Consider the following 121,896-nt stretch of genomic DNA (forward strand, 5'->3'; position numbering starts at 1 on the left):
ATCTCGATTCATAAAAGGTTGTTGTGATTGGTGCAGATGTTCAGGACCCCAGGGTCTTGGGGAATCGTTTGAAGATGTTAGGTTAAGTCCTGCATTTGATAAAAGGTCAAGTGAAGCACCCGGCTTTAGGTGTCCTGGCCATCTGCTAAAATCACAAAAGGAGGTAATTGTGATGGAAATGATGCCAGCTGTGGCAAACTTTGGTCAGTTGTTTATGCCCTGTAAGCTTGAAGGCCTGACAGATTCTGTTCTTTCTGGCTTTCATTTGATGCGTTGATAAGGAATGCTAACCTTGAGATGAGATGCTGTACACACTTTTTAATTACTACAATGCCTTTAGTATGGTGAGGAACCATTTGAATAACTAATCCAGAGGAAACAAAACAGGCTGGTTTTGAGAGCTCCATTTATATAAGCAGGAATATAATGCAAGTTTGCGTGTCGCGTGTTTGATTTAAGTGTGTGTTTGTATAAGTGTGCGACTTTAGATTAAGTGGCTTCAGAGTCAGGGACTTCAGTGGGGGACTGCAGTAAATCAGTTTCTTATTACTGCATTATATTGTATTATTCGCTTTCATTGTGTAATCCCCATTAGTATGTGTTCCATTATTGACGGCACAGTCCAGTGCACATCTTGTCTAATGTATGCAGTCCCGGAACAGCCGTTCGAGAGTGCATATCATTGTTCAAAAATGTGAGCAAATTGCCCATTTGGAATCGCACATCGAGTATCTAAACGGGCGAGTTTCAACACTGAGAGGCGTTAACAATTTGGAAAAGAGTTTGCTGCTCACTGAGCAAGCACTCTATGGGGTAGATGGGGGGGAGGGTGAAAGGGAGGAAAATGAGGTAGCTAGCTGGGTAACAGTTAGAAAGCGGGGTAGAGGGAAGAGTGCCAGGGAGGCTAGCCCTGATCTGACACACCCCAACAAGTTTGCAAGGTTGGCAGATGAGGGGGATGCCGGTTCAGGGAGAGCACTGCTGCAGCCGGACACTTCCTCTGCCAGTCAGGGGAATCCAGGAGGCAGGGGACCAGGAGAGCAGGGCAGGCCAGACAGGTGCTGGTAGTGGGAGACTCCATTATTAGGGGTACAGATAGGGCGATCTGTCACAAAGATCGTGATCGCCGAACAGTGTGCTGTCTTCCTGGCGCTAGAGTTAGACACATTGCGGATCGGGTTCACAGATTACTGGGAGGGGCTGGAGCAGACCCAGCGGTCATAGTCCATATCGGAACCAATGACAAAGATAGAGGAAGGTGGAGAGTCCTTAAAAATGATTTTAGGGATTTAGGTCAAAAGCTTAAGGCAAGGACCTTCTAAGTAGTGTTTTCCGAAATACTGCCTGTACCACGAGCCACGCAAGAAAGGCAGCGTGAGATTAGGGAGGTTAACAAGTGGCTCAAGAACTGGTGTAGGAAGGAGGGGTTTGGGTTCCTGGAGAACTGGGATGACTTCTCTGTCAGCTACAGGCTCTATCGTAGGGAATGGGCTGCACCTCAATGGGGAAGGGGCAGCTGTGTTGGGGGGAAAGATGGCTAGAAGGTTGGAGGAGTGTTTAAACTAGGGACTGGGGGAGGGTAATTATGTTACAGGATGGGAAGATAGTGTTGATAGAGACCGGGGGGCAAGGTAGTGGGACTGGGGGAGGAATGAAAGGAGGGACTAGAACAGTTCACAAGGAAAGGTGTAGGATAAAAAATATACATAAACCTCTTAATTGTATGTATACTAATGCCAGAAGCCTGACTAATAAAACTGGTGAACTGGAATTAGTGATGTGTGAGGAGGACTATGACATAGCGGGAATAACTGAGACATGGCTGGATGATAGCAATGACTGGGCGGTTAATGTACAGGGTTACAGTCTGTTTAGAAAGGATCGCCGGAGAGGGGGAGGGGTCTGTCTTTATGTCCCGTCTAAAGCCCACAGTCCGAGAAGATATAAGTGAGGGACATGAACATGTGGAGTCACTGTGGGTAGAAATAAATGGAGGCAAAAATAATAATAAATTACTAATAGGAGTTTATTATAAACCACCTAATATACCAGAGTCCACAGAAAATCTACTACTAAACGAGATAGACAAGGCGGCAAATCATAATGAGGTGGTTATTATGGGGGACTTCAACTACCCAGATATAGACTGGGAAACTGAAACCTGTACATCTCATAAAGGAAACAGGTTCTTGGCAATAACCAAAGACAATTACCTTTCCCAACTGGTTCAGGACCCGACTAGAGGGACGGCCATACTTGACTTAGTATTAACCAATAGACCTGACTGAACAACAGATGTGCAGGTTGGGGGACACCTGGGAAATAGTGACCATAAATTAATAACCTTCCAATTATCCTTCAAATGAGCATTTCTACAGGGAGAAACAAAAATACCAAACTTCTAAAAAGCAAACTTTAGCCAACTAAGAGAGGCCATAGGCCTAACTAACTGGGACGAAGTCCTCAAAAATAAAAATACAGCCACAAAATGGGATATTTTTAAAAGCATCCTAAAATCTAATTGTGAGAGGTACATACCTTATGGGAATAAAAGGTTAAGGAACAAGAAGAAACCAATGTGGATAAAAACAACTGTAAAGAAGGCAATAAATGACATAAATAAAGCATTTAAATCCCTAAAACAGGAGGGTAATGAGGAAGCACTGAAAAACTATAAGGAAAAAAATAGAATGTGTAAAAGACGAATAAAAGCCGCCAAACTAGAGACCGAGAGTTTAATTGCCAAAGAGAGCAAAACTAACCCTAAAATGTTCTTCAATTATATAAATGGTAAAAAGTATAAATCTGAAGGTGTCGGCAGTAGAGTTGAGCGAACACCTGGATGTTCGGGTTCGAGAAGTTCGGCCGAACATCCCGAAATGTTCGGGTTCGGGATCCGAACCCGATCCGAACTTCGTCCCGAACCCGAACCCCATTGAAGTCAATGGGGACCCGAACTTTTCGGCACTAAAACGGCTGTAAAACAGCCCAGGAAAGGGCTAGAGGGCTGCAAAAGGCAGCAACATGTAGGTAAATCCCCTGCAAACAAATGTGGATAGGGAAATTAATTAAAATAAAAATTAAATAAATAAAAATTAACCAAAATCAATTGGAGAGAGGTTCCATAGCAGAGAATCTGGCTTCCCGTCACCCACCACTGGAACAGTCCATTCTCAGATATTTAGGCCCCGGCACCCAGGCAGAGGAGAGAGGTCCCGTAACAGACAATCTGGCTTCATGTCAGCAGAGAATCAGTCTTCATGTCATAGCAGAGAATCAGGCTTCACGTCACCCACCACTGTAATAGTCCATTTTCATAAATTTAGGCCCAGCACCCAGGCAGAGGAGAGAGGTCCCGTAACAGACAATCTGGCTTCATGTCAGCAGAGAATCAGTCTTCATATCATAGCAGAGAATCTGGCTTCCCGTTACCCACCACTGGAACAGTCCATTCTCAGATATTTAGGCCCCGGCACCCAGGCAGAGGAGAGAGGTCCCGTAACAGACAATCTGGCTTCATGTCAGCAGAGAATCAGTCTTCATATCATAGCAGAGAATCAGGCTTCACGTCAGCCACCACTGCAACAGTCCATTGTCATAAATTCAGGCCCAGCACCCAGGCAGAGGAGAGAGGTCCCGTAACAGACAATCTGGCTTCATGTCAGCAGAGAATCAGTCTGCATGTCATAGCAGAGAATGAGGCTTCACGTCACCCACCACTGCAACAGTCCATTTTCATAAATTTAGGCCCAGCACCCAGGCAGAGGAGAGAGGTCCCGTAACAGAGGATCTGGCTTCATGTCACCAGAGAATCAGTCTGCATGTCATAGCAGAGAATCAGGCTTCACGTCACCCACCACTGCAACAGTCCATTTTCATAAATTTAGGCCCAGCACCCAGGCAGAGGAGAGAGGTCCCGTAACAGAGGATCTGGCTTCATGTCACCAGAGAATCAGTCTGCATGTCATAGCAGAGAATCAGGCTTCACGTCAGCCACCACTGCAACAATCCATTGGCATATATTTAGGCCTAGCACACAGGCAGAGGAGAGAGGTCCCGTAACAGACAATCTGGCTTCATGTCAGCAGAGAATCAGTCTTCATATCATAGCAGAGAATCAGGCTTCACGTCAGCCACCAATGCAACAGTCCATTGTCAGATATTTAGGCCCAGCACCCAGGCAGAGGAGAGAGGTCCCGTAACAGAGGATCTGGCTTCATGTCACCAGAGAATCAGTCTGCATGTCATAGCAGAGAATCAGGCTTCACGTCAGCCACCACTGCAACAATCCATTGGCATATATTTAGGCCTAGCACACAGGCAGAGGAGAGAGGTCCCGTAACAGACAATCTGGCTTCATGTCAGCAGAGAATCAGTCTGCATGTCATAGCAGAGAATGAGGCTTCACGTCACCCACCACTGCAACAGTCCATTTTCATAAATTTAGGCCCAGCACCCAGGCAGAGGAGAGAGGTCCCGTAACAGAGGATCTGGCTTCATGTCACCAGAGAATCAGTCTGCATGTCATAGCAGAGAATCAGGCTTCACGTCACCCACCACTGCAACAGTCCATTTTCATATATTTAGGCCCAGCACCCAGGCAGAGGAGAGAGGTCCCGTAACAGAGGATCTGGCTTCATGTCACCAGAGAATCAGTCTGCATGTCATAGCAGAGAATCAGGCTTCACGTCAGCCACCACTGCAACAATCCATTGGCATATATTTAGGCCTAGCACACAGGCAGAGGAGAGAGGTCCCGTAACAGACAATCTGGCTTCATGTCAGCAGAGAATCAGTCTTCATATCATAGCAGAGAATCAGGCTTCACGTCAGCCACCAATGCAACAGTCCATTGTCAGATATTTAGGCCCAGCACCCAGGCAGAGGAGAGAGGTCCCGTAACAGAGGATCTGGCTTCATGTCAGCAGAGAATCAGTCTTCATGTCATAGCAGAGAATCAGGCTTCACGTCACCCACCACTGCAACAGTCCATTTTCATAAATTTAGGCCCAGCACCCAGGCAGAGGAGAGAGGTCCCGTAACAGAGGATCTGGCTTCATGTCACCAGAGAATCAGTCTGCATGTCATAGCAGAGAATCAGGCTTCACGTCAGCCACCACTGCAACAATCCATTGGCATATATTTAGGCCTAGCACACAGGCAGAGGAGAGAGGTCCCGTAACAGACAATCTGGCTTCATGTCAGCAGAGAATCAGTCTTCATATCATAGCAGAGAATCAGGCTTCACGTCAGCCACCAATGCAACAGTCCATTGTCAGATATTTAGGCCCAGCACCCAGGCAGAGGAGAGAGGTCCCGTAACAGAGGATCTGGCTTCATGTCAGCAGAGAATCAGTCTTCATGTCATAGCAGAGAATCAGGCTTCACGTCACCCACCACTGCAACAGTCCATTTTCATAAATTTAGGCCCAGCACCCAGGCAGAGGAGAGAGGTCCCGTAACAGAGGATCTGGCTTCATGTCACCAGAGAATCAGTCTGCATGTCATAGCAGAGAATCAGGCTTCACGTCAGCCACCACTGCAACAATCCATTGGCATATATTTAGGCCTAGCACACAGGCAGAGGAGAGAGGTCCCGTAACAGACAATCTGGCTTCATGTCAGCAGAGAATCAGTCTTCATATCATAGCAGAGAATCAGGCTTCACGTCAGCCACCAATGCAACAGTCCATTGTCAGATATTTAGGCCCAGCACCCAGGCAGAGGAGAGAGGTCCCGTAACAGAGGATCTGGCTTCATGTCAGCAGAGAATCAGTCTTCATGTCATAGCAGAGAATCAGGCTTCACGTCACCCACCACTGTAAGAGTCCATTTTCATAAATTTAGGCCCAGCACCCAGGCAGAGGAGAGAGGTCCCGTAACAGACAATCTGGCTTCATGTCAGCAGAGAATCAGTCTTCATATCATAGCAGAGAATCAGGCTTCACGTCAGCCACCAATGCAACAGTCCATTGTCAGATATTTAGGCCCAGCACCCAGGCAGAGGAGAGAGGTCCCGTAACAGAGGATCTGGCTTCATGTCAGCAGAGAATCAGTCTTCATGTCATAGCAGAGAATCAGGCTTCACGTCACCCACCACTGTAAGAGTCCATTTTCATAAATTTAGGCCCAGCACCCAGGCAGAGGAGAGAGGTCCCGTAACAGACAATCTGGCTTCATGTCAGCAGAGAATCAGTCTTCATATCATAGCAGAGAATCAGGCTTCACGTCAGCCACCAATGCAACAGTCCATTGTCAGATATTTAGGCCCAGCACCCAGGCAGAGGAGAGAGGTCCCGTAACAGAGGATCTGGCTTCATGTCAGCAGAGAATCAGTCTTCATGTCATAGCAGAGAATCAGGCTTCACGTCACCCACCACTGTAAGAGTCCATTTTCATAAATTTAGGCCCAGCACCCAGGCAGAGGAGAGAGGTCCCGTAACAGACAATCTGGCTTCATGTCAGCAGAGAATCAGTCTTCATATCATAGCAGAGAATCAGGCTTCACGTCACCCACCACTGTAACAGTCCATTTTCATAAATTTAGGCCCAGCACCCAGGCAGAGGAGAGAGGTCCCGTAACAGACAATCTGGCTTCATGTCAGGAGAGAATCAGTCTTCATGTCATAGCAGAGAATCAGGCTTCACGTCACCCACCACTGCAACAGTCCATTTTCATAAATTTAGGCCCAGCACCCAGGCAGAGGAGAGAGGTCCCGTAACAGACAATCTGGCTTCATGTCAGCAGAGAATTAGTCTGCATGTCATAGCAGAGAATCAGGCTTCACGTCAGCCACCAATGCAACAGTCCATTGTCAGATATTTAGGCCCAGCACCCAGGCAGAGGAGAGAGGTCCCGTAACAGAGGATCTGGCTTCATGTCACCAGAGAATCAGTCTGCATGTCATAGCAGAGAATCAGGCTTCACGTCACCCACCACTGCAACAGTCCATTTTCATAAATTTAGGCCCAGCACCCAGGCAGAGGAGAGAGGTCCCGTAACAGAGGATCTGGCTTCATGTCACCAGAGAATCAGTCTGCATGTCATAGCAGAGAATCAGGCTTCACGTCAGCCACCACTGCAACAATCCATTGGCATATATTTAGGCCTAGCACACAGGCAGAGGAGAGAGGTCCCGTAACAGACAATCTGGCTTCATGTCAGCAGAGAATCAGTCTTCATATCATAGCAGAGAATCAGGCTTCACGTCAGCCACCAATGCAACAGTCCATTGTCAGATATTTAGGCCCAGCACCCAGGCAGAGGAGAGAGGTCCCGTAACAGAGGATCTGGCTTCATGTCAGCAGAGAATCAGTCTTCATGTCATAGCAGAGAATCAGGCTTCACGTCACCCACCACTGTAAGAGTCCATTTTCATAAATTTAGGCCCAGCACCCAGGCAGAGGAGAGAGGTCCCGTAACAGACGATCTGGCTTCATGTCAGCAGAGAATCAGTCTGCATGTCATAGCAGAGAATGAGGCTTCACGTCACCCACCACTGCAACAGTCCATTTTCATAAATTTAGGCCCAGCACCCAGGCAGAGGAGAGAGGTCCCGTAACAGAGGATCTGGCTTCATGTCACCAGAGAATCAGTCTGCATGTCATAGCAGAGAATCAGGCTTCACGTCACCCACCACTGCAACAGTCCATTGTCATAAATTCAGGCCCAGCACCCAGGCAGAGGAGAGAGGTCCCGTAACAGACAATCTGGCTTCATGTCACCAGAGAATCAGTCTGCATGTCATAGCAGAGAATGAGGCTTCACGTCAGCCACCACTGCAACAATCCATTGGCATATATTTAGGCCTAGCACACAGGCAGAGGAGAGGTTCATTCAACTTTGGGTAGCCTTGCAATATAATGGTAAAATGAAAATAAAAATAGGATTGAATGAGGAAGTGCCCTGGAGTCCAATAATATATGGTTATGGGGAGGTAGTTAATGTCTAATCTGGACAAGGGACGGACAGGTCCTGTGGGATCCATGCCTGGTTCATTTTTATGAACGTCAGCTTGTCCACATTGGCTGTAGACAGGCGGCTGCGTTTGTCTGTAATGACGCCCCCTGCCGTGCTGAATACACGTTCAGACAAAACGCTGGCTGCCGGGCAGGCCAGCACCTCCAAGGCATAAAAGGCTAGCTCTGGCCACGTGGACAATTTAGAGACCCAGAAGTTGAATGGGGCCGAACCATCAGTCAGTACGTGGAGGGGTGTGCACACGTACTGTTCCACCATGTTAGTGAAATGTTGCCTCCTGCTAACACGTTGCGTATCAGGTGGTGGTGCAGTTAGCTGTGGCGTGTTGACAAAAGTTTTCCACATCTCTGCCATGCTAACCCTGCCCTCAGAGGAGCTGGCCGTGACACAGCTGCCTTGGCGACCTCTTGCTCCTCCTCTGCCTTGGCCTTGGGCTTCCACTTGTTCCCCTGTGACATTTGGGAATGCTCTCAGTAGCGCGTCTACCAACGTGCGCTTGTACTCGCGCATCTTCCTATCACGCTCCAGTGCAGGAAGTAAGGTGGGCACATTGTCTTTGTAGCGTGGATCCAGCAGGGTGGCAACCCAGTAGTCCGCACAGGTTAAAATGTGGGCAACTCTGCTGTCGTTGCGCAGGCACTGCAGCATGTAGTCGCTCATGTGTGCCAGGCTGCCCAGGGGTAAGGACAAGCTGTCCTCTGTGGGAGGCGTATCGTCATCGTCCTGCCTTTCCCCCCAGCCACGCACCAGTGATGGACCCGAGCTGCGTTGGGTGCCACCCCGCTGTGACCATGCTTCATCCTCATCCTCCTCCACCTCCTCCTCATCCTCGTCCTCCTCGTCCTCCAGTAGTGGGCCCTGGCTGGCCACATTTGTACCTGGCCTCTGCTGTTGCCAAAAACCTCCCTCTGAGTCACTTCGAAGAGACTGGCCTGAAAGTGCTAAAAATGACCCCTCTTCCTCCTCCTCCTCCTCCTCCTCCTGGGCCACCTCCTCTTCCATCATCGCCCTAAGTGTTTTCTCAAGGAGACATAGAAGTGGTATTGTAACGCTGATAACGGTGTCATCGCCACTGGCCATGTTGGTGGAGTACTCGAAACAGCGCAACAGGGCACACAGGTCTCGCATGGAGGCCCAGTCATTGGTGGTGAAGTGGTGCTGTTCTGTAGTGCGACTGACCCGTGCGTGCTGCAGCTGAAACTCCACTATGGCCTGCTGCTGCTCGCACAGTCTGTCCAGCATGTGCAAGGTGGAGTTCCACCTGGTGGGCACGTCGCATATGAGGCGGTGAGCGGGAAGGCCGAAGTTACGCTGTAGCGCAGACAGGCGAGCAGCGGCAGGATGTGAACGCCGGAAGCGCGAACAGACGGCCCGCACTTTATGCAGCAGCTCTGACATGTCGGGGTAGTTGTGAATGAACTTCTGCACCACCAAATTCAGCACATGCGCCAAGCAAGGGATGTGCGTCAAATTGGCTAGTCCCAGAGCTGCAACGAGATTTCGCCCATTATCACACACCACCAGGCCGGGCTTGAGGCTCACCGGCAGCAACCACTCGTCGGTCTGTTGTTCAATACCCCGCCACAACTCCTGTGCGGTGTGGGGCCTGTCCCCCAAACATATGAGTTTCAGAATGGCCTGCTGACGTTTACCCCGGGCTGTGCTGAAGTTGGTGGTGAAGGTGTGTGGCTGACTGGATGAGCAGGTGGAAGAAGAGGAGGAGGAAGCCGAGAAGGAGGAGGTGGCAACAGGAGGCAAAGAATGTTGCCCTGCGATCCTTGGCGGCGGAAGGACGTGCGCCAAACAGCTCTCCGCCTGGGGCCCAGCTGCCACTACATTTACCCAGTGTGCAGTTAGGGAGATATAGCGTCCCTGGCCGTGCTTACTGGTCCACGTATCTGTGGTTAGGTGGACCTTGCTACAGATGGCGTTGCGCAGTGCACACTTGATTTTATCGGATACTTGGTTGTGTAGGGAAGGCACGGCTCTCTTGGAGAAGTAGTGCCGGCTGGGAACAACATACTGTGGGACAGCAAGCGACATGAGCTGTTTGAAGCTGTCTGTGTCCACCAGCCTAAATGACAGCATTTCATAGGCCAGTAGTTTAGAAATGCTGGCATTCAGGGCCAGGGATCGAGGGTGGCTAGGTGGGAATTTACGCTTTCTATCAAATGTTTGTGAGATGGAGAGCTGAACGCTGGCGTGTGACATGGTTGAGACGCTTGGTGACGGAGGTGGTGGTGGTGGTGTTGGTGGTACATCCCCTGTTTGCTGGGCGGCAGGTGCCAACGTTCCTCCAGAGGCGGAGGAAGAGGCCGAGGCGGCAGCAGCAGAATAGGCCGAGGCGGCAGCAGCAGAAGAGGTAGCAGGGGGAGCCTGAGTGACTTCCTTGGTTTTAAGGTGTTTACTCCACTGCAGTTCATGCTTTGCATGCAGGTGCCTGGTCATGCAGGTTGTGCTCAGGTTCAGAACGTTAATGCCTCGCTTCAGGCTCTGATGGCACAGCGTGCAAACCACTCGGGTCTTGTCGTCAGCACATTGTTTGAAGAAGTGCCATGCCAGGGAACTCCTTGAAGCTGCCTTTGGGGTGCTCGGTCCCAGATGGCGGCGGTCAGTAGCAGGCGGAGTCTCTTGGCGGCGGGTGTTCTGCTTTTGCCCACTGCTCCCTCTTTTGCTACGCTGTTGGCTCGGTCTCACCACTGCCTCTTCCTCCGAACTGTGAAAGTCAGTGGCACGACCTTCATTCCATGTGGGGTCTAGGACCTCATCGTCCCCTGCATCGTCTTCCACCCAGTCTTGATCCCTGACCTCCTGTTCAGTCTGCACACTGCAGAAAGACGCAGCAGTTGGCACCTGTGTTTCGTCATCATCAGAGACATGCTGAGGTGGTATTCCCATGTCCTCATCATCAGGAAACATAAGTGGTTGTGCGTCAGTGCATTCTATGTCTTTCACCGCTGGGGAAGGGCTAGGTGGATGCCCTTGGGAAACCCTGCCAGCGGAGTCTTCAAACAGCATAAGAGACTGCTGCATAACTTGAGGCTGAGACAGTTTCCCTGGTATGCATGGGGGTGATGTGACAGACTGATGGGGTTGGTTTTCAGGCGCCATCTGTGCGCTTTCTGCAGAAGACTGGGTGGGAGATAATGTGAACGTGCTGGATCCACTGTCGGCCACCCAATTGACTAATGCCTGTACCTGCTCAGGCCTTACCATCCTTAGAACGGCATTGGGCCCCACCATATATCGCTGTAAATTCTGGCGGCTACTGGGACCTGAGGTAGTTGGTACACTAGGACGTGGATGGCAGAACGGCCACGTCCTCTCCCAGCACCAGAGGGTCCACTAACACCACCACGACCATGTCCACGTCCGCGTCCCTTACTAGATGTTTTTCTCATTGTTATGGTTCACCACAACAACAAATATATTATTTGGCCCAATGTATTGTATTCAAATTCAGCGGGATATAAATTTGAGGCCTAGTATTTAGGCGCTGGGTGACCGGTATGGATTTAGTGACAGAATTAGACTTGGAAATGCACAGAAGCGTGTGTGTGAAGTTATTCTGAATGACCCTATGTGCACCTTCAATATGATCTACCCTTTTAGGGATAGATTTCAAATAGCTCTGATATAGCAGAAACGACTAAATTATGAAATTGCTAAATTGGGAATTGTATTTCAACCCAGAACAAAAAATGTGCTTTGACGGACACTAAATAACTTTCCCAGCCACAACAGGACAGCGGTAACGAGAGATTTAGCGGGATATAAATTTGAGGCCTAGTATTTAGGCGCTGGGTGACAGGTATGGGTTTAGTGACAGAATTAGATTTGGAAATGCACAGTAGCGGGTGTGTGAAGTTATTCTGAATGACCCTATGTGCACCTTGAATATTATATACCCTTTTAGGGATAGATTTCAAATAGCTCTGATATAGCAGAAACCACTAAATTATGAAATTGCTAAATTGGGAATTGTATTTCAACCCAGAACAAGAAATGTGCTTGAACGGACACTAAATAACTCGCCCAGCTACAGCACTAGGGACAGATTTAGCGGGATATAAATTTGAGGCCTAGTATTTAGGCGCTGGGTGACAGGTATGGGTTTAGTGACAGAATTAGACTTGGAAATACACAGTAGCGGGTGTGTGTGAAGTTATTCTGAATGACCCAATGTGCACCTTGAATATTATATACCCTTTTAGGGATAGATTTCAAATAGCTCTGATATAGCAGAAACCACTAAATTATGAAATTGCTAAATTGGGAATTGTATTTCAACCCAGAACAAAAAATGTGCTTTGACGGACACTAAATATCTTGCCCAGCAACAACAGTACAGCGGTAACGAGAGATTTAGCAGGATATAAATTTGAGGCCTAGTATTTAGGCGCTGGGTGACAGGTATGGGTTTAGTGACAGAATTAGACTTGAAAATACACAGTAGCGGGTGTGTGTGAAGTTATTCTGAATGACCCAATGTGCACCTTGAATATTATATACCCTTTTAGGGATAGATTTCAAATAGCTCTGATATAGCAGAAACCACTAAATTATGAAATTGCTAAATTGGGAATTGTATTTCAACCCAGAACAAAAAATGTGCTTTGACGGACACTAAATATCTTGCCCAGCAACAACAGTACAGCGGTAACGAGAGATTTAGCAGGATATAAATTTGAGGCCTAGTATTTAGGCGCTGGGTGACAGGTATGGGTTTAGTGACAGAATTAGACTTGAAAATACACAGTAGCGGGTGTGTGTGAAGTTATTCTGAATGACCCAATGTGCACCTTGAATATTATATACCCTTTTAGGGATAGATTTCAAATAGCTCTGATATAGCAGAAACCACTAAATTATGAAATTGCTAAATTGGGAATTGTACTTCAACCCAGAACAAAAAATGTGCTTTGACGGACACTAAATATCTTTCCAAGCAACAACAGTACAGCGGTAACGAGAGATTTAGCAGGATATAAATTTGAGGCCTAGTATTTAGGCGCTGGGTGACAGGTATGGGTTTAGTGACAGAATTAGACTTGGAAATACACAGTAGCGGGTGTGTGTGAAGTTATTCTGAATGACCCAATGTGCACCTTGAATATTATATACCCTTTTAGGGATAGATTTCAAATAGCTCTGATATAGCAGAAACCACTAAATTATGAAATTGCTAAATTGGGAATTGTACTTCAACCCAGAACAAAAAATGTGCTTTGACGGACACTAAATAACTTTCCCAGCTACAACAGGACAGCGGTAACGAGAGATTTAGCGGGATATAAATTTGAGGCCTAGTATTTAGGCGCTGGGTGACAGGTATGGGTTTAGTGACAGAATTAGACTTGGAAATACACAGTAGCGGGTGTGTGTGAAGTTATTCTGAATGACCCTATGTGCACCTTCAATATGATCTACCCTTTTAGGGATAGATTTCAAATAGCTCTGATATAGCAGAAACCACTAAATTATGAAATTGCTAAATTGGGAATTGTATTTCAACCCAGAAGAAAAAATGTGCTTTGACGGACACTAAATAACTTTCCCAGCTACAACAGGACAGCGGTAACGAGAGATTTAGCAGGATATAAATTTGAGGCCTAGTATTTAGGCGCTGGGTGACAGGTATGGGTTTAGTGACAGAATTAGACTTGAAAATACACAGTAGCGGGTGTGTGTGAAGTTATTCTGAATGACCCAATGTGCACCTTGAATATTATATACCCTTTTAGGGATAGATTTCAAATAGCTCTGATATAGCAGAAACCACTAAATTATGAAATTGCTAAATTGGGAATTGTACTTCAACCCAGAACAAAAAATGTGCTTTGACGGACACTAAATATCTTTCCAAGCAACAACAGTACAGCGGTAACGAGAGATTTAGCAGGATATAAATTTGAGGCCTAGTATTTAGGCGCTGGGTGACAGGTATGGGTTTAGTGACAGAATTAGACTTGGAAATACACAGTAGCGGGTGTGTGTGAAGTTATTCTGAATGACCCAATGTGCACCTTGAATATTATATACCCTTTTAGGGATAGATTTCAAATAGCTCTGATATAGCAGAAACCACTAAATTATGAAATTGCTAAATTGGGAATTGTACTTCAACCCAGAACAAAAAATGTGCTTTGACGGACACTAAATAACTTTTCCAGCTACAACAGGACAGCGGTAACGAGAGATTTAGCGGGATATAAATTTGAGGCCTAGTATTTAGGCGCTGGGTGACAGGTATGGGTTTAGTGACAGAATTAGACTTGGAAATACACAGTAGCGGGTGTGTGTGAAGTTATTCTGAATGACCCAATGTGCACCTTGAATATTATATACCCTTTTAGGGATAGATTTCAAATAGCTCTGATATAGCAGAAACCACTAAATTATGAAATTGCTAAATTGGGAATTGTACTTCAACCCAGAACAAAAAATGTGCTTTGACGGACACTAAATAACTTTCCCAGCTACAACAGGACAGCGGTAACGAGAGATTTAGCGGGATATAAATTTGAGGCCTAGTATTTAGGCGCTGGGTGACAGGTATGGGTTTAGTGACAGAATTAGACTTGGAAATACACAGTAGCGGGTGTGTGTGAAGTTATTCTGAATGACCCTATGTGCACCTTCAATATGATCTACCCTTTTAGGGATAGATTTCAAATAGCTATGGATTTCAAAAAGTATGGATTTAGTGACAGAATTAGACTGGGATATGGCCAAAAAATAACCACACTATTGCTGGTTAAATGCACTTGGTGACGGGCGCAGCTTGCCCCTGATGTAGTATATGGCCAAAAAATGAACAGACTATTGCTGGTTAAATGCACTTGGTGTCACAGCTTGACCAACCACACTACTGAGGGTTAAATGCACTTGGTGACGGGCGCAGCTTGCCCCTGATGTAGTATATGGCCAAAAAATAAACAGACTATTGCTGGTTAAATGCACTTGGTGTGACAGCTTCACCCTGATGTAGGCTTTAGCCAGAAAACAACCACACCATTGAGGGTTAAATGCACTTGGTGACAGGCGCAGCTTGCCCCTGATTTTGTATATGGCCAAAAAATGAACAGACTATTGCTGGTTAAATGCACTTGGTGTGACAGCTTCACCCTGATGTAGGCTTTAGCCAAAAAACAACCACACCATTGAGGGTTAAATGCACTTGGTGACAGGCGCAGCTTGCCCCTGATTTTGTATATGGCCAAAAAATGAACAGACTATTGCTGGTTAAATGCACTTGGTGTGACAGCTTCACCCTGATGTAGGCTTTAGCCAAAAAACAACCACACCATTGAGGGTTAAATGCACTTGGTGACAGGCGCAGCTTGCCCCTGATTTTGTATATGGCCAAAAAATGAACAGACTATTGCTGGTTAAATGCACTTGGTGTGACAGCTTCACCCTGATGTAGGCTTTAGCCAAAAAACAACCACACCATTGAGGGTTAAATGCACTTGGTGACAGGCGCAGCTTGCCCCTGATTTTGTATATGGCCAAAAAATGAACAGACTATTGCTGGTTAAATGCACTTGGTGTGACAGCTTCACCCTGATGTAGGCTTTAGCCAAAAAACAACCACACCATTGAGGGTTAAATGCACTTGGTCGCAGCTTGTGCTGGCGCACCACAAGACACAAAATGGCCGCCGATCACCCCAGAAAAATGTGACTGACAAACGGTCTGGGCAGCCTAAAAACAGTGAGCAATTGAGGATCAGCAGCTCAATGATCCACAGCTGCAGATCGATCAGTTAATCAAGTCCTTTGGAGGAGTTAATCTGCCTAATCTCGCCCTACTGTCGCAGCCGCAACCTCTCCCTACGCTAATCAGAGCAGAGTGACGGGCGGCGCTATGTGACTCCAGCTTAAATAGAGGCTGGGTCACATGGTGCTCTGGCCAATCACAGCCATGCCAATAGTAGGCATGGCTGTGATGGCCTCTTGGGGCAAGTAGTATGACGCTTGTTGATTGGCTGCTTTGCAGCCTTTCAAAAAGCGCCAAGAAAGCGTCACAAAAGCGCCAAGAAAGCGACCAACACCGAACCCGAACCCGGACTTTTACGAAAATGTCCGGGTTCGGGTCCGTGTCACGGACACCCCAAAATTCGGTACGAACCCGAACTATACAGTTCGAGTTCGCTCATCCCTAGTCGGCAGTCTACAGATCAATAAGGGGGGAGTTGCAGAGAGCAACAAGGAGAAAGCAAAGCTATTAAATATATTTTTTCTCCACTGTATTCACTGAGGAAAATGTCAGATGAAATGCAGAATGTAAAAGTAAATTCCCCATTAAAAGTGCCTGTCTGACCCAGGAAGAAGTACAACAGCGACTTAAAAAGATTAAAATAGACAAATCGCCAGGGCCAGATGGCATACACCCCCGTATCTTAAGAGAATTAAGTAATGTCATAGCCAGACCCTTATTTGTGATATTTACAGACTCTATACTGACAGGGAGTGTTCCACAGGATTGGCGCATAGCAAATGTGGTGCCAATATTCAAAAAGGGTGCAAAAACAGACCCCGGAAACTATAGGCCGGTAAGTTTAACATCTGTTGTGGGTAAACTGTTTGAAGGTTTTCTAAGAGATGCTATCTTGGAGGATCTCAATAAAAACAAGCAAATAACATAATCAGCATGGCTTCATGAGGGATTGGTCATGTCAAACTAATTTAATCAGTTTCTATGAGGAGGTAAGTTCTAGACTTGACAGCGGCGAATCAATGGATGTCGTATATCTGGACTTCTCCAAAGCATTTGACACTGTACCACATAAAAGGTTAGTATATAAAATGAGAATGCTCGGACTGGGAGAAAACATCTGTATGTGGGTAAGTAACTGGCTCAATGATAGAAAACAGAGGGTGGTTATTAATGGCACACACTCAGATTGGGTCACTGTCACTAGCGGAGTACCTCAGGTGTCAGTATTGGGCCCTATTCTTTTCAATATATTTATTAATGATCTTGTAGAAGGCTTGCACAGTAAAATATAAATTTTTGCAGATGACACTAAACTGTGTAGAGTAATTAACACTGAAGAGGACACTATACAGCTACAGATGGATCTGGATAGATTAGAGGCTTGGGCAGAGAAGTGGCAGATGAGGTTTAACACTGACAAATATAAGGTTATGCACATGGGAAGGAATAATGCAAATCAACCGTACATACTAAATGGTAAAACACTGGGTAACACTGACATGGAAAAGGACCTAGGAATTTTAATAAACAGCAAACTAAGCAGTAAAAACCAGTGTCAGGCAGCTGCTGCCAAGGCCAAAAAGATAATGGGTTGCATCAAAAGGGGCATAGATGTCCTTGATGAGAACATAGTCCTACCACTTTACAAATCACTAGTCAGACCACACATGGAGTACTGTGTACAGTTCTGGGCTCCTTTGAACAAGGTAGACATAGAGATGGAGAGGGTTCAGAAGAGGGCAACTAAAGTAATAACTGGAATGGGGCAACTACAGTACCCTGAAAGATTATCAACATTAGGGTTATTCACTTTAGAAAAAAGACGACTGAGGGGAGATCGAATTACTATGTATAAATATATCAGGGGACAGTACAGAGATCTCTCCCATCATCTATCTATCCCCAGGACTGTGACTGTGACAAGGGGACATCCTCTGCGTCTCGAGGAAAGGTTTGTACACAAACAGAAAAGGATTCTTTACGGTAAGAGCAGTGAGACTATGGAACTCTCTGCCTGAGGCAGTGGTGATGGTGAGTGCAATAAAGGAATTGAAGAGGGGCCTGGATGTATTTCTGGAGTGTAATAATTTTACAGGCTATAGCTACTAGAGAAGGGTCGTTGATCCAAGGAGTTATTCTGATTGCCCGATTGGAGTCGGGAAATAATTTTTCCCCCCTTAAGTGGGGAAAATTGTCTTGTACCTCACAGTTTTTTTTGCCTTCCTCTGGATCAACTTGCAGGATAACAGGCCGAACTGGATGGACAAAGGTCTTTTTTCGGCCTTATAAACTATGTTACTAAATTACTAGTTTAGATTTTCACCCCCTTGGTGATGTGCCCTTTTTGTTCTGTTTACCTATAAGGCCTCATGCATACGGCTGCTCCGTGCATGGGCGATGGCACTTTGCCGTCACCAATGCACGGGCACTATCCGTGCTGCTGCCTTGAATTGGTCCGTGATCTGTCCGGATTGCAGACTCATTCAAGTGAACGGGTCTGCATCTGTGATATGGTGAGCACACAGTCGATGCCCGCATTTTGCGGACCTGCTGTTTGCAGGCCGTAATACGGGCATGGACAGGCAACAGTCTATATGCTTTGATAATAAAGTTGGGAATATTTTCTTGAGACCATAGCGGGTCTTGTGCGTTTCCTCCGAGCTCGTATATTCTATTATCTAATCACAAGCCGTGCTGGGAAGGCTCACAGCACCCAACCTTCAAATCAGACCTAGTGAGAGAGTGGATTATATATTTATATATAATCATTTCTTACATATATACTATTTTACAATGTGCTTTTCCTCTATAATCTGCAGAATAGGTACTTACATGAGCCAGTTACAGCAGTGTAATCACTAGAGTCTCAAGGAGGCACGGTATCTGCCTATCACCCACTGGGCACTTTGCTGCTACTTTTCAGCACCCAGGACAGGGCATGGGAAAATGTGTATCCAGCTGCAAAAACTTAGTTGACAGTTTCTTCTATAAAATGAGGTTCTTGACATTGTGAATAAAATTGTCCCCAGAAACTCAATCTTGCTGTAAACACTGAGTCACGGCTCTTACAGGGTTTCTGTATTTGACAAATGCAATAGCAGCAGAGCAGAAAATAAAAATAAAATAAAAAATAAAATAAAATGGACATTAATAATATCCACTATTTGTTCTGAAAGCTATTAACATAACAATAGGCTGCAAAGCAACAATACCAGTAGTCTGCTGCTAGTCATGATTTTGGCCCTGATCAGACAAGCATTGGGATTCCGCTTATGAAATTCGTTCACACTTCGTTTGGTGGTAAAAGGTGAATTGCGTTATGGATTCCGTTACCACGGCCCATAACGCAATTCTATGATGGAATGCATAACGGAATGCCTTTAGAGGAATTCCGTTATTCATTCCGTCATAATAGAAGTCTATGGGCTGCAAAACGGATCTGTCCCATTTCCGTTATGCAGGAGAGGACTGCCCTGCATAACAGAAACGGGACGGATCCGCCCATAGACTTCTATTATGACGGAATGAATAACGGAATTCTTCTAAAGGCATTCCGTTATGTATTCAGTCATAGAATTGCATTATGGTCCGTGGTAACGGAATCCATAACGCAATTCACCAAACGAAGTGTGAACGAATTTCAAAATATGAAATTCACTCATCTCTAATTGGGATGTTAGTCATGTACATACATGCAAGCCTATTTGCAACAATAGGAATGATATTCCATGTATGTGTTCGTGCATACTGTGACACACGCTTCATTCTGTTGATTCAATTATATGAATGTGGGCTTCAGTAAAACATTTTAATAATACAGACACTGTTACATCTATGACCAAGTTTAGACATGTTTAATATGTGAATAAAAATGACTGACACCGATCTACATGAGCCAGGGAAACCCCACCATATTACCATAGGAAACTCCTTCTGACATTTTAACCATTAAGAGTATATGCACATGCTACGTCGTACACATGGGTTTTCCAGGCTGATTTTCAAGATGAAAACCTGCATTGTAATATAGTATCTCATGTACACATGGTCACATGCACCGCTCCAACCAATGACTAGCTTCAGCGTTGATGTGGCCACAAGGAGCATGTCACCGCTGAAAGCACACATTGGCTCGAACCATTCATGTGACCATGCCCCACCGGAAGAAAACTGTGCAGGAACCAGAAGATGGAGAAAGTGGAGGAAGAGTAGAGGACCACAGTGGTATTGAGTAGGCATTTGCTTAAAAATCATTATAACTAGAAAACCCCATTAAAATCTGCACCAAGGGAGGACAACAGAAGTGGGAAATTTTGTTTACAATAACTCACTTTTCTATCTCTGCTTAATGCCAATCTATGTACGACCAGTCCCTTTTGCGCCACCTTCACAGTAGTGCTGCCCGTGTAACGTTAATAAAATAAAGTAATACTCACCTAGCCCAGTTCCCCCTATGAACAGAGCACATCATGCTCTCCGCAGCAGCAGGCACGATGCAGTCACATCATTGCGCCTATTGGGCTGGAAAGTGCACAGGCCAGAGGATGATCACCAGCCTATGCTATCTCCTGCTCAGCAGGCGCAATGAAGTCACTGCATCAAGCCTGCTGCCGGGGTGAATGGTGAAGCAGGGAGCGGACAGCTCCTGCTTTACCATTGTAAAGCCAGGTCCATAAATATTGGGACATCTACACAATTCTAACATTTTTGGCTCTATACACCACCACAATGGATTTGAAATGAAACAAACAAAATGTGCTTTACCTGCAGACTGTCAGCTTTAATTTGAGGGTATTTACATCCAAATCAGGTGAACGGTGTAGGAATAACAACAGTTTGCATATGTGCCTCCCACTTGTTAAGGGACCAAAAGTAATGGGACATAATAATCATCATAAATCAAACTTTCACTTTTTAATACTTGGTTGCAAATCCTTTGCAGTCAATTACAGCCTGAAGTCTGGAACGCATAGACATCACCAGACGCTGGGTTTCATCCCTGGTGATGCTCTGCCAGGCCTCTACTGCAACTGTCTTCAGTTCCTGCTTGTTCTTGGGGCATTTTCCCTTCAGTTTTGTCTTCAGCAAGTGAAATGCACGCTCAATCGGATTCAGGTCAGGTGATTGACTTGGCCATTACATAACTTTCCACTTCTTCCCCTTAAAAAACTCTTTGGTTGCTTTGCAGTATGCTTTGGGTCATTGTCCATCTGCACTGTGAAGCGCCGTCCAATGAGTTCTGAAGCATTTGGCTGAATATGAGCAGATAATATTGCCCGAAACACTTCAGAATTCATCCTGCTGCTTTTGTCAACAGTCACATCATCAATAAATACCAGTTCTATTGGCAGCCATACATGCCCACGCCATGACACTACCACCACCATGCTTCACTGATGAGGTGGTATGCTTAGGATCATGAGCAGTTCCTTTCCTTCTCCATACTCTTCTCTTCCCATCACTCTGGTACAAGTTGATCTTGGTCTCATCTGTCCATAGGATGTTGCAGAACTGTGAAGGCTTTTCTAGATGTAGTTTGGCAAATTCTAATCTGGCCTTCCTGTTTTTGAGGCTCACCAATGGTTTACATCTTGTGGTGAACCCTCTGTATTCACTCTGGTGAAGTCTTCTCTTGATTGTTGATTTTGACACACATACACCTACCTCCTGGAGAGTGTTCTTGATCTGGCCAACTGTTGTGAAGGGTGTTTTCTTCACCAGGGAAAGAATTCTTTGGTCATCCACCACAGTTGTTTTCCGTGGTCTTCCGAGACTTTTGGTGTTCCTCAGCTCACCGATGCCTTCCTTCTTTTTAAGAATGTTCCAAACAGTTGTTTTGGCCACGCCTAATGTTTTTGCTATCTCTCTGATGGGTTTGTTGTGTTTTTCCAACCTAATGATGGCTTGCTTCACTGATAGGGACAGCTCTTTGGATCTTATCTTGAGAGTTGACAGCAACAGATTCCAAGTGCAAATAGCACACTTGAAATTAACTCTGGACCTTTTATCTGCTCATTGTAATTGTGATAATGAAGGAATAACACACACCTGGCCATGGAACAGCTGAGAAGCCAATTGTCCCATTACTTTTGGTCCCTTAACAAATGGGAGGCACATATACAAACTGTTGTAATACCTACAGCGTTCACCTGATTTGGATGTAAATACCCTCAAATTAAAGCTGACAGTCTGCAGTTCAAGCACATCTTGTTCGTTTCATTTCAAATCCATTGTGGTGGTGTATAGAGCCAAAAATGTTAGAATTGTGTTGATGTCCCAATATTTATGGACCTGACTGTATATAACTGTAACTGCACCCTCAGGACACAGATACAGTTGAAATTGAGACATGCTGCAGCTCTCCCAGAATAGACGCCCAAATCCTGCACTGTCCAGTCCAATCCAGGAAGCAGTTCCTGGTGCAGTACCCCAGCATGGCCACTAAACAGTGGTTAGATAATTCTGCTTTCGGCTTTGGCCACTGTATAGTTGCCAGGTGTCAGACCCTCAATCTGATATTGATACTTATCCTATTTGCATAAGATTAGTGTACACAGTGCATCCTTATTGACTGCGGTATTGATCGGCATGTAAAGAAACCGCACTGTTCTGCAGAAATACGCCAAGGGCTTTTACTTACTGGATTAATTTTTAAAAGCATATATTTTGTAAAGTGAGATCAGTCATGTTTGTCTAACACAGTAAGTCTCCAGTAATGTATATATCCTGTATGAATTACCTCTTCTGCAGGCCTTTTGGAATCCAGGTCATACTGGAAATTTCAGCTGCAGTTCTCAGCTTGGGAAAGGGTCTGCTTGCTAGACTGCCTGTTTCTACACTGGAGAAGGCAGCAGTCCTACACATATATTATTTAAGAAGGGAGATTATTTAATATATCTCTGGCATGACATTTATAGTAAGGCTACTTTCACACTAGCGGCAGGCTATTCCGGAGGGTGAACAGCCTGCCGGATCCGTGCTGCCGCTAATGCACCATGCCGCCGGAAGTCCGCTCGCAGTTTTATAGTGGCCGCCTCTCAGCATGTTTGCCATGCTGCGGCCGGACCTCTAGCCCACCCCCATTATAGTGAATGGGGCCAGGAGCGGACTTCCGGCAGCATGGATCCGGCAGGCTGTTCACCCTCCGCTAATGTGAAAGTAACCAACCAACAAGGTTGGTATAATAATTTTCCTGAAGATCCATCTCAGAGTTTAATAGCGTCTCTTGTCTATGGTAACAAATGTTGAAGCCATCAAAGTGTGTTGTGCTCATCCTTGATTTACATTCTTTAAATATCTTACTTAGCATTTTAAATCAAATACATTCCTCAGATGTTCTCCTGCAGGAAAAAGCTGTAAGATATAAATGGTCTGTTTAATAAAGTGGTAGTACACAATCATAAAATACTACTCCCACAGATAGCACTCAGGAAAAGGTAGAACTATGTAATGTGCACCCACACTGATTTCTTCCTGCTGGCTTCAGTCACGGGGCAGGTGCAATAGACATGGCACCATTATTGTTCTATCTGATGATGGCACCTCCTGCTGTCACATGGTGAGAATTACAGCTGGGAGACATTTTGGCAAATTGTTAGGTACTATTACTGATTTTGTTGTTGTTGATTTCGTCATACTGGAACATTATTTGGTCACGTGCAAAATGTTCTGTCTGTCTGTAACAACCACTGTCAGACACCCACGCCTCCAAACTAATCAAAAAGGAGTCTCCTCTCTGCCCTAACCGTTTTACAATTCATATATAGTCAGTATAATAAAGTAATTTTGCAAGTACATTGCTTTGCTGATCCTGTTCTAAAATCATTCCCATGCTGAGCTACATTCACAATGTTGCATTCCACTAGTATTCCTCCTTACCTGCTTATAAGCTGCAAACCTGGCTATTAGCATTCTGGTCTTTTCACCAGGCGCTGTGATGTAATCATGAGTCAGAAAAACAACTCATACCGCTAACCAGCAGAGAACGGTGCAATATAGGAGCTTGGTTAGGGTCCATGAACACAGCAGAGAACAGTTTATATACTGCAGGAACTTGGGTAGGATCCAGGGCTTCGAGCACACATGGACACTGTAATATGGAGTTGGAGTTTGCATGATTTTATTGACCTATATAGATTTCCTTTAAGGGGTATTGTCATCTCAGAATTGATGGCATATCGCTAGGCTACACCATCAATGTTAGATAGGTATGAGGTCTCACCTCTAGGACTGTCTCGTATCTTCAGAACAGGCTCCCCAGAAGTGAAGGAGAGTGCACTGCACAAATGCAGCCACCCTCATTCTCTCTGAAAATAGCTGTACGCTGGCTCAGCCATTTCCCAGCAGTACCATAGTGGTGAATGGAGAGATGGCCATATTTCCGCAGAGTGTTCTCCATTCTACGCTATGGGACTTAAAAAAATGGCTTAGCACACCTGCTTGGCTATTTACAAAACTTTCAGAGTGAATGGCGGCATGCTCCCCAAGTTCACTTTGTAGACAGAAGCGGGTTCCAGAAGCAAGACTGGCACCTATCCGACATTGATGGCATGAGGCCAGAGATGGATCAACCCCTTTAAACGGAACCTGTCACAATGAAAATGCATAGCAATCTGCAGATAGCATGTCATAGAGCAGGAGGAGCTGAGCAGGTTGGAATATAAGCTTTATGGGAAAATATTCCGTAAAACTTGTATTTTATTCATTTAAATTCTTGTTCTTTCTGGGCTTTGACGTCAAGGAGGCGCTCCTATCGGTGACTGACAGCTATCTGTGTATACATAGTCATAGAGGGAAGCCTGTCATCACTGATAGGACCGTCTGTTTGACTTCAAAGCCCAGAATGAGCAGGAATTGAATGAAAAACAAGTTTCACAGAATCTTTTCCCCTAAAACTATACGTCAAGTTCCTCCTGCTCTATAACATGTCGCATGCAGCACATACTCCATGTTCAATGTAGCAGGTTCCCTCTAAGCGAGCTCTCTGTTCAGGTTAACTTGACAAAAGAGAATGTAAAAGATAACCCCTATTCCCATTACCTTTATATAGTTGTATGCATGAATAACTTACATCTGTCCACACCTTATGTCGGACTGTCCACACATAAAACAGGCTGTTCTGTCACAAATAATATAAATTATTTCATAACTGAAAAGAATTAACTTCAATCTTGAAAGTACTGATAATTTTTTATTAAATACTGTATATCTCTATAACGTGCAGTTAATTCTTAGATGGCGCAGGAGGAACCCATTCCTCGATCTTCTTGCGAGTAGTTGGATAGGGAACATACTGTTCGGGAGTGGCACTCATATTCATTTTGTGATTCTCCCATACAAATTTATGAGTAGTAGGAGGATGAGAAGATGGGGGTTCCTCTGCCATGCAATGCAGCCAGCGATGCCTAGAATGAGATCACAAGACAAAGTTACTTGAAAAAATACGTGATTTTGTGAGGACACATTGCTTTTAGAAGGCATGGCCACATGGGGCAGATTCTTCAGCGATTACCTGCCAAATCCACAGTGAATCCACTGCCAAATACAAAGCATGGATATAAAATCTGCACTTCAGGTCAACTTTCTCTGTGGATTTTGAAAAATAACATCTACTTGGACGGTACTGTAATGCATTGCCATGTGTGAACATTCCTCCTTAGGGGAATTAACCCATTATTTAGAAATATGATGGGAGAGAACTATTCAAATTCAAGGGACGGACAATTATATATTGGAGCCAACTGGGACTAGTGTTATGGATCATTAAAAATAAAATAAAAAATAAAAATCTTTATTGACTGCAAACAAATTACACTGGCATTAGCTGAGGAGTCTCGATAGCAATATAAATGTACTATTTAGCATAAACTGAGTGTGCCTTATCAAAAGATAAAATATAACTTTTATTTAGGTCAATTTGAAAATTAATTGGGTAAGGTAATAACTAAAAATACTAAATGGGGTTGCATAGCCATGTCTCCTCCTTTTGCTTCAGGCGGGGGTCAATATAACTGGCGGCTTTCATGATTTATCCCAGCCTATAGCTGCTTTCCCTATCAGTCCCTAGTCTCAGGTTAGGGAAACCTAGCATGGCTTATGTCGGAGCACTCGCCCTGAAAAGAGCGACCCCCCCCCCCCCCCAGGATACCTCGGGCCTGGTCTAAATCACAATCCTCACTTTCTCTTTGCTAAAGTATTTCTTGCTGGGATTCTTCTGCTAGATTGCTTCTACGCGTTTCGCCCATCATATAGGACTCCTCAGGAAGTGATGTGTCTAGTCTCAGCATTAGAACAAGGCCTCTTTCACACTGGCGTGTGCGGCCCGTTGCCGTATTGGGGACCGCATGTGCAGATCCGCAATACTCAGGTGCCGTTCCGTGGGCATTTCGCATCACGGATGCGGACCCATTCATTTGAATGGGTCCGCAAATCCGGAATGGTGCGGAACGGAACCACGGAACAGAACCCTACGGAAGCACTACGGAGTGCTTCCGTGGGATTTCGTCCAGTACTTCCGTTCCACAAAAAGATAGGACATGTTCTATCTTTTTCCGGAACGGCCGGATCGCGAACCCATTCAAGGAATGGGTCCGCAATCCGCTGCGGCTGCCCCACGGACGGTGTTCGTGTATTGCGGCCCGCAATACAGCAACGGGCCGCACACGCCAAGTGAAAGAGGCCTAAGGCAGTGGCAACATAGTAGCTAAATTACCTTCCTTTTAAAGGCATAAGACCTCCCCTTCCTATGTACGTCAACATGACCGGGCGGGCAGGGGCGGATCCGGGATTACAGTCTTCATTGTCATCTCGCTCCCTGCTCCTGCCTCTAGGCGGACGTGACGCACAGGGGGGCGGGCCTGTTGTCATGGGGATCTTACAACGCGTTCCCGGCCGGCGCTCCCGCTGTCAGATTCACATCTGATCATCAGAGCGATTCAATGTCATGCGCAGCGAATCCCAGGACATCACAGCCGTATTAATGATAGCTATACCAATGATATATAACAGCTTTTATTCATAAATACTGACGTATCCACCCAGGAATGTGCGAGTCCTGTGCGCCCATAATGTCCTATACATCCTCCCACATGTGTAGGTTAACCACATATGGGATCATAAATATGTAAATACAGATCTAAAATTTTGCTAGAGTATCATCAATGTCCCAAAAATATGAATGAGGAGGCGGCCAGGCTGGCTGCCAGAATGTCTAAGATAGATCACATTGATATCTGGAATAAATTCAATGTAAGCGATGCTGCGCAGGAACTGATAATAGTAAGTAGTCCTTCACTGCCCATGACATTGAATCGTCCTGATGATCAGATCAGAGGCGAATCCGACAGCCGGGGACACGTCGGAAGGTCTCCGTGACAACAGGCCTACCCCCCTGTGCGTCACATCCACCTAGAGGCAGGAGCAGGGAGCGAGATCACAATGAAGACGGTAATCCTGGATCCGCCCCTGCCCGCCCAGTCATGATGACATACATAGGAGGGAGAGGTCTTATGCCTTAAAAAGGAAGAATATTTAGCTACAGTTGCCACTGCCTTATTCTTATGCCGAGACTAGACACATCACTTCCTGAGGAGTCCTATATGATAAGCGAAACGCGTAGAAACAATCTAGCAGAAGCAATCCAGCAAGAAATACTTTAGCAAAGAGAAAGTGAGGATTGTGATTTAGACCAGGCCCGAGGTATCCTGAGGCTGGGGGTCGCTCTTTTCAGGGCGAGTGCTCTGACATAAGCCATGCTAGGTTTCCCTAACCTGAGACTAGGGACTGATAGGGAAAGCAGCTATAGGCTGGGATAAATCATGAAAGCCGCCAGTTATATTGACCCCCGTCTGAAGCAAAAGGAGGAGACCTGGCTATGCAACCCCATTTTGCATTTTTAGTTATTACCTTACCCAATTAATTTTAAAATTTACCTAAACAAAAGTTATATTTTATCTTTTGATGAGGCACACTCAGTTTATGCCAAATAATTTGTATCCCTAGAGTGGAGATAGTCAGTGCAAAAGACACAGCACTACTTCTATCAGTATAGTTCAAAGTAAATGTATACTGCGTTTTAAAGGAACTGTTTGAGATATTTAAAAGCCAGCTCAATGATAAAACATCAAGCTATACTCACCAGTTAGCCCCTCACTATTTCCAGGGCAGAGATTTGGTCCTCTTCGCTGGCGTTTGTTTAGATGACTGCAGTAGTGCCGTGCCCATATATCTAACATAACCACTGCAGCGCAATACAGCACAAGACTACTGAAGCCAGTAACTGGCTGCAGAGGACACGTGAGGTATACAGCATTCCATTGCTGCAGCCACCTGAACAAGGGCAGCGATGACTGTGGAGCAGGAACAGCTGTGGCTTTACTGGAGACTTTAGCTTCATCGTATTTTATGATTTAGTGGCTAGAAACTAGAAATTCTAATCAACAAGCCCAAGACAAAAAACAAAACAAAAAACAACTGATCAATGTCACCAGGAAACATACAAATAACTTACATTTCTTAAAAGGGTTACAGGTCATTGAGATTAAAAAAAAAAAAAAAAAAAAAAAAAAAAAAAAGCTGCAGAAATGAACCAATAGTGTAAAGTCATAGAAGTATAGTAGCCATTCAGAGGACTATGAGGACACCAACAGGATTATGTTGGGATTTGCAAGCACTAAACGGTCACAAAAATAATCAGAGCGTGGCAGAACTATGCATATTGTTCCATTCAAATGCAGTCCCTTCCAAGCCAGTAATCTGAACAACAGCCATCTTGGGTGGACATCCGTAAGCAAAACGTTACTGGTATATACAAGATATAATATTAAAATATAAAAATATTTAACCAATTGTCTCATCATCGGAGCATCTAGAGCAGGCATCCTCAAACTGCGGCCCTCCAGCTGTTGTAAAACTACAACTCCCACAATGCCCTGCTGTAGGCCAATACCTGTAGGCTGTTCGGGCATGCTGGGAGTTGTAGTTTTGCAACAGATGGAGGGCCGCAGTTTGAGGATGCCTGATCTAGAGCATGCTGGGCCCCAAGTAACACATAAGTGGGCCCCATGTCACATTAAAATGAAACCACCCAATCTTATTCCCCATGAAAAGCAGCTCAGATATAAAAAAATATAAAAAAAACTCAAGGCACTTCTTTACCTCTCCTTAATTCTGGCTACTCTTGTCTACAGGGAAGTGACCAAGCTCGGGGAAGGGGGGGGGGAGGTGTGCAGCACTTACATCACATGGCCCAGACCTGGACCCTCCCCTGCTCCTCTATGTGTCCGTGCACACAAGGTGCCTCTCAGCGCACATAGCATCCTGGCACTGCATACGGCACAGAACTTACATAGCCACACCGAGGAGGGTCCAGATCACGAGTCACAAGAGTGCTTTTTCACCAAGATGATCTGCATTGGGCCCCCTTGCCCTCGGGGCTCAGTAACAACCCCCGCAAAAGCAGTTTTTACACCGTTGTTCATCATAAACCTGATATTCTAATAAAGATTTAAAAATAAATAATCCCGAGTGAAAACCATATAAGGGGAAAGTATCACGATAGGACTTTTTGAAGTTAGAATTGCTTTGACTTTGGGTCGGCAAATGGTGTGCCATATTTATCAGTGTTCGTTCAATATAGTGGATCTGTAACCCTTACACTTTTTCTAGGAATACTACTCGGCTTTTCTAATCCCTCACTGGAGCGATTTTTCAACGTTTTTTGCAAATGTGTTTAAAAAGTGCAACAATAACTATGCTCGAAACTAATCACAATAGTTTTAAAACGGCCCATTTTAAAATGGAGAAGGTGGTGTAAAACGGCAAACAATTGTAAATTTTGGCACACAACAGCACTTGTGCCAAAAACTGCAACTCTGGCGCAACAGAAAACCAGCAGACAAACTTGATACATGCCTCCCCTAAGTGTTACGGTGAAAACTCACAAATACTATTAATCATATATCATTTTGAGATACCATAAATCTGATCCCTAGGACTGAGAACCTGGTCCAAATGGAGATCTTTCCACATATAACAGATTGGTGGGTAATTTTCTTACCGATGGCTCTCATGACTGCATATACCAAATCACACAGCATGTCCAGTGTGGTCTGGAAGTCAGTCAGTCTCTTGATGCAAGCCTACAAGATGCACAATAAGCATCTCATAGACATGCATAGAGAAGGAATCTACCAGTGTCTATTACAAATGTTGTGAGTTACTGGGTAAGCTCTATGGGAGATACAGATCAATGAAGCATGTGATTCAGTACCTGCCATAGGGTTCATGCTGAGTTACCCCACATATGCAGCCATATCTCTGCTCTGAGCAGGTCTAGTGTGAAGTTGAGGTCCCTGGAACCAACAGGACATGAATATAATGCACTTATATCACTATACTAGTGGGTGCAGCTTTGTCCATGAAGTGGATACTTCTCAAGTGACAAGTAAGCTTTATGTTCTTCAATTCATATCCCCATTGACAAGAAAAGAGTTGTGAAGGTTGAAAAAAAAATGACTCCTAGAAAACATTTTTATTTATTTTTTTGTTCTGTGATTTGGCATACCAGTGATGTACTGGGGAACGATCCGTAGGAAATGGCAAACAATTTTTAGATTATTGTTGGCTAGAATCTTGCCATATGGTTCCTGTGCGGAACAGCCACCAGAAGTGCTCAGTGACTTGCTATTGTTCTGAAAAGGGCATAACACTGTGAGAAAACACAATTGGCCGAGCAAGAACATCTCCTCGACATATTCCAAGGGGGGGAAAAAGAACAATGTCACACTAAATGCCAATGATAACAGTTACGCCTCATTAGCAAATTCAATTAAAGTTGCGACTAATGATCAAGTTTTATAATGAAGTATAAAAGTCTTTTCACACTGTGCATTTACATTAAACTGACCCATTGGGTCACATTCTACTGATGAAGGGAAAAATACCGGGCTTCTGTTTGGTGGTATATGCCAGGTTTTTTCTTTTTACTGTATGAAGCAACACGGCAGACTGCGTTATTGCATACAGAGGCCGCCTCAGCCAGTGACTTGTTGAGAAGGCATCTCCTGGCATTCCCCGCATGTTGAGCCAAGCCTAGGTAATGGACTTCAGTAGGATTGGTGAGGGAGAGTGTGGCATGAGCGCTATATATATATATATATATATTTTTTTTTTATTTATTTATTTTTTTTTCCCTTTCTAGCGACTTACTAGCCACAGAAGCTCTATCTTCGCTCCATGTGATCTTACTAAAGGCTTATGCAGGCAATATATATTGATGCTCCACAGGGAGACACAAAGACACCATGCTCAAAACGACATGATTAAAAACACTTTAGAAATGGTAACAATAACCACGATTGCTGTACCAAATCACTGACCACTGATTTCGATGCACCCGAAAAAGATCAAACATATCAGAGGAAAAGAGGAGAAAGTATATCAATAATCACTCCTATTAGGTAGCCCAGAAATAAACATGCATACATATGAGAAGGTGAGAGGGACCTCCTATTCGACCCTCAAAGTACCATAATATATAGGGCTACATAAATATCACACCCAGACCTTCCACCAACAAAGTCCACTTGTAGACATTATCGGGGGAAAAGAAACAAGTAGCGACCACTACTGGTTTCTTTTCCCCCCCTGATCATGTCTACAGGTGGGCTTTGTTGGTGGGAGTTTACAGGTGTGATATTTATGTAGCCCTATATATTATGGTACTTTGAGGGTCGAATAGGATGTAGGATGCACCAGGTATCGAACTTTTGAAACCCAATTGATACTTTTGTACCTGCATCGATAAGACACCGGGATTTACTATTTTCCGATATTAGGCTGTGCTACTGAGCAGCCCTGTATCAGTTAGAGAACATGGCACACGCCACCCTTGGCGCGCACCATGTTCTCCTGACCCGGCACAGTGCAGAAGGAGGCAGTTCACCTCCCCACTATGATGCAGCTGCAGCTTGCCACGAATGAAAAGAGAGGGGAGGGACTGTGAAGCTACCGCTGCCACCAATGAACATAATTAACATGATCAATACTGAGGGGGGAGGCCACTGCGCCACCAATGCATATGATTAACCCTTAAATACAAATGTAGGCTGCGGGTGCCGGTCATACCAGATACCCGGCCTCAATGACAGGGCACAGCGATTCGCCAAACTGCGTCACCTGAGGGGTTAACTGACAGGGATCACCATGCCCCGTCATTGAGGCCGGGTATCTTTTGGGAGACATAGTTGTCTCCCAAAAGATAATAAGAGGATGTACAAGAGGCATTATTGTGGAAAAAAAAAAAAAAAAAAAAACATTTCTCAGCTTTTATTTACATTTGAGCAAACTTGCTGGTTGAATAAAAGTAACTAAGTCTAAATTTGCCAGGGGTATAAATAATTATGGGCAGCACTGTACATAGACAGCTTGTTAGCATTAGAAATTAAAAGAAATTGTACTCACCATTCAGGAGGTACCATACTTCCATCCAGATTCCAGTAGGTATACTTCCCATTCATCTCTACTGTATAGTCTACCCACCGGTGACGCCCTGCAAAAAAAAAGAAAGAGCCTACGGATGGACAATATCATATTTCCAGAGGCAATAAAACATCCAGTGCGCTGCTACTTACAACTGGAATGCCCCCAAAATACTGAGCAGTGTGAACTAGATGTAAAATACCACATGCACCATACCACAAGTGTGACAATAATTGACTTATCAGGCAAAACCTAAAGACCAATCTTACCAAAGAAGTAACGCTTGTCTTCAAAGTATTTGTTGCCATACTTGTCAATTCCAACAAGTGTACCAGTTTTCAGGTCAGTGGTCCTACAAGAGAAAAAGAAATTACAGATTAAAAGGAGCAGTTAGAGCAGGAGTGTGACTCATGTGAGAGCCAGGTTCCCGATCTCCGGGGCACCCGCGCAGCGCTTAGACTGGGCCGCTGTTTAAAAAAAAAAAAAAAAAAGAAAGTATGGGTGGTCACTAACGGGTTAATACACGCATAGTACTGATCCTGACACCAGATCAGTGATTTGCATAGTTATGCTCATCCCCTTTTACTCTCTGTGCGCCCACAAACTGGCCCTGGAATACAGGAGAGGACTGCTGAGCGAGCACACATAATGACCTGGACTCAAGTTGAAGTCCTCTTTGTATATTCCAGGGCCAGTTTGTGGGTGCACAGAAGGGGAATCTGGGTGAGGATTCATATACAGGTCACTGAGCTGGGGACAACGGTGCCACGACTATACATGCATTAAAGGCTATGTACACCTTTAAGTGTATTTTTTTTATTGCATTGTACTAATTTTGAGCTAAAAGTAATTTTGTAAATAGGTCTTTATGAAAAAATATGGAGCCCCTTTATCTATACAGAGCTGAGATCCTCTAATAGAGGGATCTGGATTTTCTCTGAGGAAGATTTCTGCTCATACCAAAAAAACTATGGGACTCCAAATATACCAAAAATATGTAATACTTCATTGAATAAAATAAAAAATATATAAATAATTGTTCAAAAGAAAAAAGGCAAGATGGAAGATGAGCCATAGAACATTGAAAAGGGTATTATCCTAAGTATAGTGATCCGTGCCTTCAAGATATAAGATGGAAATAAATGCCGCTACTAAGCATATCACTACCAAGATAGTGAGATACAAAATCGCCAAGAATTCACAAAAGAACATCAATATGTTCAGTTATTAGATAGGAACATAGCACCATAGACACACAGGTATGTCAAGATATTGCATTGGCAGTGTTGTTGGACAAATCAAAATAACCAAAAATGATATAAGAGAAGTAATCACACGAACTGCACTAGTATTCCAAATATATAATCCGCACAGCAACACTGCAAATGCATTCAATAAACCAGAGTGCACATATAATACGCCTCAAAATAAAACATAAATATCTTAATCAAACATACCCTGTGACATGGTTCACTTATAGCCCGGCATGCTGCCCCACACACAGATGCCTCGACACGCGTTTCACCCTCAAGGCTCCTGACGAAGATTAAACACTCACTATAGCTCAGTTCTTATCTTAAGGGCTCATTCAGATGACTGTATGAATGGGTCAGAAAGGGTCGGCCTGCGGCAGATCGTGCTAATTACAAATCAATATACAGCATGGGGACCAGCGATGACATAGTGATCGCTCCTCCCCGTACTGTGGAGTGGATGTCTGCATGTAATAGCAGTGGTCTCCTCCGCTAGCTAGCAGACAATTGCTGGGATGGAACGCTTCCCTCCCAAAGATCATTTGCTTAATTGGCCTGTGTAATACAGGCTTTACTGAAAAGAATGTGACCTAAATAAGAGATTATGACCTCTTAGTAAATTAGAGCTAACCTGACGGGCTCCCCACATGAGAGACTGTTTTGTTAAAGCCGCCATTAGTGTCAATATTTCATGGATATAGGGGTGTGCACCCCACATCAGATTGAGGAGAAATTAGTAATGGTATGGAGATGGGGGGGGATTTGAAACCTCCACTTTCAGATCTCATTACCCACTCTCCTCCATGGTGTTGGCAAAAACAGCCATCACATTTATAGGGCTGGTTTTAAGCTTGGACAGTGAAGACCTGAGGAACATTTTTCTTCTCTTTTTTTTTACCCTAGGCACAGGTCACAATTACACCTGTATGGGCAATTTTACTCTCTAAAAAAAGTCTTGTGTATTTCTATGCATAAGACTTTCTTCGGTATGCAAGGTATACCAGTAAAAACAAATGACCACAAACAAGTCTAGTGCTTTCTGCGTACGCCTAGTCATATATTAGGCAAATCTAACGGTAATCCGTGCCTCAGAGCTACCATACAGTCGTGGCCAAAAGTTTTGAGAATGACACAAATATTAGTTTTCACAAAGTTTGCTGCTAAACTGCTTTTAGATCTTTGTCTCAGTTGTTTCTGTGATGTAGTGAAATATAATTACACGCACTTCATACGTTTCAAAGGCTTTTATCGACAATTACATGACATTTATGCAAAGAGTCAGTATTTGCAGTGTTGGCCCTTCTTTTTCAGGACCTCTGCAATTCGACTGGGCATGCTCTCAATCAACTTCTGGGCCAATTCCTGACTGATAGCAACCCATTCTTTCATAATCACTTCTTGGAGTTTGTCAGAATTAGTGGGTTTTTGTTTGTCCACCCGCCTCTTGAGGATTGACCACAAGTTCTTAATGGGATTAAGATCTGGGGAGTTTCCAGGCCATGGACCCAAAATGTCAACATTTTGGTCCCCGAGCCACTTAGTTATCACTTTTGCCTTATGGCACGGTGCTCCATCGTGCTGGAAAATGCATTGTTCTTCACCAAACTGTTGATGGATTGTTGGAAGAAGTTGCTGTTGGAGGGTGTTTTGGTACCATTCTTTATTCATGGCTGTGTTTTGGGGCAAAATTGTGAGTGAGCCCACTCCCTTGGATGAGAAGCAACCCCACACATGAATGGTCTCAGGATGCTTTACTGTTGGCATGACACAGGACTGATGGTAGCGCTCACCTTTTCTTCTCCGGACAAGCCTTTTTCCTGATGCCCCAAACAATCAGAAAGAGGCTTCATCGGAGAATATGACTTTGCCCCAGTCCTCAGCAGTCCATTCACCATATTTTCTGCAGAAGATCAATCTGTCCCTGATGGGTTTTTTTGGAGAGAAGTGGCTTCTTTGCTGCCCTTCTTGACACCAGGCCATCTTCCAAAAGTCTTCGCCTCACTGTGCGTGCAGATGCGCTCACACCTGCCTGCTGCCATTCCTGAGCAAGCTCTGCACTGGTGGCACTCCAATCCCACAGCCGAAGCCTCTTTAGGAGACGATCCTGGAGCTTGCTGGACTTTCTTGGATGCCCTGAAGCCTTCTTAACAAGACTTGAACCTCTTTCCTTGACGTTCTTGATGATCCTATAAATTGTTGATTGAGGTGCAATCTTAGTAGCCACAATATCCTTGCCTGTGAAGCCATTTTTATGCAACGCAATGATGGCTGCACGCGTTTCTTTGCAGGTCACCATGGTTAACATTGAAAGAACAATGATTTCAAGCATCACCCTCCTTTTAACAGGTCAAGTCTGCCTTTTTAACCCAATCAGCCTGACATAATGATCTCCAGCCTTGTGCATCGTCAACATTCTCACCTGAGTTAACAAGACGATTACTGAAATGATCTCAGCAGGTCCTTTAATGACAGCAATGAAATGCAGTGGAAAGGTTTTTTGGGGATTAAGTAAATTTTCATGGCAAAGAAGGACTATGCAATTCATCTGATCACTCTTCATAACATTCAGGAGTATATGCAAATTGCTATTATAAAAACTTAAGCTGCAACTTTTCCAATTTCCGAAATTAATGTAATTCTCAAAACCTTTGGCCACGACTGTAGACTTCTGGATTTATTTGTGTCAGAACACTGGTGTAAATGAAGATACTGCATTCCCCCCCCCCCCCCCACTATCACCCAAAAAAAAAACGTAATAAAGGCTAATATGGAGCGTCAGAACACTGGTGTAAAAAACAAAACTTATGGCCACAAAAAAAAAAAAAACAGCCGCATACAGCGGAGGTGATTGCTTCATGTAAATAGAGCCATCATCTCCACTAAAGACCAGGCAATTATCTGGAGTGTTTGCTTTGTTCCTGATAATTGCCTGAAACATTGATTCCTGTAAAAGGACTCTGTTAGATTACGCAAAACATGAAGATAGGTTAGGATTGGTCATAAATATAAAACCTCCAGGTGTCCGACTTCCGGCACCCGCTGCCGATCAGCCGTTTGAAGTAGTAGCTGCCCTTGTGCAAGCACACTTCCTCTTCATAATTACCTGCACATCGTTTCCTTTGTAGTGGCGGTGCAGTGCAATTACAATACGTTCACTTCAATGGGTCAAGCAGTTGTAGTTGCAATGTGCCACCTCTACAAAAAAGATGGCAATTAGGGCTCATTCAGACATCCGCATGCTGTCCGCAAAAATGCAGATCCGTTTTTTTGGCGGATTAGATGCTGTCCCATTCATTTCTATGGGGCCCTTTTCTTCCATTGTCCACCCGTCTGGCTGCACAGTCCGTCTTTTCTAATCGCAGACGGATGGCCCTTAGCAACGCTCTTTTGAGGAGTGCTGCTAAGAGCCATTTCAGCCGTAGTTTTCAACCAAAAATAAACGTTTTGGCTAAATAAAGTCTATTGCAAAATTGTTACTTATCACTTGCCCTATACTTTAGCAAAAAAATAAAAATTATATATGACAGTTATCCTTTAAATATGCATCTGATCCCAAAATAAATTATAAAAATTTGGTCCCTATTTTCAGATGGTCAATTTGATATATAATATGCGTAGTTTTACATAAATGGGGCGATAATGGATTCAGGTTTCGGTTGGTGGGGACGTTTTTATTATATATTTTATACTTATTTTCTTAAATTTATTTGTGGCACATAATATGTCCCCTGAGACCTCCAAGGGACACTAACATTTGTTTTGTCATTTCCACTGTAACTTGGGCATCCAAAAGAGTCCCAGTTACAGGAGAAAACAGCCTCTTGTGGGGATCACTGAGCAGAAGAGAAGGCTGCTGTAATAAACCGCTTCTGTCTTCTCTTCGGAGTCCACAGCAGTCACTGACAACTGGGAACCTGCCGTCCTCCTGCTGGATGGCAGGAGCTTTAATGCTCTGCATTAAAGCGCAGCAACAAGACCTGTACACGTATGGCGCTTGTTCGCCATCAAGTGAGGCCACGTTCACATTTCTGTGTCCGTATAACATACGTGAAAAAAGTGTCCTTATTTAGGCTACTTTCACACCTGCGTTTAGGTGCGGATCCGTCTGGTATCTGCACAGACGGATCCGCACCTATAATGCAAACGCTTGTATCCGTTCAGAACAGATCCGTTTGCATTACCATGAACACCAAAAAATAATAATGCAAACGGATCCGTTTTGACTTACATTGAAAGTCAATGGGGGACGGATGCGTTTGAAGATTGAGCCATATTGTGTCAACTTCAAACGGATCAGTCCCCATTGACTTACATTGTAAGTCTGGACAGATCCGTTTGCCTCCGCACAGCCAGGCGGACACCCGAACGCTGCAAGTGGAGGACAGACGCTGCCAGACTGATGCATTCTGAGTGGATGCGGATCCGCTCAGAATGCATTAGGGCTGGACGGATCCGTTCGGGGCCGCTTGTGAGAGCCTTCAAACGGAACTCACAAGCGGAGCCCCAAACACTAGTGTGAAAGTAGCCTTAATCGGTGAAGATGTCCGTGACGGATCCGTGGATGGTCTCTGTATCCGTTTTTACCCTCGGTGCGTCATCCATAATCTATGGACGTTGCTTAGCTGAAAATTCATTTCAAGAGCATTTCCTATCTGTTTTCCGTGAAAAACAGAGGCAACGCAGATGCCATCCGTGTCTTGTGTGTGATTTTCACGGACCCGTAGACTTCAATGGACATGTTTGGTCCACATCATGGACCAAAGTAATGCATGTCTCAGTCATTTTTTTACTGACCCATAGTCCTACCACAAGGTCTCCTTCCCAGTCATACTAAAATTTTGTCCTTACATTTCCTTTGCAGACCTATGTTCCCCCCCCCTCCAAAATCCTGCAGTTGCAGGTCACTCTCTTCCAATAAGGATTGACACATTACCGATCCAGATTGCAGATACACAACTGATTGGTGGGCAGTCGTCTAGTGGGACCCCCAGTGATCATGAAAACAGGGGTCTGTCGCCATCTTTTGAATGGAGTGGCGGTCAAGTGTGGACATAGCCAAGTACAGCACTCACCTGCCTCTGGCAGTCCTATAGACTGTAAGGGAAGCAGTAATGGAAACTAGGGGAGACACATGCTACATGGAGTATGTTTACCTATGCTGTAATACGGGGGCCCGGACAGAGGAGCAGTGTAGCCCCCCTGACCGGAGCACTGCTGTCCTCGGGGCGCACAGACAGGCAGAGGTCAGCACTACAAGGTGACAGCCAAGGTGACGGCCTGCCGCCCCGGAGCCTAACGGGCCCGCACCTGCGCCTACCCGCAAGTCTGACCTGAGCAATTGCCAGAAAGAGCCGATGAGTCCGCCCTGGCCACGGACCTGCTGCAGCGCCCTCCGCACTAACTGAAAGTACTCCGCCATATTGTGCCCGGCTGCAGGCAGGGTGCGTCTCCCAAAGTGCTCCGGCTGGGAACTGGCGCGACAAGAAGAAACAGTCCCACTGCTCCTACGCATGCCCAGTGTGCCGCTCTCTCTTCAGGACCTCAGGAGTGGTTATTGTTTACTACAGATCTAGTCAGCAGAAGGAAAGGCATGATACATTCTTTGTTACTTTTAAAGCATTATTTTACACACGATTATGTAGAGTGATTAATAGTATAATTTCTGGCCCCAGGTATCAGACACATACCTTTGTTCTTAGGCCCCATTCGCAAGACTGTATTTGTGATCGCAAAGGTAGGTAGATGCGGACCCATTCACTTCAGTGGGGCAGCAAAAGATGCGCACAGCAGTGTCATTATGTAGGGTGGCCACTTACAGATGCCCAGGTTATACCAAGATGATGTATAACTTATACCAGCTGTGTGTATATATATATATATATATATATATATATATATCATTTTATACCGGACATGCCCAGGTTATACTAGCATGGTCCACATCACTATATACAAGAAGACGTATAACTTATACCAGCTGTACATCTATAGTTATATATAATGTATATAATTATAGATGTACAGCTGGTATAAGTTATAAATCTTGTATATCATGATATGGACCATGCTGGTATAACCTGGGTATCTCCTTTATACAAATATACAGTCCTGATCAAAAGTTTTAGACCACTTTTTAGAAAAATGGCAACAAATCCTATTTAGCATGGCTGGATCTTAACAAGGTTCCAAGCAGAGCTTCAACATGCAACAAGAAGAAATGGGAGTGAGACTAAACATTTTTTGAGCATTCAATTTAATGAAAACAACGAATAAAGTGAAACAGGCTGTTTTTCAGCTGATCAAAATTTTAGGACCACATGTCATTAAAAGGCCAAATCTGTGCAAAGATGTGGATTCATTGTCATTTTCTGTCAGGTAGTCACACGTTGTGATGGCAAAGGCAAAAAAACTCTCCCTTTTTGAACGTGGTCGGGTTGTTGAACTGCATAAGCAGGGTCTCTCACAGCGCGCCATCGCTGCTGAGGTGGGATGCAGTAAGGCCTAGTTCACACGACCGTATGGCTTTTATTGTTTTTTGCGGTCCGTTTTTCACGGATCCGTTGTTCCGTTTTTGAGTTCCGTTGTGTTTCCGTTTTTCCGTATGCCATGTACAGTATACAGTAATTACATAGAAAAAATTGGGCTGGGTATAACATTTTCAATAGATGGTTCAGAAAAAACGGAACGGAAGACATACGGATGCATTTCCGTATGTGTTCCGTTTTTTTTGCGGACCCATTGACTTGAATGGAGCCACTACCCGTGATTTATGGCCAAATATAGGACAAGCTCCTATATGAACCCCATAGAGAATCTGTGGGATATTGGGAAGAGAAAGTTGAGAGACGCAAGACCCAACACTCTGGATGAGCTTAAGGCCGCTATCGAAGCATCCTGGGCCTCCATAACACCTCAGCAGTGCCACAGGCTGATGGCCTCCATGCCACGCCGCATTGAAACAGTCATTTCTGCAAAAGGATTCCCGACCAAGTATTGAGTGCATAACTGAACATAATTATTTGAAGGTTGACTTTTTTTGTATTAAAAACACTTTTCTTTTATTGGTCGGATGAAATATGCTAATTTTTTTAGATAGGAATTTTGGGTTTTCATGAGCTGTATGCCAAAATCATCAATATTAAAACAATAAAAGGCTTGAACTACTTCAGTTGGTGTGTAATGAATCTAAAATATATGAAAGTCTAATGTTTATCAGTACATTACAGAAAATAATGAACTTTATCACAATATGCTAATTTTTTTAGAAGGACCTGTATATAGCTAATAGAACATGTATAATTCATACCAGCTGTACATATATAATATACAGAAGATACCAGTAGTAACTGGGCCTAGGCCCTAGTGCCTACTGGGCTGGCTCATGCTGAATCGACTAGTGCTGCTGAACACTGGAGGCTTGGCTGGCTGAGTCGACACTGACTGACTATAGGCCTGGCAGAGAGCGAGCGAGGGCAATGTGGTTTCAACTGGGTGGTAGTGGGATCGTGGATGGATGGGCCAGACGCCAGTAAGTGAGTAGAGGGGGCACTGGCTCAGTGCTCCTCTGTTCCTGCCTGCAGAAACCAGAATTAACCGATACAGCAGCGCCAATTCTATGTGATCTGGACATGCTGCCAGGCCCTGGCTCCTGCCATGGGGTTGGGGATACTTAAAGTGACCATGCCCATCTTCCCTCATCCATAACTACAAAAGAAAAGAACTTCTGGCTGCCTTGCGCTGGACCAGGGGGTCTAAAATCCGGACGTCTGGCCACCTTATCCGTGACCATTCATGCCGTGGCATCCGCAAAAAATAAAAAATAAATAGAACATGTCCTATTCTTGTTGCATTACGGACAAGGATAAGACTGTTCTAAAGAGAGCTGGACTATCCATTCCGCAAAATGCAGAACGCACATGGCCGGTATCCATGTTATGGGGATCTCAAAACAGGATACACTCATGGGCATGAGCCCTTAACATCAGTATATCATACTGAGATGGAGAAAATACCACTGGATCAAAAGTACCAGTCTTTGGTTGAGAATCCAGTCTGGTTCCTTTAGGCTCATTCAGGCAAGCAATGTAAAACTCGTCTGTGTTCTGTCCACCATAAACTGATGAGTTTCCATTCCAGTTGAATCAGTTTTTGACTCTGCATTTTTTTTGTTACCATCTGTATGGCCATTAAGAAAAAGCGAAAAACAAGAAGAATGCCACCTAGTGTTTCCTACACCCATCCTTGGATAACGGTGCTCACACAGATGACGTCAGTGTACTGTCCCTTTTTTCCCCGCACAGATCCACTCGCTTGAATTGGCGAGTCCGTTGTTTTATTTTGCGGACCGTATGCGGAACCATTAATTTCAATAGGTCTGCAAAAAACAAACGGAAGTTACTCCACATAACGGACAAGGATAGTACTGTTCTATTAAAGGGCCAGCTGTTCCGTTTCTCAAATTACGGAATGCACATGGACATAATCCGTACTTTTTGGGATCCATGTTTTGCAGACCGCAAAATACATATGTTCGTGTGCATGATCCATAAGATTGAGTTCACACTTCAGTTATTTGGTCAGTTATTGTGAGCCAAAACTAGATGCGGGTCAAATACACAGAACAGGAGGAAATCTTTACATTATACTAGGGATCGACCGATATTGATTTTTTAGGGCCGATACCGATAATTTTTGAACTTTCAAGCCGATAATTTATATCCCGATATTCTGGGAATTTTCATTTAAAAAAAAAAAAAAAAAAAAATTCCTACACAAATCTGCTGAAAATTAATGTTTATTGTTTATGTGTAGTTTTTTTTGTAAATCTTTCTTTTTCATTTATACTTAATATTTTGGTGTTTTATTTTTATAACTTTTTTTTTGTTTTTATTTTTTTTACTAACTTTTAGCCCCCTTAGGGACTAGAACCCTTGTCCTATTCACCCTGATAGAGATCTATCAGGGTGACTAGGAGCTCACACTGTCCCTGCTGCTCTGTGCTTTGTGTGCTTTGTGCACAGAGCAGCATGGAGCTTACTATGACAGCCAGGGCTTCAATAGCGTCCTGGCTGCCATGGTAACCGATCGGAGCCCCAGCATTACACTGCTGGTGCTCCGATCGGAGGAGCAGGGGAGAGGGGATCCTGTGGGGGGGGGGGGGGGGGGCGCGCGCCACCAATTCTTAATACACAGCTGGGGGGGGGGGGCGCACTGCGCCACCAATGCTTAATACTGGCGGGGCTTGGGCGCACTGCGCCACCAATGAAGCTTAATTTCTCATTTATTCATATACAGGAGGCGGGAGCTGGCTGCAGGATCACATAGCCGGCTCCCGACCTCTATGAGCAATAGCTGCGATCCGCGGCACCTGAGGGGGTTAACTACCGCAGATCGCAGCTACTGCTCATAGAGGTCGGGAGCCGGCTATGTGATCCTGCAGCCAGCTCCCGCCTCCTGTATATGAATACATGAGAGATTAAGCTTCATTGGTGGCGCAGTGGCCACAGCCCCTCCCCTTCTCTTCTCCTCCCTCCTCTCATTGGCGGCAGCAGCACAAGGGGAGGAGACACTGCTTCCTTCTCCCCTATGCTGCTAAGGGGAACACGGAGAGCGCTGACAGCAGCGCGATCCTTGTTCCCCATACGCTATCGGAATATCGGCAAAATAAATGCCGATACCATTCAAAATCCTCAATATCGGCCGATAATATCGGTAAATCCGATAATCGGTCGATCCCTACATTATACCTTATGTCTGGTTTTAGCTCACGATCACTGAAGTGTGAACTTGGCCCAAGAGTTTATATAGCTATTTTCTCTGCACAGGCCGGTGGTACATAAAGAATTTTGAACATGTGAATCAGCCCATTAACCTTAATTTGCCAGTGGTCAGTACGCAAGCTGTACGTTCTACACTTGGACAGCACATGTACATGAATATCACTCATCTGAAAGAATTGTTAGGGCTTCTTCACATACAATGTTTGGGGGAGACCACACATGGACCGCTCCTACCCACATTGGGCAAACTATTTTACAGCAAAATTGTGCAGTCTTTGGCTACCTCTTGACAGTGTGCGACCAGGTGCACTGTATAATCTCACCCTTTTCCAGGGTTAGGGCATATTCACAAGATTGACTTTACAAAAAGATTGCAGCACACCTTCCTTGCTGAAATACGGCATCCATTGTTTTCAATGGGAATCTGCGCAGTGGTTCTTAGGGCCACAGAATCCGAGAATTATGCCTCATTCACACATCAGTGTTTTGGTCAGCGATTGTGAGCCAAAACCAGGATTGGATCCTCCATAGACATAAGGGAAAGATCTGCCCCTGTTCTGTGTTTAGAACTGCACCTGGTTTTGGCTCAGAATCACTGACCGAACACTGATGTGTGAATGAGGCATTAGCCTTAAATTTCTGCCACATACTCCATACCCAATTTTTCTCATTGAACATTTATTTAAAGAATTTCTGTGTTTTGTTTTTGGTTTGTGTTTTAATAAAAAAAAATTTTTGTAAATGCCAGAAAAAACTACAGCATGCTGCATTTTGGAAAAAAAGTCACTAACCAAAATATTTTGTATATACACTCTTCAAAGATATAGTCTGTCCTTGACCTATGTTATGAATAAATTCCATGAAACACATAGCCAAACACCAAGGGGGATATCACTTTTCCAAGTCACAAATTATGGTGCTCGTCATATTTCTATAACTTTTAACGCTTTCTACGACTTTTTTTTTTAACATGGTAAGAAAGGGTGGGGCTTAGTGGGATGGGGAGAAGCCTCCTGCCTTAATAAGACAGCCACTTACTGTGTAGGATTTGTGTTTCTGGCACCTGTAGTGCGCCTAATTTAAGAGACATCTGCCTCTTAATAAATTAGGCGCATCTCACTCCAGCGCAGGAAGATGAAGATTAGTGTCTTGATAAATCTCAAAGTATGTGCATTTTCTGTGTAATCAATGTGACATTTGTGCAGCGTCCTTGTACACTAAGACCAGGAAATTCAGCAGGTTAGTAAATGTATTAATTTCTTTTTTTGCAGACTATCCTCTGCCTGTGTCCCACAGTTTTTTAATCTCTGAAGGCCCCTTTAGGCCTCTTTCACACGGGCGTCATATTTTTGGCCCAGATAAGAGGCGGCATTGCGGGAAAACGCGCAATTTTTTAGCGCGAGTGCAAAACATTGTAATGTGTTTTGCACTTGCGTGAGAAAAATCGCGCATGTTTGGTACCCAAACCCGAACTTCTGATTGATGTTCTGAAGATTGTATTATTTTCCCTTATAACCATGTTATAAGGGAAAATAATAGCATTCTGAATACAGAATGCATAGTATAATAGTGCTGGAGGGGTTAAAAAATAAATAAATAAATTAACTCACCTTCTCCTCTTGATCGTGTAGTTCCCGGTCTCTTCTTTACTAGCTGTGGGCTAAAAGGCCTGTGGTGACGTCAGATCACATGCTCCAATCACATGGTCCATCACCGTGGTGATGGACCATGTGATCTGACGTCACCACAGGTCCTTTAGCCCACAGCTCATCATTAAAGAAGTAAAGAAGAGACCGGGAACTACGCGATCAAGAGGAGAAGGTGAGTTAATTTTTATATATTTTTTTTTATCCCTCCAGCACTATTATACTATGCATTCTGTTTTCAGAATGCTATTATTTTCCCTTATAACCATGTTATAAGGGAAAATAATACAGTGAATAGACTGTCACCTAGAAACCACGAGTGAAAATCGCACCGCATCCGCACTTGCTTGCGGATGTATGCAATTTTCACGCAGCCCCATTCATTTCTATGGGGCCTGCGTTACGTGAAAAATGCAGAATATAGAACATGCTGTGATTTTCACGCAACGCATAAGTGATGCGTGAAAATCACCGCTCATGTGAACAGCCCCATAGAAATGAATGGGTCCGGATTCAGTGCGGGTGCAATGCGTTCAACTCACGCATTGCACCGCGCGGAATACTCGCCCGTGTGAAAGAGGCCTTAAAGGAAATATATGACCAACAAAACACCTTCCAACCTACAGTAAGTGGCGGTGAGTCAGGTTATGTCATTTTCATCTTCATACTCGCATTCTGATGCTGTGCAGTAAAATGCATCGATAGAACTCCCCTTTGAATCCTCTACTCTAGTCCCTGCCTCATCTCCACTTCCTGGTCTCAGAATTGACAGGCCAGAAATGTCTTGGGCTGCCCACTCAGCCAATCAAGTTCTGCTATTTCTGCCCTGCTGAGCCCGAGACCAGGAAGTGGGTAGTACTGGTGGTTCCAGAACAACTGTTACATAACCTACTGAAGAAGAGGAATAATAGAGTTCAAAATAACATGGTATTCAATTTTAAAAATAATAATACGGTACTTGGACACATTAGTACAATAGGACAAAAACATAGGAATTTTATTCTATCATAAAAAGATACAATTTTATTTTTTTAGAAAATACAATGAAAATAGAATTTACAGTTGCCATTTAAAGTACATTTACATATAGTTTTACAATGAATCTACATATACATACACACGAAGATCCTACCTGTTGTGAATGGAATAAGTGATTTTCATGAAAGTCAGCATACCTGGACACTTCAGCCACTGGGGTACAATCTTTACACTTATACAAAACAGAAGCAGTGACCTAGTGACGTTTCTGATTGCCTCAGAAATAATACTTCGGTCACGTGCACACATGGCAGATTGGTTGCGGACCTTAGATGCAGAGTTCAGCACGGAGATAAAATCCATCATACTTTATTTAGTCTTGAAACACATTGAAACGTTTGAAATCAATTTCGCTTATGTGTTACTGGTGGACAACTACTCGGCTAAGTGTGGTTGTCCACCAGAAATGCGTAAGCAAAACTGATTTTCAAATTTTTCTATATGTTCCAAGACTCAATAAAAGTAGGATGGATCTTATCTGTGTGCGGAACAATATTTATATTTTCCATATATGAACTGGGTGCCGGCTGTGTTTATGCACCAACATAGTGGATGGAGATGAGCGGATTCAAATTCATCATCTTAGGGGCAGACTTCCTGATGAAAATTCTGCCACCAGTTTCATCCATTGTTTGCAAGTGATCAAATCTGCAAAATCACACATTTGCATGGAACACGTTTTAGGGCACAGTGGATATTTTGTGCTGCATGTGCACATGGCCTAACCTTTATTCTCATCCTATTGAGGTATACATATTTATTTTTAGGTGGAAAATAAGGAAAAAAAATTTGGAATCTGTTCAGATTGATTTAACATATAAAGGGCTTGCTTTTCATTTTTTTTCCAATAAAGTGTAGTTTTTTTTTGTTTCTGAAATGGACCCATCCTTTTTTGGCCTGCCAAAATAGAGTAGCAGTCTACACACTACACAATACCTTAAGAATATAAAAAAAAACAAAAAAAACAACATCCTGCCATAAAATAGTTTTCTAAAGGACACAATTTTGGCATATATTAGTTACAGTAGATCAGTATGTTTCTATACCATGTGTTGTATAGTTAAAGGGAAGCTTGCAGGTTCCTCTATGCTGCCCTGTCTGAGGTCCACAGACAGTGCAGTGACTTGATTTCAATGCTCTGTCACTTATTTGGGCCTATTCAGAGGTTTTTAAGAACGTACAGGTTACAATCTGCACAGTAATATGAAGAAAACTGTCTGTCTTTCTGTGGCTGGAGGAAGGGGGAAACTGCATCACATGAATATATCGGACTCCTCACTGTAGCTTTACAGTGTAATTCTTAAAAACCAGTACATAAATGTAAATATGTGGCAGGCTGTTAGTCCGTTTCTCACTACATAGTTCCCTTTAATGTTTAACACTTATATATAGATATATATATATCTCTATCTTAGGATTTTTGGCGATTTGTTTTTCAATTTTCCATGTCACTATAAAATCCTGGAATATGCAAACTGGCCACTAGGCCTAGTAAGGTCAACCCTTTCTATTCTGCAAAGATCACATTTCAACAGTCATCATTTAATCATCACAGACAGTATTACTGTGACAGATAACACCGACATATAGATAACACAGGATCCACCATTCATAATAGACTATGGTAACAGCTTATCTATTCCCTCCCTGTATAATGGCCTTTACAGGTCATTTCTAGAAAACTCTCCCTTAAAGGATGATCAACAGGTTCCTACGGCCCATGTCGCTGGTGTATGGCATATATCCCAACAGTAAGGACATTTATTAAGACCGGCATATTACACACTGATCTTAATTTATCCCGCACGGACATCAGATGTGCCATAATTACAAAGAGGCGCATCTGTACAGGTCCATGCACCAAAACTGAAATCTACACCAGCCCCACCTAATGTTTTCTGGGTCCAGGGAATGATAAATGTTCTACTCAGTCTTGAAGGGTATTGGGCTTAGTGGCCAGTGCCAAAACTGCATCATTTTAGGATTCTTTTTTCAGAAGCAAAAAATAAATAGATAAAATTATATATCCTAAAAAAATATGTTTAAAGGGAACCTGTCATCAACTTTTTGCTGCCCATACTAATGGCAGAATAAAGTAGAGACAGGTGAGTTGATTTCAGCGGTCAGTCATTTATAAGTAAAAAGTAAGTGGTTGCCGAGAACCAACATCACAACCATTGCAGACTGGGCCTGGAAAAAGAGTCCCGGCCACCTGAGAAGAGTCATGGTTACTCATGAATTCCTGCTCTCCTGCCCACCTGCTGATGACTGACAGCCTTCTACCTAGTTTTCTCCCTTTCTCTCTAGGAGAGAACTGCCAATCAGCAGCAGATGGGGGGAGAGCAGGAGATATGAATAGCCATGACTCTTCTCAGGTAGATTTGACTCTTTTCATGGCCTGTGCTGCAATGATTATGATGTTGGTTCTCAGCAACCATTTACTTTTAGCTCATGAGTGGCACACCGCTGAGATCAGCATTTCTGTCACTAATTTATGCTGCCCTCAGTGATGTCAGCAGAAAGTTGATGACATAAAAACGTGATTTATACAATAGGTCATTTTCTGAAGACACATTCTCTTAGACTTATGGTCCATACATTTCATAAAATTGTGTTTTTGTTGTAGCTACCTTCAAAAAACAACAACAAAAAAAAACAACACACTGGCTGATGGAAAAAAGTGTGAAATATCGTAACACTACTTCATTGAGGCAGAAGGAGCAAGTTACGCAACACAAACATACTTCCTCTTCATTTGTTAGCTTAACACAGAAGTCATTATGAATAGCGATATTTTATTATGTAGCAATTGCGTAATGTAAATTTTAAGAAACCTGAGGTTTCTACAGTAGCATTTCATTATATAAAGTAGCAAAATGTATTTCATTCTAGAACACAGAAAAACAGGTCTTACGGGAGACCAGGGAGGGTGGCCACAGTGACTTAGAAGTCAACTATGGCTTATGGCTATCTTCTGTGTGATCAGGAAATGTTCCGGATATGGCTAGACAGTCCCAGAATATAACAAATACATGATACCAGACATCAATAATAAATCAATTTTGGACAACAGAATTCTTTAGGGATCATCTGACAGTGGAGGATGACTACAAGTCAGTGACTCCTGCAGTGCAAGACCCAAAAAATGACATGTATTATAGGGGCAAATTTGAGTGGGCACAGCACAGTGTAACAGAAGTACTCAGTCTGTCCGGTCATGTAGCTTTTGTAATTCTATAGGTTATTCTATGCAATGGATAGAGGGAGAGGTTCTTACCGTACTAAGAACATATACCTGTATTACCCATTACATAAAACCTTGAGATTACTACCAAAGAAGCTTTTCAACTTGTGACCAAGATAAGGGTTTACATAAGAAAATTTGCTTTGCTTTCATGACCGACAAGACAGCACCTTAGCATTATTGTGTAGGCTAGGCCAATAGGCAGTTAGTGGTCACCTTTGTCATATAGTAAGACTCTTGTAAGGTCTGGCATTCCTTAGAGTATTTACCAAGCCAGAAGTCTTGTAGTTCAAAGGTTTTTTTTTTTTCTTTTCTTCATTTCTATAAGGCTACTTTCACACTAGCGCTTTTCTTTTCCGATTTTGAGTTCCATCACAGGGGCTCAATACCGGAAAAAAACTGATCGGCTTTATCCTAATGCATTCTAAATGGAGAGCATTCCGTTCCGGATGCATCAGTTCAGTCCCTCTTACGTTTTTTGGCCAGTGAAAATACCGCAGCATGTTCCGGATCCGGCATTAATTTTCATTGAAATGTATTAGTGCCTGAACACTTGCCGAATTGACTGATCCATTCTTTCGGTCCACACATGCGCAGACCAATTAATACCGGATCTGTTTTTCCTGATGACACTGGAGAGACGGATCCAGTATTTCAATGCATTTCAAATGCCATCCGTTTGTGTCCAGATTGCCAGATCCGGCAGGCAGTTCCGGCGACGGAACTTCCTGCCGGAATCCTCTGACGCAAGTGTAAAAATAACCTTACTTGTCCCAAAAATTAAAGGGGTGTTCTGGGAATAAAGTTGATGGCCTATCCTCAAGATAGGTCATCAATATCAGATGGGTGGGGGGGTCCGACACCCGGCACCCCTGCCAATCAGCTGTTTGAATAGGCCAGTGACATCACGTTCAGTCGCATGGCCTAGGCACAGTTGAGATAGGTCATCATTATCAGATCAGCAGGGTTCCGACTTCCAGCACCCCACCAATCAGCGGTTTTTAGAGACAGGAGTGCTGTGTTCTCCTTACTATTTACCTGCTCACCATAGATATTGCCGTGGTGTGCAGGGGTAATTACAGCTCCTCCGTCCCATTAACCTCAATGGGACAGAATGGACTGTAACAATAATTGCTCTATACCATTCAAGTCAATGGGATGGGGGAGCTGCAATTACACCTGCTCACCGCTGCAATGTCGACGGTGAGCAGGTAAACAGTGAAAGACTGAAGCGCTCATACAAGTGCTGCAGTCTATTCAAAGAGCTGACTGAGGATAGGTCATCAATACAGGAAACCGGCCAACCCCTATAAACTTCAGTAAGATCTAAAGGACATGTCTGCCGAAAACAGAATTTTTCCTATTTGGCTTTCTTCACATGCAATTTTATTGTCTTACAAAAAAAACTGCAATAATTTTGTGTTTTTTCCCCCAAGTGTTTTAGTAGTGGTTTTTAGTCTCACAGTTTTGACATTGGTTCTTTTTATTTCCTATGGAGAAGCCTATGGAAATAACCTGAGACAAATGCCACGGACAAAACATCAAGAATATCATGCGTTTTTGACAAGTGTTTTCTTAGAGGTTCCCCCCCCCACATTTTTGAAATTAGTTATTTCTTCCTAATGGTGAAGTCTGTGGAAATAAGTCATCCATTTGTTTCAGGTTAAGGATAACTTAAAGAGGTTGTCTCATCCCGTCGTTACTAAGGCGAGATGAGACACAGTTCCGACAATAGAGCTCCGGCGCTCTGCTGTTTCAGTAGCTCTCATTGCTGTGCACAGCAAGCTATGCCATTTCTGAGTGAGGGAGACAGCATAGCCTATTGTGCATGGCAATGAGAGCTACTGAAACAGCAGAGCGCCACAGCACTGTGATCCGAACTGTGTGGATGAGGTGGGATGAGACAACCTCTTTAACAACCAAAATACCCCTTTAAGTCATCGTAAACTATAGATACCGGAGCTCAGCATCTCTACCCCTACTATATGCTGCTTTCAGATAGGGTTTCATAGAAGTTTTGGCATGGAGCGATGGAAACTTCAGTAAGGTCTACGGAATTAAATGGAAACAAGATTACAGTTTACACAAGTTAACATATTGCTGGAAAAAATCGCTTTCACGTTTGCGCTTATGATTTCCTCTGTTCTGCTACGAAAATAACAGAAAATATGGATCCGCAACATAACCGAAACACTGCCAGACGGACACTAATAACTACAATCAGATTGTTGGGTTCCTGTTAGGGAGCCTCTCATCTTACTGGTCTAAACAGTTCTGCATGCAGGACTTTTCTGTTTTATATTGTTGATGCAATAATCCTCAACAGAGGCGCCGATCAGCAGTTTGAATGGGTTGTGGCGCTCGTACTTCTTCCTCTTCAGTTCACCAGCACACAGTCTACTTTGTAGCGGCGGTGCAGTATAATTACTGGCCATCCCATTTAAATTAATGGGACGGAGCAGTTGTAATTACACTGCGTCACAGCCACAAAGGAGACTGCACTGGTAAACTGAAGAGGAAGAAGCACTCGCACAAGCGCCATAACCTATTCAAACTGCTGACCGGTGGGGGTGCCAGGAGCCAGATCCCTGCTGATCCGATACTGATCCTGGGGATAGGTCATCACTATTAAGCCACTGCACAACACCATTAATGTTACATATTCACAAGGGCTGTAGGAAACTATAACACGATTAAACAGCACCACCTACAAATGGAAAACATTGTGAAAAACCCATCTTTCTTTACTACAGAAACAAGCAAATGAAAGGGTACTCTTAATAAATCCTCATGGAATAAAACATAGCTTTTTTCAGAACCCTGCTGGCAATATAAGAAAATGAATATAATCTTTAAATATATTACAATCTGAGACTTATATACTACTAATGTCACAAAGACCATAAAATATGGAAATGCATTTTTATTCCATGCAGGAACAAGAAGAAATCCTTTGACATGAAGAATATTTCTTTTATGTTAGTACTGTGATTCTTAGAGAATACGTACAAGGTTTTCATTAAATTTAAAAAAAGAAAAAAGAAAAAAAAGCTTCTAGTTTAGACTGTTCAAACAGTCTGAATGTATAAAATAAGCTTAGGTCACTTGCAAACCTGCTGCACAGCTTAGAAAGCATCCAGGCAAGGCACGCAACACAAAACTGCAATAAAAACAGGAGTTCATTATAACAAATCATACTGCAGCGTACCATAACATGATACTCTGGGGGAGGGTAAAAAGCACTGCTTTCAATATATCTGACTAGGTAGCCATAGGCCATTCACAACAATATAAACATATCTCTCTCTCTATATATATATATATTTGGTAATATATACACCGTGCCAAAAAGGCACAATTAATCTATTGACAGAAAAGACAAAAGATACTTGAAGATATTTAAGCAAACTTTTACACATCCTTCAATATCTTGTGCATCTTCTTTCTAAAAGGAAATCAAGAATAAAATGCTTTCCAAGTCCTTTTTTGTATGTCAGACATATGCTATACATTGACTCCAACAATCTGGCTGTTGTAGTCAGCGTTTTCCATACGCAAAATATATGGAATAATACTATCGATCTGTACATTGCCAATTAGGCCTGCAAAGAAGAGCTCCTCCATAATGGCAGCACTCATTAGTCTCAGGGCTGGCAACCGCAGTAAGAGCCGAGAAAGCCTAAGAAAAGAAGAAAAGTTTAGTTGTGTCCAGAAACATATAAACAAATAAAAAATATTAAAAAAATATATAAATATTAAACATTAAAGCCTTAACTTGTACTTAAACTTTTAACTAAACTTTATTAAAGCCTATTCTAAATGTGCTGAAAATAATTTATGTATTGCACTTTATTTATTTTTTTACTTTTCCATGCAAAATAGGCACCCGGCGGTTAGGTACCTATAGCATTTTATAATTCGTACTCCGATACAGCACTGTGTATGCGGATGTGTTATGTAATGAGGATTCCCCTGTGGCCGCTGCTCCTGCCTGTACCAGCACTACTCCACAAAAGCCTGGCGTACATAGTCTATGTCAGGCTTAAGCAGAGCAGCCACAAACAGGAGAGCAAAAGCTCTCTAAAATGTGAGCTCCTGCCCTATACGCTGATGCTCATATACTCATTGTAACACATTTAGGTTATGGTCAGCAGCTAGCCAGCCCCCTACGCCGGAAACTGCAAAGCTCTGGTTAATCTAACAATTTGGGGAGCTATACCTAGCATCAACTTTTTGAGTTTGTGCTACTGTAGCTCTTCTGTGGGATAAGACCACATGCATTAAAAAGCCTTTGAATACTGAAACTCCCGACAAGACTCACCGTTTTGGAAATCCTGTAATCCAGTCATCTAGACATTACAATTCTGCTTTTATGAAAGTAGATTAACTTCAAGAATTTATTTAACTGCTGCCTGATATATCCCACCCCTTGACAGGTACAGCTGATGAGAGGATATTATTCACCTCACCTATCAGCAGTTTTAATGTTATGGCTAACATATATATACACACACACACACACACGCATATATAACAAACTCACCGGTAGGTATCATCTGGGTATGTTTTGGTGACATAGTCTTGGAATTCCATGTAGGCTTTTTCTTGGAGTTTTTCAATATCCAATGCATTTTCCAATCCAGGGTGATCTGCAGATATATTTAATGTAGAAATTAAGACAAAAAAGTTTGCAGTAATGAAATGTCATGTCAGACTAGGTGTCAGAAAGCAGAGATATGAGGACTGGTTTAGGTGCTCAGTAAAAAGCTGGTGGTGACCACTGACATTCATTTCTGGATTAAAACAAAAGTTCTACAGAATTAAAACGACAAGTTCTTGGGGTTAGCCTTTAGCTCAACTTTCGTGATTTGTATAGAATTAGGCCCCTTTCACATGAGCGAGTTTGCCGCGTGGGTGCAATGCGTGATGTGAAAGCATAGCACCCGCACTGAATCCTGACCCATTCATTTCAATGGGTCTGTGTACATGAGTGTATTTTTTTTTCACACATCAGTTCTGTGATGAGTGAAAAACGCAGGATGTTCTATATTCTGTGTTTTTTCACGCAGCCCTGGCCCCATAGAAGTGAATGGCGCTTCATTTAAAAACGCATTGCATCCGAAATCAAGTGCGGCTGCAATGCGTTTTTTTTTTTTTTTTTTACTGATGTGAGCTAGGAAATGTTGTTTGTAAACCTTCCGTTTTTTATCACGCATATATAAAAAAAAAAAAAAAGCATCAAAACGCATTGCACTGGCGCGGAAAAAACTGAAACACAATCACAGACTGACTGAACTTGCTTGCAAAATGGTGGGAGTTTCCCTGAATGCACCCGGACATAATCCGTCACGCTCGTGTAAAAGAGTCCTTAGGCTTCACAGCAGCCTAGGGGCACATGGAGATACAGCCTGAGCCCAAAGAAATCGATCGTCATGTATGTAAAGCCTTAGAGAGTTATAAAATGTTTGTGCTGATAATTCTTGGGAACAGAACCCTGGCTCACATTTAATAATCGTGTCTAATTTGTAGGAAGAGTAAATGTAGACTGTCTGAAAATGTACCACATTTATCATAATGGCTGATGCTGGATGAAAAACTGGTGCATCTTTAGACTGTCAGGTCTAGATTACCGTATATTTGCTGGCTTAGCTTGCGCCAAACATTTGTCCAAATGCTCTGAAACTGTCTAAATGTACCAAAGCTCAGCTTCATAAAATGTACCTACACAAAATTGCCCATGTCCGTTTTGAGGTTTAAAACCAAGAAATGGTGAAAATATTGAAAAGTCGTTCTTTTTGATGCATATACATAATGAAGGCTTCTATAAATGAGGTTTTCCATTTTGCTGCAAACACCATGAAAGTTGTGCATTCATAGTAAATGTGGGTCTCTGCACGTAACAAAACTGAAGCCTAAAGTAACATACCTGGACTAAATAAGACAATTGCTTTCAGGTAGGCATACTCGTACCCATCAAGTCCAAGTTTAACCATGCTATTGCAGAAGTCTTGAAGTTTAAAGATGTGGTCCATCACCAACTTTAATTTGTCTCCAGTAAGTTTATCTGTCGGAAGAAAGGACACTGTCTTGAAATCAAATTTTTTTTTTTGTTGTGTGCTCCTTCCAACTAAAAGGTCAACTACGAGGTAGCCAAGTCACACAAAAAAGTGTTATGGGTAAGAAGACAGAGGAAATGCCAGTAAAACTGGTATGGGTGTAATGGTGCGAGTGATGCGCTATGTCCCTTGTTTGCTTTGCTCGATTCAGGGCACCTTACGTTTACACTAGTACTTCTTGTTTCTGTTTAAAAAAATAATAATAATCTGAAACAAACACTGAACCTAAAGGGGTTGTCTCACTTCAGCAAATTACATTCATCATGTAGATAAAGTTAATACAAGACACTTACTACTGTATTGTGATTGTCCATATTGCTTCCTGTGTTGGATGGATTAATTTTTCTATCACATTATGCATTGCTCGTATGCAGGGACTACAACCACCGCTACAGCACAGATACAAGGTGCCCGGGGCAGAAGCTGCTGTGCATGTGTGCCTATGTACGCTCCCATAGTCAGGGATACCTGAGAGGTCAGTGCTTTTTACTATAGTGTGCAAGCACGACCACTGCTGTTAGATTGCAGGATGGTCATAACCCCTGGATACGAGCAGCGTACAATGTGGTGAAAAAAAGAAATCAAGCCAGCAAAGAAGGCACTGTGGACAAACACACAACACATGTATATGGTAAATATACACAAGCTGGAAAAACTCTGAAATACAATTAGCAGTATCTTTTGGTTGCCTATTAAGCAGAAAAACAAATCTACTCCTACTATGGAGAAGGCATAGATTCGCACTACATTTACAATTTGAAGGTTAACTAACCCTTTAGACAAGTTTATATAAAAATGTTCTAAATGTCCTGAAATTATTTTTTGCAATATACGGTACTTTATTCATGGATTGTACTGTTTTACTAAACAATAAGGCAGCTGAAGTATATCACTCTTTGGAATCCGTACACTTGTACTTTGCTGGTACAAATGTATGGATTCCACTGTACTGCTGGAATAGACGGTGACATGAAATGTTGATTCTAGGATGACTCTTAAACAGTACCTGTCTGTCAAAATAAGATGGATTTATTTGATTAATAAAAACGATTTGATTAAAAAAAAAAAAAAGACAACAGTACCTGTAACTTCTCCTGACATGTCTGTCTGGTAAACACTTGCAAAACAATTATGGAACATCTCTTCTTATAACTTTGTTGTACCAATATGTTATTATTCCTCTAGCAGTTTGCAGTGAAGGTCCAGATGGATGTTACCAGTTGGGGCGTTTCCCTGCACAGTCTGGCACTGGCAGCACTGACTGGATAGTGTCAGACTGTGCAGGTACACCCTCCCAACCACCAGACTGCTGGTAATTCACAACTTCCAGCTGGAATAATAAAGGAATGGCATAACACAGTCATAAGAATAGCTTCTGCAGATGTATTACAAGGTGGAATCAGGTAAAACAGACCTGTCAGGTCCTCTGTAATGTGGGAATGTAAGCAGAGGCTCTTACCATGCTGCATGCCGTGCAGGTGATTAACAAACGCTGTTAGTATAGTCGACACATTCATCACTTGGGAGCACTGAGCAAGACCAAGCGAAAACAGCTCATTCCAGCAAGCTTTCACTAGAGAGATGCTGACCTCTTGCCTAATAAGAAACAAACACACAGTCAGCAGGCTGGAGAGAAATTCTGAAATAGGTTATTAGATTATTAAAAAGTACACATTTCAAAATTGTGGATTTAACTGTTGAGTGGTCAAGAGGAGCGGCTTCCTTTGCCAGCAATATGTGAGTCTCATACTCACCCAAGAGCTTGGAAGGAGGGAATAGAGCGGGCCCAGTGCATGGACAGGAATAACAGCCGTGATGCTGATTCACAGATATAGTGCACATTCAGGTATTCAGGCATTGGGGAAGGCATTGTCAGCTGGGAAGAATGCAAAAACATACTGTTTCAGAAAGTAGAAATACATGGAAAATGTGCAGACATGCAAAATAAAAGTATCCCTATAAATAATTTTACTTTCTTCTATAAATGTCATTACTTTCAAAGAAAATATGATTTCCATGTTTTTATTATGGGGCAATGCTCCGTTTTTCATTCTCTGCCTTCCCTATTCTGTTTTTTGGCAGAATAACTTGTACTTTCTAATGTCACTATTTATTACTGTATCCGATGTAGTGGGAGGCTGGAAAAAAAAAAATCCAAATGGGGTGGAATTGCAGAAAAAAATGCTAATCCACAACAGATTTAGAAGTTTAATTTGTAAAGTGTTCTCTATGCAGTAAAAATGACATGTTACCTTCATTCTCTGGGTTAGTACAATTACAGTTTTCCCTGTGTTAATACATAAAAATAAAAAAACTATCACATTCTGATGCCCATAATTTTTATTTTTTTAAAGAGTTGAGTGAGAGCTCATTTTTTGCAGAGTGATCTGTAGATTTAATTGATACTATTATGAAATTATACATTTTGATTTAAAAAAAATTTGGGACGTAAAAAAACAAACAGCCATTTTGTTTTTATTCTCGTTACGCAGTTAACGGTACAGGATAAATACATTTATATTTTAATAGTACAGGCTTTGGGACATGATGGAGCCTATGATCTTTAATTTTTATTTTTAATATGGGTAAAGGGGTGATTTAAATAATAATTTTTTGTATGAATTTATATTTTAAAAACATTTTTTACACATATTTTAGTTCTGATTGCTTGTCCCATAGACTGCAATGAATTGACATTGAAGGGAAGGCCGCCTCAGATGCAGTGGTCACAACTGAACACAGCATCTGAAGAGTTAAACATCTGTGTTCTACATTATTGCCAATCAAAGACATTGCCTCCAGTTGTCTGCTGTTTAAAACGGCAGAAACCCGGAGGCTATGGTTCCAGTTGCACTTCAGAATGGACGCTATGTTTAAATACTCTACCACTGGCATATATAGTCATATGGCGGTAGGGAAGTGTTTTAGAGGGGTTCTGCACTTTGTTTTAACTGATTATCTATCCTCCTGGATAGATCATCAGCATCTGATTGGTGGGGGTCCGACACCCGGGACCCCCGCCGATCAGCTGTTTGAGAAGGCAGCGGCGCTCCAGCAGCGCCGCAGCCTTTTCACTGTTTACCGCCAGCCCAGTGACGTCACAACTAGTATCAACTAGCATGGGCGGGGCTAAGCTCTGTTCACTTGAATGCAGCTTAGCCCCGCCCACGCTAGTTGATGCTAGTCGTGACGTCACTGGGCTGGCAGTAAACAGCGAATAGGCCCCGGCGCTGCTATAGCGCTGCTGCCCTCTCAAACAGCTGATCAGCGGGGGTCCCAGGTGTCGGACACCTGCCAATCAGATGCTGATGATCTATCCAGAGGATAGATCATCAGTTAAAACAAAGTGCAGAACCCCTTTAAGGGAGCCTGTTACCAACAACGTCCCTGTTAAACTGGTTTCCATAGACACATAACTGTGGTTCACCTGATTTCTTTTGTTGATCCGAGGCTACGTTCCCAAGTTATGATACTTTTTCTTAATATCCAAATTAGGCCTTTGGTGCAACATGGGCATCACTGTTGCTCTCGTTGCATACAGGCTCCACTCCTTTTTGTGGACAGCCATTCCCTCTGCCCTGTCAATCAAAGCAGCAAAGGAGGGGCCGGCCACAGACAGAAGTAGTGCTTTGATGCAATGAGAGTAACAGTGATGCCCTTACTGCAGCAGACGCCTAAGGCCTCTTGCACACGGCCGTAGTGCTCCCGTGGCCGTACTGTGGGCCGCATACGACGGTTCCACAATACACAGGGCACCGACAGTGTGCATTCCACATCTAGGATGTGGACCCATTCAATCCGCAGTGCTTCCGTGGGGTTCCGATCCGTGCTCCCGTTCCGCAAAAGGATAAAACAAGGGACGGACGGATCACGGACCCATGCAAATTGCGGTCCCCAATGCACAGAACGGAACCAAAACGTTCATGTGCAAGAGGCCTAAATTGCAGATTAGGTATCATAACTAATGAAGGGAGCCTTGGATCAACAAAAGAATAAAAAAGATCTTTAATCAGGTGAACTACAGCTATTTGTCCATTCAAATAGGAGGGTAGGGAGGTCGCTGGTGACAGACTCTCTTTAATCTTTTCACAGTTTCTAATGGCTGATCCAGAACGGATAAGACGGACTGAAAGAGAAAAATGCCTCTATCAGCAAGTTGCCAACAAATGTGAAAATATTCTTGCAGTGAAAATCAAAGCTTAAGGTTTTACACTGAAAAACAAAAGGCATATAACAAACAGAAGCAAGATAAAATGAGATTTTTGTATAACTTACCAGTAAAATCTCTTTCTCGCTCTTTCCTTGGGGGACACAGAAGACCTTGGGGTATAGCTCATCTCCATAGGAGGCGTGACACTAAGTGAAAACTGTTAAGCCCCTCCTCCACAGCTATACCCTCAGCCTGGAGAGAGAGACTGCCAGTTGCGTGTCCAAGCAGTGAGAAAAGGCAAAGTCCAACAAGGAACCAACAAGCCAACTACCCAACGGGTAACAAAAACTCGGAAAACGCACAGAGAAAAAACAATTAATGGGTGGGTGCTGTGTCCCCCAAGGAAAGAGCGAGAAAGAGATTTTACTGGTAAGTTATACAAAAATCTCATTTTCTCGCCCAGTTTCCTTGGGGGACACAGAAGACCTTGGGACGTTCAAAAGCAGTCCAAAAGGGGGAGGGACCACAGCACCAAGGCGAAGCACCCGAAAGGCATCAATGAACCGCCGCCTGTAAACCCAGGCGGGGTAAGGCAGCATCTGCCAAAGTCAGAGTATGCACCCTGTAGAACTCAGTAAGGCGTGCAAGGCAGACCTGTGGCCGCCGTGCCCAAATGCACGGCCGAAGCCCAATGCCTCCGGCCCAGGAGGCACCGACCGCTCTGGTGAAAGGAACGGCGACACCAAAGACAGAATCCTGCCCTAGGTGCGGTAACCTCAGCAATAGCCAATCTGATCAAGCGGAGGAAAACCACCCTGGAGTCTGCCAACCCTATGCACAGACCTCCTGGAAACCCAAGAGGCCGAACGACTGCAAGAGTCGGAGATCTCCAAGTAAAAAACGGCCAGGCCCAAACAACGTCCAAATAGGTGAGGTGTTGAAGCGAAGGCAACACCACCTTCAGAAGGAAGGAAGGAAGAAACGAGATGCAGAACAGCCCTGTCCTGGAAAAGACAGAAAGCTCGTAACAAAAAAAGGGGCCATGCCGGCACCCGTCAGAGACACGACTGATACGGAACACAACCGTACAGGACAGAAGGATAGAGAGAACTCCTGTAACGGCTCCAAGGGCAAGATTGGAGCGCCGAGAGCTCAGGATATAGTCCCCAGGGCGGTACCGAAGGACAGTACAGAGGAACCAAAGAGCCACTCCGAGGAAGAAGGTCTTGGCAGGCCCAGAGGGCCGGGAACGCTGGAAGAGGAAGAACAGCGCCGACACTTGACACCTCAACTAAAAGACAGAACCATGGGGAAAGAACTTCAGAGTGGGGAATGCACAGCTTCCCACAGAACCCCAGACAAAAAACCCTAAGTCTTACGACAGATCCTGGACGAGACACAGCCAGGAGTGGACAGCAGTGAACCCGCTGAAGTCGCCTGGCAAGCAGGCGAAAACCCAATGAGAACAGGCGCAGACCAGTAACACGGGCAGAAGGGTCGACAAAACTAGCCCCGTCGGCCCCGAACAACGTTGACCCGCATCCACCCGAATGGGGGAGCAGAAGGACAGATGGAAAGAACCCAAAGGATCCGCCAGATGCCAGGAGAAGGCAGGCTAAAGACCATGCTGATGTAACAACGTTGTACAGCCCCTGTGTGGGATCAAAGGACAATCTGAACCGAAAAGGTAGTCCCCCCAAGTTACCGAGAAGGTAAGTCTACATCAGGACTATCGTCTTAGAACGGGCCACGCAATCTGCACCCAGCGGGAGGACAGAACGCGGTAGACTCGGTAAATAAGCACACAGCTAATACAGCCAGCGGGAACAAGGGAGACAGTACGAGGCCAAAAGGAACACCGGAACCATCCACAGGAACAACCAGGCTCACCCCAGAGGGGAGGACAGTGAAAACACAGCCTCCTAAGTCTGGCGGGAAGCCACATCGGAGTGATCTGTATAGAGCGGGAGCCAAACAAAGCCGGCGAAAAGAGGCAGTCGAGACAGAGGCCGACATAACACCCTCCAACCGAAAGGAGGAGGAGTGGGCAACAGGGAAGCCATAAGACAGCTCAAAAACAGAACCCGCTACACTGAGACGCCCGGTCCACCGCCTCGCAGAAGGCGAATACCTTGAAGAATCCAAGGCGGAGGTCCTCCGGACCTGGGTAATCCAGCACCCAAGAGAAGTTGGGTGACCGTCCCGAGAAGAGCAGCCCGAACCCGGTAGCAGATCAGACAGAAGCGTAGAGGCGCCAAGAGGAAGGACTCATACCACACTGCATCCGAAGAGGAGGAAATTGCGGCAGGCAAGGGAACCGCAGTCCTGCCAGCGCCAATGAAGAATTCGAGAGGCGCCGCAGACAACAGCACTCTCGACCATGGGACCACTAGCGCAGGGAAGCAATGCTGCAGAAGGACGCAAAGGGCATGCATCTAGGACCCACGAACACTCCCTGGAATGAAAGGCCAACTAAATGAATGAGCACCACCCAGCTCGGTGCAGCAGAGAGAAATAGAGCCTGTCCAGTCAAGAGGACAGAATGAACTCCCTAGGGACGAGTGCAAGGCTGGCGGCAAGCATCGGCTCCCAAGAAACAAAGGTATACCGCAGGAAGCAGGTGAGGCATACGAACGAGCAGCCCCGCAAGCAGCGAGAAGGCCAACCCACCTAGAAAAAAGGGGGGCTCGTCCCAGAGCGCCACAGCATGTACGGAATCGCAAAGTGCAACCTGAAAGGGAGTTATGCACAAAACCAGTATAGCATGCGATGGAACGCAACAGTCCACCCCGAAAGGGGGGAAATTGTACCTGGCCAACTACAGTTGGCAAGAGTGCAAAGACCCGTCCCAAAAGGGAGTGATGCCTAAGGCCGAACCCACTTCAGAGAAGCAGGACATACCCTATAAACCAGCAGGAACGCAGGAGGTCCACCTAGTGAAAGGGGAACATGCACAGGGTATCCTAGCATTAAATGAGTGTGCAATAATACACCCAACACTGAACTCAGCGAGAGAGTAACTACTCTGCCAATGAATGGGGACATGTACAAGTCCAGCCCAGCCATATAAGGACAGCCGTGAATCCCATGAGCGTGCCAAATTCTGCCCTTGAAGTGAGAGGTGGTCACGCACAAGGCCAGCACCGTATCCAATGGAAGTGCAAGCGTTCCACCCATGATAGAGGGCCATTCTCATGGCCAGCAATGTATCCGGTGAGAGTGTAGCACACCGCCCAGAAAAAGGGGGGTAAAGCACATGGCCAGCATCTCCTCCAGGGAGAGTGCGAGCACACCGCCATGCATGGGAGTCATACACATGGCCAGCAACGTACTGGCGAGAGACAAACACAGTCACTAAGAACGCGTGCATGTCGCCTGAGGAAGGAAGGCATGCCCCTGGCTGGCAGCGAATCCAGCAAGAGTGCGTACACCGCCTACGGAAGAGGAGTCATGCCTATGGCCGACAGCGGATCCAGCGAGAGTGCAAGCACCCTGCCATGTATGGGGTACATGCACGTGGCCAGCAACGTACCTGCGAGGAAACACCCAAAGACAGAGGGATGTATGTATGCTGCCTGAGGGAAGGAGGCATACCCAAGGCCGGCAGGGAATCCAATGAGAGTGCAGCATACCGCCTAAGAAAAGGCCGGCAGCGCAACCAGTGAGAGTGCAGCACAATAACATAGTACATAAGTACATCATAGCACATCAGCGAGAGTGCAGCATAATAACATAGTACATAAGTACATCATAGCACATCAGCGAGAGTGCAGCATTCCGCCTATGGAAGGGAGTCGTGCACACAGCCAGTACCGTATCCGGTGAAAGTGCAGTATCCCGCCTAAAAAAGGGGGTCATGCACATGATCGGCAACAGATCCAGTGAGAGTGCTGCGTTCCGCCCAGGAAGGGGGTCACGCACATGGCCGGCAGCGAATCCAGTGAGTGCAGCGTTCCGCCCACGGAGAGGGGTCACGCACATGGCCGGCAGCAAATCCAGAGAGTGCAGCGTTCCGCCTATGGAAGGGGGTCGTGCACAAGGCCAGCACCGTATCCGGTGAAGGTGCAGCATTCCGCCTAAGAAGGGGGTCATGCACATGGTCAGCCAGGGAGAGTGCAGTAGCCCGCCTAGGAGGGGGGGGGATGCACATGGCAGGCACCATAACTGGAGAGATGATGAATGCTGCCTACAGAGGGCCGAATGCACTTGGCCAGCGCCGTATCCTGGAAGAGGCAAGAAAACCGCCTAAAAGGGGAAATGCCCTAGCAGCGACGCAGGCTGGGAGCGCAACACCATGCCGCCTGTGGAAAGGTCATGCAGACATGCAGCATTACTGATGAGGCTGCAGCGTCAAGCGCAGCCCAATAGAAATCATGATCTATTATTTTTATTTTATTTCATTATTTTTTTATTTTTATTTTTATTTTTATTATTATTTAAACTCAGCCTCTGAGGCTAAAGGGGAGCCACCATATAGGGGCCCTGAGAGACAGGAGAAAAAAGGGGGGCCAACTATACAGACCCAATTTTGGGAGCCGGCCTGCACCCAAAGGGTTAACAGGGATCCGGCCTGGAGGGCGGCGTGCGATCCCCTGGGGGCGGAGGAACCTCCAGGCGGGAAAATTCGCGCCTGGAGAAGTTCCCGCCCCCTCCACCAGAGACCGGAATATTGCGGCCTAGTAGGCCGCGAAGCCGGGGGCTAAATTGCGGCCCCCGGCCCGTCATACCGCCGGGACCTGCGGCGGAACGGCGCTTCAAACCGGCCGCGGGAGCCCACCCCGCGGGCCGGTCAGGATTGCGGCCCAGCAGGCCGAAGCCTGGGACCAAAGTAGCGGAGCCCCGCCGACCGCCACCTGCTGGGGCATAGCCCAATGCCGGCCGCGGGAGCCCACCCCGCCGGCCAGAAGAGACAGGGGCCCGGAATGGCGGTTTGCCGGCGCGGGAGCCCACCCGGCCGGCCGGAAGAGACAGGGACTGGAATGGTGGCTCGCTGGCCGCGGGAGCCCACCCCGCCGGCCGGAAGTAAGGGGGCCTGGAATGGCGGACCGCCGCGGGAGCCGCGGAGCCTAAAATCTTTTGCGGCGCCCGGCCGCACCGGAATATTAGTGCTGACCGGACCGGTGCCCGTGATGGGTCAGGGGCAGCAAGGCGCGGGCCCTGTGGCCCTGAAGCAGTGGCCGGTAAGAGGGAGGGGGACCCTGAGACCGGGTCTGTGAGGGTGGGAAGCCTGCCTAACCCCTACGTCAGGGGCAGCTAGGTGCGAACCTCTGCAGCTCCCCAGGCATTCTTCTTGCAGGAAGAAGGGTGCCAATGTCCTATGGGAGCAAAATGTCGCCCTGTGGCAGCCAGGGGCCAGCCTAGGGCTAGCAGGGACAAAAGGGTCCAGAGGCCCTGTCAGTATGGGGGTCAGGCACGCAGGAGACCGGGGTGGGGTGAGGGGTGAGGGGGGGGGACGTAGGGCTGGAGAAGCCAATCTCTCACCATAGCCGTCTTCACCCTCGGTCCGTTCCAGCAGGGTCGCCCCTTCAGCTACTGGCACCGTAGTGGCAGGACGCTGGAAGAGGGGCTTGGCGTGCGGGCGACCCTTGTGCTGGCGGGATGTAGGGGAGCTGGGCTGCCCTGATCCACCTTGTCTTCTGTGGGGGAGGCAGCAGTGCGGATGACCGGCACTGGCGCAGCTCGACCCCGGGAGAAACAGAGAGGTCTAGTGCGTCTCTGTTGTCCCTGATGTTCTGGAACAAAAAGAAAAGAAAAAAGTAAAAATCAAAAATTAAAACAAGGAGAAAAGAGCCCTGCAGAGCAGGGAGTGTCTTGCCTCCTTGGACACTAAGCAAAAACTGGCAGTCTCTCTCTCCAGGCTGAGGGTATAGCTGTGGAGGAGGGGCTTAACAGTTTTCACTTAGTGTCACGCCTCCTATGGAGATGAGCTATACCCCAAGGTCTTCTGTGTCCCCCAAGGAAACTGGGCGAGAAAGTACAATTTTAACCAGAAACGGATTACATACTAAAACCAACACAGACTAAGCTACCTATAGACTCATACAATTTCATCTTCACCTAAAGAGCATGTTGGATAGTTTATAACATGGTCCCCACGATGCCCCATGGAAGAGCACAGAGCGAATTTCAAACCCTACCTTGAAGGATATGTGGGAATCACTAAGAAGGGGTCCTTCCATTTCAACAACTCCAATGTCTTGAAAGAGGTTAGAGCTAGATTCAATGTTTTCTGACAAGTCCTGGGAAGAGCTTTCAGACGGGTTAAGAGCTTTTGCTAGTGTATCAAAGGCTCTGAAATACAAACTAGTGATACTAAGAAAAGCATGGTAATCATTCATCTGATTAATCTGATAGTGACTCAGAATGACAATGTTTTGCAAAGCTGCCCTGTAAATCTGTTTTAGTTATGCTTGAAGAACTGAAATAAAGAGCACATGGAAGTCAATGGAAAGTTCCCAATTTCTGTGCCAAAACAAATGGCACAGCTAAGCATTCAATTTTTTAACCACCGCCAGTAAACAAAATTCAACAGTGAAGGCTTCCATGTCAGCTCTGCCAGGGAGTGCCAAACCAGCTTCCCAGTGTGAGGACCCTGCCTGTCTACAGCAAGTATCCCAGATGAGTTTTTTGTCCCATGATTCATTACAATACAGCAGCATCCACTGACAGACAGACTCTCCCATGCTGGACTGGATGGGTTGGATCTTTTAGAACAATTTCATACACGATCTTTGTCTCCTATAAGATGAGGAGCACCAGGCATGTTTGGTAGCTACTTACAGTGCTGCCCATAATTATTCATACCCCATTGGCAAATTTTGACTTTAAGTTACTTTTATTCAACCAGCAAGTAATTTTTTGATGGGAAATGACAGATGCGTCTCCCAAAAGATAATAAGACTATATACAAGAGACATTATTGTGGGGGAAAAAAAAAAACATTTCTCAGCTTTTATTTACATTTAAGCCAAAAAATACAAGATGTTCCGCACTGTGTAAAATCTCAGAGGACGTGGTCGGAAGCCAAAAGTGACACCTGTGCTGGCCAGGAGGATAGTTAGAGAGGTGAAAAAGAATCCAAGGATCACCACCAAGGCCATCCTGGTGAATCTGGGCTCTGATGGTGGCAATGTCTCAAGGCAGACAATCCAACAGACACTGCACACTGCGGGGTTCCACTTCTCCAGATAAGGCACACAAAAGCTTGCTTGGCCTTTGAAAAAGCTCACCTGGACAAAGAAGAAGACTTCTGATCTTCTGTGTTATGGTCAGATAAAACAAAAATTGAATTGTTTGGTCACAATGATGTTTCCTTCATTTGGCGTTAAAAAGGAGAAGCCTTCAACCCAAAGAACACCATCCACACTGTCAAACATGGTGGTGGGAACCTAATGCTTTGGGGGTGTTTTTCAGCCAATGGACCAGGGAACCTAATCACAGTAAACGGCACCATGAAAAAAGAGCAATACATGAGGATTCTCAACGACATCATCAGGCAGTCTGCAGAGAAACTTGGCCTTTGGCACCAGTGGACATTTCAGCATGACAATGACCAAAAACACACAGCAAAAGCGGTGAAGAAATGGTTAGCAGACAACAACATTGACGTTTTGGAGTGGCCTAGCCAGAGTCCAGACTTGAATCCAATTGAGAATCTGTGGAGGGAGCTAAAGATCAGGGTGATGGCAAGAAGACCCTCCAACCTGAAAGATTTGGAGCTCATTGCTAAAGATGAATGGGCACAAATACCTGTGGAAACATGCAAAAAGCTGGTCTGCAATTATAGGAAGCGATTGATTGCTGTAATAGCCAATAAAGGCTTCTCTATTGATTATTGAGAAGGGTATGATTAATTTTGGACTGGACACTTTTTTGCTTAAATGTAAAAGAAAGCTGAGAAATATATGTTTTCTTCCGAAATAATGCCTCTTGTACATCGTCTTATTATATTTTGGGAGACACCTATGTCATTTCCCGTCAAAAAATTACTTGCTGGCTGAATAAAAGTAACTTTAAGTAAAAATTTGGGCAGCACTGTATATTCTCCCCCCAAACTGCATGTCTGTGAAGCCAAGCCAAATGAATAGCTGGCTTTGCTACGCATGTTGACAATGTAAAGAGCTACGTCACCCGAAGTCGATTTGCATAAAACTTTGTTGTAATACTATACGGAGCTCCCGTACAGTATTAGAATGTATTGGCTCAGATGAGCAGAAGTTATTACTTTGCGAAGTCTCACGAGACTTTGTGATTTAATTATTATTGTAAAAAAATCTTGATACTGAACTTCGGTATAGAGGTTCAGTAAAAATGAAATCACAAAGTTATTACACAAAGTCTCATAATAACTTTGGCTCATCTGAGCCAACACATTCTAATACTGTACAGAGCTCCCGCTCCGTCCGGTATTACAACAAAGTTTTATGCAAATCGACTTCGGATGAAGCAGCCGGAGTCGATTTGCTCATCCCTATAAAGATCCCTTTACACGGGCTCAGAATCCTGCAGATAATCGCCAATGACCTTCATAGGAACGTTCGTTAGCGATTATCTGGAGGTGTAAATGCGCCAATTACCCGATGAATGAGTGAAACGCTCGATCGGGTAAACGATCATTCATGTGGTCACAAAAATTATCGTTTACACAGCATGATCTGCTGCCGGCAAACAATGAGTCTGTATGGGGACAAGCAATGGCATTAGCGATCACTCCTCTCCATACTGAGGAGGAGATTTCTGCATGTTGCGGCCTCCTCCACTGACGAGATGTTGTCTCGTGTAAAGGGAGCTTTAGAAACGGAAAAAAAAAGTACCTGGTGACTTCATTGTTGGACTGATTATCTTGCGGAAGTTCGGAGAGTGACGTATCACCATTACTCAGACTTTCCACAGCAGAGAGTTCTGTGCTGGACTGAGACGTCTCTTTTGTCTTGCTAAAATTTGCAAGTGATGTGACAACATTGGCCAAGGTGCTTAAATCTCCCTGGCAGGCTTCGACTTGCTGGAAAACAAAGTGCAGATTTAGCAGGAAAAAAAAAGAAAATTACAATTTATTCTGTTCATTAAATAGTTCACCATGATGAGACAATTTATTTTTCTAGGCTTTGTGTAGAACAGCATTTGTAATAGCTTTATTTATTTTACATGTAATAAGATTGACCTGAGAATATTATCTATGTCTATTTTTTTTTTTATAACCTAAAGGGAACCTGTCATCAACTTTCTGCTGACCTCACTGAGGGCGGCATAAAATAGTGACAGAAATGCTGATCTCAGCAGTGTGTCACTCATCAGCTAATATTAAGTTGTTGCTGAGAACCAGCTTTATAATCATTGCAGCACAGGCCTTGAAAAGAGTCACATCTACCTGAGAAGAGTCATGTTTATTCATAATCTCCTGATCTCCTGCTGATGACTGGCAGTTCTCCCCTAGAGAGAAAGGGAGACAACTAGGTAGAAGACTGTCAGCCATCAGCAGGTGGGCAGGAATTCATGAATTACCATGACTCTTCTCAGGTGGATTTGACTCTTATCAAGGCCTCGGCTGCAATGGTTGTGATTGTGAAGTTGGTACTTTTTACTTATGAATGACGGCAGCATTAAGGAGAGACAGGCGAGTTGATTTCAGCGGTCTGTTAGTATGGACAGCATAAAGTTGATGACAGGTTCCCTTTAAGGTCAAAGGCCCCCAATTATTGTTTTTTTAAAAACTGGGGTCCTGGATAATGAGCATTCAAAAACGCACCCCTGAATGACAAACACCTGCCCTTGGCGTGAAAGGGTTAAAAGCCGCGGATGGCCACCTGCTTCTTTTAGCACAGGGCTCAAGATGGCGACCAAAACAGTCGCCAATGCGACTTAGAATTGTAAAATGGCGACAAGACTTTGTAATCTTGTCACCATTTGAGCCTAGACCCTCAGTTATTCTGCCTCTAAGAAGAAAGGGCTTTGATCCAGCAGACACACACGAGCTTAACCGACATGGCACGCGCTGCTCTCAGCGCGCGCCATGTTCCCTCAGCAGCACAAGGGAGAAGGAGGCAGTCCTTCCCCCCTGTGCCGCTGCCACCAATGGACTGATAGCAGGGAGAAGGAGGGGTGGGGCTGTGGCCACTGCACCACCAATGAATATACTTTATGCCTAAATACAAACGCAGGCTGCGGGTGCCGGCCATATCCCATACCCAGCCTCTATGACTGCGCGCTGCGATCCGCCGCGATTAACCCCTCAGGTGTGGCACCTAAGGGGTTAATTGCGGTGGATCGCGACACGCAGTCAGAGGCCGGGTATGGGATAAGGTTGGCACCAGCAGCCTGCGTTTGTATTCAGGCAAACTATATTCAATTAAATTGATGTATTAATTATATTCATTGGTGGCACAGTGCGCCCCCCTCAACACCAGTATTATAAAGTATAATCATTGGTGGGGCAGTGGCCCCATTGTTAAATCGATTGGTGGCAGTGGCCTCAGAGTCCCCTCCCCTCCTCATTACTGGCAGGCGGCAGCCTCTGATCGGAGCTCCAGCAGTGTAATCCTGGGGCTCAGATCAGTTACCATGGCAGCTAGGACGCTACTGAAGCCCTGGCTACCATGGTAAGCTCCCTGCTGCTGTGTTTACTATGCACAGCGCAGAAGGGACAGTGTGAGGTTCTATTCACCCTAATAGATCTCTATTGGGGGGAATAAGATAAAGGATTAAAAGATCCCAGGTTCTGGTCTGGCAAGTAAAAAAACAAAAAAAAAAAAAAACACCAAAATACAAAAAAAAAAAAAAAAAAAAAGAAGTTTTAAATCGCCCCTTTCCCAATTTTACATATAAAATATATCTCCTTTGCGGTGAACGCTGTAACAGAAAAGAAAAAAACTTGCAATTTTCCCTTTTTTTTTGTCACCTTGTCCCACAAAAAATAGGATAGGACTGTTCTATTATGGTCCAGACGTTCCATAAAATGCAGAATGCACGTGGCTTTTTTGGAGTTTTATCTTTTTCACGAGGTATCAAATGGTATCGAGTATCGCAATACTTTTTTTATGGTACCGAATCAAAATTTTGGTATTGTGACAACCCTAGATAAGACATGTCTTTTTTATTTTTTATTATACTGTAATGGCTGTAGCAGACACCCGCGGCTAATGTCCACAACCGGCAGCAATGCCGATCGCGGACATTTAACCCCTCAGATGCTGTGGTCAATCCAGACCACGACATTTGAGCGTGCTGAAACGGAAAGTGCGCACTTTTGGTTGTGCTCCATCTCCCCCGCGTAGCGATCGGAGCTGTAGCGTGTATGCAGCAGCCCGTGTCTTTATGAATGACACAAGGCTGCTGCATAGTATTTCCTATGGAGCCATTGGCTGTAATAGGGCTCCGTAGGAAAGTAGTGAAATAATTATAGATTTCAATGCAAGTGCATTGGAGTCTATAATAATAGCAATCAGATGATTGCATGTTATAGTTCCCTATGGGAACTGTAAAAAATAAAAAAGTTCTAATCACCCCCCTTTTCCCAAAATGAAAAAATAAAAAAAATTAAAAAACATCATGGGTGTCGCAATGTGCAAAAACGCCCATAGTATAAAAATATATATTACCTAAAATACATACATAAAAAAAAAAAGGGTCCAAATAGACGATTCACAATTTTTTGGTCGCTTCATTTTTTACAAAAAGTCATACACACCCCAGAATGGTATCAATGAAAAGTTCAGATTGCCCTGCAAAAAATGAGCCCCCATACAGCTCTGTACACATAATTACAAAAAAGTTATAGGGGTCAAAATATGGCAACTTTTTGCAATTTCACCCCATTTGGAATTTTTTTCCTGCTTCCCACTAAGTCATATGCAATATTAAATAGTGGCGTTGGAAAGTACAACTTGTCCCGCAAAAAACAAGCCCTCATATGGCAAATAAAAAAAGTTATGGCTCTGGGAAGGCAGGGAGCGCAAAACGAAAACGTAAAAAAATTCCGGTCCTGAAAGGGTTAGACATTCTGCACAATATGTAATCTAAAAATATACATTTATGGTACACATGAGGGTAAATAACACCTTCCCGCACAGCAATGGCTAGAGATAACACTGTTCCCGACCGTTTATATACTAGGGTCAATAGCAAACACAGCACCTAGTTGATTTAACAGAAGATCATGATTGCATAGTGTTAAAGGTGTTAACATTGCAGCCACAGGCCTAAGGGTAAGACTACAAGTACAGGTTTTTTTAATGTATATATTTTTTTTTAAGTAAAAAAACTGTGTTTAACCCCTTAAGGACTTAGGGCGTACTGGTACGCCCTAAGTTTAAATCGCGATTGCGGCGCCTCGGGTGTTAATCCGAACAGGATGCCGGCTGAAATTATTCAGCCGGCATCCTGTCACAACGCCAGGGAGGGGTCATGTGACCACCCCCCGTATCGGCGAGCGCCAGCAAACAGCAGGTCAATTCAGACCTGCGGTTTGCTGCGCTTTCTGCAGTTTCTGATCCCTGCGGTCCCTGACCGCTGGGATCAGAAACTTTAGTGTGCCTAAAATATTGATTTTGTGCCGGCGGGTGGTGCAGGGGGGAGGGGTTGTGGGCGGTGCGGGAGGCGGGCAGAGCGGCAGGCGGGATGGAGACACAAACATTTTTTTTAGTTTTTTTTGTCCTTAGGGACACCTCAGCGAATACCTTGGGGTGTCTTCTTTCCAAAATGGGGTCATTTGTGGGGTGTTTGTACTGCCCTGGCATTTGAGGGTCTCCGCAATCATTACATTTATGGCCAGCATTAGGAGTTTCTGCTATTCTCCTGCGGGCCGGCTCAGTCCGAAATCTCGCGAGATGACGCACGGATGCGTCCAGAAGGAATGAATCGACCGCCTCCCGGACGCATCCGTGCGTTACATGGTTGTGGTTACATTATTCCACCTATGCACCACCAGCGTTAATTAACAATACATATGCTAAAGTCTATAAGTTAAAAAGCTGTATTATAATTTGTGACACTTTACCTGGGGCTAGCCCCTCCCATCTGTGGGCAGCCCTCAGGTAACCCTTTTTTATGGCGTTTTTTTCCCTTCTATATATACCTGTATCTACTATTAGTTATTGTGAGTACTGTTAACCTGATGAAGGGGACAATTTGAGCCCCGAAACGCATTGTTCTACACACCTTTTACTTTTTATGTAAATAAAGAAGATTCACCTACAGAGACGTATTGGAACCTGTGATTTTGCGCCTGATCAGAACCTTTCTTACTACAAGCATCCTTTGGGGGATTGGGCACCCGATCCGAAAGACACTTCTTCTGCGGCTGCATTCACGGATCTGAAAGGTCTTTATATACCTACATACCTACAATAAAGTTGTGTCTATTATTGCACAACCCCAAAAGGTGAGCACCTCTATTTGTTAAACAATTCAGTTTGTATTTGAACATACTACCCTATTGTGCGCCCCCACACCTTTTCTTTTGTCTCTACGTTCCCCTCCTGACCGAGGGGAATTTAGATTCGCCCGTGGTTATCAAGACTCTTAATGTTTGGCAACTTAAACCCATTTGAATACACTTTTCAACTTTATCCTTCCCGTTGTGGCCCGTTTTAAGTATTTTATCTCTATAAATGCATTACAGTGGTATCTTGTGAATTTGCAGCACCTGGCATTAGCCTCCCTTCTCAGTCCACTGTATTGATTCAGTGCCACTGAGGCCAAGCAATGACTGGAGGGGAGCAATGCTGTGGGGACTAAAACAACATTTTATAGGAACAAAATGGACACAAGGATATTTCAGAGCAAAGATAAACACACAAAGATTTGGTGAAATACAAATTAAGGTCCATAAAATTCACTTCTAATGCAGTCCCTAGAAAAGCTGCTATAATTTGCTGAAAGAAGAAGGACCCTCAGATCCATTCATCATTTTGCCAGAAGACTTACGTTTTCATGTGTTATTAGCATGGGCTCAGTTTTAATTCCAGAAGGCTGTATATTCACTAACATTCCAGAATCCAACAAATTGTTTGACCTGGGAAGAAAATATGGTTTACAAAAAAGCTGAGCTGAAGGGAGGATATCAACATGTGCTTTGGAAACTATATGGCTTTGTAAATTTTGGAGGTTAGGGCTACACGGCAACATGTATCGCGAGACTTATGGGGTACAACTACAAATTTCTTGTAATGATGGTCTTTGGCAGGCATCCTCCAGCTGTTGTAAAACTACAACTCCCACCATGCCCTGCTGTAGGCTGATACCTGTAGGCTGTTTGGGCATGCTGGGAGTTGCAGTTTTGCAACAGCTGGAGGGCCACAGTTTGAGGATGCCTGGTGTATCGTGTCACACTGTGATGCAAAAGTCGCACAAAAATCCAACTTGGATGGACTTTTTGCGACTGTTGTATAACAGTATGTTGCATGTTGTAGTGTGACACCATAGACTGTCATTACAATAAAAGTCAAACGACATCGGAGTTGCCGTGTAAGCCCTAGCCTAAATGTACTCCTGATAAGTTATATGGTAAGTTATAGATAACGAAAACCATCACAGAACACAGCATGTACTTAAGGCTTTATCCAAAGCCATACAGGTCATCTGCTGCAGAACTGAGCTTACCTTATGGGTTTGTTGTCAGAAACAAAAGTTGTTGTTGCAGCCAGAGGACTTCGCAAATCTTTCCGAATGTAGATTTTTTCTGTGGATGCAGCACAATTTGTTGATTTTTCTCTAGCAGCTTCAATAGGTTTTCTTTCACACTGCACAGCTGCAAACGTTCAGCAGAGAATGAACTAGGTTACAATAATGCAATCACATAAGGCTGCATTAAACCAAAATCCCTGGGGTTCTCGAACCCTACTTCCAAGAGACTAGAATGATCAGGACAGCACTGTACACAAGGTTCTAAGGCAGGAATGCTCAACCTGCGGCCCTCCAGCTGTTGTAAAACTACAACTGCCACCATGCCCTGCTGTAGACTGATAGCTGTAAGCTGTCCAGGTATGCTGGGAGTTGTAGTTTTGTAACAGCTGGAGGGCCGCAGGTTGAGCATCCCTGTTCTAGGGTGTCATGTTCCAAAGAGGTAACATCCTGGGACTCAATAGTCCCCAGTGCATCCCTTCTATACAGAGGAATTCAGTTGGAAAAAACTAAAAAATAAAGTATACAACACAATTATTAAAACTGGTATAAAAGGAAAACAGGCTTAGTTGCCCATAGCAACCAATCTGATTCCTTTCATTTTTCAGAGCTCCTTTGGAAAATGAAATGTGGAATCTGATAGGTTGCTATGGGCAACCAAGCTAGTTTTCCTATACACTGGTTTTGATCAATCTCCCCCAATATGTTTTTACAGAGCTAATGTCCAATGTATGCCACTATATACCTCTACACTGTGTTTCAAATTATTATGCAAGTGTAATGTTAATGAGCATTTAGGTTTTAAGGCCCTATTACACAGAGTGAATATTGTACAGATTCTCGTGCATGTGAGTAAAAATGAACGAGAATGGTGTGATGTAATAAGTATGAATCGCTCATTTCTCGTCCATCGTGATCTTTCAGCATGATAAAAAATTATTGCTCCTAGTTAATGTATTGGTTTGTAGAATATGGAGTCGTCTACTTTGACTAAGCACATGCCCCCCATCTTTACATGTAATAAAAAGTACTAAAGATTATCTATGTATATAATAAAAGCGAAATTGTTGTCTCTACATCTTCGATCGTTTATCGTGATCTGTATGACATCTGCTGGTGTAATAGTACCTTTAGTCGGGTATCAGTCTCAGACAGGCTTGTTAATTAGATTGACAAAAAAGCCAGTGGAGATAATATATCCAAATTCACATCACTTTATTATGTAAAGCCGCCGAGGTGAAACGCGCGTCGAGGTCTTGCGCTTAGGGCTATTACATCCATCTGGGCTTGGTCATGTCTTCAGGTACGTCCCAGGACTCAAGTGTCTATTGAGACACCATTATAGACACTGCCATATACAGCTCCTATATTAGGCCTATGTTATTGATCAGGCTATACAGACATACTATTGTGTGCTGTGTGTAGATTAGGCTGTGGATATTTTGATACCAGGCATTATATATATCTATGTTGCCGATGGTTGCCATGGACGCAGGCTGTGGATCGCACTAACATCCATGAATTTTTCTTGAGGCAATTGCAGTATATTATGTAATTCCCCATTGGGGTGTGTATACGTTGGTGCACATTGGCTGTTTGTGTGTCACAGCACGGACCTGGTTCCCGATAAGTGCTTATCAGCCTTGTGGGGATACATGATAGTCCAGTGGTATATATGCCCTTTGCTTCTCTGCATTTATGTAGGTTAACATTGTTAATTAGATTGCCTGGTGATCTCAGTGAAAGTGAAAATGATTTAACGAGATTTGTTCCACTTTATTAAAGGGGTATTACGGTTACATTATGTTATCCCATATCCATAGAATAGGGGATAACTACTAGATCGGTGGAGGTCCTATCTCTGGGACTCCCACTGATCACAAGTACAGAGTCTCTGTACCCCCTGCAATCCCTTGAAATAAACAAAGAGGCCAAATGGGTACACGTGTGGCGCTCCATTCATTTCTATAGGCGCTCCTGAGATAGCAGAGTACAGTGAGCCATCTCCAGAATTCCCATAGAAATGAATAGAACGGCAGCATGCATGCCCAGCCAGCCGCTCCGTTCATTTCAGGGGACTGCAGAGGGTACGGGGCCCAAGTTCTTGTGATCAGTGGCAGTCCCAACGGTAGGCCCTCCACCGATCTAATAGTTATCCCCTACCCTATCCTGCACAGACTTGGGAAATGTAACTGGAATATCCCTACCTTTAAGAAATACATAGTTCTCATGCAAAATGGGGAGGACGAAAGACCTTTCTGAAGATGTTTTGCAAAACGGCATGAAAACAATTGATATTTCAAGAAAATGGAAGAGGTCACCAAACTGTGATAAGAGAATACAATTCTGTTGGAAAAACAAGATTTTTGTATAACTTACCAGTAAAATCTCTTTCTCGCTCTTTCCTTGGGGGACACAGAAGACCTTCGGGTATAGCTCATCTCCATAGGAGGCGTGACACTAAGTGAAAACTGTTAAGCCCCTCCTCCACAGCTATACCCTCAGCCTGGAGAGAGAGGCTGCCAGTTGCTTGTCCAAGTAGTGAAAAAAGGCAAAGTCCAAAAGCGGAACCAACAAGCCAACTACCCAACGGGTAAAACAACTCGGAAACCGTGCAGAGAAAAACAAAGAATGGGTGGGTGCTGTGTCCCCCAAGGAAAGAGCGAGAAAGAGATTTTACTGGTAAGTTATACAAAAATCTCGTTTTCTCGCCCAGTTTCCTTGGGGGACACAGAAGACCTTGGGACGTTCAAAAGCAGTCCAAAAGGGGGAGGGACCACAGCACCAAGGCGAAGCACCCGAAGTTATCAAGAAACCGCCGCACGCAGACCAGGCGGCCCAAGGCAGCATCTGCCGAAGCCAGAGTATGCACCCTGTAGAACGCTGTAAGGAAGACCAGTGACCGCCTCGCCAGACGCATGGCCGAAGCCAAATGCCTCCGGCCCAGGAGGCACCGACCGCTCTGGTGAAATGAACGGTGACACCAAAAGCAGAACCCTGCCCTTGGTGCGGTAACCACAGCAATAACCACTGTGAGAAAGCGGAGGAAAGACACCCCGGAGGCCACCAACCCTTTGCGCGGACGTCCTGGAAAACCAAGAGACCGAACGTCGACAAGAGTCGGAGATCTCCAAGTAAAAAACCGCAAGGCCCAAACAACTCCCAAATCGGGGAAGTGTCCGTTCCCGGGGGTGGGAAGGGGAGGACGAAAGCCTCGTTAAAATGAAAGACAAACACCACCTTCAGAAGGAAGGAAGAGACGGGATGGAGAACAGCCCTGTCCTGAGGAAAGAGAAGGCTCGGAACAATAAGGGCCGCCACCCAGGCACCCGCCAGAGACACGACGGCTACGGAAACATAACCGTACAGGACAGAAGGAGTAGAGAGAACTTCTGTAACGGCTCCAAGGGAAAGATTGGAGTGCCAAGAGCCCAGTATGCAATGCCCAGGGCGGTACCCAGGGGCAGTACAAGGGAACCCCAAGCCGCTCCACGGAAGAGGGTCCTGACAGGCCCAGAGGGCCGGGGAACGCTGAAAGGGGAAGGACAGCGCTGACACTTGACACTTCAAGCAACAGCGTCCCAGTCCCAGATCTAGGTCGGACTGGAGAAAGACAGAACCATGGAGAGAGAAAGGCAGAGTGGGGGAACGCCCAGCTTCCCACAGAACCCCCGGTAAAACCCCTAAGTCCTACAACAGATCCTGGACAAAACACGGCCAGGAGCGAACACTAGCGAGCCCGCTAGAGTCGCCTGGGCAAGCGGGAAAAAACCCAATGCGAACAGGCGCAGACCAGTAACACGGGCAGAACGGTCGGCAAAACTGGACCCGTCGGCCCCCGTGCAACGTTGTCCTGTAACCACCCGGAGTGGGGGAGCAGAAGGACAGACGGAAAGGAACCGAAGGGTCTGCCCAGCAACCGCCAGGACAAGACAGGCTAAAGTCCATGTCGATGTAGCCACCACAGGAAGACGTCCTACAGTCCCGGTGTGGGAGATCTAATGACAATCTCGACCGAATGGGAGTCCTCCCAAGTTACAGCCAGAGTGAACAAGGGAGACAGTACGAGGCCAAGAGGAACATCAGAACCACCCACATGAACAACCAAGCTCTCCCCAGAGGGGAGGGCAGCGAAGGAACCGCCACTGAAGCGCAGCCGGGGCAAAAGCCACATCGGAGGGAGCCGAGCCGAACCGAGCGGGAGCCAAGAAGAGCCGGCGAGAAAAGGCATACGAGACAGAGGCCGGCATAACACCCTCCAACCGAAAGGAGGAGTGGGCAACAGGGGAGCCATAGGACAGCTCAAAGGCAGAACCCCGCTCACTGAGACGCCCGGTTCACAGCCACGCAGAAGGCAAACACCCTGAAGAACCCAAGGTGGAGGTCCTACGGACCTGGGTAAGCGAGCACCCAAGAAAAGTTGGGTGACCATCCCGAGAAAAGCGGCCCGAACCCGGTAGCGGACCAGCCTGAAGCGCAGAGCGGGCGCCAAAAGAAAAAACTCATACTGCACGACACCCGAAGAGGAGGAAACAGTAGTAGGCGAGGGAACAGCAGTCCCGCCAGAGCCAACGCAGAAATCGAGTGGCACTGCAAACGGCACTCTCGACCCAGTGACCACTTGCGCCGGGAAGCGAGTGCACGGGAGAACGAAAGGGTACGTATCAAAGAACCACGAACACTCCCGAGGTGGAAAGGCCAACGGACATGGTGGATGCCGACACAACGGGACCACAATATACAGGCCAAACCAGAGAACGAGCACCACCCAGCTCTGCGAAGTAGAGAGCAAGTAGAGCCCATCTACTCATATCTAAAGAATACACCTTTGAATACAATGGCATTCTTTTAATGTTTGTATGACAGCACCCAAGGGTTATACAGGTGGACAGAATGATCTCTTTAGAGAAGAGTGCAAGGCCCGTGACAAGCACCACATCCCAAGAGAAAAGGGTATGTCGCAGGAGGAAGTGAGGCATACGTACGAGCAGCCCCGCAAGCAGTGAGAAGGCCAACCCACCTATGGGAGGAGTAGGCATACACGGCCCAAACAACAGACAGAGCGCACCAGAAAATTCCGCTCACTGCAAAAAAATAGTCACCCAGTGAAGGGGATCAGCCACAGAGTCCAACAGTATCAACGGAAGTGCAAAGTGCAACCTGAAAGGGAGTTATGCACAAGACATCAGTATGGCATGCGATGGAAACGCAGGCAGGTCCCCCAGAAAAGGGGGAAATGTACCTGGCAACACTGCAGCTGGTAAGAATGCAAAGGCCCGTCCCAAAGGGGGGATGCCCAAGGCCAGTAACAACTTCAGAGAAGTAGAACATACCATAGTTTGCCCAGAAGGTGACCATGCACATGGCCACACAGTACCCAGCGGGAACGCAGGAGGTCCGCCCAGTGAAAGGGGGACATGCACGGGGTTATCCTAGCATTAAGCGAGTGCGCAATAACCCACCTAACACCGAATACTGTGAGAGTGCAACTACTCCACAATGAAGGAGAACATGCAAGAGTCCCGCACAGCATATCAAGGACAGCCATGGGTCACGTGAGGGTGCAAATTTTCGCCCATGGATGAGGAGGGCCGTGTATGGCCCGCAACACATCCGGCGAAAGAGCAGTATTCCACCCAGAAGGGGGCGGGGTAATGCACACGGCCGTCATCGCATCCAGCAAAAATGCAAGCACCCCGCCAAGGATGCGGGACATGCACATGGCCAGCAACGCACTGGCGAGAAAACAACCACAGTCAGTGGCGTTGTGCGTATGCCGCCTGAAGAAAGGATACATGTTCATTGCTGGCAGCGATTCCAGTGAGTGCAGCACACCACCCAAGGAAGGGGTCGTGCACCTGGCCGGCAGCGAATCCAGTGATAGTGCAGCAATCCACCTATGGAAGGAGTTCATGCACATGGCCGGCAGCAAATCCAGAGAGAGTGCAGCATTCCGCCTATGGACGGAGGTCATGCGTATGGCCGGCCGCGAATCCAGAAAGTGCAGCATTCCGCCTATGGAAGGAGGTCATGCACATGGCCGGCTCATGCATATGGCCGGCAGCGAATCCAGCTAGAGTGCAGTGTTCTGCCTATGGACGGAGGTCATGCATATGGCCGGCAGCGAATCCAGAGAGAGAGCGCAGCAGTCCTCCTTTGGACGGAGGTCATGCGTAAGACCAGCAGCGAAGCCAGAGAGAGTGCAACATTCCACCTATGGAAGGAGGTCATGCATAAGGCCGTAGCGAACCCAGCGAGAGTGCAGCATTCCGCCTATGGAAGGAGGTCATGCATATGGCCGTAGCGAACCCAGCGAGAGTGCAGCGTTCCGCCTGTGGAAGGAGGTCATGCATATGGCCGTAGCAAATCCAGCGAGAGTGCAGCGTTCCGCCTATGGAAGGGGGTCGTGCACATGGTCAGCATCGTATGCGGTAAAAGGGCAGCATTCCGCCTACAGAAGGGGGTCATGCACAAGGCCAGCCCGCAGCCAGAGAGAGTGCAGTATGCCGCCTATAATGGGGGGTCATGCACATGGCCAGCACCGCGACTGGAGAGGGCGACAAATTCTGCCTATAGAAAAGGCGGCCTGCACCTGGCCAGCGCCGTGCCCCAGGAGAAGGCAAGGGTCCGCCTAGAAGGGGAACATGTATACCTGGCCAGTGCCACGGAGCGCAACATGCCACCTATGGAATAGGGGCAGGCATACGGCCAGCGCTCTAATGTCAGGCTGCAGTATCCTGCGCAGCCAACATAAAATACAGATATTTCTTATATATATATATATATATATATATATATATATATATATATATATATATATATATATATATATATATACATACATACACATACATACACACACACTTCATTTTTTATTATTTTTTTTTTATTATTAATTATTGTAAAACACAGCCTCTTTGACGCAGAAAGGGGCCACCATATAAGCGCACAGCCTCACTGAGAGGCAAGCCATCCTAGGGTCTCCTCCAGATGGGAGCCGTCGGCATCCAAAAGGTTAATACGGATCGGACCTGAGGGCGGTGCAGCGATCCCCTGGGGGCGGGGGGACCTCCGGCGGGAAGAACTCGCGCCTGTGAATGCTCGCCCCCTCCAATCGAGGCCGGAATATTGCGGCCTAGTAGGCCGCGAAGCCGGGGCCTAAATTTTGCGGTGCCCGGAGGTACCGGCCGGGATCTGGAGGGAGCGGAGCGGCGCATGCATAATACCGGCCGCGGGAGCCCACCCCGCGGGCCGGAGAGTCAGGGGGCCCAGGAAGGAGCCCGGGATAGAATCTTTCTGCGGCGCCCGACCGACCGGAAGACAGACTCTCTGAGAGCACCTGCGGTCGGCCGGGGTCTGCTGGAAAACCGCAGTCATGCCGGCCGCGGGTGCCCACCCCGCGGGCAGGAAACAAGGGCCCTACGCCGCAGCAGTCGGGAGAGGGCCCTGAGCCGTCTCAAAGGAGGGATGCCTGCGCACCGGTAAGGCGATAGGGGGAGGGGATGGGGGACCCTGCAAGGAGAGAGGCAGCTCCCTGGGCGGCATGATAGGGACGCCAGCATAACCCCTCAGTGGATGCACCTATAGTGGGGGGGGGGGGGGGAGGGAGCTAATAAAACAAACTAGGATGGCCAGACCAGCATGGGAGCTGCACTTCCCACGCCCAAGCTGACCACCGTTAACACTGTGCTCACAAGGCTTTGGTGACTGCTATGTGAGACCCCAGGTTTTCCTGCAGATAATACAGGAGGTGCAGTTCATAATGTTCTCCTGGGGGTCAGTCAAGCAGGAGACCGGGGTGGGGGGGGGGGTCGTAGGGCTGGAGAAGCCACTCTCTCACCACAGCCGTCTTCACCCTCGGTCCGTTCCAGCAGGGTCGCCCCTTCAGCTACTGGCACCGTAGTGGCAGGACGCTGGAAGAGGGACTTGGCGTGCGGGCGACCCTTACGCTGGCGGGATGCAGGGGAGCTGGGCTGCCCTGGTCCACCTTGCCTTCTGTGGGGGAGGCAGCAGTGCGGATGCCGGCACTGGCGCAGCTCAACCCCGGGAGAAACAGAGAGGTCTAGTGCGTCTCTGTTATCCCGTATTCTGGAACAAAAAGAAAAGAAAAAGTAAAAATCTAAAATTTTAAAAATAACAAAAGGAGAAAACAGCCCTGCAGAGCAGGGAGTGTCTTGCCTCCTTGGACACTAAGCAAAAACTGTCAGCCTCTCTCTCCAGGCTGAGGGTATAGCTGTGGAGGAGGGGCTTAACAGTTTTCACTTAGTGTCACGCCTCCTATGGAGATGAGCTATACCCGAAGGTCTTCTGTGTCCCCCAAGGAAACTGGGCGAGAAAGATATTAATTCCATTATGACGCATTAAAGGTCTTCAAAACTGAATTCTGCAGAAGAATTTGGAACAACAGATTTTGTTATTTTCAGGATATAAATAAAGCCATTGCCATTACAGCCCTTCCACTTTGTTATAGATACATCCACATTGTAAGAGAACTGTGAAGGAGAATACAAATCCTTGCACATACTGACTGTGTAGGAAAAACAAAAATGGCAGAATAATTTTGAACATGATGTTCAGTGGCATACATTGGAAGCGTCTGCTGGAAAATACCCCTGAAATGCATCTCTGATCGGAAACAAAAATTTGTTGAGAACAGAGCAAAACACCATCATTATAATAGAAGAACTATGGCATCTGTTCCAACAGCCAATTAATGACTTGTTTACACAGTGCAGCAAAGCAGCAGTGTGTGAACAAGGCCAACTGGATAAACAACAATTTGCAGGATAACACATCAGATTGGTGATTCATTAGACATCCGACAGGCAAGGTAAAGGAGTATGAACAGATACTTACAATCTTGCTTCATCCCAAGTGCAATACACCTTTGTAGTCGGCAATACTGACATCTGTTGCGGTAGTGTTTGTTAATAACACAATCTTTCGATCCTCTGCATGTATAAACCAGGTTTTTCCTAATACTTCTTTTAAAGAAACCTTTGCAGCCCTCACACGTTACCGCCCCATAATGGCGCCCTGGAAGAGTTGAGGAAGAAAGCATGACTGATGTTTCCCATCAGAAAGATCCCAGCACATACATTAAAGGGGTTCTGCAGTTTTTTTAAACTGAGGATCTATCCTCTGGATAGATCATCAGCATCTGATCGGCAGGGGTCCCACGCCGATCAAATGTTTGAAAAGGCAGCGGCGCTCCAGGAGTGCCACGGCCTTCTGACTGTTTACCGCTGGCCCAGTCACGACTAGTATCAACTGGCCTGGGCGCGGCTAAGCTCCGTTCACTGTTTACCGCTGGACCAGTGACGTCACGACTAGTATCAACTGGCCTCTGTGCGGCTAAGCTCAGTTTGTTTGTCTTCTCAAACAGCTGATCGGCGGGGGTCCCATGTGTCGGACGCCCGCTGATCAGATGCTGATGATCTATCCAGAGGATAGATCACCAGTTTAAAAAAACTGCAGAACCCCTTTAAATGGACAGAGAGGCACTCATGGTTAAAAAAATAAATACAAATTAAACCAAGACTAAAGAACACACTTTGTGTCCCTGTCAGTATAAAGCCTATGGGTCCGCTTAATGTATGTGCCAGGGAGCTTTCCTGCGAATAATGTGAACAGACCCTAGGACTGGAATGGGGCACGTTTCCACCTCTACCGATTCAAGCTGCATGGTAGACTACACACTGCTAGGCACTTCTGACAAACCTGCCATTTTACCGCTGAGTTTTTATCCACAGAGGAAAAGATAGGATCAGCCAGATGTTGCTTTATAACTAATGAGATTTTATAAAGTTTCATTCATATACTACATTGGAAGAGAGGTCATTTTGGTTGTTTTAAATTTTCCAAATGGAGGATACAGTGATGCATCTTTGTGCAATAGGCAAATAAACAGCTGCAAGGTATATTCTAAATATGAACATAAGCGCAATAGTACTGGTTCACCATGAGCACGTGCAGACTCTTAAGCCTCATGCAGACGTCTGTGGAACACGGTCCGTGAGATACCAGGACTGGCATTGCAGGAGCGCACGGTGTCATTGGTTGCTATGACGCTGTGCCTCCTGCAAAGCCAGTCCAGTATGAGGCTGCATGAGGCTTTAAAACCTGTCCCTGCTCACTGACTTTTGTTCTAATTCATAAAGATCACACCATTTACTATAGTAGATGGTTATAGATCAGCTCATCAGCCTTCCCTTACAGTGAACCCCACACAGGGCACAGACCATGGCTAGAAAAAAACTCCCCCATGTCAGTCAATGAGCATCTCCAGACATCAGTTTCTCTGTTCACATGGCTGATATAAAGCATATGTCCAAACTGCTGTAACAGAGCAAAGCAGCAGCCCAGGCGAGACCTCTGCCTCATAATCATGTCAGATAACTGAAAAAAAAAAATTGCAATCAGAAAATACAAATGTACTTAACAACTCGCTAGCGACCAAGGATGGTAACCTGACATATAAAAGTGTCAGGTTGATTTACGATCTGCTAGCTCCCGCGGTGCTGCAGATTGCCATGTTGTGATCATGCTGTTTTATTAAAATAAAGAAAAAAATATATTATACAGCGATGGTTATTAACGTAGTAAGCAAGAGTGTAGCAGTTATTGTGTATGTGTACACAAATGCTTTCCCTTTTTTTCATAAAAAAAAATATATTGGTGTTATCAATAATATAGTGGACTTTGTGTGTAAAATATACATACACTTTACATAAAAAATATATAGTTATTCGCTTTTGCTAGTCTTGTGTGTTTGCAATATACAGTACACACGCACGTCTTATTTTAATCTTTAGGATTATATTAGCACATAATGGTCTTTTGTTTACATAAGTAGTCTTTTGTGAGTGACTTAAAAAAAAAAAAAGCTTATAATGTAAATGGGGGGTAACATGTCCTGCTTGTTTGCAACATGCTGGTTATGAGGGTCTGTGACTTCAGGATGCTGCTGCCTTCACCAATTCTCATGTACTTGAACAGCTTAATCCCTGTATTTATTGGACTTCAATGGAAGCAGCACTGCAGTAAAAAGCGCTGTCCTCCATAATGCTCTGTAGCTCCAGCACCAACTTCTGGCGATGGCGCTTCACAAAACAGATGATCAACAGGATTGTGGGGTGTTGGACTCCCATCGATCAGCTAGTGATGGCCTATCCTGAGGATACGCCATCAGTTAAAGACTGGACAAACCCTTAAATGTATAATTAGAGTGATCATACATACCTGAAGCTTTATCGCCACAGACCACACAAAGATCCACTACTGGTTTGTTTAAATTCTGGTCTAAACATTGGGCATCTGACAATATCTATAGTAAATACATAAAACACAAAATAAATAAACTATTAAACCTCAGAATGTGGTTAAAGGGAGTCAGCCCTATAACTCCAGTAATACATGAGCAGGACTGTACGTACGGAGTCCATGTTACTCTCCTCCCCAGGTGTGCACCCTCATAGTCTCTCTCCCCCCCCCTTTCCAAGTGTGCACCCTCAAAGCTCAGCTGCATTACGCTCACCAATCCAGACAGTGTAAACCAGCAAGGCTTTGAGGACAGACAGCTGAAGACCAGGAAAAGGAGAGAATGAGAAGAAGAAATAGCGTTCTGGAGTCCCTATGTACAGTACTACTCGTAGTACTGCAGGTAATAAAACTAATACAAGTTGACAAATTCCATTTATATGCTTTTTTATCTAAATATTTCACAATCAAAAACAAATGTGATTTATTATGATATATATTGTTTATTTTATCACAAAATAAATGTTGATACAAAAATAATTCTTGGAAGTGGCAGTGGAGGTAAGGCCAAGTAAAATAGTACAGTGGTTTTCAGGGCAGACAAAACATAGGCTTTTTACCTGAATGTGCTGTGTAGAAACATCAGGACTTGAGATGAATAGCTGATTGACACCAGCAGCGTCAGGAGTTGTAAGGTATACCTTGCCTTGACTGCCATCTTGCCTTGCAAGGATCACTTTACTTGGAGATGAGCCATCGCTATTAGCCAAAATGAACCTTTTGCTTGTCCCACTTTGATCAACTGCTGTAAGAATCTGAATTTTCTGACCCGTCTGCTGATCTGTGACAAGCTAAATATATATAAAAAAAATATGGGAAATGTGCCATCAGAAAATGACCCATTTATATTAAAAATACTTTTAAATATTTTCTCGTTGAGGTTATTTTTAATTTTCCATGTCACTAGCCACTAGGCCTAATAATAGGAGCCACTTCTTGGTCTGTATCGATCATTCACAATAGGCGATTTCGTACAGCTTCCTGACCTCTGCATAGGTCACAGAGCCTGAGTCAGATCCAGACTTTTATGTCTGCTGCTCAATGCGGTTAACAAGAGCTTGGGCAAAATGGCAGCCCCCATAATCATGTTCAGAAAACAGAATAAAAAATAAATCTACAATCAGAAAATAAAAACAGATTAGAAAAAAATTATGTGTAGGATTATCTGTAGGTGAAAAGTTCTGGCTGTCAAAAAACAAAGTGTCACTAACTTTAAAAAAAAAAAACTTGATATCTCTAAGAGACATATGAAAGGTTTTGACTGGTGGGAGTCTGAGTACTGAGACACCCATCGATCTCTAGAACGTTATCACTCTCTCTCCTCACTGCACGAGACGGGCTCTACAAAAGTCATTGGGCCCATCTCAATTCTGCCCTCAGCTGTGAGGAGTGAGAGCATGATATGAGTGATTATCGGTAGAAATGTAAAAAAAAAAAAAAGTGCCTCAGCCGTGTATCTGGCACAAGAACTTATAATAATCAGTAAAAAAAAAAAAAAAAAAAAAAAAAAAAAAAAAAAAAAAATGTAATAGTGGCTCACCCTCTTAGATGTAAAAAATATGGGTGCTCTGCCTGCGGCCCACCCTCCACAGTATATATTCAAAAAATACCCAAAATAATGGAAGTGACAGGCACTATATATCCTGGGTTTACAAAGATTTATCACTCAGATAGGTATAATGTACACATAAGTGGTTTATTTTCCATAAAAACTGATTAAAACATGGGGTAATTCACATTAATGAATAACATAAAATATATCTCTAATATATCTATAGATGAGAACCATAGGCCCCAACTATAATAATAATATATAACAATATAATTATTAAAATAAAGAAGACACATTACTGTCTACTAATATATATATATATATATATATATATATATATATATATATATATATATATATATATATATATATATATATATATATATAACCAATATTTATTATAGTTTTCCGGACCAATCATCTGCCTTTAAATTATAAAAATCGCTGTTATAGCAATTGTTCTCATATATATGTGAAGATTAGTTAGGACCTATGGTTCTCATCTATAGATATATTAGAGAGATTTTTATGTTATTATTCATTAATATGAATTCCCCCGGATTTTAGTCAGTTTTTATGGAAAAAAAATACCTATCTGAATAATATATCTATGCAACTCTGGGATATACACTCACCTAAAGAATTATTAGGAACACCATACTAATACAGTGTTGGACCCCCTTTTGCCTTCAGAACTGCCTTAATTCTACGTGGCATTGATTCAACAAGGTGCTGATAGCATTCTTTAGAAATGTTGGCCCATATTGATAGGATAGCATCTTGCAGTTGATGGAGATTTGAGGGATGCACATCCAGGGCACGAAGCTCCCGTTCCACCACATCCCAAAGATGCTCTATTGGGTTGAGATCTGGAGACTGTGGGGGCCATTTTAGTACAGTGAGCTCATTGTCATGTTCAAGAAACCAATTTGAAATGATTCGAGCTTTGTGACATGGTGCATTATCCTGCTGGAAGTAGCCATCAGAGGATGGGTACATGGTGGTCATGAAGGGATGGACATGGTCAGAAACAATGCTCAGGTAGCCCGTGGCATTTAAACGATGCCAATTGGCACTAAGGGGTCTAAAGTGTGCCCAGAAAACATCCCCCACACCATTACACCACCACCACCACCAGCCTGCACAGTGGTAACAAGTCATGATGGATACATGTTCGCATTCTGTTTATGCCAAATTCGGACTCTACCATTTGAATGTCTCAACAGAAATCGAGACTCATCAGACCAGGCAACATTTTTCCAGTCATCAACAATCCAATTTTGGTAAGCTCGTGCAAATTTTAGCCTCTTTTTCCTATTTGTAGTGGAGATGAGTGGTACCCGGTGGGGTCTTCTGCTGTTGTAGCCCATCTGCCTCAAGGTTGTGCGTGTTGTGGCTTCACAAATGCTTTGCTGTATACCTCGGTTGTAACGAGTGGTTATTTCAGTCAACGTTGCTCTTCTATCAGCTTGAATCAGTCGGCACATTCTCCTCTGACCTCTAGCATCAACAAGGCATTTTCGCCCACAGGACTGCCGCATACTGGATGTTTTTTCCTTTTCACACCATTCTTTGTAAACCCTAGAAATGGTTGTGCGTGAAAATCCCAGTAACTGAGCAGATTGTGAAATACTCAGACCGGCCCGTCTGGCACAAACAACCATGCCACGCTCAGAATTGCTTAAATCACCTTTCTTTCCCATTCTGACATTCAGTTTGGAGTTCAGGAGATTGTCTTGACCAGGACCACAACCCTCCATGCATTGAAGCAACTGCCATGTGATTGGTTGACTAGATAATAGCATTAATGAGAAATAGAACAGGTGTTCCTAATAATTCTTTAGGTGAGTGTATATAGTGGCTGTCACTTACATTATTTAAGAACTTATAATAATCAGTAGGTTTATTTCACTCCTACGTTATCTGATCAATGTAAAATAAACCTACTGGTTATTATAAGTTCATGCGCCAGATACATGCTGAGGCACCTCTAATACTAATTCTTGGTAATTATTACCAAGAGCTGGTTCATTGATTGTATATTGTTTCCAAGTCTGGACGATTTGCAGACGCCTTTAATTAAGGAAATAACATGCATCCACTCAGTGGGCAAAGAATAACTACACAAAAGGGAGCCAGGATGACTGCTATGTTTTAGCAAAATTGAGGTTTTAAAATCATATTATGGGCACACCAAGGGTATTTAGCTTATAGCTAATGGAATGAAACAATAGTTGGGTGAAGCACAGAAAGGCATTGTGGGTCACAGGTTGTGTACAGATGTGTAGTGTACAGGAAAGCTTCACAAGAGAGAAAGTATTAATTGCATGGCTGGTGCATTACATAAACTTGGTAGGATCATTTTCACTACTTATGAAAGTTTCTCTGGAGTTTCATAAAGTAAGTATTCTACTGCCTTAATGTTCTCATAAGAAAGTTAACAAACCTGTATTCGGTGAGGTATGGAAACACTTGAATCTGATGGAATAAGCTGTATCCTTTGGGTATTTCCATCCACCAATGCAGTATGCGTTACTTCAGTCTGTGAGCGAGAAAGCTAATAAAACAATAAAATAGTTACATTTTAATATTAAAGACACAATTCAACAGAAACTGCTTATGTGACTACAGGCCTAGGAACAATTTGTACTAGAATTAGGGTTTTTATGCCAATATCGCACTACATTTTTTTCACAAGAGTAAAAATATTCCTCTTAGCATTTTTGAGGACTATATAGCAGAGGAGGAGTGCGAAAGTTGCAGCAATTTAATAATACGTAGGCCTACACAACATTAAGGCCCCTTGCAGACGAACGTGTCCTTATGTCCGGATGCGTTCAGTGAAAACTGCGCGCTTTCACAAAAAAAGCCATTCAGTTTTGTTTGCGATCGCGTTCAGTTTTTATCGCGCGGGTGCAATGCAATTTACTGCGTTTTGCACAAGCATGATAAAAAACGAAATGTTTACAAACATCTCTTAGCAATCATCTGTGAAAATCATGATTTTCATGCAGACCGATTCACTTCTATGGGGCCAGCGTTGCGTCAAAATAGGAGAATATAGAACATGCTGCGATTTTCACGCAACGCAAAAGTGATGCGTGAAAACCAACGCACATGTACACAGATCCATTTAAATGAATGGGTCCAGATTCTGTGCGGGCGCAATGCGTTTGCATCACGCATTGCACCAGCGCGGAATTCTCGCTCGTGTGAAAGAGGCACAAGGCTGCTCTTTATACAGGGAACTGTGGCCCTCTGGAAAGACTACAACTGACATCAGTGATGGGATAGAGGAACTCCGTACCTACTGCTATAACCCCTAGTCACAAGACCGTTTGCTGATTTGCAATCCGAAAAAAGGAGATTTTTGTATAACTTACCAGTTAAATCTCTTTCTCGCTCTTCCTTGGGGGACACAGACCTTGGGTATAGCTCAGCTCCCTAGGAGGCGTGACACTAAGTAAAACTGTTAAGCCCCTCCTCCATCAGCTATACCCTCAGCCTGGAGATAGAGGCTACCAGTTGCGTGTCCAAGTAGTGAAAGGATAACAACCAATAACGGAAACAACCAGCCAGCAACCCAACGGGGCGCCAGACCATAACCCTGTAACCAAACACAGAAGGGTGGGTGCTGTGTCCCCCAAGGAAGAGCGAGAAAGAGATTTAACTGGTAAGTTATACAAAAATCTCCTTTTCTCGCCCATTTTCCTTGGGGGACACAGACCTTGGGACGTTCAAGAGCAGTCCAAGAAGGGAGGGACCACAAACCCAAGGCGGAACACCACCAGAGCATCAGGAAACCGCTGCCTGCAAAACCAGGCGGCCCAACGCAGCATCCGCTGATGCATGCGTATGCACCCTATAGAACTTTGTGAAAGTGTGCAGAGAGGACCAAGTGGCTGCTTTGCACAACTGTTCAGCCGAGGCCCGATGCCTCTGCGCCCAGGAAGCTCCGACTGCTCTGGTGGAATGAGCAGTGACGCCAAAAGGCGGAGGTCTGCCCTTGGCTCGATAAGCCTCAGACACCGCCAGTTTAATGAAACGGGCAATAGCCACCTTGGAGACCGCCAACCCTTTGCGCGAACCCTCCGGAACCACAAACAGGGAGTCCGTGCGCCGAAAGGACCCGGTGACCTCCAAGTAAATCCTCAACGCCCCTGACCACATCCAGACGGTGCAGTTCCCGTTCTCTGGGGTGGGAAGGAGAGGGACAGAGCGACGGAAGGACGATGTCCTCATTGATGTGAAAGGCAGAGACCACCTTTGGCAGGAAAGTCGGGACAGGCCGAAGCACAACCTTATCCTGGTGGAAGATCAGGAAAGGTTCGGAGCAAGAAAGAGCCGCTAACTCCGACACCCGTCGGAGAGACGTGACGGCCACAAGAAAGATGACCTTGCAGGACAGAAGGCGAAGGGAGACCTCCCGTAAAGGCTCGAAGGGGGATGATTGGAGCGCCGAGAGCACCACATTCAGGTCCCAGGAAGGAACTGGAGGGCGGTACGGCGGAACAGAGTGAGCCACCCCTTGTAAAAAGGTCTTAATTGGCCCTAGAGGGGCCAGGGGACGCTGGAGAAGAATAGACAGCGCCGAAATCTGACCCTTCAGAGAACTGAGGCACAGCCCCAGGTCCAGACCCGACTGGAGGAAGGACAGGATTGTGGGAAGAGAAAACCGGAGAGGTGGGATGCTCCGGGACTCACAGAACCCCAGATAGGACCTCCAAACCCGATAGTAGATCCTAGAGGATACGGGCTTACGAGCCCGGATCATGGTGCGGACTACGTCCGCGGAGAAACCCCGTCGCGTTAAGACGGCGGTCTCAATAGCCACGCCGTCAAACGTAGCGAGCCTAAATGCTCGTGGAAGATCGGTCCCTGAGAGAGAAGGTCTTCCCTGGAGGGCAGTGGCCACGGTGCGTCTGCCAACAGCAACATTAGGTCGGCGTACCAAGACCGGCGGGGCCAATCCGGGGCGATTAGAATCGCGGGGACGCCCTCTGCCGCGATCCTCCGAAGAACCCGTGGCAGGAGGGGAAAAGGAGGAAAGACGTACAGAAGGGAGAATTCGCGCCACGGAAGGACGAGCGCGTCGGCGCCGTATGCCTTCGGGTCCCGTGCCCTGGCCAGGTATAGGGGGACCTTGTGGTTGAATTTGGAGGCCATGAGGTCCACGTCGGGGCGACCCCAGCGAAGACAAAGGGCTTCGAACACCTCTGGGTGCAGGGACCATTCTCCCGGGTCGATGGTGGACCGGCTGAGGAAATCCGCCGCCCAGTTGTCCACCCCCGGGATGTAAATCGCAGATAAGGCCGGCACGTGCGTCTCCGCCCAGAGGAGAATGAGGGTCACCTCTTGCATCGCTGCGAGTGCCTCCCTGATGGTTTATGTATGCCACAGCCGTGGCATTGTCCGATTGGATCCGAACAGGGTGGCCCTCAGCAGATGGGTCCAGTGTCTGAGGGACAGAAGAATCGCCCTCAGTTCCAGAATATTGATTGGAAGTCTGGACTCCGATAGAGACCAAACGCCCTGGACGGACCGGGGAGGGAAAACCCCCCCCCACCCCCGTAAGCTGGCATCTGTGGTAATCACCAGCCAGTTCAGTGGAAGGAAGGACTTCCCCCTTAGAGGGATATGCAACCACCAGCCGAGGGAAGCTCGAGCCAGGGGAGGCAGAAGAAAGGTCCTGTCCAGACTCCTCAGTGATTTGTCCCAGGCCGACAGAATTGCCCTCTGAAAGGTGCGGGATCGGAATTGTGCGAACGGCACCGCTTCGAAACAGGCAACCATCTTTCCCAACAACCGCATGCTGGATCTGAGGGAAGGGCGGTGATGACGGAGGAGACTGCGAACCGACCCGCGAAGGGCCAGACGCTTGTCCGACGGAAGGCGGACCTCCGCCAACTCTGTATCCAGGAGCATCCCCAGGAAGATCAGCCGTCTGGAGGGGGTAAGGGAAGATTTGGGGTGGTTGATAATCCAACCGAACCGCGTCAGGGTCTCCAGAGTGAGTTCCACACTGCGGGATGTCTGAGAGAAGGAGGGTGCCTTGACCAGGATGTCGTCCAAGTATGGGAGAAGAAAAACACTTCTTGAACGTAGAAGGGCCAAGACAGGGGCCAGGACCTTGGTGAACACTCGAGGAGCAGTCGCCAGACCAAAGGGAAGGGCGACGAATTGGAAGTGATCGTCCCCCACCGCAAAGCGCAGGAAGCGGTGATGACATGGAGCAACCGGAACGTGGAGGTATGCATCCTGAATGTCGATTGAGGCCATGAAATCCCCTCTTTCCAGGGAGGCCACTGCGGACCTGAGAGACTCCATCCGGAATCTCTGCAGTCGGAGAAAACGGTTCAGGCGTTTTAGGTCCAAGATCGGACGCACTGAGCCTTCCTTCTTGGGAACCACAAAGAGGTTCGAGTAGAACCCCCTGAACCTGTCCGTCGGAGGCATGGGGGCGACGACACCCTTGTCCATTAGAGAGTGAATGGCCGCGAAGAAGGCGGCCACTCGTACGGGATCTTGCGGAGGACGGGATCGGAAGAAACGGTCTGGCGGAATGGACGCAAATTCGATTTTGTATCCGCAAGATACAATCTCGAGCGCCCATGCGTCTGAGATGTGGGCCCGCCATACGTTCCTGAATAGGAGAAGGCGGCCCCCCACCCGGGTGGGTGGGGGCGCACCTTCAGGCAGAGGGCTGCTGGCCTGTGGGAGCCCGTGCAGGCTGGGACTTGCGCCAGGTAGGTTGCGTCCGAAAAAACGGCTTCTTGCGTCTATCCTGGGCTGGGCCAGAGGAAGAAGAACTGGCCGCGGGTCTAGACCCGGTAGGCTTGCGAAAGGACCGAAAACGGGACGAACCAGCGCGACCACGGGGGGCGCCCATTGGCCTGGACTGGGGGAGGCGAGTACTCTTCCCACCCGTGGCCTCTGATATAAGTTCGTCCAGACGGGTTCCGAACAGGCGGGAACCCGTGAATGGTAGGCCGGCCAAAGAGCGTTTGGAAGCGGCGTCCGCCGCCCAAACCTTCAGCCAGAGTTCCCTCCTGACAGAAACTGCCAGGGCAGAGGAACGGGCAATGAGGGCACCCGCATCAAGGGAGGCCTCACAGACGAATTTTCCGGCCTGAACAATTAGTTGGGCTAAGGAACGGAGGTCCTGAACAGGGACGTCCGACCCTAACTCCCGTTCCAGTTGCAAACCCCATTCAGAGACCGCTTTGCCAACCCAGGCGGAGGCAAAGACCGGTCTAAGGGCCGAACCAGAGGCAGTAAATATGGCCTTGGAGAGGGATTCCGTACGACGGTCCTCAACAGACTGGAGGGAAGATCCGTCCTGTACAGGAATAGTAGTGCTTTTGGACAGGCGAGCCACGGGAGGATCAACCTTAGGCGGGGATGTCCACGTGGTCACAGAATCCGCTGGAAAGGGATAACAAATGTCCAGCTTTTTGGGTGTAATAAAGCGGACGTTAGGCCGAGTCCAAGCCTTGGATACCACAGAAGAAAAATCAGCGTGTATGGGAAAAACCTTGGAGGCCTGTTTGGGGCGGAGAAAGGACACGCCGGCCTGTTCAGAGCTGGGGGGGTCATCGTGTAGCTGAAAGGTATCACGGATGCTAGTGACAAGATGCCCCACAGCGGACGCCAATTTGGACGGAAGCTCTGAGTCCATGTCCACGTCCGAATCCGCCAGTTCTCCCTCAGAAAGCGTATCCCTTTGAGAGGATAGACTTGACTGAGCTCGCACGCATGGCGGAGAGAGCGAAGCATCTGGAGAAGATGTGCGCTCAACCCTTGAACGTTTCTGAGTATGCCGGGCCCTGGAAGATTCGCTGGGAGGCAGGGAACCAGTGGGGGCGGCAGAAACGGTAGTCCCAGCGGGTGCGACAGGGATTGTGGCAGCCTGCGGGAGAGGCGGTCTATCCACGAGACGGCCCACTACGTGTGTAAGGCTTTCCACCGCCTGAGACAGAGACCTAGCCCAGTCAGGGGGTTCAGAGGCACCGGGGGGCGCAGCGGGAAGCGGGCCCTGCACCGGGGCCTGACATGCAAGGCAATGCGGCTCAGATTGCCCACGCGGAAAAAGTTCCTTACAGGCGGTACAGGCATGGTACCAGGGTTTGGGGGCACCTGTGGGATCTGACATGCTGAAGTGTGGTTGTACTCTAATATAGAGACCACAAAGGGTTATAGCAGCTATGACCAGGAGGGTTAGGAGAGGGTTAACTGTCCTACCAGTGCCTCAGAAGAACGTCAGGAGATGGCCCAGATCAGCAGCAGCAGAGAAGCAGTGAACAGCAGTGAGCAGCAGAGAGCGCCCACAGAAGCCGAGCGATGTACACAGGAGGTTAGAGTCCCCCACCGTGTCCCAGCTTCCTGTCAGGAGTGAGGAAGCGCGGGAAACCTCAGCAGAAAGCGCGGGGAACAAGCTCCGCCCCCTCCAGCGCTTGGAATGTCTCCTGTGAAGGAGAACGTAGCTCCGCCCCCAAAATGATGCGCGGAAGCCCCGCCCCCTGCCGGGACCGCTAAGCCCCGCCCCCCGTTCTCGGCGGGAAGGGGGAGAGAGAGAAGAGAAAAATGGAGTCAGCCCCGATGAGGGGGAGGGGGGGGGGGGGGAGAAAGATAGCAGCGTGGGGGGGAAAAGCGTGGGGGTGCTGAGGATGCTGCTGTGCTGCATTGTCCTGCAGATGAGCGCTCAGAATGAGCGACCACGGGTGCCCCCCTTACCCAGAGGGGTAGATGCTGCAGATAGGGACGGGGTATGGGCTGGAATAGCCATCTCACCGTGCGACGTCTTCACCCTCAGTCCTTTCCAGCAGGGTCGCCCCTTCAGCCACTGGCACCGCAGTGGCAGGAAGCTGGAAGAGGGGCTTGGCGTGCGGGCGACCCCCTAGCTGGCGGGATGTAGGGGAGCCATTGCTGCCCAGATCCTCCTATTGCTTCTGTGGGGGAGGCAGCAGTGCAGATAAGTTGGCACTGGCGCAGCTCAACCCCGGGAGAGCAGAGAGGTCAAATGCGTCTCTGGTATCCCTAGGAAAAAATAAAATAACAAAATTAGAAGAAAAAGTAAAAATAACAAGGAGAAAACAGCCCTGCAGTAGCAGGGAGTGTCTTGCCTCCTTGGACACTAAGCTAAAACTGGTAGCCTCTATCTCCAGGCTGAGGGTATAGCTGATGGAGGAGGGGCTTAACAGTTTTACTTAGTGTCACGCCTCCTAGGGAGCTGAGCTATACCCAAGGTCTGTGTCCCCCAAGGAAAATGGGCGAGAAACACAGATACCAGCCGCGTGCATTCCGCATTTTGCAGAATGAAACGGCAGGCCTCCGGTAGAACAGTCCTATTCTTGTCCGTAATGCGGACAAGAATAGGACATGTTCTATAATTTTGTGGATAGCATGGAACGGATGTGCAGATGCAGACAGTACACTCAGTGCTTTCCGCATTTTTTGTGACCGCACTTAATTGAATGGGTTTGCATCAGACCCGCAAAGAATGCTGATTGGATGCGGACAAAAGATACATTCGTGTGCATGAGCCCTTAGGGTGAGTTCACATCACCACTGTAAATTTCTGTTGTTCTGCTCAGTAAGAGGAAATAACAGAAATGCTTGGAGGACTTGGCATGCAGGACTTTATGTATCCAGTGTTTTTGACGGAATCTGTGAAGGAGCCGTCAATGCAGATGTGAACAAGCCCCAACCAGTATAAACCATCTCTAAGGTATTCAGACAGTGCAGTGAAATTGAAATTGTTATACAACTGGGCAGGTGACAAACTTTTACTGCAACTGCCAGAAATATTTGTCAAAATTGTGTTTAGTTTTTTTTTTTTAATGCCACTGGCTAGGGTTAATAAGCCCCTGGGTGCCACTGGCTAGGGTTAATAAGCCCCTGGGTGCCACTGGCTAGGGTTAATAAGCCCCTGGGTGGAGTCTGGGTTGAACAGCAGGCAGTTATAGCCAATTGATAAAGTATAGACTCAGAATACTAATTTGCACTGTGGCAGTATTGGCTATAACTGCCCAGTTCTTGCTGTTCATTCACCTCAGTTCTAGTCACTCTACCCAAGGTCTTACAGATCCACTAGTGCCCACACTGTCCATAGCACCTCCTCTGTCAAGAAGCTGCTTACCTCCACCAGGCTGCCATTCCACTGTCAAGAGCCAGCACTCGGCTATTTTGGCAACCCCATAGAAATAAATGGCAGGCGGCCGCTCACGCGCAGTGCACCAGCCTTCACTTTGCCAGCTGCATTTACGAGATAGTGCTGGTCCCAGAGGTGGGACCTGCACATATTAGACAATGGGGGCATATCCTAGCAATGTGTCTGAGATGGGAAAATCGCTTCAAGGGGCTAAAATAACCACCATCATATTTTTACTTTAAGATGACATTCTGCAGTTCTATTACATGCCTCAGTTATTCTCTCTCTCTCTCTCTCTGAGAAATCATCAGCCAAAGTATAACTAAACAATTCTGAGAAGGATACCTCTCCCATTTGCTGTTCGATAATTTGGTGGGCTATTTCTTCTATAGACGCCATGATCTGTCTTCACTGAAAAACCTTTGGAATTAAAGATGTTCTTTAGGACATCCAGTTTTGTGCCAAGTATAAGCCTGTGAAAAACTATGCAAAAAAAAAAATCAGAAATGTAAAAGACTGTCAGCTCGTCAACACCCTCAAACTACAGCACATTGTTTGTAAAGGAATTTGATTATGTACTTTGTATCCTTATACTTATTTGCCTTCTGACACTCTGCTCCCACAAGCTGGCAGTTAGGGTACTTTCACACTAGCGTTGTAAGAATCCAGCAATCCATATACAAAACGGAAAGCTTTTTTTTTCCAGATCCGTTAGACGAATCCGGTGAAATGCCAGATCCGTCTCATCTGGAATAACTGATCCGGTATTTAATTTTTTTTTAAAGATCAAAAGAGAAACCCGCTCCTCCTATATCCCGACGCATGCGCATACCGGAAAACCGGATCCGGCAATGTGACAATTTCCGAAACACTTGGTACTGGATCTGGCATTAATACATCTCTATGGAAATTAATGCCTGATACGGCAAGTGATGTATTGCTCTGGTATTTTGTCTGGTCAAATACCGTAAAAGGGACGGAACTGAAGACATCCTGATGTATACTGAACGGACTGCTTTCCATTCAGAATGCATTAGGACAAAACTGATGAGTTTTTTTCCGGTATTGAGACCCTTTACCGGATTTCAATACCAGAAAAGAATAACGCTATTGTGAAAGTACCGTTAGGCTGGCTAACAGAAGATCTAGGCTACAATACCAGAAATCCACCCAGTGTTGCATTTCTTGTGACGCTGGGGTCACAGTAACTTGGCAGTACAGCCATTCAGTTTAGTAGCTGCACTGCCACAGTGTCAGGTGTCACCAGTCTAAAATGCATTAAAAGGGGTTGTGTTACTTTAGCAAATAACTTTATCTACATGATAAATGCTAATACAAGACACTTACTATTGTATTGTGACAGAAGAAAGCACCAGCCTGTGTGAGCTCCCACGTTCTCGGCTGGTACTTTTTCCTATAGTGTGCAAGCACGGCAACCACTGATGGATTGCAGGATGGTGGTAACCATGGAAACGAGCAGTGTATAACATGAAAGAAAAATTAATCCAGCCAGCAAAGGAGGCAATATGGATGTATAATCACAATACATTAGTAACGGGCTTGTATTAACTTTCTCTACATGATAAATGCCACTTGCTGAAGTGACAACCCCTTTAAAGGGGTTGTACATGCCCATCAATATCAGATTGTTGGGGCTCCAACACCTGGCACACCTGCCTCTTGTGTGTCCTGTGTCCTCTTCACTGTTTAGCAGCACACAGTCTAGATCAGGGGTGCACAACCTTTTTTGGTCTGGGGGCCGCATTGTCACATCGCTCTATTTCAAGGGGCCGCAAATAAAAAAAAATGATGATCGGCTCATCTGCCTATTACTCAAGCCAGTGCAAAGTGAATGGGGAGTAGTGATCGCTGCAGCAGTCCTTTCGCCTTCATTTAGATTACACGGCAAGATGTGCTGCAGATAATTGCACATCTTTCATCCTGATAAAATATGTAAATCAGCCAACAAACTAGCGATTCCTTGTTTATCGACTGATCGGCTGCACGATTATACCGCCAGATATCAGATATGAGCACTTGTCCTGAATATCGTGCTACAGCATGGTCCCTGAAAATAAAGAGTTGTACTTACCTGCTCCCCTCCGCTCCTACGCACTGCCTCTGCCGTTTACACCTGGCAGTGCATGGTCATGATCATACACCACTCCAGCCAATGACTGGCTTACGCGGTGATGTGGCCACAAGCAGCATGTCACTTCTAAAGCCAGTCATTGACTGAAGCCGTGCAAGTGACCATGACCATGCACTGTCAGGTGTAAACAGCGCAGGAACCGGTAGATGGAGGCGCAGTGGACCAGAGCAGCGTGGAGCAGGTTAAGTATGAACCTTCTATTTCAGGGGCTATGCTGCAGGAACTTGTTAAAAGTCATTTTTACCAGAAAAGTGGCGACATTTCCTTCCATCCTGCCTCCTATTCATAAATCAGAGTTTTCCCTCACTGCAGAGGCCAGCGCTTACTGGTTATTACCTCCTCCTGCCCCCAGTTATAGGGGCCCTGCAATAACCAGTAAGCACTTTACCTTGCTAGTGGGGAAGGCGCTTATTGGTTAACGCTTGACTGACCAGGCCTGAAAAGGCCTTAATGACCAGACACTTTTTTGTGATTTAGCACGCGTGGTGGTTTAAACAGTTGTAACTGTTATTTATTGGACTTGCAACAATTTTTATCTGGGGTAAAACTGTACATAACGTTTTTAAAAAGTATTTTTTCCTTTTATTTGTATTTTATAATTGGTAAAATATATATACATATATTTATTTATTTTATTTGCCACATATGTCCCAGGAGGTCATAAAAAAACATTTGGAGGACAATGAACACTTTTCTTTTTTTTTGTATTTTATTTTATTTTTTTCCCTTTTTTTTTTTTTTTTTTTTTTTAAATATATTTTTGCCACATATGTCCCCCAAGGGGTCATAAAAAGACTGTTGCAGAACAGTGAATACTGTTTTATTTTTTATTTTCTATTTTTTTTTGTGCCACATTTTATTTCTCTTTTATCTATATTTTATTATATTTTATTTAGTTTTGAAAAAATTTTAAATAATTTTTTAACTTTTTATTTTTATATATTTTTACCACATAATTTGTTCCCAAGAACAACTGAAAGACCTTTGGGAGACAATAAGACTTTTTTTGTACTATTTGCACTGTAACTGAAGCATCCAAAAGAGCCCCAGTTACAGGGAAGCCAGTCTGCTGGTGGGCTTTGTACCAGGGCAGAGCTGATCAGGGTCTACTTTACTGACCCTGCAGCACTGCTCCCGAGACAACCAGTGATCACCGGGTCCACACTGCAGAGCGCTCATAGAGGAGAAGGCAGAAGAGCTGATCAAGCTCTTGTCTTCTCCTCGGCTTCCTCGCTCTAACTAATAGCCAGGGACCCTTACCTGCTACAGTGTAGGAGTAAAACCTGTGATCAATCCACTGTGCAGCGCTCCGGGCAGAAACACAGCTCATCACAAAAGCGGCAGTGTTTATGCCCAGCAGGACGGGGGTCGCAAAACATGGCTCTGGGGGCTGCACGGTTGTGCACTCCTGGTCTAGATTGTACCTGTAGCGCAGTGTAATTACACCTTTCTCCCACTCACTTGAATGGGATGTACAGGTGTAATTAAACAGAATTAACACTACAATCTAGACTGCATGCAAGTAAACACAGAAGAGGATGCTGCACTCACACAAGGGCCACGGCCTCTTAAAACAGCTTATCTGTGGTTGTGCCAGTTGTCAGTCCCGGACTGGTCTGATATTGATAAACTATCCATAGGACGGCGATACAGTTCAATACTGCAGCAAGGAAGGAGGCTGATGTCTCGCTGCCATGTCGTTCACCCTCATAAGCCACATGCCAGTAGTCCATCAGAGGATGGTGAAGGTGGTGTGATATCATCATCATCATCATCATTAGGGATGTCCCGATACAATTTTATTTTTTTTAGACAGAGTACGAGTACCGATACTTTTATTTAAGTACTCACCGATACCAATTAAATAAATAACACATTTATTTTGTGACCACTGACCAACCAAAAGTCCAAAAAACAGCCCCCAGCCTCTCATCAGCACCCCCACCCTCTCCCTCTTATCAGCCCCCTCTGGTAACTCAATCCCCCCATCATTGGTGGCAGTAAGCAGTGCGCCCCCCCCCCCCTCCCCAGTATTAATCATTGGTGGCAGTGGCCACAGGGTCCCCCCCTCCTCCTCCCCCTCATCATTGGTGGCAGTGGGCAGTTCCGATCGGAGTCCCAGCAGTGTAATGCTGGGGCTCCGATCGGTTACCATGGCAGCCAGGACGCTACAGAAGTCCTAGCTGCCATGGTATGTCAGTGAGCAGCATTATACTCCCGTGCGCGGTGGCTGCCGGGCACTCCTTTTTCTGTCTGTGTGGCGCATTGCTAATGCTTATAGCATTAGCAATGCGCCGCACAGACCTATGAGAAGAAGGAGCGCCCGGCGGCCACGGCGCAAGTGAGTATAATGCTGCTCACTAACATACAATGATTAATATAACTTTTATACAGCTACTGAGCTGTTTAGGGGCTCATTTTTTTGCGGGACAATCCATATTTATTGATACCATTTTGCAGTCAAAGCGGAGGGGCAGGGAAGGGGGCGTGGTTATCTTGACTTAAAGCAAGGAGGCCGCTGCCCCCTTGACTAAAATTATGACTAGAGAGGCGCGCCGGCAGGGGATAAAAGAATGTTTTCTTAGCTTTAGCCACATCAGACTTCAGGAAGAGAATTATTGTCTGAAACACGCTGCTGGCTACTCTCTGGTACTGCTGGCGGCTTGGGATGGTTTTTGAAGGTGACATGTTCCCTTTAATTACAGCGATCGGCATTATTGCCGGTCACAGAAATTAGCCGCAAGTCTCTGCTGTTTGAAACATTGTGTAATGAACAGACAAGACCAGAACAAAGAATGAGGATCAGAGATTACGTAATTGGATGTATCGGGAAAGTGAATGGCCTTAAATGTAGTAGTTAGTATCTTGAACTGCAGACCCTGGGCAATGAGGGGCAGTGAAGGAATTGACAGAGGTAGACGAAAAACATGGGAAGATGTGGATTACCCGGGAAGTAGAATTGAGGATAGATTGGAGGGGTGTGAAAGTGCTAGAAGGGAGGCAGCAAAGGAGGATGTTGCAGTAGTCTAGGCAGGAGGGCATGCACTGGCATTTTAGTTAACTCATGCGTGTGGAAGTAGTGAATACAAGCGATTTTCTTGACCTGAAAGCCGCAGGTGGAGATAAGAGTTTGGATGTGTGGTTTGAAGATCAGGGCAGAATCAAACCATGGTGCTGTTAACTGTAATGAATAAGTCTGGTCGGGGAAGTTAACTTGGAGGAGTAACATGGAGGAAATATGATAAATTCTGTTTTCTTCATGTTTTGTTTTAAGACATGGGAGGAGAAGAATGAAAATACAGCTAATAGACACACTGGGATAGAAGGGTCTGGGCCAGAGAGGTCGATGAGTGTCGTCAGCATAGAGGTTGTATTAGAAACCATGGGACTCTATGAGCTCTCCCAGGACCAATGTAAACATGGAGAAAAGTAGGGGATCTAGGTCAAAACCTTGAAGGACAGCAGCAGAGAAAGGGGGCGATTAGGTGGCGTGTATGAATGGGTAACGATAAAAAGTTCTGTCAGTGAGGTAGGAGGAGATCCAGTAGAGGATCAGGTCTTTGACACAGTCAAACCCTCTCTTCTCTTGGCATCAAAGGCAGATGACAGATCAAGAAGAGGGAGAACAGAGTAATGATGTTTAGCTTTGGAAGCTAGCAGGTTATTGACGACTTTGATTAGGGCAGTTGCAGTGGAGTGATTGGGTCTGAAAGCGGATTGTAGTAGGTCAAAGAATAAGTAGGATGAGAAGTGGGAAGATAGTTCAAGATGGATATCTTGTTCTTGAGAAAGAGGCACAAGATTGTGCAATAGCTGGATAATGAAGATGGGTCAAGGGAGGGATTTTTGCGTATGGGTGTGATGGTGGCATGTTTAAAAAGAGGAAAGGAAGATACCAGTGGCTAGTGATAGGTTGAAGATGTGGGTTAGGGCAGGGATAAGTATAGTGGTTAGGTAATAGATGAGGTGGGATGGGGTTAGGTCAATGACACAGGTTGTTAGGTGTGGTTTGGAGATTAAGATGGCTGGCTTTTCCTCAGTGATGCTGTTAAATTGGGTTAGTTTTCAAGAGCATTGAGTAGTTATGTAGATAGGTTGCGAGGATTGTTGGTTGAGGCTCTCAGATTTGATGTATGAAATATCAGGCAAAGTCTTCAGCCAAGATGAGGGGTGTGGGAGAGGGTACTGGGGAACGAAGTACAGAGGTATTAAACAATAGTTTGGGGCTGTGCAAACGATGACATGGCAGTAGTGACGTAATCCTTGAATTTGTGCAGCCTTGAATTGGAGAACAGATTGTTTGTATGTGATGAAGTCTTCTTTGGAGGGAGTCGTTCTGCAACACTGGAAACTTGCCTCAGTTCTTTTGTCTGGTGAGAGTGCCCGAGTTGTCGATTGATTTGATGGGTTCTGGTGTAAGCAAGAGAAGCCAAGGGCTGAAGTAATTGTAGTGTTGCAGAAAACGCCATCTGTTTCAGCATCATGAAGGGAATATATGGTGGACAAAGGTAATGCCTCCTGCACCGTGGCCGAACTGCAGGCCGCATTGCACGAATACCAACCGTGGGGAAGCAGCGGCGGATCGCGGACCCATTCACTTTAATGGGTCCGCAATCCGCCCGTTCCACAAAAAGATAGAACATGTCCTATCTTTTTGCAGAACGGAAGTATGGGGCGAAACCCCACGGAAGTACTCCGTAGTGTTCCGTTCCACATTATTTCGCATCTCCGGATTTGCGGACCCATTGAAGTGAATGGGTCCCCATCCGTGATGCAGAATGCACACGGAACGGCGCCAGAGTATTGCGGATACGCAAATGCGGTCCGCAATACGGCAACGGGACACCTACGGTTGTGTGCAGGAGGCCTAAGAGAGAGTCAGAGTGTGTGAATGGAGAGATGTTTGACGTTCCTAAGAGGGTGTGCTATTGCGTGGGATGGGGGCAGTTAAAGGAAATATGTCACCAAAACGTTTATCTGCCAGTTAAAAATCAGATAGTAGCACATTTTTCTGATTGTAGATTTTTTATTTTATTAATATGGAGGAAGCCATCTTGCCTGAGCTGTTCTTAACAGCATTTACAAAGCATTAATAAAAAAAAAAAAATAAAAAAAACATGGCCCATAGACAGTGGTCAGGAGGGGACCCTATTGACTTACATAGGATCATTTTCTAGGCATGCTCTGTGACCTGTGCAGAGGTCATTGTACAAGGAAGGAGTAGATAAGTTCTGAATCACCTATTGTGACTGGTGGATCCTGTCTTATCTATACACAGAGGTGATATCTTCTTTTCATTACAGGCTTAGGTTACGGTTTAGGATAATATGTAACTGTGGTTAAGTAATCTGTATAAACCAAGAAGTGGCACCAATTATTAGACATAGTGGCTAGTGCAAAAACTGCAGGATTTTTGGTTTTAGTTTAAATATAAAAAGTGATATGGAAAATTAAATAAAACTTCATAAAAAATATTTTTTTTACAAATATGTTAAACATTAAATTTTTTATTTTATTTAAACAGCAGGTCATTTTCTGATGACAGATTTCCTTTAAAGACAGTGGTTGAGAATACAAGAAGATTCTCTTAGATTGTTAGCCCTCGCTCGCAGGGCGCTCTTTCCTTCTGTACCAGTTTGTAATTTGTCTTGTTAATGCTTAGTGCAATTGTCTATATTATGTATGTATACGCCTTATCATATGTACAGCGCCATGAAATGAATAGCGCTTTAATAATAATAATAATACAGTCTGGTCCATAAATATTGGGACAGCGACACAATTCTAACATTTTTGGCTCTATACACCACCACAATGGATTTAAAATAAACGAACAAGATGTGCTTTAACTGCAGACTGTCCGCTCTAATTTGAGGGTATTTACATCCAAATCAGGTGAACGGTGTAGGAATTACAACAGTTTGCATATGTGCCTCCCACTTGTTAAGGGACCAAAAGTAACTTTCACTTTTTAATACTTGGTTGCAAATCCTTTGCAGTCAATTACAGCCTGAAGTCTGGAACACATAGACATCACCAGACGCTGGGTTTCATCCCTGGTGATGCTTTGCCAGGCCTCTACTGCAACTGTCTTCAGTTCCTGCTTGTTCTTGGGGCATTTTCCCTTCAGTTTCGTCTTCAGCAAGTGAAATGCATGCTCAATCGGATTCAGGTCAGGCGATTAACTTGGCCATTGCATAACTTTCCACTTCTTTCCCTCTGCACTGTGAAGCGCCGTCCAATTAGTTCTGAAGCATTTGGCTTAATATGAGCAGATAATATTGCCCGAAACACTTCAGAATTCATCCTGCTGCTTTTGTCAGCCGTCACATCAATAAATACAAGAGAACCAGTTCCATTAGCAGCCATACATGCCCACGACATGACACTACCACCACCATGCTTCACTGATGAGGTGGTATGCTTAGGATCATGAGCAGTTCCTTTCCTTCTCCATACTGTTCTCTTCCCATCACTCTGGTACAAGTTGATCTTGGTCTCATCTGTCCATAGGATGTTGTTCCAGAACTGTGAAGGCTTTTTTAGATGTCGTTTGGCAAACTAATCTGGCCCTTCCTGTTTTTGAGGCTCACCAATGGTTTACATCTTGTGGTGAACCCTCTGTATTCACTCTGGTGAAGTCTTCTCTTGATTGTTGCCTTTGACACACATACACCTACCTCCTGGATAGTGTTCTTGATCTGGCCAACTGTTGTGAAGGGTGTTTTCTTCCCAAGGGAAAGAATTCTTCGGTCATCCACCACAGTTGTTTTCCCGGGGTCTTCTGGGTCTTTTGGTGTTGCCGAGCTCTTTTTAAGAATGTTCCAAACAGTTGTTTTGGCCACGCCTAATGTTTTTGCCATCTCTCTGATGGGTTTGTTTTGTTTTTTCAGCCTAATGATGGCTTGCTTCACTAATAGTGACATCTCTTTGGATCCCATCTTGAGAGTTGACAGCAACAGATTCCAAATGCAAATAGCACACGTGAAATAAACTCTGGACCTTTTATCTGCTCATTGTAATTGGGATAATGAGGGCATAACACACACCTGACCATGGAACAGCTGAGAAGCCAATTGTCCCATTACTGTTGGTTCCTTAACAAGTGGGAGGCACATATGCAAACTGTTGTAATTTCTACACCGTTCACCTGATTTGGATGTAAATACCCTCAACTTAAACCTGGCAGTCTGCAGTTAAAGCACATCTTGTTCGGAAGTCGATTTGCATAAAACTTTGTCCGTAATACTGTACGGAGCAGGAGCTCCGTACAGTATTAGAATGTATTGGCTCCGATGAGTTGAAGTTATTGCTTCGCGAAGTCTCGCGAGACTTTGGGTAATAACTTCTTAAATGAATTAGTACTGTAAAAAATCATTTCCCGAACTCTGGTTCGGTTCCAAGTTGGCAGCAATAACTCATTGGACCAATACATTCTAATACTGTATGGGGCTCCTGCTCCATACAGTATTAGAACAAAGCTTTATGCGAATCGACTTCGGATGTTTTATTCGCTCATCCCTTGTGGTGACTGTCATTTTGACAGAAAGATTACAGCTGCATGTTGCACATTTCTTTCAATCTGAAGGAACTGCCGACAGTGGCATAGAACAGAGCCCATGACAGCTGCGTGAGAATAGCCTTACTTTGCTAACATTTATTACTGTTCGCTTCCTTGGAGGTACTGGGTTCGAACTTCTTGTCACTAGGGGGTACTTGTCGTGAAAAGTTTGATTACCGTTTGTTTAACAGATACCCAAAATTGTATGCAGATGACAGAAGAGCATCAGCATGCATTCACTTTATATCGACTTTAATGTTTTTGTTCGTTTTGCAGACACAAAAAACAGAGTCTACTATTTTTGGGTATCTGTAAAGTGATCTGCTTAGCAAATTATATAAACGTGATGTGAACCCAACCTTACTGTAGTATGGGCGGGTTTGAGCTGACAGTTTGCACTTAATGTTAAAGCCCCACTAAATAAATTCTCCTTTAAGAGTTCTAGACGTGGGTAAAGATTAGCTATGGCGACATGAACACTTGCTTTGACTACTTTCCATTATATACCTCCTGTCTAATGCGATGACAGCCTCTGTCCTAGCCCCTAATCTGCATCTATCTGAATGTTATACGGTGTTCCGATCCCCTATCCTGTGCATAGAGGATAACTAGGGATGAGCGAATCAACTTCGGATGGTACATCCGAAGACCATTAGCTAAAAACTTTGTTGTAATATTTTAAAGGAAGCAAGCGCTCCGAACAGTATTAGAATGTATTTGCTCCAGTTGCCGAAGTTATTACTTTGTGAAATTGGGCGAGACTTCGTATAATAACTTTGGAAATTAATTATTACCGTAAACAACCTTGGCACCGATCTCGTGTTCAGTTCCAAAGTACCACTAAGAACCGAATCAGAGTTCAGTACCAAGGTTGTTTACAGTAATAGTTACCGAAGTCTTGCGCAACTTCACGAATAATTTTGGCTCATTGGAGCCAATACATTCTAATACTGTACGGAGCGGGAACTCTGTACAGTATTACAACAAAGTCGATTCGCTCATCCCTAGGGATAACTTAAGACAGATTCAGCCTAGTCTCTTCATCCCAAGGTCCAAGAGACAAATTAATGTGGATTTTTGTGCAGAAAAGTAAGGTAAGATTTTCAAAATCTCATGTACACGGTGCAAAATTTTTAGCTGTCAATTTTACGTGCGCATTTTCAGTGCAGATTTTGCCCTTTTCAATGCAAATGGTGATATATGAGGCAAATTCAAGAAAAAATCCGTTATACAATCCAGAAGTAAATCATATGGATAATGGTGCGAAAACCTGAAAAACTTCAGAAAGGTCCAGCTTCCAATAAAAACTGTCTATTGTAGCAAACGATAAAACCCAATATACAGAAAATAGGACGCAGCATCTACGCATTTTGGACCAGAAAAATCAAGGTTCTGAGGGCTCATTCACACGAACGTAAGGGCTCCAGGCCAATATTGCAGACCACAAACGGCAGGTCCACAACATACAGGCACTGACCGTGTGCACGCCACGCTGTGGATGCAGACCCATTGACTTGAATGGATCCGCCAGCCACAAGGAATGGCAAAAGATAGGACATGCTGTATCTTTTGCGGAGGCACGGAGCAGAAGCCCACAGAAACGTTTGGAAGCACATCTATGGGCTGTCCGGTACATGCCTCAGCAGCACCACAAAAGACAGAACATGTTCTATCTTTGATCTTACAGTATGTTGTGGATTGTGGACCCATTCAAATCAACGGGTCCACAAACGGAGTGCCCTTGAACTGCGGGCCGCTGTTTGCAGTCCACGGCACGGGCACGTAGCCCTTATGTTCGTGTGAGACCTTACTCATATGTGAGACAGTTCGTTTTCTGATTCTAGAAGCGCTTTTCCAAAGCCAGTCAGTGCCTTCTAATCTGGTCAAAGGTGAGCTGTATGGAACTGTCTTTTCACATATTTAGTGTAGTTTATGCAGTTTTTGCACCATCGGGTGCATGTACCCTATAGACAGTGTGCATTGCGAAGGACCAGGAAGTAGAGACCAGAAATAATCCGGAGAGCATTAGAATGGGGGAGTATGAGGAATGACGAGGGGAGTACCACATATTTTATGTCATTCTTTTTCTAGAAGGGTTTGTCAAGTTTCAGGAAGAAACCAGACAACACAGGAGATCCGCCTGCAATAAAGAATAAATAAGGCCTCGTCCTTGTGAAAATCATGGACACAACACAGCTGGCATCAGCGTTTGGTCCGTTTTTCACTGACCGCTAATATGAGATGTGTTGTAAATTAATCTTCAGCTGAGCAGTGTCCGTGGAATATGGATGACACACGGAGGGCAAAAAACAGACACGCGGACCAAACATAGATGCTTCACAGATAAAACACAGATTTTTTTTTCCGCAGATGTCAATGGACATAACTGACAACCTCTTTCACCCACTGTCCTGCCTGTCTGCAGTCTGAAGCTCCTTCCGCGTGCTCACCTTTGTCAGCTAGCTGAGTGCGCTCTGGGCTGTCCGGAGGAGCAGAGGAGAGGTGGCTGAATAATTTATGAAAGATTTCTCCTCTGAAAAGAAAAGGAGAGAAGACATTCAAAAAGGAATAGAAGGCCATGATGGCGTGGATTTTCAAAGGCCTCATCAGGTCTGAGAGATCCATTTAACAACGTATGCAGCTTGTTGTGAAATCGGATGACAAATCCTCTTTATGGGCTCATGCACACGACCGTTGCCTGTTTTGTGGTCTGCAAAACATTTATAACAGCCGCTGGAACTTCCGGGCCCCGGTAGAACAGAACTATCCTTGTCCGTACCGCAGACAAGAATAGGACATGTTATATATTTTTGCAGGTACCACTGAACGGACAGCACGCGGTTTGCTGGCAGCACCACTGAAGTGGATAGGTACGCATCAGACCTGCAAAAAATACGGATCAGATGCAGATAAAAAAGGAATAGGCCAACTATTTTTTTTTACTAATTAAAATGAGACACAAACAAATTTTATCTGTACAGGCAGGATTAAAATGACAGATAACACATGATCCACCATTCACAATAGGTGATATCACAGCTCATCTACTCCCTCCTGACCTCTGCACAGGTCACAGAGCATTGCCTAGAAAACTCCCCCACAGAAGTCAAGGAGGTCCCCTCCTGACCATTGTGTCTATGGCCCATGGGGCTGTCGTTAAGAGTATCTCTAAGGCCTCATGCACACGGCTATATGTATTTTGCAGTCTGTAAATCCTAGAGTCGCAAAATACACATACTGTCCATGTTGCATTCGGATTCTCTGTGTACTCATTGAGTTCAATGGGTCCATTGTCCGCATTTTGCGGACACATTGTATATATTTGCCGAATGGAGATAGGGATGTGGAAAGCACACAGATGACTGAAGGCAATGGCTCCACAAAAATGCAAACAGCATCTGTATTTTGCGGACCACCAGACAGATGCGGTCATGTGCATGAGGCCTAAACACTTAAAAGCTCAGGTAAGGTGGCTTCCCCTATAATCATGTTCAGGAAGTAGAATAAAAAAAATAAAAAAGAAATCTACATTTAGAAAGTAAAAGCAGAGGAGAATCGCTATCTGGCTTTAACTGGCCGATAACATTTTTGGTGACATTTCCTTTAACGGCATTCAGAGACAAGTTTTCCTGCAGCCTCATTAACTTCTATGGGAGAGTTTTCTAGACATGCTCTGCCTGAGCAAAGGTCACTGTGTAAGGAAGGGGTAGATAAGCTGTGACAATAACCTATTGTGAATGGCGGATCCTGTCCTATCTGTAATTCATAAGATGGATTTACATGTACAGAGGAGCAGCCAATTATCAGGATGAAAGCATTCCTTCACAACAGTCTGCTGCTCATTAAGTGGAGGTGAAGCGTTACATTTACAAGCAGCGATCTCCTCCACAGTATGAGGGATTGCTATTGCTACCGCTCGTCCTCATACAGCTGCATTGCTTCTGGGCAGCAGATCACCGTTTAGACAGCACAACCTGCTGCCCAGGAATGATCGTTTACTTGCCAGCAATAACGATCATTTCACCCGATGAACAAGTGTTTTGCTCGTTCATCGGGTGATCGGTGGCACATTTAGATGGGCAGATTGTCAGAACGAGCGAAGGAATCTTCAAATGTTCATCCCCGATAATCTTCCAGAATATCTGCAAGAGTTGAGCAGAGTGGTATATAAATTTGAGGGGAAAAAAAATCTGTATAAGGGTTCATTCACACGTCCGCAAGTGTTTTGCAGTTTGCAAATTGCAGATCAGCAAAACACAGACACTGGCATGTACGTTCCGCATTTTGCGGACCACACATGGCCGGCACTATAACGGAAATGCCTTTTCTTGTCCGTGCCTGCAGACAAGAATAGATCCTGTTCTATTTTTTTGTGGGGCCGTGGACCGGAAATGCAAATGCTGACAGCACACTGTGTGCTGCCCGTATCTTTTGCGGCCCCATTGAGAATTAATGGGTTCGTACCCATTACGCAAAATTGCGGAACAGATGCGGACCCATTTTGCGGACGTGTGAATGGACCCATTTATATCTCTGCTAATCGCTAACAAGTGTTCGTAGGATGACTCTGTATGGGGACGAGCGATGGCATTAGCAATAGCTCCTCCCCATACTGTGGAGAAGATTACTGTAAATGCAAAGGTCTCTTCCACTGACCAGCAGGAGATTGTTGGGAAGGAAACCTTCCCTCCCAACAGTTGCCTGATAAAACTACCAGCATAAGAGCTCATGCACATGACTGCTGGTCGGCCGCTCCGTGCATTGCAGACCGCAATTTGCGGTCAACAATGCACGGTCAACATACGTGCGGATTCCGCAGACGGATCCAGACCCATTCAACTTGAACAGATCCGTCCGCACTGCAAAAAAATAGAACATGTAATTTTTAGCGGTGAAAAGGCATGGACAGAATTCCCACAGAAGCACTCCATAGTGCTTCCGTGCCTCCATTCCACACCGGACCTTCTGGATTGCGGATCCATTCAAGTAAATGGGTGCAAACATGGCCGGGGCCCGTACATTAAGGACCCGCTGTTTGCGGGCTGCAATACGGGCCTTGCCAGCACAGAGTTGTGGGCATGAGCCCTAAAGACCCCTTAAGAAACATGCTGGATCCCCTTAGGCCACCAGCACAGGAGTGCAGGTGAACACACATAACATTCGTGCAGTTTCATGGGCGTTTCTGCAATTTATAATTGCAGATTTTGGAGTGAATTAGATGTGGTTTTGCCGCAGATCTCAAACTTCCATTACAAAAGGTGAAATCTGCAGCTAAAACTGCAAACATAATTGACATGCTATAAATTTGGAAATCTGCACAGCAGGTCAATTTCCGCATGGAAAATATTCCTAAAGTGTACATGAGATTTGGGTAATCATACACTTTGCTGGTACTGTAATATGCTGCGGTTTTTTTCTGCAATGTGTGCAGGTGGCCTTATAGTCAATGGCACCTAGTGGTGTGCTCCAGCCCTTTCCGGCCATGTCCCCCACTTCCCCAGTCCCATAAGCCCCTCCATTGCCAACTGCCATGTCTCCCACTCCCCCAGTGCAATTAGATCAGCCCCTCCATGCCATGTCTCCCACCTCCCCCCCCAGTGGCATCAGCCCCTCCATGCCATGTCTCCCACCCCCCCCCCCAGTGCCATCAGCCCCTCCATGCCATGTCTCCCACCTCCCCCCCCAGTGCCATCAGCCCCTCCATGCCATGTCTCCCACCTCCCCCCCCAGTGCCATCAGCCCCTCCATGCCATGTCTCCCACCCCCCCCCCCAGTGCCATCAGCCCCTCCATGCCATGTCTCCCACCCCCCCCCCAGTGCCATCAGCCCCTCCATGCCATGTCTCCCACCCCCCCCCCAGTGCCATCAGCCCCTCCATGCCATGTCTCCCACCCCCCCCCCAGTGCCATCAGCCCCTCCATGCCATGTCTCCCACCTCCCCCCCCCAGTGCCATCAGCCCCTCCATGCCATGTCTCCCACCTCCCCCCCCCCAGTGCCATCAGCCCCTCCATGCCATGTCTCCCACCTCCCCCCCCCCAGTGCCATCAGCCCCTCCATGCCATGTCTCCCACCTCCCCCCCCCCAGTGCCATCAGCCCCTCCATGCCATGTCTCCCACCTCCCCCCCCCCAGTGCCATCAGCCCCTCCATGCCATGTCTCCCACCTCTCCCCCCCCAGTGCCATCAGCCCCTCCATGCCATGTCTCCCACCTCCCCCCCCAGTGCCATCAGCCCCTCCATGCCATGTCTCCCACCTCCCCCCCAGTGCCATCAGCCCCTCCATGCCATGTCTCCCACCTCCCCCCCAGTGCCATCAGCCCCTCCATGCCATGTCTCCCACCTCCCCCCCCCAGTGCCATCAGCCCCTCCATGCCATGTCTCCCACCTCCCCCCCAGTGCCATCAGCCCCTCCATGCCATGTCTCCCCCCCCAAGTGCCATCAGCCCCTCCATGCCATGTCTCCCCCCCCCCCAAGTGCCATCAGCCCCTCCATGCCATGTCTCCCCCCCCCCAAGTGCCATCAGCCCCTCCATGCCATGTCTCCCCCCCCCAAGTGCCATCAGCCCCTCCATGCCATGTCTCCCCCCCCCCAAGTGCCATCAGCCCCTCCATGCCATGTCTCCCCCCCCAAGTGCCATCAGCCCCTCCATGCCATGTCTCCCCCCCCCCAAGTGCCATCAGCCCCTCCATGCCATGTCTCCCCCCCCCCAAGTGCCATTAGCCCCTCCATGCCATGTCTCCCCCCCCCCAAGTGCCATTAGCCCCTCCATGCCATGTCCCCCCCCCCCCAAGTGCCATCAGCCCCTCCATGCCATGTCTCCCCCCCCCCAAGTGCCATCAGCCCCTCCATGCCATGTCTCCCCCCCCCAAGTGCCATCAGCCCCTCCATGCCATGTCTCCCCCCCCCCAAGTGCCATCAGCCCCTCCATGCCATGTCTCCCACCCCCCCAGTGCCATTAGATCAGCCCCTCCATGCTATGTCTCTCACCCCCCCAGTGCCATTAGATCAGCCCATCCATGCCATGTCTCTCACCCCCCCAGTGCCATTAGATCAGCCCATCCATGCCATGTCTCCCACCCCCCCAGTGCCATTAGATCAGCGCCTCCATGGCATGTTTTCCAACCCCCCCAGTGCCATTAGATCAGCCCCTCCATGCCATGTCCCCCACTCCCCCAGTGCCATCTGCCCCTTCATGCCATCCATTGCCATGTCCCCCTCCCCCAGTGCCTCCATGCCATCTAGTGTCATGTCCCAGCATGCACTGGGAGGGACCTGACATCACACACAGCGTCTACCAGCGCGCTGATAATGTGCGCACGCAAGGCACTAGTCAGTGCAGCGCGGTGCGGACTAGAGGCCACAGAGCAGTGAGTGAGAGGCTTTAATTCACCGCCGCTCCATGGTCACGTGATTTAAACGAATCCTCGATACAGGTAAACTGCATCGAGGATTTTTTTGCATCGATTACATCAAGTAATTTCTGCGGCCCTATTGAATAATGAACTCTGGCAGATGATTTAAAGGCTGGTATTAGACAAGCAGATGAGGCTGACGATTGTCGGGAAGGAAGCAATTCTTCTCGACATCCACCAGCTTGTCCGTGGAGGAGATCGGTGCTACATGTAGCAATCTCCTCCACAGTATTGGAAGTAGAGATTATTATGCCATCGCTCGTACCCATGCTTTATAGTGGTTTGTCGGGAGCAGAGTGCAATTACACAGTGAGAGGTTAAGTCCTTATGCACACGACCGAGGTTTGGGTCCGCATCCGAGCTGCAAAAAATTAAAATATAAATAAATAAATAAAATAAAATAAATAATATAGAACATGTCCTATTATTGTCCATAGCACAGACAAGAACAGGACTGCTTTAAAAACGGACGTTCTGCAAAATACAGAACGCATGCGGCCAGACCGCAAAACAGACACGGTCATGTGCATCAGGCCTTAAAATAGACCTGTCACCGGACTTTACATGTCTGTATTAGTAACTACTCTTTAAAAATGTATAAATTATAAATCTTTTCACATAAAACTATGTATGAAGCCTCAGTCACACGTCAGTGTTCCACAGACAGCCCACGTCCCCATTCATTTTAATGTGTGTATTCACACATCAGTGTTTTAGCCTGGTCTGTGGGTCTGTTTTTTAGAACGCCCTATGCTCTATTTTGATCCATCACGCCCATTGCAGTCTATGGGTCCGTGAAACCACAGATGTCATCCATGTTGCATCCGTGTTTCAAGGATCATTAAGGAGAGATTCTCTGAAAATTATTTTTCAGCTGTTCAGTGTCAGTGAAACACGGATGCAACACAGACATCAAAAAACGGACACATGGACCCAACACAGATCCTTCACTGATGCATCACTGACCACCTGCTCACGGATTTGAGCACGACACAGACATGAGGGTTTAGTGTGCTCAGCATTTCCTGCTCTATAACATGCTGCCTGCCAACTCCAATGTATTTTGTGGTGCCAAGTCGTCTTTAAAAAAAATAAAGGTATATATTTATGATGACAAGCCTTTTAAAGGGGTTCTCCGCTTTTGTTATATTTACTATCCTCAGAATAGGTAATGATTAGGAGATCAGCTGTTTGTAGAGCACACTGCTCTTTTAGTCTCCAGTCACACATCCGCAATTCCATTCCGCATTTTGCGGAACGGAATTGAGGACCCATACATTTCCTATTCTTGTCGTCTGCAATAGCGGACAAGAATAGGCATATTCTCTTAGTGCCGGCAATGTGCAGTCCGCAAAATGTGGAACGCACATTGCCTCTGTCTGTGTTTTGCGGATCCGCAAAACACACACGGATGTGTGAATGGACCCTTACTCCTCACTGTTTACTGTAGACGTTGCTGCAGCGAGCAGTGAACAGGAGGGAGCCTTCCCATAGAAGTGAATAGGACGGTTAGGAGTTGCAATTCCACCTACTCGCCGCTGCAATGCCGACGACAAGCAGGTAAACAGAGAAGAGAAAGCAGTGCTGGTACATCCAGAGTATGGGGGCAGCTATATAGCAAAAGCAAAGAACCCCTATATGGAGAGTTTAAAAAGCAATCAAACTAATGAAATGGTCGAATGACAAACTACAAAATGCAATCTGCAGTAGCTGAACAGATTAATATATTGTTTATGGGAAAAGATTCAGTAAAACCTGTAATTTATACAGTCACGTCTTTGTCCACCTCCAGCTATTGGTACAGAGGTGTTATCAATGACTGACAGCCATGTATGCACACTTAATGCCCCTTTACACAGGCCAAGCATCAGCCACGTAATCGCTAACAAGTGTAGAACGCTCGTTAGCAATTATCTGCCAGTGTAAGGCCCCTTGCAGACGAGCGTGTCAGGATTAGGTCCGGATGCGTCCCGGGTGCATTGCGGCAAACCCGTGTGAGTAGGTACCCAATTTCTGTCAGTTTTGACTGCGATTGCGTTCCGTTCCGTTTTATCGCGCGGGTGCAATGAGTTTCGCACGCGCGTGATAAAAAACTGAATGTGGTACCCAGACCCAAACTTCTTCACTGAAGTTCAGGTTTGGGTTCAGTGTTGTGTAGATGTAATTATTTTCCCTGATAACATGGTTATCAGGGAAAATAAGAGCATTCTTTAAATACAGAGCTTAGTGCAAGGTCAATTGAGGGTTAAAAAATAAAAAAAATTATTAACTCACCTCCTCCAATTGATCGCGTAGCTACCGGTCTCCTGTTCTTTCTTCCGGACCTGTGGTGATGTCACATCACATGGTCCAATCACATATTCCATCACCACAATGATGGACCATGTGATGTGACGTCACCACAGGTCTTTTAGCCGGCAGCTCATGATTAAAGAAGTAAGAAGAGATCGGCAACTGCACGATCAAGAGGAGGAGGCGAGTTAATTTTTTTAATCCCTCAATTGACCACCTACTAAGCATTCTGTATTCAGAATGCTATTATTTTCCCTCATAACCATGTTATAAGGGAAAATAATACACTGAATAGACTTCCATCCTAGCAACCATGTGTGAAAAATGCACCGCATCCACACTTGCTTGCGCATGCTCGCATGAAAATCACTGCTCATGTGCACAGCCCCATAGAAATGAATGGGTCCGGATTCAGTGCAGGTGCAATGCGTTCACCTCACGCATTGCACCCGCGCGGAAAACTCGCCCGTGTGAAAGGGACCTAAAGGTGCTGCCGATTACCCGATGAATGAGCAAAATGCTTATTCATCGGGCAATATGATCATTTGTGCAGTCACCAAAATGATGATGCAGGCAGCAGATTATACTGTCTAAAGAGGCTGCCGGCAAACAATGATTCTGTATGGAGATGAGCGATGGTATTAGAGATTCCTCCTCCACACCCTATAGAGATCGCTGCATGTAAATAAATTACTGTCTAATTCACTGGGCTATTCTCACAAGTGTTTTGGCTTTCCGTTTGTGAGATCCATTCAGGGCTCTCACAAGCGGTCTAAAACGGATCAGTTTTGCCCTAATGCGTTCTGAATGGAAAAGGATCCGCTCAGAATGCATCAGTTTGCCTCCGTTCCGCTCTGTAGGCGGACACCAAAACGCCGCTTGCAGCGTTTTGCTGTCCGCCTGACAAAGCGGAGTCAAACGGGTCCGTCCTGGCACACAATGTAAGTCAATGGGGACGGATCCGTGTTCTCTCCACACAATAGAAAACTGATCTGTCCCCCATTAACTTTCAATGGTGTTCAAGACGGATCCATCATGGCTATAGAAGACATAATACAACCGGATCCGTTAATGACGGATGCATGCGGTCGTATCATTGTAACGGAAGCGTTTTTGCAGATCCATGATGGATGCATAAGCCAGTTCTACTTTACACCAGCTTTGATAAATCTGCAGTTTACATCTCCAAGAAGACAGACCAGGCCACACAGATGTTGAGCTCCTTAGGCCTTGGAAAGGAGGGCACCGCTGTGGGCTTGCAGTAGGCAGCACCCTTTTGCATGTTGCACTGGGGTGACAAAGGCTGATCATGGGCTTTCAGGAAGAAGTGATACAACTACCCCCGAGGCTGCCATCATTCCTAAGCCATTTCCCAGTTTACAGCCAGAGACAATGCGCTGCCACAGCATATGGCTGCAGCAGGAAGCTGGAGTGCCGCCATGGGTGCGGGCGCAGTGACAGGTCGCACACAGCCGGGGCTCGTCAGTAAAGTGCGCGCACAGAGGGAGGAGAGGGAGCACGCAGCGTCTCCGGGAAGCTGTTCCTGTCGGGTGGAGGTCAGAGGTCACAGGGAGGGGGCGAAGCGGACGTATTCATGTGCAGGAGCGGAACAGTCCTCCAGCGCTCCCGCTGCTCATATTACACAGCCCCGGGTCCCTTCCTTCCAGTACTCGCGCTCGTCTTACCTGCGACCGGGAAAACACCGCGGACCACTGCTGCCAGGCGACGAAAACTCCGTTATGGGCTGCACTCGGTTCCCGGCGGGTCAGAGTTCGTGACCCTCCCTCAGCTCCACCGAGAGCACAGCTCCTCCTTGTGACCGAAGCGTAGCTGGAGCCGTGATGACGTCAGCGGCGTTTCGTACGGAATGACGCACGCAGGGACTGAGTGAGGAGAGGCCGCGACGGCGGTGAGCGCGGGAAGGACGGGGAAAGTTATCCGTCACGTTCCGTTACATGACAGGGGGTTTAGGGTCTGGGATTATGCACTGTGCATGTCACCGGAGTATGGGCAGTGCTAGCAAGATACGTCTAGATGTGTGGAGACTGATGGCAGCCATTCACATCCGGTCCCTCAGAGAAATGAAGAATAACCCATCTGTGAGCATCACTTTTAGGCCTCATGCACACGACAGTGAATAATAGCCATCACACAGCCATTTTTAGCACCAAGGAAAGTCTGTGGGGCTATTCACATGGCCGTTCTTTTAAATGCCAGTGAATAGCTTCCTATTTTGGGCCGTTTTCGCTGTCAGACGGACCTATTGAAATCAATAGGACCGTTTTTAACCCCTTAAGGATGTAGGAAGTACCGGTACGCCCCGTTTCCCGAGTCCGGTAAGATTGCGGCGCAGCGGGAGTTAATTGACAGGATGCCCGCTGAAAGCATTCAGTGGGCATCCTTTCACAATGCCGGGGGATGGGGTCATGCGGTTTGCAGTGGCGATCGGGCGGTGCCATCGGGTCCCCAATGCGGCTGTAGGTGGGACCCGATGGGCATGGAAGGCAGCGTGATGTCTAAGGAAGGCATCGCGCTGCCTTCCGGTGAAGAGCCTGTGAGATCCAGCCCCCTGGATCTCACAGGCCCCGGAAGCTGTATGAGTAATACACAGTATTCATAAAGCCAATGCATACAGAAGTATTAGAATGCATTGTAAAGGATTAGACCCCCAAAAGTTCAAGTCCCAAACTGGGACAAAAAGTAAAGTGTTGAAAAAAGAAAGTCCGCCCCCCCCCCCCCCCCAAAAAAAATTAAGAGTTTCAAGTAAAAATAAACAAAAACGTAATTTTCCCCAAATAAAGTAAAAAAAAATAGGTAGAAAAAAAAGTATACATATTAGGTATCGCCGTATCCGTATCAACCGGCTCTATAAACATATCACATGACCTAACCCCTCAGATAAACACCCAAAAAATAAATAAAAACTGTGCTTAATAAAACATTTTTTTGGTCACCTTACATCACAAAACGTACAACAGTAAGCGATCAAAAAGGCGTATGCCCACCAAAATAGTACCAATCTAACCGTCACCTCATCCCGCAAAGAATGAGCTCCTACCTGAGACAATCGCCAAAAAAATATAAAAAAAACTATGGCTCAGACTATGGAGACACTAAAACATAATTTTTTTTGTTTTAAAAAAGCTGTTATTGTGTAAAACTTACATTAAAAAAAGGTATACAAATTAGGTATCGCCGCGTCCGTATCGACTGGCTCTATAAAAATATCACATGACCTAACCCCTCAGTTGAACACCGTAAAAAAATAAAAAAAACTGTGCTAAATAAACCATTTTTTGTCACCTTACATCACAAAACGTGTAATAGCAAGTAGGGGTGCACCGAAATTTCGGCGGCCGAAAATATCGGCCGAGAATGCACCTAATCTGTTTCTGCCGATATTTTTACATATCGGCCGGAAATAGCGGGGAGGAGCTGGGGGCTGGTGCGTTCACTGTGCTCCGGCCCCCAGCTCCAGTAGTTATAAAATGTTGTACAATTAATAAGCATTCTATTAATTTGGCCCCCCTCTGCAGTATTACATTCAATACAGCCACATCCTACTCACAGGGCTGTGCTGGCCGGCCGGGCAGACGAGCGGCAGCATCACGACTGACGTCACATGCCTGCGCCGCCTCCTTCATTCAGAAAGTAGGCCGGGCACATGACGTCAGTTGTGGCGCTGCCACTCCTCTGCCCGGCCGGCCAGCATTAAGATGACAGCCCTGTGAGTAGGAAGTGGCTGTATTGAATGTAATACTGCAGAGGGGGGCCAAATGAATAGATTTCTTATTAATTGTACAACATTTTATAACTACTGGAGCTGGGGGCCGGAGAACAGTAAACGCACCGGCCCCCAGCTCCTCCTCCCAGTTCCTCCCCGCTATTTTCTATTAATTGTACAATGGGGGCTGTGGATGGCACTGTTATGGGGTGGGGGTCTGTGGATGGCACTGTTATGGGGTGGGTGGGGGTCTGTGGATGGCACTGTTATGGGGTGGGTGGGGGTCTGTGGATGGCACTGTTATGAGGTGGGGGGGTCTGTGGATGGCACTGTTATGAGGTGGGGGGGGGTCTGTGGATGGCACTGTTATGGGGTGGGTGGGGGTCTGTGGATGGCACTGTTATGGGGTGGGTGGGGGTCTGTGGATGGCACTGTTATGAGGTGGGGGGGGTCTGTGGATGGCACTGTTATGAGGTGGGGGGGTCTGTGGATGGCACTGTTATGAGGTGGGGGGGGTCTGTGGATGGCACTGTTATGAGGTGGGGGGGTCTGTGGATGGCACTGTTATGGGGTGGGTGGGGGTCTGTGGATGGCACTGTTATGGGGTGGGTGGGGGTCTGTGGATGGCACTGTTATGGGGTGGGTGGGGGTCTGTGGATGGCACTGTTATGAGGTGGGGGGGTCTGTGGATGGCACTGTTATGGGGTGGGGGGTCTTTTAAAAGTATTTGGGCAAAAAGGCAGTTTCGGTTTCGGTCAAGGGGTATCCTGAATTTTCGGTTTCGGTTTCGGACCAGAATTTTCATTTCGGTGCACCCCTAATAGCAAGTAATCAAAAAGTCATATGCACCCCAAAATAGTGCCAATAAAACAGTCATCTCATCCCGCAAAAATCATACCCTACCCAAGGTAATCGCCCAAAAACTGAAAAAATTATGGCTCTCAGACTATGGAAACACTAAAACCAGATATTTTTTTTGTTTAAAAAAAGAAATCGTTGTGTAAAACTTACATAAATGAAAAAAATGTATACATATTAGGTATTGCCGCATCCGTGACAACCTGGTCTATAAAAATATCACATGATCTAACCTGTCAGATGAATGTTGTAAATAGCAAAAAATAAAAACTGCCAAAACAGCTATTTCTTGTTACCTTGCCTCACAAAAAGTGTAATATAGAGCAACCAAAAATCATATGTACCCTAAACTAGTACCAACAAAACTCCCACCCTATCCCGTAGTTTCTAAAATGGGGTCACTTTTTTGTGAGTTTCTACTCTAGGGGGGCTTCAAATGGGACATGGTGTCAAAAAAACAGATCCAGCAGGTTGTTCGGGCTGGTATGCCTGTGGGATCCGTCGCTGTCTGCATTTCGTTTAACCCCAATCACTATAATGGGGATCGTTATGACTCAAATTGGCTGGAAAAATACAGTTTTTGTCCGGCCGATTCCCTCTCTATGTCGGACCAGCCCGCCGGAAGGCTATACTGGTACTGTGAAACAACCCTAATGGGAGGCATTACTAGTCCTGATGGATACTGTTAGCTTATTGGTTTGTGATACCAGGCTTTAACTGCCTATATATTGCCCATTACTAGGGATGAGCGAACTTCTGTTTTCAAGTTCGGCGTACAAGGTTCGAGTTACCTACCAAATTATGTACGCCAAACTTGAAAACAGAAGTTCGCTCAACACTACCCAGTACAC

General features: G+C 45.7%; 2 protein-coding genes across 7 annotated transcripts; both read right to left on the reverse strand.

Moving 5' to 3' along the window:
* Window positions 1-24,873: 24,873 nt before the first annotated feature.
* NDUFA12 (NADH:ubiquinone oxidoreductase subunit A12) lies at window positions 24,874-38,923 on the reverse strand. The gene is made up of 4 exons (XM_044280519.1): window positions 38,766-38,923; window positions 32,452-32,534; window positions 32,165-32,252; window positions 24,874-25,107 (listed from the first exon to the last, which is right to left on the reverse strand). Exons 1-4 carry the CDS (start codon window positions 38,852-38,854, stop codon window positions 24,927-24,929), a joined length of 441 nt encoding a protein of 146 aa, XP_044136454.1. The 5' UTR covers window positions 38,855-38,923; the 3' UTR covers window positions 24,874-24,926.
* A 10,647-nt stretch (window positions 38,924-49,570) lies between these two features.
* NR2C1 (nuclear receptor subfamily 2 group C member 1) lies at window positions 49,571-119,030 on the reverse strand. Of its 6 annotated transcripts, none has more exons than XM_044280523.1 (17): window positions 118,149-119,029; window positions 114,437-114,532; window positions 109,209-109,291; window positions 97,391-97,528; window positions 89,342-89,452; window positions 85,904-86,134; window positions 85,266-85,350; window positions 82,881-83,060; window positions 74,004-74,151; window positions 73,329-73,416; window positions 68,222-68,409; window positions 65,546-65,699; window positions 57,013-57,134; window positions 56,718-56,854; window positions 55,069-55,206; window positions 53,686-53,791; window positions 49,571-52,821 (listed from the first exon to the last, which is right to left on the reverse strand). In XM_044280523.1, the coding sequence occupies exons 4-17, from the start codon at window positions 97,442-97,444 to the stop codon at window positions 52,647-52,649; spliced, it is 1,917 nt and encodes a 638-aa protein (XP_044136458.1). In that variant the 5' UTR covers window positions 97,445-97,528; window positions 109,209-109,291; window positions 114,437-114,532; window positions 118,149-119,029; the 3' UTR covers window positions 49,571-52,646. The 6 variants fall into 6 exon arrangements, with proteins under 6 accessions (XP_044136458.1, XP_044136460.1, XP_044136455.1 ...); XM_044280525.1 differs by lacking the exon at window positions 118,149-119,029 and adding an exon at window positions 117,663-118,089; XM_044280520.1 differs by lacking the exon at window positions 114,437-114,532.
* Window positions 119,031-121,896: the final 2,866 nt, after the last annotated feature.

Source organism: Bufo gargarizans, chromosome 2 (assembly GCF_014858855.1).
Source record: "Bufo gargarizans isolate SCDJY-AF-19 chromosome 2, ASM1485885v1, whole genome shotgun sequence".
Classification (NCBI taxonomy): domain Eukaryota; kingdom Metazoa; phylum Chordata; class Amphibia; order Anura; family Bufonidae; genus Bufo; species Bufo gargarizans.

Bases quoted from the DNA above. Each gene is read 5' to 3' on its own strand.
- NDUFA12 (XM_044280519.1), bottom strand. From the start codon at position 38,854: ATGGCGGAGTACTTTCAGTTAGTGCGGAGGGCGCTGCAGCAGGTCCGT. The intron at 32,535-38,765 runs GTCAGACTTGCG...TTTCTCTTGTAG, and splicing joins TCTTTCTGGCAATTGCTCAG to GACCACTGACCTGAAAACTG. The intron at 25,108-32,164 runs GTGAGTACAATT...ATCTCATTCTAG, and splicing joins AGTATGGTACCTCCTGAATG to GCATCGCTGGCTGCATTGCA.
- NR2C1 (XM_044280526.1), bottom strand. From the start codon at position 97,444: ATGGCGTCTATAGAAGAAATAGCCCACCAAATTATCGAACAGCAAATG. The intron at 55,207-56,717 runs GTAAGAGCCTCT...TTCTTCCGACAG, and splicing joins CCTGCACGGCATGCAGCATG to ATAAACTTACTGGAGACAAA. The intron at 52,822-53,685 runs GTGAGTTTGTTA...TTCTTTTCTTAG, and splicing joins TACCCAGATGATACCTACCG to GCTTTCTCGGCTCTTACTGC.